Genomic DNA, 144,179 nt, shown 5'->3' with positions numbered 1-144,179 from the left:
GTCTTTAGACGAGAACGAGTTTCCCTATCGCTAGGCTCGTTAAAACATAGCGATGGGCTTGCCCGAAGGGCAGGTTATAGAACAAGCATATGTTATCCTCCTCAAGCTTGACAAAAATAAAGAGGTACTGGTCAGAAATGACAGGGGAAAAATTGGGAGAACCTCAAAGCTTTAATGGTAGCAAGTCGCTCTTGAACATGACACTTTGTCCTCCGTATCACATTGGGTTGGGTTGTTTCATTCACCGGTCTCATCACCATGGTCTTCACCAAACCATCCACATTTGGGGTAATGCTACCGATCCATCACATCAGTGTCGTTATATGTTCAAGAGATGTTGTTCAGAAAGAGTCAACCGTGTCCCATCCACTATCATACATTATCCTTCATCCACCCATGATCGCCACCCTGAATCATATTTCACAGATTGTTTTCACCTCCACTAAAATCGTTAGCTCCGTTCCGTGTCACTGATGTGGGATTCATTATGGCCCTCCTTTGACGGATCACTTCTTGTCGACTTCAGCTCATTATCCAAGAAGTTGATCTAGGAACACCCCCCTCAGTACTTTGAAGCTTGCATGCCTCAATGGCAAGTTTCTCACTTCCGGCGACAGGTATACATTAATGACCTTCGACCAGAAGATTTTGCGTGGTGTTCGACGCCAAGTCCTTTATTCACACCACTTGAATTGTACTGCAATACCTTGAGGGTCATTGTCATTATTGGTGATTCCTCTCGCGCTTGTTAACGGTTTACATTATTGACCGGTAATCAAGCGATGTCTTTCCATGTTCGACTTCAGCGTAATTCTCACATGGATCGACTTGTACTTAGAGTGAATATCGAACGAGTTTGAAGACCCCGGATCTAGTTTCATCCATCCGGGTTGCGATATATATTCAGGAAATATAAAGACATTTGATATGTACATCATTGCAGCAGATGATCATCCTACTCAAAGGATGATAATTTCAGCAGAGAATTATCAGTCTACCATCAGACGATCGTCTGTTATATGTACCAAAATGAATTTATAAAGCTGAGCATGGGAATGCCCGCCTCAGCTAGATCATGAAAGCAGAATGAAAAATAATGTATTGTATTGTATTTTATTACAGGGCACCTCTCAGCGATTGAATGAATTTCGGATCCTCCTGATAAAGCATTTCACCCGATAAACGACCTCATACTTTAGGGGGCAACTGTTATAGACATTTTTGTGCCTTACAGCATGAAGCATGAAATGTCGATAATCTAAGGGATCCAAAGTCCCTAAACATGTTGTTCCTACCCCTAGAGGAACAAGGTCAGCAAACCACAGCACTAAAAATCAGTTCTCCACCTGAAAACACTCAAAAACAAGCTAATTCTGGATCATGTCAACTGCTCCACTGAGCATCTGCATTGAATGTCAACTGCTCCACTCTGTACCTGCGCTGAATGTCAAATCTAATGAAGGCTACCTGCGCTGGGCGAGATTGGCCAAGTGGCACAGTCATTCTGCAAGGTGTCAAATGCCCAGGAAGCTTCCAAAATGACACTTGGATCAGGGAATTCGCCTTGTGATGAGTAAGAGGATCTAGATCTCCAAGTGGAAGCAAGAAAATCCAAGTGGACTCACGAACTGAAGTATAACTGAAGTGGGAGAGGACACTAGTCAGCTTCATGCCAAACTCAAGCTGACTCATCCTTTCTCCAAATCTCCTATATATAGAGCTCTCTCATGAGGTCTATGGAGGTTGGAATCTGGTGAATGTAAGGAAGTGCTGTTGGTTTGAGTATAGAACTATTGGGTGATTGCTTTGAAGGAGGTGAAGAGGAGATTTCTTTCTGCTGGGAGGTGTTGCTGGATTGGGCCTATTATGGTTGTAACACTCTCAGAACTTTACTTCTTCCATTAATAAAGCATTTGAGGTTCTTCTATATACATGTGTCTCTGTGGCGTATTGATGCTTGTATATTTGATTTATTCTAATCCTTGAATCAATTATGGATGTATGCTTCTTGTAGTTTCTCTTTCTTGTGCTTTTGTAGGATCTTTGTGTAGCTGGGCCAGTGAAAGAGGAAGGAGCTAGGAGCAAGCAACAAGGAGAGAAGATTGGATCAAACATTAGCGGAAGACAACGGTTAGTGGATCTCTTTCTCCCCTCTCTTACATCTCATAAAGAAGTAATCTTGAATAGCTTTGCATTCGGTTGTTGCTGAGGTACTATCACCCTTAGAGTGGGATAGGGTCATTCCGTATTGGATACTTTTCCCAACAACACACTCCCCAATACCTGTTGGTACTGTTGCAGTGTCACAGACCTTATCTCCGATTTCATCCAAGTCCCCCTCAGTGAGGACCATTGGATCAACGTGTGTGTGCTTGTTGGATTTATCCTTCTTTCTAGGTCTGAAATTTTTCTAGTTTGTCAGCTTTTGTAGTTTAAAGGGAGTGATTTTCTCCTCACCCTCACCTCCTTTGACCTCAGATTCCCCTTCGTCCTCAGTGTGTTGAGAAATGGACTCCTCAACATCGACAGTGGTCTCCTTAGCAACACGCTCTTTCTCAGCAGTTGCCTTGGCAGCAACCGCCTTGGCAACAACTTCCTTCTTCTGTTGTACAAGTTTCTCTCGAGTTGTAGCCTACTCAACCTCTTCTACTTTTGCACTATCGTGGTCTGTGTGGATGAACTCTCCCTTGCCTTGCTTGTACCTGCGTCGAGATCTAAGGGGTGTAGCCACTCCCCTGGTGAATTTCCCACAATTTCTTATACATTAACGTCACCCACCATGTATGAAAACTTGTACCATGTCTTCTTCGGATCCTTTCTTGCATGGATAGACACATTGTGAAAATCCGCCTTGAACTCTGCATAAGCCTCCAATTTCTCAAATAGAGTTGGTGACAACCTCGACCTCTGGCTGATCACTGTGTGGAGATCCATTTCTACCAACACCCAAAACATCTTCATCTCCATGACTCTTGCAGGGTCCTTCGTCACCCATAGTGAAGCGAACTTCGTAGGTTCTGGTAAGGAAGCATCCTATGGAAGGAATTGACTGTCTTCTGGAAACCTCCATGCGATGAGGGAAATCAATAACAATAGCTAGGAATAATGGAATGCCTTGTTGTCATCTTGTGCTTTGCGACAATTTATCAAAAATTATTTACAGAGGTATTGTGCCCAGTTGTACTGCACTCCCTTAGCACATTGGGCAACAAGTGAAATTACTGGTGCTGGAACCTCGTCCGTGCGACACTTCCTCATGATCTTGCAGGCCAAGATTTACGCGGAAAACTGCATTGCCTTGTCTATAATAGAGCGGATGGAATATCCGCGTGACTTCTTTACTAAGCCGAACTCACTCTTCATTTGGTTCGCGAGTTGCTTTTCTTTGGTTTTACCTCCAAATGCCTCGGCTGGATCCACCCCTTGATAGGGCAACATCGTAATGCGGTGGATCAACATGTCCATAATGGGGATGGGTTCTCCCAACCAGAGACACCCATCATGTACTAGGGTAAGCAATTGTCGCACACAGACCATGTTGATGATTGTTCTGATAAAATGCGGCACGTACAACATATTCAACAATCCTTCCTTTTCAACCTTCGTGACCCATTTCATTGGCTCCAATCGTGTTACTCTGGACTCCTCATAGTAGATCTTCGCCAAATACTTATTCGGTGTTAGCTTGGAGAATTTCTCATGATCCACCATATCTCAATATTCTATTTTGAGTGTGGGAATGTGCCCTAAGAGCATGCCTTCAAATACTACCTTCTTCGGTAGGAATCGTGTAGAAACCATAAACTTACCGATATCTAGATCTTTCGATACCTTCACTTAGCCTTTTCGTTGTGGGATATACTTTGGGAGCCAAGTTATAGACTCACATTCTTTGGCATCCAACTCCTCAATGCCTTCGTGAAGCTCTTCTTCATTAAGAGCAAGGGGTTCATGTGGCTGTTTTGACATGTCCATTTTCCCCTTTCGGTGAATCTCAATAGGGTTTTCCTTGGTGATTGTCTCACTGGAACTGGCTACGGCTTCTTTGTTTCTTCTCAGCATTAGATAGCTTAGGCCTAGATGACCATGACGTTGTAGGTACAGAGGGTGTTGCTTCCATTTCCATCACGACTTCAGGGGTTGTAACTTTAGAACTCGTGGCTTCTGTGGGATTAGTGGTCGTCACTCTATCCAAGAAGGCCTTATGGAAAGTTTCAAACACGTTAGTTAGCCCTGAGTGCTTAAAAAGTTCTTCCCAATCAGACATGTTCATCAACTTAAGGTAAGGAATCTCACAAGCGATTTTCAAAGACCAAAGTGTTATAATTCAGGGAAGCATGCCAGATTTATAGAAGATTTCAAATTCGAATCTTATCATTCCCTCCAAATTTCTATCATAAATGCATCTTTGGCAGCAGATTTATGAAGATTTGCATCATAAATGTAGCCTACCCGCTCCTTCTAACGTAAATTTCGCCATCCAATCACTTCCAGTGCACCCAACGGCTATTTTTCGACCTTGCTATGTGGCACCAACCTCCATGGCACAACCCTCTTGGAGGAGCACCTCCTAGCGCACTGACTTCTTCCATTGCGCAACCCCTTTACTTGGTTTTTCCACTTGTCGGGTAGTGTAGTTTATAGTCCCGTACTTTCTTTCAACTGCCTGGAGTACTAAGACTACACTACCATCATGTATTTATTGCATAGGGGCAGGATCCCCTTTATACAACTTAATTGACTTCCATTGACTCTACTCGGAAACAATTCCCAATTCAGCTTTGTGAGATGAACTGCGCCACAATTTGTAATATGCTTGACTATATAGGGTCCTAGCCAATGCATTTGAAACTTTCCAAGAAATTTTGTGAATTTACTGTCATAAAGTAACACTAAATCATTCACCTGGAAGGTGTGTAGCTTAATATGTTGATCGTGCCAGACCTTTTTGTGCTCCATTTGCACCTATTGTTGAAAACCTGCTAAAAACATGTCTTCTTCTAATTCTAGCAACTGCGCGAGGTGTTCCTCCATAGTCTCACGATCCTCCATCTCAGTCAGTGCTGCAATCTGCAAACTCAGTACAGTATATTCCATGGGCATTACACCCTTTATCCCATCGACCAATCTGAACAGAGTTTTTCAGGTCAACTTTTTACATGTCTTCTTATATGCCCATAGGACCGTTGGTGTGCGTACATCCCAATCATTCATTTTCGTGTTGCAGACCTTCGTCAACGCGTTGTCTAGGATCTCATTGAATGCTTCAACCATACCATTAGCTTGAGGATGATAGGGTGTACTCTTTTGATGATAAACCTGGAATTCTTTGAGCATCTTTTGGAGAATTTAGTATCTACGGATAAATACTAATTCCCTAGATAAGTAGCTGTATCTAGAACAACAATAATTTGTTTTGGAGAATTTAGTATCTACGAATAAATACTAATTCCCTAGATAAGTAGTTGTATCTAGAACAACAGTTTAAAGTGTTTTAGACTTTTCCTATAAGCAATAGATAAGACAAGAAGATAGAAGGCCTACCTCTAGTTCCGATTTCCTCTCGTCTCCCTTATATTGATTTCGTCGCACCTCCCCATACTTAATCTTCTTGAGAAGTACCCTGTAAACACAATAGAAGACAAAACCAAACAAAGCATACGATCTATTGAATATAAGTGAAAGGAATCAGATACAATTCAAACACATAAGAATTATGAAACAATACAAACATATGGGAAAAAGGTTCAAACACTTTATTAGATAGAAGAAGGAATTACAACCATTGGTGTCTGATTCATAGCCATTCCTCCAGCTTGGATCCTATCCACATCACATCAAAAGCATGACAAACTTGTAGCATCACAATACTCGCTTCAAAGCCAAATCTCATAGCAGCGTTATCTCCTTACAATTCAACATAATCCAACTCCTGATCACTTAGATGAGTGGTCAATTTATAGGAAGATGAAGGAGGTTTTGTCATTAATGGTGGCATTGAATGGCCTTCCATACTTAGAATTAGTTCCATGGAGGAAGGGATGAGAGGATAGGATGCACCTTAACTCATTTCTCATCCATTTTCGAGCTCATAGGAGTTGATAAGTGAGGGAAACTTCTAGATGACTCCAAAAGATAAGAATATTCCCCAAAACCTATGTGAATTTCGCTCATTCTCGTCCAACGCAGGTGAAAGGAAGCCTAAGTGCTCTGCAGAGCACCCTAACAGTGGACTTAATTGCTCTACAACGCACCTTCATAAGGGATTACCTGCACTAGTCCCTTTAAAGACTATTTATGGATGTCTTTAGGTCATGAAAATGTCTTCAAAGGAGGCATTCAAAGGGGTGACTTGTTTAGGGCATGAAACAACTGAAATTAGGGTTTGATGAGCCCTCAAACACTGATTTGTATGTTGGGATTTGATGTGCCCAAATGGATCTGTAACAACATCATGATGATTGTTTCATTTAAGAAATGCGTACCCCTATCGCTCATAAGTACCTTAGGACATCCAAACCACGTCAAGACAAACTCAAAGAAGAATTTAGTAGTTGTAGAAGTGCTACAATCTTTGACCAGTTATGCCTCCACCAATCTCGTCAAATACTCCATCACAGTAATAATGTACCGCACGCATGTTTTTTTCCCAGGTGGCTGTATCGAACCTACAAAGTCAATTACCCATTTTTCAAACACCTTCAAAGAAATCTACGAGTTCAAGGGTAGTTCGTCCCTGCACAATGGCTTCCCCATCCTCTGATAAGCATCGCATGCGCTGCAATACGCTTTAGAATCCTTATGTATCATTGGCCACCACAATCCTGCACGCAATATCTTCTGTGGGGTTGTTCTTCCTGCATAGTGTCCTCCTGCCACTCCTCCATGTGCTTTGGTGAGAATGCTAGATCATTCAAACTATGGAACATATCGGTGCAGTATTTCATCAGTGCCCATCTTATACAAGTGTCCAGCTATTACAAAAATATTAGCTGCTTGGACCACCAATTATTTTTTGTGTTGTGTATAATATCCCTCCGGGGTTGTGCCAGTAGTTAAGAACTGAATTAGATTTGCAAAGTGATTATCTGTGACACATACAACAAAGAGCTACGCATTTGACAACCATTCCTACAAGCTAGTGGGACATTCGCCTATCTCAATTCAGGACAAGTGATCCAGCCCCACATTCAATCATCTAGGCTTCACAATCACCTCAAAATCATATTCTTGAAAAAGAAATAACCACCTATAGATCTTCCCCCCAACACAGGCTTGTTGACTAGGTACTTGAGAGCGAAGTGATTTGTGTACATTTTGAAGTGCGCACCTAACAAGTAATGTCAAAATTTTTGTTGCGCGTACACCATCACCAACCCTTCATTCTCTATAGTTGAGTAGTTCTTCTTAGCCTTTGATGATAATTTCCTTCTCATGAAGGCTATAGGATGATCAATTTTGCCTTCCCCTAGCTGGGTCAATATCGAACCTAGCGCAATATAGGAGGCATCCACATGAACATGAAATTCTTTCTTCTAGTCTGGCAACACCAAAATGGGTGTAGTCACCATCTTTTCCTTTAAAACATACAGACCGTGCTGACACTCCTCATCCCAGCATAAAGTCACGTCCTTCTTCAGTAGTTTCTCCATTTGCGCATAGGCTTTGATAAACTTCCTATAATAGCTGGTGTGGCCCAGTGTTGCACGCAACTATTTTACATTATTGGGAGCCTCTAGATTGACAATAACAACTATTTTTGCAGGGTCGACCATTAATCCCTACTTACATACCACATGGCCTAGCAAGATCCCATAAGGCACACAAATGATACATTTCTTCAAATTCAGGTCAATTTGGTATCTGTGACAAGTATCCAACATGAGGTTTAGACTTGCAGCGTGGCACTTTACCAACCCAAACATAGTCCATTCATCAAAATATACTTCTAATAAATTATGGATGAATTCTATAAACGCTGTAATTACGACCCTTGAGAAGATCGCGGATGCATTCTTCAGTCCAAATGACATCACTGTGTACAAAACCATAACTGCTGTCCCTTTCGGCAACAATCTGCATAGTGTAGGCTGCAGTCTCACTTGAAGAAGTATTGGGGGATGACAGAACCAGGTTTCTGCATCCAGAGGCTTATGTGATAGGTTTTAGCAGTCCTTATGGCTCAAATCTACTTTCACGCACCCTTAAGCTTTATGAGCATAAAATTACTGTAAATGCATTTTAACCACTTATAGATCTTCGTGAAGGTCTTTAATTATTCTTAACATGCATAAATATTACAGATCTACTATTTCCGCGCAACAAATAAGCATTAATTCATATAAATCATAACAGAGAGTGAAGTTATAGATACTTGCAGAAGTAAGAAATAATACATAGATACATTCAAATTGACTCAAAACTATCTTTATTAAGAATAATCATTCAAGTATAGATTCCTTTTCCATGCGCACTCAACTGTAGGGGCCCATGCACTCAGCCTGTCGACTTACCAAGGTCTCTGTGCACTCAGTTGCATGAGCCTTCCCCTTTCGCCTAAGTACAGGAAACCAACCTTTCCTGCCTTAGCTTACTTTCCTTTTCAACAATTATTATCAACAAGTTGGATACTTAGACTCGTTATGACTCATCTATATATAGAATTTCACTTACAATACCCTAGTCTGTGGACCATGGGCGGGTCTCAAAACCTTCCTATCACTTACCCACCTAAGGGACTAATTCCCCTTTCACTCATACTAGCTTCACGTTCCACTTCCACATTTCACAAAGACTTTACATGCTTACAAAATTTAACCAAAATTTGACTCAACTTGACCCCAAAGACCCTATCCCAATAGCCCTGCAACACAAATTGGGTGACTCACCCTCGAGTCACTCGAATGGCGCAACAATCTTGGCTTGGAGTTCATGGAACTCTATCTTCAGCACCTGCAAATCAATAGTACTTTGCACCACGACCTGTTGTATTTCTTCGACTAGCTTCTCTGTAGTAGGGCCTTCCACCGCAAGGCCCATCGTCCTTTGTATCTGCTAGATGATCTTCAACTTTTCTTGAATTGAAAAAGTGAACCTGCATGCTTCCTCTGTCCATGGCTATGTCCTGACCCTCAAGATGGCCTCTTTTCCTTGCAGTTCTTCAATCACTGTCTGTAGATGTTGTCCTTCTTGTAGCTGAGCGAAGCACTAGACTGGCGCCAAAGTGTGCGCAGTCGACCTGATTTCGTCAAATTGTTGCTGCTTCTCCCTTGCAACTATTTTAAATTTTTGGGAGCCTTTAGATTGACAATAAAAACTATTTTTGTAGGGTCAACCATCAATCCCTGCTTGCATACCAGCATGGCCTAGCAAGATTCCATAAGGCACACAAAAGATACATTTCTTCAAATTCAGGGAAATATGGTATCTGCGACAAGTATCCAACATGAGGTGTAGACTTGCAACGTAGCACTTTACCAACCCAAACATAGTCTAGTAATCAAATATACTTCTAAGTACTTATGGATGAATTCTTTAAATGTTGCAATTACGACCCTTGAGAAGGTTGCAAACTCATTCTTCAGTCCAAATGGCATCGCTGTGTACTAGAAGCATCCCCACTCCATTGCGAAGGTGGTCTTGCTGCAATCTTCCGGTGCGATGTTAATCTGATGGTACCCCGAGAACCCATCAGTGAATGAATAGGCTTCCTGCCCTCCAACATTCTCTAAAAATTCATATGTAAATGGTGTTGGAAATGGGTCATGAACACATGCATCATTTAACTTTCTCAGGTCTATGCATATCCTGATTTCACCTTGTTGCTTCTTCTCTTGAACAACCGTACAATCAGACTCTTCTACTGGCTCAATGATTCCAGCCTCCAACATTTTGTCCATCTCTTTTCGCACCTTTTCCTTATATGCGAGATTTTGCCAGTAGGGTCTCTATTTTATAGGCTTCACATCGGGCTTTAGAGTGATCTTCATTACACCTAGATCCCCTACTATTCCTTTCAAATCAGAGAACTTGGTAGGAAAAAGTCCTAGTATTCGCGCAGTGGTTATGAAACCTTATTGGCTGTATCTTCACAATAATCACATACCGTTGCAAACTTAGGTTGCGTGTTGGATCCAATGTTCACTTGCCCAGTCTTCAAAGGTTCTGTTATATCAGGGTTCACTGTTTTGGGGCCTTCAACCTCACGCTATCCCTTAGTCTCTGGAATGTTGATATTTTGTGGATCCTCTTCTTCTTCCACAGTGATGTTCTAGCATTCCAGTGCGTGGTGCAGTTGTGTATTCCAGTCCAGATAAACTCATTTTACTAGCATTCCAGTGCGTGGTGCAGTTGTGTATTCCAGTAGCTTCATTTTTTAGCCTCCCTACCAACCATACTTAGCAACATCTATTGCACTGTCAAGCACACAAGATTCAGCTGAGTTTCAGTGGCCTATCAGCCTGTGCATGTCAGCTTGTTTGTCTCCCTCCTGCAGGCCTTCATTCTAGACTTATACTATTTGCTGGCTGAGAGACTCCCCCAGAAAATTGTGCAATTCTGGGGGGAACCAGCCTTCCTTCCATAAATTTCACAAATTAGTTTGGCAGCTTGTTGGGCTCTAGAATTGCATAGAACAGTCAGGCAATCCTCTCTCAGAAAACTGCGTAATCTGACCCAGCACTAGGTCTCATCCTAGAAATTGGGCAATTCTAGGAGGCAGTGACCTACTCAACCCAGAAATTGTGCAATTCCTGACAGACAACCAGTTCTGCTCAGCCCAGAAACTAGACAATTTGCATCCCAGGCTCGCAGACCAATGCATGTGCCTTCAGGTTGACCAGTTCCCTCTGAGACCGAGTAAAACTGATTATCATGCAGGGCTTCTTTTCCTGAAATAGCAAAGGAAACATTCAAAAGGCATCCCTAGATTTGAGGGGTCTATTTTTAGCAGCTAGAGGTTACATGCAAAGATCATTTTAGTAACCTTCTTCAAGTTTCTCTTTTTCCTAGATTTGTGGCATGCACGTCATAACCTTGATCTTATCAGAACTTAGGAACCAGACACTTCAGAGCTCATTCCTCACATCAATCTTACAGCTCTGACATCCCACATTGCATCTAGGAGTCTTCGACACTTTCAGCTTAGTTGTTTCAGGGTAAGTTTGCTTCTCATGTTTTGCACTGCATTTATGTCGCTTTTTGTGTTTCACTTTATGTAAGTGTTGTCTGCTAGATTTCAATGAGTGCTTCTTGTAATTTTAATGTATGTTAGCTTGTAGAAGCACTGTTTTAGCTTTTGTTTTCATCTCACTATTGTCGCATGCATGACACTGTTTTTGCACCAACGATCACCATTGCGGCGACCCGCTTCACACACATGCATTCTTTCCCATTTTTGAATCCTACGCTTACTTTTTGCATGCATGACCATTCACTCTTGTTTACACTTAGTTTCACCATGCGTTTAGACTTCTCATGTTTTCAGTGGCCCAATGGTGGGTCTCGGCTGCCTTGTCCTGGACCTTGCCTTTCCGAGCTAGCATTGCACATTTCTAGAAGTGAAGTATCTTCCTTCCCTCATGAAATTGCGCAAGTCTGGCCTAGCACTGACCTCCAAGTTTTCATTGCATAATTCTGGGAGTCAGTGCCTTGCTGGCCCCAGAAATTACGCAATGCATTTTGTTGATTTGCATGTCACTGCTGACTGAAATAGTGCATTGAGAAGTTTCAATCCTCAGCAGGCCAGGCTGGACTATGCACTACACAGTTCCAGCAGTCTGTCAGCCTCCCGATAGCTCAGACTGTACCTTGCGCATTTTTGGTAGTCAATCTCCCAACCTCCTAGTGAAAATTGCGCAATCTTCACAGACAGTCACACATGTATGTTGCATGTTAATCCTCCAGTTGTTTTGGTTTTCAACTGACAGATTTCTTTCCATGAGTGTTTATATGTCTCCAAGTATCATAGGTGTTCGTCTACCTCTCAATGGCATAGGTACAATGGTTGACAGGAGAGCAAAGTCCAAGACACCGTTGAGAGTGCAACTGGGGATGTAGTCGATCAAGTGTCTATGAACTTTCTTATCTATGAAGACATCAAGTTGTTCATAGACAAGGATATCAAGATGAAATGGCAGTGACATCACAACAAGAAGCATCATCAACAACAATAGAAGGTAGCATACTTGTGTGTGACAAATGCAAGAGGAAGGTTGTTGACATCACAGAGGTGGAGCAAAGTTGCAAGTTCAAGAAGATCCACTTGTGATGAAAGCAACTTTGGAGATTGAGGCTATGAGGTGACAGTGCGACAAGAGGATCACACGAAGGTAGAGAGATAAACAGAGGAGGAGTTGCAGGTGTTGAAGCGACAACTAATCTGGATTTAAATAGGAACACAAAAAATTATAGAGATAATCATAAATATAGAGATACAATATAAATAATACTTCATTTCATTAATGTAAAATACTGAAATATGCTTACAAACAGAAATGGAAATAAACTAGCTTTGACGATGGTAGCTTATCTCTGAGGAGAGATGTGTTGGCTACATGCCTCTGAATTGTCTTGCAATGAGGCCCGAAGGCCTATTTATTATTGAGAAACAATGGAAAACCCTAAACATCCAAAACCCTAACCCTAGGAGATGAAGCGCCAAACTATGAGCCCCGTTTTGGGTAAATTGGTACATCAACTTCCTAGGGTCGTAACTTTGGCATACGATCTTCGTTTGATGCACACAATACCTCGTTAGAAAGATCTATCCGAGGACTCCAACTTTGCAATGAGGAATATCGATCCATGGATTAAATTCATCTATCCTTATGAATTTTATGATTAAATAGTTTTAGAATGCATCTATATTCTTCTTGTGTTAATCTCCTAAGTTTTAAACAAAATACATTGCCTCATATGCTCTGTTTTGTTTGAGATTGTCACATAAATGTTTTATCCTCTAAGAAAGTGAATTCATTATGCTCACTTAACTCCTATATGATTTCCTCCTCACCACACTACAATGACAAACTCAATTTGTGTCACTGACTACACCTACCTTGCCTCATTCTATGACTACAACTGATCATTTGGAATACTTGGCCTAGTTCCTAAACCCAGTGCTTCTTATCTAGCAAACCCTAATCAAAACCCTACTAAGTTGATAACTAGCCTAAAACCCTAGTATTCTCTAGTCACTTTCATTGGTTGTGAGGATTGATTTAGAGAGAGCCCTCTCTGATTTGGCAGGGCTAGTTGCCAAGTCCAAAGTTGGTCTGAGGTTACCTCTTTGGTTTCCTTTCTCAACCTGGAAAACTAAGGAGTGCTAATAGGATCCATACCAACACGAACTAAGGAGCCAGACCTTATTCTCCAAGCCAGTCCATCACGTATGTAAGATATGGAATTTAAGACAGCACGCCAAATGGATGAGATGCATGACCGGTTCCAAGTGGGGAGTCTGACCCAATCAAGTGTGTGAAGGGGCCAGATATATTTCTGATAAACCACCTCAGTCCATAAACTTTTTGCAGTGAGAATTTTCCAGCCCATCTTGGTAGCTAGTGCTTTAGAGAAGGATTCAAGGTTTTTCAGTCCCCAACCTCCCCATTTCTTGGGAAGTGCAATCAGGTCCCAACAAACCCATGCATATATATGACCATCTTGTTTCCCTTTCCATAGAAATCTGCAACACAACTATTGAATTCTCGACATGATCCCCTTTGGAATCTAGGCCATGGACATCCAGTAGACTAGAGTGGCTTCCAAAACTGATTTGATTAGTACAAGTCGTCCAGCTCTGGAAAGGTATTTATGATGCCAAATGTTTAATCTCCTTTCAATCTTGGCAACAAGCCAGGTCCAATCAACAATCTTGTAATGAAGAGGTTTGAGTTGGAACCCAAGATACTTAAGTCCATCATCAAAAGGTAGAAGTGTAAAGGGAAATATCTGATGTGCATAATGAATCTCATGTGGCGAGCATCCTGCATATGAGATGGTAGATTTCCGATAATTACACTCCATACCAATGGCTCGGCTGAATAATTGCAACAATGGTATAAAAGCTAATGAATCACCAATAACCCTCATTGAGGAAGATTAATACATTTTCAACAAATAGAAGATGTGTAAGGATGCAATTTTTGTTGATCTTAATACCTTGGAGATGACCAAGTCTACGTTCTTCAGAAATGAGTTAGCTCAAACCTTCCATAACAAGCAAAAAGAGTAGGGGAGACAAGGGGAAGCCCTGTCTAAGGCCACGTTCAGCATGAAAAAAAGGGGAGGCAAATCCATTTATAAGAACACTGTAGGAGACCTTGGTGATGCAACACATGATCCAATTGATGAAGTCCAGGGGGAATCCCAAATGGGTTAGGAGCATTCTCAAGTATAGCCAATTGGTACGATCAAAGGCCTTTGCTAGGTCAATCTTGAGAATCATACCTTTTAACTTCTTGATCTTGATGGAGTGTAGAACCTCTTGTGCAGTGCCTATAACATCATGTATTTGATGGTGATTAAGAAATTCAAAGTGCTTAGGTGATATATTTGTAGATAGGATAGGTTTGAGGCAATTGGCAATGATCTTGGCTATGATCTTGTAAATGCAATTGCAGAGTGAGATGGGTTGAAAGTCATTGAAAGTATCAGGGGAATCAAATTTAGGGATGAGAGCAATGAAGGTCGAGTTGAATGCATCATACATTCGGCCACTGGTTCTACAGTCTTCAATAACTTATAGCAAATCTTTCCCAAGTAATTCAAATAAAGCCAAGTAGAATTCTACCGACCATCCATCAGGGCCAGGGCTCTTATTCCTTTTAAACCATTTTAATGTGCCCTCCATCTCCCCCATAGATACCGACTTGTTGAGATTCTCAACAGCATCCTGATCAACAAACCTAGGAAATAGACCAACCACCCTGATAATCTCAACAAGTGTTGATTCCTGAGGGGCCTTGTAAAGACGACTAAAGTGAGAGGTGCTGAGTGATGCAATTTGATTGAAGGAGTCGACCTTATTCATTGGTCATTGTCCAAATGGTATTGATAACTTGGAACCCATTTGCAAATTGATGATAGAACTTCATATTATCATCCCCCTCTTGTAGCCAGATGGCATGACTCCTGAGTCGCCATGTTTCTTCTCTATCTTTTAGAATCCTATTCCTTTTGGCCTCGAGTCCAATGAGGTGGGTTTTGGCATTAGTAGATGAATATCCCCACCAATTAGCATCTTCCAAATTGGCGAGCTCAGCCTCAATATTGTGTAGTTTAAGGTCATCCTTCTTTCTCTTGTTATTGGCCCAATCAATGGTTAATTGCTTAAGTCTAAGAAGGTTGTTGGAGAAACCTTCAGAGATAGATCGACCAGAGTTAGGGGGGTGAGCCTTCCAAAAGTCCGAGACTAATCAGATGTAGTCCAAGTCCTTTAACCATGTGGCGTTAAATTTAAAGGGAGCTTTTGGTTTGCGAACATGACCAACAATCTCAAGATATATGGGAGAGTGGTCAGATAGTCCCCCTGATCCAACCCATTTTCTGTAGTTATAGAGGGCCCCAATAAGTGGTTCTTTGATGAGAAAATGGTTCAACCTTTGAGCCAACATGGCCACTCCAGTCCTTCGGTTCCTCCAAGTAGGCTGAAGTCGAGCCATAGGGATATCAATAAGGAAGTGGTTATCCAATAGGGCTTCCAAGGTGTCAGATAAAGGGTCAATCTGAGCATTGTGCCCCCAGGATTCTGCATGTCCAATAGAAAAGTTGAGGTCTCCTCCCAAAATGATATTATCAGCTTGTAAAAGGGATGAATTGAGAAATTGGTCCCAGAATGCAGCCCGGTTGTGGCAGGGGCCATACATGTTAATCAGTCTAAGCTCCTTCCCCAATTCAGATGAGAATATATCAACACCAATAAAGCCGACCCCTCCCCAGATGTTTAAAAGCCTTACAGCTCTAGGATTAAAGCCAAGGGAAATACCCCCAGATCACCCTCGAACATCTAGGGCATGAAATTGCCACCCAGGTACAAGGGATTCCAGCACATGGATAACCAAGTCAATAAGGCCAAGGGTTTCTTGCACAAATAGGACATCCACCCATTCAGTTTCCAAGAGTCTCTTAAAGGCTAGTTTTTTGGCAGGGATAATTCTCCCACGACAATGAAGGGATAAACACTTCATGGGGGTGACAATTATAGGGTTCTTTGTGCTCTAAGAACCTAGTCAATGGAGAGTTGTTGGCCCTCAGCCACATCGATACTAGCTTGATGGATGACCTTGGAGATGGTGGAATGTATGCCATGAGAAGGTTTGGAGGGCTTGGGAGGAGGAATGATACCAATTCCACAGACCTCCATGGAAGAGGATTTGTCCAAGGAGCGGAGATTGTAGGAGTGGGATGGGCGCGAAATATTTGATGCCTCCATCGAAGGGACAGACAGGGGAGGATCCGGGAAGGATGGAGGCGTATTGGAAAAAATAGGAGGGGGAAGTACTGAGGGGCATGACAGAGGAGGAGATGCAGATGAAAATGACGAGATGCATTGAGATAAAGAGGATGACCAAAATGATTCAGAAAGAGCAAGAGATGAAACAAAAGAACAGGAGGGAGGGTTACTCATTGAGAGCGTTGCAATGGTCGTCGTACGGGATCTGGTAAGAGGAGGCTAGGGAGGGAGAACTGGAATGGTCACTTGCTTCTTCTCCCAAGCCTTTGTCTTAAAACGTTTACTAGGTCCTTTGGGCATCTGCTAATTTTGTGAACCCGACTTGTATGCCAATCCAGTATTCTTAGACGCATTTTCTAGAGGAGGGACATATAGTACTAGGGGGCATTCCTTATATAAATGACCAACCTTATGGCAACGTCTGCATCTGAAGGGCACCCCTTCTTAGTCAAGAATATGTATCTGGGTGAAATGCTTCCAGTGTAAATTAATTTGTTCCTCGAAACCCTCTCGAGTATCTAGATGAACCAAGATGCGGGCCAATGACATATTGCCTGAGACAATGTAGGATTTGTCATAATCTAGATAGGTTCCGAGAGTGTTGCCAATACGAGTGAAAATGCATTCAGACTAGAAATGTAACTGCAGTCCTGGTAAACATACCCAGATGGGACCAACCCCCAATTGCTCCCGCTCCAGATCGAACCTAGTCTCCATCTCTTAAGCAAGACAGGTGCAAGTATGATATGCTAGTATTTTGAAAGCACCCACGAAGTGTATTCTAGTTGTTGGAACTTGAGGGCGAACCACCCACACAAGAGAGTGGTAACTGCTGGAAATTCAAAGAGGATCTGTCCCCAAATTTGAACAATGCATTGTCGTAACCTTATAGTGGAGTATGTGCGCCCGCAGACTCGCCCGACTAGGACCCGATCCATTATATAAATAACATTCCCCATTTGAATCCAATCTCCAAAAATGAGGGAGATGTACTTGTTTTTGGCTTTAACACACTTGGATTTATTCATCAGTTTGGATGGCTTATGAGCCTGAGGATTCGGGAGGGGTATCCAGGGAATCATCAACCCTAGGTTCAGAGCTACAATCAACCAAGTCGATAGGGGGGTGTTAAAATAATTAGATAAGAGGAGGAAAATTGAGTAAGGGGATCTAGCTATGGAGGTGGAGTCCAAGAGAGAGGATAAGGGCCAAAGGGTCCTGGATCCAGTAGTGAAATGTGAGGGAAATCAACAGATGGGAGGTTAATAGCCTAGTAGGTAAGAGGAAGAGATAGAGTCAAAGCAAGTAGCCAGGAAATATAGGGATGTTGAACAAGGGGGAGGGTAATCAAAAACCGACCAAGGAATTCAATCTGCAGGCGAGGAGAAAGCCAATCGTGAGGAGCTAGGGCAACATGGGAAAATCGGCGAAATGACCCTAGGGTAACCGACTTGGGAAACTGGTAGAGCAAAAATCGAAGCATCCAAAAGGGGAGAGGGCATAGTTTTCTAGATGGCACAGATACGTACAGGTCATTCGTATAGTCAACCAAATCCTCCTCCATATCCATTGACCCACCGACATACCATGATGGGTAAGTGGAAAATACGAATCTCGATGCCAGATTCCAGAAAATCTATCAAAAAAGAGGTAAACAGAGAGTTCCACGAATCTCTCGCGTGATGAGGAGTGAACAAGGGTAGTGCCCCCAAACGATAGCTGCAGTCTTGAAAGCCCTAATCGAACTTAGAGTCACTGCAGAGCAGATGCATTCGCGCCGTCGCCTCCTGAAAAAATATGCTTCTTTCTAACCTCCTACGTGTTTAACTTATTTGAATTTGATAATGAATTAATGCTAACTAACTAATCCTTTTACTGTGGTTTTTCCTTTCCATGTAAATATATTCTATTGAATTTATATATTGTTTGTTGGGTGTGTGTTATATTAGGTGGACAGACCTACCTATGGTTTTGTGCATGGGTTCCACACATGGTTTTGGGCATGATGGTTTTTTTCCCATGGTATTTTGTAGATCCGGTTAAGGGAACTATGATTATGTTCTAATACAGGGTTAAAGGAGTGGGGTTTATGAATGCTTCGACATGTATATATATGTATTGTAACATTGAAAGGAACATAATGAAGAAATTAATTTGGTCGTCTCAGTTTTGGGATCCAGGGGAAAATCTTTGTGTATATCTATTTTATGTTTTATGCTCTTGCCATTGTTTGTTTTTTGTTTTTAGAATTCGTATGTAGGTCATTTTTGTACAGGGTAAAATCCTACAATTGGTATCAGAGCTATTTCAGCTTGAGGGGGACGCCTTTATTTCTGAATGCTTTCGCTCAGACCTATGGTAGACCCTGTTCAATGGGAGATCTATGGGATCGATTCTTGTGGTGAAAGAAGTTGGCAAGCAGTGGAAAGATAAAGATCTAGAAATTTAATGGTCAGAGTTTTGAGATGTGGAAACTCAAGATGGAGGATCTGCTAATGGATAAAGATCAGTGGATCGTAGTAGATCCGGGTACTAAACCAATTACAATGTCAGACGAAGACTGGATGAATTTGGATAGGAAAGAAAAGAGAACAATGTGGTTGTGTATCTCAGATTCAGTAATGTTGAATGTATCAGGGGAAGCTACAACAAAGACTTTGTGGGACAAGTTAGGGAATCTGTACCAATCTAAGTCTATGGTGAACAAATTTTTCCTATGGAAAAAGTTGTATAACCTGAGGATGAAGCATGGAGACTCGATGACAAAACATCTAAATGCCTTTAATACTATGGTAAGCCAGTTGTTATATGTTGATATTAAAATTTCAGATGAAGATAAGTGCATTAGTTTGCTTTTTTATCTACCAAATTCACAAGATAGTCTGGTTTTTGCAATAAGTATCAATACGACTACCTTAAAGTTTGATGACATAGTCTCATGCTTACTATCAAAGGGGATGCGACGAAAAAATATGGAGGGTCAACATGGATATGCCTTGTCTGTACGAAGACAGTCCTAGAATAGAAAAAAAATAAGTCCTCGAGTGGGAGATCTAAATATAGAGGGAGATCTAAATCTCCAGGAAAAACTGTAAAGGTAGGTTGGAAATGCGGAAAGGAAGGACACCTAAAAAGGAATCTAGATCTAAAGCTCCTATGAAAGGAAAGGGATCTGATGATGCTCCTTCTGCAGAGGCAAAAACCACCTCAGATAAAGGTTGGGATGTGTACTTGGCTTCTTCTTCAAGTACACATGTAGATCATGAGGCATGGTTGATTGACTCAGGTACATCCTTTCACTTCACTCCCCATGGAGAGTGGTTCAGCGAGTATGAGAAATATGATGTTGGTGATGTATTCTTAGGGGATGAAAGGAAGGCTAGAATCATCAGATGTAGAAAAATCAAGCTCAAGTTTCAAGGTGGAAGGATTAGAACACTTCCAAGCATTCTGAATATCCCTACATTGGCCAGAAATTTGATTTCTATAAGCAAGATGGATGATGCAGGTGTAAAAATAGTGTTCGAGAAATATACCTGCAAGATGGTTTGGGGAGCACTGGTATTGATGTGGGGAGTTCAAATTGGAACTTTGTACAAGCTTCTGGGTAGCACTATTATTGATGGGTGCAACAGTTCTATGGTTCCTGAAATTGGAGTAGAAAATCTAGTGGTCTTTGGAGAAAATACCATGTTATGGCATCAAAGGCTTGGACATATTGGAGAGAAGGGCCTTCGAATACTTCATCATAATGGTATGGTAGAAGATATGTCTAATTTCTCTCTGGATTTCAATTTCTATGAACATTGTGTATGGGAAGTAGGATAGGGTGAGTTTCCCATCTCGTGCTAAGAGGGCGAAAGGGATATTAGAGCTTGTGAATAGTGTGGTGTTTAGAGAGGTGAAATATGTTATTAAACATGAATTTCTACCAAAGGAACTTGAGAAGATAGAGTTTGAGCTAAAGGAGGAAGAATCAAACTCTACAGGAGAACAAGAATCAAAAGATGAAGAGCCACAAACTCCAGTTGTGAGAAGATCAATTCGAGAAAGAACGCAACCAGAAAGGTATAGTCCAATTGCTTTTGTTCAAAATTTTCTTTATCTATTAATGATGATGATCCCAGAACTATCAGGGAGGTAGTAGATTCAGGGGATGGAAAATTTTGGAAAAAGGCCATGGTTAATGAAATGGCATCTTTAGAAAAAAATGAGGCTTGGGATCTGGTGGAGTTGCCAGCTCGAAGGAAACCCATTGGAAGAGAATGGGTGTTTAAGAAAAATATGAATGCAGAAGGAAAGGTGGAGAAATACAAAGCTCGGTTGGTAGAAAAAGGTTATTCCCAGGTGCCATGAATTAATTTTGGTGATATTTTTTCTCCTATTGCGAAGGTAGCTTCTATTAGATCACATTTATTTGTTATTGTTGCATTTGATTTAGAGGTAGAATAGATGGATGTGAAGACAAAATTTCTTCACGGGGATCTAGAAGAAGAGATCTACATGAAGAAACCTCTAGGTTTTGTGGTGAAGGGAAAGAAAGAACTAATATGCAGGTTAAAAAAGTCCTTGTATGGGTTAAAACATTCACCAAGGATATGGTATCAGAAATTTGATACATTTATATGGGTACTTGGCTTCATTAGAAGCAAAGCAGATCACTGTTTGTATTTAAAATTAATTGGTGACTGTGTTATTTATTTGGTCTTGTATGTGGATGATATGTTGCTGATTGGAAATGATAAAGAAATTATCGAGGATTTGAAGAACCAATTATCCTCCAAATTCGACATGAAGGATCTCGGTGCTGCAAACTATATTTTGGGCATGGAAATTAAATGAGGTCGAGGAAAGATGAAGCTCTAGTTAAACCAGAGGAAGTATGTTGAGACAATATTGTAGAAGTTTAATATGTAGGATAATAAACCAGTGAAGGTTCCTATGTATGTAGGTGTAAAGTTATCTGCTGAATAGTGTCCCAAGATGCAAGAAGAGGAAGAGGACATGTCCTGTGTTCCATACACAAGTGTAGTCGGTAGCCTAATGTATACAATGGTTTTTACTAGACCAAACATTGTACATGCAATGGGAGTATTGAGCATGTTTATGTCAAAACCAGGGAATGAGCATTGGACAACAATGAAGCGGGTTTTCAAGTTTTTGCGTGGCACTAGTGATTATGGTATATGCTACCAAGGAAGACCAGGATTGGACAGAGTTTTGGACATCTGTGGCTTTGTTGATGTAGAATGGGCCATAGATATGGATCAAAGAATATCTACAAGTGTGTATGTGTTTAACCTATTTAGAGGTGTAGTTAGTTGGATGAAAAAGAGATAGTTTGTAGTGGCACTTTCAACTACATACACAGAATACATGGCATCCACTCATGAAATCAAGGAATTTGTTTGGTTTCATAGATTGTGTTCAAGGATCGGGTTAGTACAACGAGCTATACGGATGGATTTTTATAGCCAAAGTGCAATTTTCTTGGAAAAGAACCCTTCTTATCATTCAAAGACAAAGCACATTGATGTTCAGTGTCAATTTTTGAGGGATATGGTTGAGGACAAAAATGTGTTGTTGGTAAAGTTGGACACTTTGAAGAATGTTGTAGATGAATTGACGAAGGTCTGTGAGCACTGATAAATTTTCTTGGTGTAGAGAAGAAATGGGAATTGTAGGGTTGGACCAATGACTAAGCTCTCATGTGACCCCCTGTGTTGAAAAGAAAACAACAAGTGGGAGAAGTTGGGTGTGTGTTATATTCTTTCCATGACTAACCCCATCTGCGAAGCAGGGGGTTAGATCAGGGGTCGTAGCTCCCCCTTCGTTGCATCGAGCTTAGCGGGGGGTGGAAACCCCGCATCGAGGGGATTTTAGGGGGGCGGTAGTCCCCTTGCCCTGGGAATTTTGTTTTGGACCCTATATTAGGTGGGCAGACCTACCTATGGCTTTGTGCATGGGTTTCACACATGGTTTTGGGCATGATGGTTTTCTTCCCATGGTATTTTATAGATCCGGTCAAGGGAGATACGATTATGTTCTAATCGAGAGTTAAATGGATTGGGTTTTATGAATGCTCGACATGAATATATATGTATAATACCATTGAAAGGAACATAATGGAAAAATCAATCTGGTAGTCCCGATTTTGGAATCTAGGGGAAAATATTTATGTATATCTATTTTATGTTGTATTCTCTCGCCATTGTTTATTTTCTATTTTTAGAATTCATATGTAGGTAATTTCTATACATGGTTAAATCCTACACTGTTTGAATTATTTTATAATTTTCATGGTGACTTTTATTTACGAAAGATCTTTTACCGGTAATAGGTGATTCCTCCATTTCTAAATGAATGGCCTTCCTTTGTTCAAACATATTTGATATATAATTATAGGTTAGTGACGTATCTACTAGTTTTCATTCTTTGGTTGGTTTTTCTATGATAAAAGTGTTAATTTTTTGTACTACATCCTTTAAGTCACCTTCATCCATTTTAAATTCGAAGTCTTTGATGAAGTTTTCCCTTAATTCTTTCCATTGAAGTGATTTACCACGAACTTCTTCCAATTTATACCATTTATTTGGTAGGTCATCCAAGGTGTTTGGGAACATGTGTGGCCAAAATCACTCATATTTATATCCAATCCTTCTCCATTTTGATTTACATGTTTGTATATGATTGTCAGGATCTTGTCCTATGCTAAAAATGGATATGTGTGTTTGTGTATATAACTTTTTCCCTCTGAAGCGTTCCATAAAGTATGTTGTTATAATCATCCATGTTTGAAGTCGAGACGAGTGGGAAACCACCACCTCATATCTTGTCCTGTAAAGGGTTGTACTAGACTCTGTATTTTACCATGTTATCTAATAGAATTTGTTACTTTTTTTATGTGATTAACATGAGACTCCCTTTGTTTGAATCGAATAATGTTGCTGGAATAATTTATTAGATCTGTCGGTAGTAGATGTTATCACTCTGTAATTTAATAAGGCTGGGAAATAATTACAGAGGTAACCACAAAACCACTTTGGAAGCTGGGATCTAGCCCTGCTAGCTTCAGAGAGGGATCTCTCTTTATAATTTAGCTTTGTTTGACTGAATATATTAGGCTAGTTATCAATTTTAGATTTGGGTTTTTGTGTTGTAGGGTTGAGATAGTGGAAATTAGGCCATTGGGAAATGGAGTCATAGGTTTAGATTGATCAAATGCAGAGTTTACAGGCTAAACTTACAGGGCAGGGTAGGCAAGTTCATTGGATCCTTTAAGATCTATGGCATGGAGGAGAAGAAAAAGATTAAAAAATCCAATTAAAAGTAGAGAAATTAAGAATTATTTTTTTAATTTTCAGTAGAAAACATAGAAATTATTCAAAGCCAGAATCAGTGTACATCAAAACAAATTCTGTTCTTCAAATTTCTATTGAATAATTCAGATCTTAGGAATAACATATGTATAACAGAGAGTAAACAAATTAACAAGGAGAAATGCACTTCACCAATGAAAATGACACAAGAATCCTATAATGATGGCACTATATTACTGAAAATATGATCAATGGTTTCTCTGTGAGAAGCTTTACAATACTAGTCTTGTTCTTGAAACAAATCTCAACCTCTATTACTTCAAATTATGAAGTATTTATAAAAATTATTACAAAAAACTTTGAGTGGAAAATATCTAGAATTAATTACAAAAAATATCTTCAAACTTATTACAAAAATAGAACCAAAATCTAGGAAATTTGAAACTGCTGAAGCTATTGGTGGAACAGAGTGCACAGATTAAAGAGATGGAGGAAGAAATGGACAAACTCATCAAGGAGAAAGAGCAGAATTCTTAGCTCACTATGATACCTCTTGATGTAGTGCCCACTGCATCAATACTTCAAACATGCATTTCTACATCAACCACAACAGTAGGAGCATCCACCCCTATGACACCCTCTACTTCAACTGCAAATGATTCTATCAAACTGGCCCAATCAATGGAAAATATGTCGATACAAGGAGAAGAAACAAAAAAGCTGTGAGAGGATGCAAAGGTCCTATAGGAACAGAACACTAGATATGAAAATTCTATCCTAATAGAACTGCAAAAATCCCAAAGGCTTACCCAGAGAATGCGACAGATAGAAAAGGAAATTTCCATGGGTAATACCCTAGCCCAGGTTAAGGAGAACATTTGGAAAAGGATAAATGAATCCATGATACAAATCTAGCCATCTATACAGACCATATTTGAGTAGAAGGAATTACATGAGAAATATAATGAAGCTATTGAACAAATCAAAGAGAAGATGGGTGGTAAACCAAGTGAAGCTACAAAGCTCATTAAGTTCCTCAATTCTAAAAACAAGGAGGAGCTAGAAGAATTGGAGATTAAGGACAAGACTGAGACCATACTAGAGGTAAAAAAGGTGCTGACCAAATGAAATTTGATCAGGCAACTAGAAGAAAAATGTCAAGTTCTAGACATAGGTGTATAAAGGTTCTTCAACAAATTGGAATTTCTCTACAAAAAGGGACTTCCCAGTTTACGAGTGATAAATGACAAGCTCAGCACATGGTCATATTACAGCCAAAAATTGATGACCATTTCCAAAGATGGTACTAAGTTTGTAGGAGTGAAAGGCAGCATAACAGGGAAATCATTTTTAGAAGCATTGCAATATGATTTAAACATCCAATATGAAATCAAGCACATCTTTATTTCCAAACCAACTTTTGCAAAATATACTGAAGCGGGCAAGGTCTACAGGAAGTTACTTAAGATGTCTATCCCTAGTGAAGAGCAATGGGATAAATTGTGCGAGTTACTGGAGTAAGAATATGATTTTGTTTTTCCAACACAGGCATAACAACACAGCAAAAATTTGAGGGCCAGATATTCAGAATTTCTACAAATACAGTGTTAACACTTCAAGCAGTTTCAATTTTCCTAAATTATTGTTACAATTAGATAGATTCTGTTTAGAAATTCCTAAATACATCCTACTCAGTTTTGACAGGATATTTTGTAAATAAACTTATAAATACTTCTCTTTTTGAAGTAGGAATGGTTGATTTTTGCATCCCAGAAAAATATTGTACTATTTCCATTTGATGGGTTGATTAATAATAAAAAGGACATTCTTCACAGGATTCATGTGTTGTACTATTTGGTGAAGTGCTTCTCTCACTGTCTATGTGTTTATTTCTTTGTTTCCATACTTATATGTTCTTAAATATGAATTATCTTACATAAAGTTGATGAAAAACATTTGCTGAACGATACACTATGATTCTGTTTGTGGATAATTTAAATTTTTTCTTCTGATATCAAGTTAAAGGGTTCTTAACTACTCTTTAGCTTCAATTGAACCCATATATTTTCTTATATTACATTTCATTTAAATCTAAAAGATCCAGTTAGTTAAGCTACCTTGCCCTGTGAAACGCCTTTGAAAATATGAGAGAGATCCCTATTAAGTTTGTAGACTCCATAGCCCAATGTAAGTTTCAAGAATTTAATCAACCAAATCAATTTTAAAAACAAACTCCAAACTCTCATAACTAGCCTAATATCTAAATAAAAAAAGTTAAATCTGATAGATATATCCCTCTCTGAGTTTAGGAAGGCTAGATCCTAAGCTCCAAAGTTTTTTTGTGGTTACCTATGTGTTTTATTTCACAACCTCCGAAATTACAGAGTGCTAACAGTAGAGAAGATGTTTCTCAGTAATTTTTCTCTTGTACAATTAGTATTGATTTAATTGAATAACATTGATGAATTTTTAAGGTTGCAATGGCATGAATTGTCCAACATTATTTTTCTTTGGATTCATAATTTTCAATCTACCATTCATAAAGCTCCATGTTGGAGTTATGTCTGATGGAAAGTGGAGATCCTATCAGAATTTCACTGTCAACATTCAGTTCGTCATTGTCATGATCCTTGTGAAATACTTGATAGAGTTGTTTCATTTCATCTTCTTCATCAGAATCTTCGATCCACGACTTTCCTTCGTGAGGGTATAAGGTTATAATAATATTTTTATTGTTCCCTTTTAATTTAATCCTATTTTTTTCTAATGATATCCCCACCTTCATTTTTTGTCCCCAAGGTTGGCCTTCTAGTGTCGGATATGCAGGGATTCCATCGACCAAGTCAATGACTTCAAAGTCGACTATCGTTGGGATCCCCATTATAGAAGTTTGTACATGTCAAAGCATACTTATTGGTTCAATAAATATTCAGTTGGCTAGTTTGAGATAATTAGTCGTTCTATGCAAGTTTGGTCATCCCATATTAATCCATGTCTCTCTTGGAAGGATATTTACCTGCGATCCAAAGTCCACCACAAAATGGTTAACCATATATCCATTTATTTCATGTCAACTTGTGGACCATGGTCTTCTAATTGATGTTCTTGTGAGAGTTGTCAAGCATTTTCCCCTTTTTCTTTGTTTCCATTTCAAGTTTTCAGCATGAGTAGGAAATCTACCAGACGAGCAACATAATGTTCTTCTAATCTACTAGACGAGAAACATAATGTTCTTATTTTAATATTTCAAGAAATTATTCCAAGATTAGATCCTTAGATATTCATTATTATTCATTTTATTTCATAATTAATTTGACAACTTTTGACATTGTATCATTATGTCCTTGCATATCAGGATATTTCCTCGTATTCTTGATTGGTCGAATCACTTGGTGGTCTTGATTGTTATTATTTCTCCCTGTACCAGACCTTGTGACTACATGAGGCTTTTTGGAATTTAAAATCTCATGTTTGTAACAAATAAAAAATATTTTTATTCAAGATATTCTTACTAATTTTAGGGAAATATTCTAAATAATGATCACCCAGACCACAAATATTACAAAAGTGCAAGTCAATTTTATCTTTCAAGGGAAATTTTGTAGAAATGTTTCCTTCTTTCCAATAGTTTTATCAATAAAATCTTCCTTAGCCTCGAACAAAGCCATGTCCCCTTCCATTATATCCTCCTCATCATCTGCCATAGCCTCCTTGACCTTGTCCTCTTCCACATAAGGATGGCGATCCATTGAATTGGTCTGTCGCCTATGTATGATAGACATCATGGTAATTATGTTTACTTTTTCTGTTAAGTAGACATTCTTGGTGGAATGCACATTATCTTCATAGATAGCACACCACTTCATCTTGGATTTTCGTAGATTGTACTGGCAATATTTAGTTGAGTGGTTAGAGGCAACTTGGAAGATATCACAATACACATTTGATTGTATCCTTTGAACATCTTAGTTGAAATAATCTACCCATTTACAAGTATCTTTCGTATGTCATTCCATGTGGTAATTAGTACACCAAAGATGGCTCTTTTGGAGTTCCAATTGCATTATAGAGTTTTGTAAATGATCTAATTTATCTTCAAGTTTGTTATCAGTTGATGAGATAGTTATCTAGCCTTCGTCATCTTGCTCAATTTGTTGTGCTAATTTTAGCGCCTCTTCACAGTTCTTAACTTCATGCGTTCAATGTGGACCTCATATTTTATGCAATAGAACATCCATATACAATTGAACAAAAACATGTTTTTTGATGGTATGTGGAATATGGTTCAATAGATATTTGAAATTCTTATCATACTTGCTTATAGATTCGTTCAGTATTTTCTTGTTTTCTTTTAATTTCAGGGTTGCAAGATGCTTAACATCTTGTGCTTGAAAACATGTAAGAAAATTGGTTTTAATTTCACTTTTGGACTTGATTTGTTTCTCTGTGAGGTTCATAAACCATGTTAATGCTTGTTTCCTCAAGACTATAATGAACTGCTCCATTTTCTTGTCTTCATAGTTTATTTCATTCGCGGTAAAAAAAAAACACAAACAAACTAGTGCCTTTTTGAGTCTTCATCACCTTCGTAGATGGGTATGTGGTTCAGACCCACACCTTATCTATATATTCTTTGAACTGACTTTCCCGAGGTCACGACTCTTCGTTGATCGCTATTATATTTTCAGTTTCTTCAATATGTACGTGTTGTGGTGGGGGGGGGTGCGATCATGATATTGCTCAGTTGGAGAAGTACTTGTTCTGCTTCATTATTATTATTTTATTGATAATTTTATGTCACTTGAAAGTTTCTTTGTTCTTGTTCATTATACCAGAATGCAAGTATTATGAGTAATTTCGTGACTGAATAAATTCTCTAACGTTGGGACTCGCTATTTCTATAGTAGGATTTGTTCTTATTGTTGGATGAGAGTTTTTAACTTCCTTGGAGTCTACTTACTCTCTAGGGGTTATTAGTGGACCTTCATTATCTATCAATGCAGGAAATGCTATACCTCTCAACTCTTCTAAGGAGTCTCATGCATCTTCTCTCTCATGATCCAGATTGTGTATTCTTTTCCTTTGGTTTTCTTATTTTCTAATTTTCTCTTGGCATTGTTGTCTCTTTTCCTGTGCTATTTTTTGTATATCAGGAAATTGTTTATATTGTCGATCACTATTTGTTTAGCTATCCTCTTGTTTTTATTTCCTGGAAAACAATTTTCTTTATTCCATCCTTGTTGGTTATACACCTTTCTCTCTTTGTGTCTTTCTTCTTACCTCCTGCTTTCCCTCCCTTCCTCTCTCCTTCTCTCTTTCGCATCCAAGCTCTCTTCCTTCCTCTCTCTCCCTTTCTCTCCTACCTCCCTCTATCTCTCCCCCTTATCTCTCTATCTTTGTCTCTCTCTCTATCCACCATCTAACTCTGTCACTATCTCTCCTTCTCTCCCCCTCTTCTCTCTATCTCTCCTTCTTTATCTCTCTATCTCACCCCAAACATATACACTCTCTCTCCATCTCTCCCTTGTCACTCCCCCTCTCTCTCTCCACTTTTCTCTCTCTATGTGATTCTTCTTCCCTCCCTCTCTTTCCTTCCAACTCCATTTCTCTATCCCTCCCTCTCTCCTTCTGTCTCTCAAGTCCTCTCTCATCCTTCCTTTCTCTCTCCCTTTCTCTCCCTTCCTCTCACTCCCTATATCTCTCCACCTCTATCACTCTATCTTTGTTCTTCCCTCCCATATATATCTAGAGTTAATATATATCATAATATATTAATATATATTATAATATAACAAATTTAATATTATATTAAATTTAATAGTGTATTAATCCTATGTTATTAAAATTTATAATATTAATATTATAATATCTTAATATTAATATTAATATTAGATTCAATAATATTTTTTACATGGCATGATAACAAATTTTCAAATATTACAACTTTTACGTAGAAATATTTATATATTTAGAGATTTTAATATATCCATAGGGTAAGGTTTTACTTTTAAATATTTATTTTACAAATATTTAATTAAAAGAAATATTAAAAGATTTTGGAGCAAGATTTTCGATTCTTTGTGTTGAAATAACCATTTTACTTCAAATTCAAGGTATATGATAAAATAACTATTAAATGCATAAGATAATTGTATTAAAATACAATTATCTTATGTGTTTAATATTTATTTTATCATATACGTTGAATTTGAATAACTATATAAAACGTTTAAATTAATTATTTTTATTTTTATATTTTTAAATTTTTTTATTTTGGGCGACATGAGTAAATTTCAACTGTCACGACAAACGTACACGCCTATACATCATGTTGAGTTGTAGAATGCACCTCTTAGTGCAACAATGATGATGGTTGTTCAATTTGGAGTTGAGGTGGCAAAGCAAAAATTCACAATACACAACAATGTTAAATTAATAATTATTATTATTAATTTACATAAATTTATATTTTAAAAATTATAAAACATGTAGGAAATGCCTTATTGCAATGACATATGACATACCTTAACACAAATTCCTTGCCATTGATAATTTTCTTGATATCATTGGATGTTTGGAAGCCCTTCTAGATCATTCATGAAGAGAAAAGTTGACTTTGTTATTACAATCATTGCATTTTGAGAAGTGAGAACTAAGTTGAAATATTAATAAGCAATATTTTTAGTCATGATTCTTTGAAGAAGTGTGAGCTCACATTTAATATTTCAAATTATATTTTTTAATTATTATAATTCTTAATTTGATAATTTCATTTTTCTTAATTAATAATTATAATTATTATTTTAATTATAATTTTTGAACCGACATAACATAACATTACATATTATTACATGACTTTACAACATCTCCAACATAATAGACTATAGGGCACCTCTCAACGCAATTAACAAAAATGATTATTTCTTGAAAAATATTAACATGTAAAATCCTATATAAAATTCGGATAAAGCCTTAGATGAAATTTCTACTTAAGTATCTTTCATGTATTAAAATTGCTATGAAATCCTTAGGAAATATTCATACATCTTCAACTTGTTTCATGTATTAAAATGGTTATGCAATCCTTAAGAAATATACATATATCTTTAACCCATTTGACACATCTCTTTCAATAATTTTTAATGATATACCAATTTCTATGTAATCATTGGAGATGGTGATTAACTATTAGGTTACATCCTCTATAAAGGTACTAATCAATGAATCTTCCCCATTATACCCTCATATATAGCCCATGCAACCTATAAAACCCCTATGAGGAAATACACATCAAAGAACACCTAGATGTGATCTTCTCTCGAAATAGTCATTCCCTTAATCTTAGAAGTCAATATTTCCATGTTATAGTGTGTTACAAAGAGTATCCTCTACATGAAGTGGTGTGTTGGGTTGTCAAGGAGATCCAGATAGATTAGAGGAATGTTATGGGAAATGTTGCGTGGAAGAGGAAGTAGATTGGGTATTAATTGAATATTTTTAAGTTAAAGGTTGCTTAATTAATGTTAATAATTTTTAAAAATAAATATTAATTTAAAGAAATTTTTGTAAGGGAGATAGGGTTGGGAGGATTATAATTAATTTTGGAAGAGGAAATGAAGTAATATTTTCATCGAGATTAGGGATAATTTTCTAATGGCTCATATACCTTTCTTTAAGAATGGTGACTAGAAATTAACCTCCAAATTTAATTGTTGATTGTAGTAGGATACTTAATCAATGACATAATTAATCAAATGATCTTGAAGTCCCTTCCAACTAAATATTATCTTGTACCTATTCTAACTTGGGCTTGTTTTTAGGAGAAAAAATTAACAAGCAACCATGTGTGCTAATATGACCACTAAGTTAATAGAGATTAATTAGAATTAATGGGACTATAGAATATCAAACCATATATTAATCAATTCAAAATGAATCCAACAAAGAGATGTATTATAAATTATAATAAAAATTTATTTGTGTTAGGTGCATGTGGGCTTCACATCCAATGCAAGTGTTTGGAATAAACCAATGTTTTCCACTCTGCATGCTTAGCTTCATAGTGAAGCACAAATTTGAAACATGGGTTGGTTATTTTCATGATCATAGTGGGATAGTGAAATAATGGAGAAGAAGGTGTCTCATCATATTTGGACTTTGGATCCTATTATCGCTTTTAATGGCAGCAAGTGCTTCAGGAGACATAGAATGATTCTTAGAGACAACCTCTAGGTTGATTGTAGACCAGTGCATAGAACATCTTAAAGAGAGGAGTGCGTGGAAGAATATCAGTGAGTGGTTTCTGCAACACTCGAATTTTCACGTAGAAGAGAATAAGATAAAAAAAGGGGGTTGGTTAAATAACCCTTCATCAAGGTAGACTTGAGCCAATACATGGATCCAATGCTCAGGGGTTAAATCGGGCCAACCTCAGAGAGAAATGTCTGGTTCTGGTAGCTGACACACAACAACAAGATTTATTAATATTGATGTTGCAGTAAAGTGAAGACGAGGAAAGAGAGGATGGAAATCAATGCATAGGGATGATTGCAATGCAGAATCCTAAGCCACAATGTTCCAGTAGAAATATGGAAGAGGGAGGAGATGAAAGAGCGGAAGGAGTGGAGTGCAAGTCAAGGTTTTCAGGCCATATACTAATGGGCACATTTGTCACCAAAATCTTAAGTAAATATGTGCAAATTACAGGTACTTAAGTAAATTTGTATCTAACACAGGTACTGTTGCTACTTAGTAACAAATATACAATCATGAACAAGGATGAAACCTATAACTTCATCACACTATTTCAGAGAAAGAAGAAGATACATGGAATGATATTCACAGAGGGGAAAACATATTGTGCGTTTCCATGATTCAAATCACCAAAGAGTTTCAGTAATCTTCTAAATGAGTCCCATTCACCAGTCCATTTACATTCAACAATCTATGGCTCAAGTTCCTCATGAACAAGCATTTAGAACCAAAATGGAACCAAATAATTTGGACCACTCGGGTACAAAATTCTAGAACCTCTCTTAGGTGTTTCTCCCCCTTATTTATACAAAGAAGGGGATTTGAATTAAAAAATATCTCAGCCCAAGACCAGCTATCAGATTGACTAGTTGTCTAGCCCTACGATACCTCTGCTTCCCAAACTAATTTCCTATGATTTGATTCCATTCTTGGAAATATATAAATTACAGAATAAAAGAAATTATAGAAAAATAGAGAAAAGGAAATTGAATGATCATGGAGGAAAATATCGTCCTGTAGTTCCTGTGAAGGCCCTCAATTAGGCCACGTCTCTGCCACAATGTGTCCCTCTTGCTGCTCGGTCGTTTTATGTCGCTTTTGCCTTAACTGCTTGAATCACTCGTTCTCTAGAGCTGGGAGTGAATCGACTGTGAGTTGCCTGTTACAAAGCATAAGTGGATAATTTCTTGGCAATCCTTCGCTGTGTATTTGAGTGGAGCTCCATGCCTCCATTTACTGTCCGAAGGCATGCAAGGAAGCAGTCGAATTCATTTCTGTGGCCCATGTTGTCCTTGGTTTCTTGTTGCAAGGGCTTCTACAGAATTAGCCCATATCAATTTGTAACTGCTCCATACCTCTATTTAAAGTCTCAAGTGCCAACCCATCTTCCTTTAAAGTTTTGTACCACGCTGTCAGAATATTACTGCATCGGGACTTTTATTCTAGAGGACGTTATAAACAACGAGTCCTGATGCTCCTTAGGCCTCCTTTGGTTTAGCCCCTTTTAGTATTTATTCATCATAGGACCCGAGGCCATGACTTGGTGCTTAGCCCTAATATCGGGGGTCGGAAAATTGGTAATTTCCCATCAACCTCCTTGGTGTATCCTCCTAAAACTTGCGATTGTCGATTGCCCTTTGTGCTTAACCTTTGGTTCCTTGGATCTTTATGTGGCCGCAGTCTAGCTCCCTTATCAGATCCCCCCAATCGGAGGTTCGAAATCGACAATTCCTTTTTGATGCACAACAAACCACAACTGTCGATTGTTGATCGCCAACACTTAGCCCCTGGTCCTTTTAGATCTTTATGTGTCTGTGTGCCAACCCCTATATTAGAGCCCCTTTATCACACTTTCCCATGTGTGCATTGTATTACAAAGTGTCGATAAGCATCAACCTCCGATTTGCGATTTCCAATGTGTTGTCCTCACTGCCACATGTCACTTCCTGAGTGGTGACACGTGTCACCCAGATATGCCCTCTTTGGACCCTTGGAAATGCCATATCTGCATGACACGTGTCACCCAGATATGCCCTCTTTGGACCCTTGGAAATGCCATATCTGCATGCCACGTGTCCTTAGTACTACCACGTCATGCTGACGTTAGCACCACCATGTCTTCACCAGATCAAATAATATTCTGCCACGTGGCCCCCCTGGAGGAGAGAGAAAAAGGGCCCCTTTTCCCTGGTTTTGCATTTATTTCCTTTGTTAAATGTTTTCAGCCCTCCCGGCACTTTAACACTGAAGTTGTTATCCCAATGCTTTAATACTATCAACGTTTGTTGATTGCAACTTTTTTAAGGTTTACGCTTTGAAAGCATTGATAGTCGATCATCGATATGGCCTGGACTAGCCGATGCGCGAGACCTTTGATAATCGAGATTTCTGATCTCCGATATCAGTGATCATTGATCGCTGGTTTTCTCTACCATTTGCGATCGTCGATATCTGGGATCACTGGAACCTTCGATTGCCGATATATTATGTGCCATGGACCCCCGACTGTCAATATGTTGATATGCACTTAGTGCCACTCATGAGAAATCATCGATGTGTGATAGCTGATATCGAAGCTCTAAGAGTTGATTGCCTCAATGCCTGATCCACCGATTTGTGATATGTTCTCGGACCTCTGATCTACGATCCTTTCCTCCTTTAAACGATGACAAAACCTTCAACTTTAACAGGCCATATATTTTGATTCCATGGTCCATTTGAGGAGTTCCATATATAATTGGAAATATTATTCCGAGAACTATCCAATGGAGAGGGTCTGATTTAGCTTTGAGAGCTTATGTGGTTTGGGAGATGGATGCAATGTTTCTACTCTTTTTCACCCTTTTGATAGTTGACAACAAATTTTGCAGTGAGTGACAACATTGGCTCCAACTGGGGATAGTGCCTTGCTGGAAAGGTGTTGAGAACCTGCAGACCAGTAGCCTTCACCATTGGGCATGGAGTTAAAAATTTAATGAACTTGTAAAACTATAAAATCTCCATGAAAATTTTTTTGCAAGGAGTCCTTTCCTCATCAAACTGAAATGTAGAAAAATAAATTCTACCAACTGGAAAGTAAATACTCAACTAGTGAGCTTATTTATATAAAACTCCTACTTATGTACAGGGCTCAATTCACCTAAGTGAGTTCAACCCTCCAATGGAGCTAGGCCAACATTTGGGTGTTGGACCTAATGCCTCCATGGAGCTAAAATTTGAAAATCAAAACAACCATGCACAATGAAAAATCTTCAAACAAATAATCTAATACATGCTCTAGAAACAACCTTTGTTGTTGACTTAAGAATGTCGTCATCTAGTCATCTTCAGGGTCATAGAGCTAACAAGAAAATTTTACAGCTGCCTTATTTTCATGAAAAGTCTAATGATCAATATCTTCTATGTCAGGGGCAGTTGCAAATACTATTCCACTCCTCAGCTTTATATTTTTCTAGAAAATCTTGTTGTTGATCATTTTCTACCCATTTGTCAATGGGCCAACCCTTTTGTAAATATGCTAGATTCTTCATTGTCTGAACTATAAGAGTCATAGATTGGAGAATCTATTGAGAATTCCTGTCAGGAATCTTTCTGCAACCGGCAGTCACAGACTCTACTTAGTCCTTCAACTTTGGGCTCTTCTTGGAAAATTTACTACTAGGAGCCTTCTCCCCACTTGTTTGTAAGTAAATCCCATTGACAATTTGTAACCACCTCATCCTCCTTTGAATCATATGAATCATAAATTAGAGGAGGTAGAAATTCAGACAGTGGATTTTCCAGGATGTTTGCCATAATATTGAAACAGTGGATTTTCCAATGTGAGATATCTTCAACCCACACCCTTGCTCACCTGACAGAGGGAATGTAAATATTTGTCGTACCCAAGGAAAAATATTCTAATCCATTCCCCAGCAACAATGCTAGAAAGATGTTGTCACTTTTTCTATCACATGTAGAACAAGTGCTTCAGGATACATAGAAAGCTTCCTAGAGATAGCCTCTGGGTTGATTGTAGACAAGTGCCTAGGACATATTAAATAGAAGAGTGCATGGAAGAATATTAGTGAGGGATTTTGATAGCACTCCAAATTTCACAAAGTTTAGAAAGATAATAAAAGGGGGCTTGGTTCAATCATATTTCATCAAGGTAAACTCAAGCCAATACATGAATTTGAATGTTAAGGGGGTAAATCGGGCCAACCTCAAAAGAGAAATGTCCAGTTCTAATGGCTGACACACAACAACATGCAACTTAATATTGACATTGCAGTAAATTGAAGAGGAGGAAAGGGAGGAGGGAATCGATGCATAGGGCTGATTGCGATGTAGAATCCTAAGCCACGATGTTCCAACGAAAATATGGAAGGGGGAGGAGAGGAAAGAGTGGAAGGAGAGGAATGCTAGTCAGGGTTTCAGGTCATATACTCATGGGCACATTTGTCACCAAAAGATTAAGTAAATTTGTGCACATTACAGGTACTTAAGTAAATATTTAGCCAACACAGGTATTGTTTCTACTTAGTAACAAATATACAATCATGAACAAGGATGAAACCTGCAGCTTCATCACACTATTTCATAGAAAGAAAAACATACATGGAATGAGATTTACAGAGGGGAAAACATACTTTGTGTTGCCATGATTGGAATCACCAAAGAGTTTCATTAATCTTCCAAATGAGTCCCATTCACCAATCCATTTACATTCATCAATCTACAGCTCAAGTCCCTCATGAACAAGCATTTAGAACCAAAATGGAACCAAACAATTTGGACCGCTCGGGTGCGGAATTCTGGAACCTCTCTTAGGTGTTTCTACCCCTTATTTGTATAGAGAAGGGGGGATTTGAATCAATATTTGAAAAACATCTCAGCCCAAGGCTAGCTGTCATATTGACTAACTATCTAGGCCTACTATAGCTCTGTTGCCCAAACTGATTTCCTCGAATTTGATTCCGTTCTTGGAAATATAGAAATTACAGAATAAAAGAAATTACAGAAAAATAGAGAAAAGGAAATTGAATGATGATGGAGGAAAATATCTTCTTACGGTTCCTGATCAGGCCATGTCTCTTCCATAATGTGTCCCTCATGTTGCTCAGCTAGTTTATGTCCCTTTTTCCTTAACTTCTTGAATCACTTATTCTCTAGAGCTAGGAGTGGATCAAATGTGAGTTGCATGTTACAGAGCAGAAGTGGAGAATGTACTAGAAGTCCTTCATTGTGTATCTGAGTGGAGCCCCATGCGTCGATTTACTATCTGAAGGCGTGCAGGGAAGCAGTTGAATTCATTTCTATGGCCCGTGTAGTCCTTGATTTCTTGTTTCTAGGGCTTCTAGAGGATTAGCCCATATCAGTTTACAACTGCTGCATACCTCTATTCAAATTCTCAGCTGCCAACCCATCTTCCTTTAAAGATCTGTACCATGCTATTAGAACATGACTGCATCGAGACTTTTATTCTAGAAGATGTTATAAACAACAAGTCTCGATGCTTCTTAGGCCCCCTTTGGTTTAGCCCCTTTCAGTATTTCTTCATCATAGGACTAGAGGCTATGACCGGGGGCTTAGCTCTAATATCAGGGGTCGGCAAATCGATGATTCCTATCAACGTCCTTGGTGTATCCTCCTGAAACTTACGATCGCCGTTTTCCCTTTGTGCTTAACCCTTGGTTCCTCGACTCTTTATGTGACTGGGGCCAGCTCCCTTATCAAAGCCTTCCAATCGGAGGTTCACAATTGGCGATTCATTTTTGATGGACAACACACCACAACTTCCGATCGTTGATCGTTGATCGCCCTCAGTGCTTAGCTCCTATTTCTTTTAGCTCTTTATGTGACTATGGGCCAACCCCTATATCGGAGCCCCTTTATCGCACTTTCCCATGTGTGCACTGTGTTACAAAGTGTCTATAAGCCTCAACCTCTGATTTGTGATTGCTGATTTGACATCCTCGCTGCCATGTGGCACTTCCTGAGTGGTGACACGTGTCACTCGGATATGCCATCTTTGGACCCTTGGAAATGCCAGATCTGCATGCCATGTGTCCTCCGTACTACCAGGTCATGTTGACATCAGTGATCCAGGTGGATCTCCAAACACCAGTGGCATGGAAAAAGCTCAAAATTCAAAGTGGCAGAAAGACAATGAACTTAACATCAGATCGAAGTGATCGTCACTCTAATTCCAATGGTGTGAACGACACTCCATTCTGAGTCTGGATGAAGGAGATAGAGGTAGTCAAAGTTGGGTTTACTTTTTGATGACTGGGTAGGATTAATGAAGGAACAATTTGGACTTTTTCCGACGGATGGAATCCAGCCAACTCCAGCCAGATTCTGGGCAAAATTGTTGCCTCGTTAAAATGACTCATTCAGTAAAAAATTGAATTTTCAAAATCACACAGTTTGTTTAAAAAAAAAATATTAAAAAAGGGGGGTGGCGGGCCACCAACCCCACCACCCCAACCCATACCATAACAATAAATGTGTATTGGTGGAGGGGTGGGCCACGAACCTCGGCCCCTCCCACGGAACCACCAACGTAATGTTAATGGAGGGGCGGGCCACAACCCCCGACCCCTCCCCCCATTCCACGGGCCTCTGTAATAACCGTTGGAGCACAGTGCGAGCTATTGCCATAGAAGGTGGGCCAGCCCTTGGGCGTGGGACCCAACCTCCAACCATGACCCCATTCCAATAAATAGCATGCCTTAATGAGAATACGGAGCCGGCGGAGGTGGGGTGGGCGGGCCCAACCCGACCCATTTTAAATAAAAAGAGTTAGCGTGTAAAAAAAGGAGGAGGCGGGGTTTGACCGCCCGACCTCCTCCGTATTAAACGGATCTTAAACCAACTCAGCCAACAGATTTCTTGTGAAATCCATCAACACATTTTCTATTTAACACGCAGTTTATCAGTGCACCTAGGGAGAGCAGGCAGAGGAGGCAATGCATACAGTTTGAGGCAAAATTTTGCAGGAGAGCCGAAATTTCACTTTGTCAAATTTTGAAAATTTTTATATGGTTTCAGCATTTCTCGATGCCACAAATGCAATGGCACTGTCCATTTCTCCATCATAGTTCTGCATTTTTCGGTCATTTTCAGTATGGAGGTATAAAACTCCTTTTTTGTAACTGATGCTTTTACTCTTCTTTCTCATGCCACTTAATGAATGAAGGCCTCCCCATTGATCGAGTAGGGCCCGGAGATGTAGTCCAAGTCAGACGAACTCCGTTATCAAGTCTTGTTGTCTTCTTTCATGCTTTATGTGTTTCTCCTCTTCTCTCATGTGCACATTAAGTTTTCTATGTTAAGCTACAATTTATGCATGTAATTCTTTAACACATCTATAAGAAAAAGATTTTGGATCAAGTGGTATCAGAGCAGGTCTTTTTAGATGTGAATTGCATTTTTGTATGCTAACAAGAAACAGGCTCCGAAGAGGTGAAGGGAAACTAAAGTCTTTCGATCCCGAAGTGGGGCATGCACATCGAAGGAGAAACATTGCAGAGGAAGAGGCTCATCATGAAGAGGAGCACAATTTCCGCAAAACATTCTATACAATGGCAGAGAATGTCGATCAGTTGCTTTCAAGGCTGGAGAAAGCAGAAGAGCGAAATCTAGAAGAAAAAGATTCAGTGCATGGAAATGGTGGAGAAGAACTCCCTCCTTCTCCTTCCACGAGTGAAAGTTATTCTTCCTCTCATCACCATGATCATAGAAATTCAAGGGATGCATCTAAGAAACCTTTCTTTAAATTAGATGTCAAATTTGATCTTCCCATGTTTAACGGTGAAAGTAATGCAAAAAATCTTAATAACTAGATTAGGCATATTGAAATCTATTGCAGGATTCAACAGATTGAAGAGGATGAGGCAAAGATTCAGCCGGCCTCTCTTTGGTTGAGTAGCACCGCTCTCATTTGGTGGGAGAGAAAATTTTGAAGCAATAAGAGCGTGTGTAATCTTCTTTCCTCACGGCCTAGTTTCATTTTTGCATTAAAGGAACAATTTTATCCCTTGGGTTACCAACAAAAAGCCTTAATGGATTGGAAATACTTAAGGCAAGGCAGAGGTAAGGATGTTCAAAGCTTTACAGAGGAATTTAGAAAACAGGTACTTAATTTGGGCATTGCACTTGACTCACCTGAAGTAGCAACAAAGTATATTGGATCATTACATAGTTACCTTAGAAATTCATTATTATTGTTTGAACCAACTACTATTGACTCCGCCAATGTGAAGGCAATCCATCTTGAGAAAAGGGGCAAAAATGAAAGAGATGATCATTTCAAGAAACCACCTTTCAAACCTCCAAATGGCAAACCCAAAGTGAAAGGAAAAGGAAAGGAGAAGAGGACGGCATCAACCAAGAAAGATGAAGGAGAAATACCTTATTGCACTCACTGCAAAAGGAAGGTCATGATGACGATCATTGTTGGAAACTATACCCAAAAAAGAGACCAAAGAAGTATGGAGGAAAAGGGAAGCAGAATACAGTGGCAACTGTGCAGCAAGACCTTGGATTCGATTCCAAAGATGAAGCATTGATCACAGCAACATGAACAAAAGGTACTCTTACACTTCATGTTAATTATGAATCACATGAAGCCACTAGTTCAATAGATGAATCTCTTCCTAATGAACGAAAGAGAATTGAGCTATTTCATATTAGAGTTATCATAAATCATACAAAAGTGGAAACTCTATTTGATACCCGATCCCAAGAAAACTTAATTCCAGAGTCCTTGGTAAAGAAGCTAGGCTTAGAAACAAAACCACATCCAAAACCTTACCCACTTGGATTGATACATGATAAATCAAAATTGAATGTAACTAAGCAGTGCAAGGTTAAATTTGTGATCGCTTCTAAGTTAGTGGATGAGGTAAAACTTGATGTGATACCATTGGATATCTGTGGCATGGTGTTAGGGAGTCCATATCTATATGATAGAAAGACAATCTTCTTCCGTCATGAAAAGAAATACCAAATCACAAAAGATGGGGTATAATATATTGTAAGGGCTCATCAAACTAAAATCAATGCCAACCTTGTAAGTGCAGGACAAATGAAGAGGTTGGCGAATTCCAGTAAGGGTTGCATGCTTATGGTTCTAAGGGGAAAAGATGCAGTATTATCCGATGCTTTCTAGGGTTGTGATCATGTGCATAAAAAAGAATTATGTGAATTAATTTCTAACTATGATGAGATGTTTCAGGAACCAAGGGGATTACCTTCGGAGAGGGAAATCCAACATGAGATCCATTTGCAGCATGACGATCGTTTACCAAATATTGGCATGTACAGGATTTCGACCATTGAGATGGAGGAGATCAAAAAGCAGGTGCAGGAACTATTGAACCAAGGGGTCATCAGACCGAGCACATCTTCATGCGGCTCACCTATTGTTTTAGTGCCGAAGAAATATTTCACATGGAGGATGTGCGTGGATTATCGAGAACTAAATAAAATCACGGTGAAAAATCGTTACCCTATTCGCCACATTGATGACTTATTAGATAAATTAAAGAACACTATCTATTTCACCAAATTGGATTTGCGTAGTGGTTATCACCAGGTCCGAATTGCAGAGCAGGATGTGTGGAAAACCACCTTCAAGACCAAACAGGGGTTGTTCGAATGGATGGTGATGCCATTCAGACTTTGCAATGCTCCAACCACTTTCATGAGAGTCATAAATGATCTCTTTATGCCTTTCATTGATGAATTTTTTCTTGTATATCTAGATGATATTCTTGTCTTTAGTAAAAGTTGGAATGAACATGTATGCCATGTGAAGAAAGTGCTTGATGCATTGAAAAAGGAAAAAATCTATGTAAAATTGTCAAAGTGTGAGTTTGGGAAAACCTCTTTGGTTTACCTAGGTCATATTGTTGGTCATGTTAAGCTAAAAATTAATCCTTCTAAAGTTGAAACAATTGTAAATTGTCCTAAGCCTACTAGTGTAACCAAGGTTCACAGCTTTTTGGGTGTAGTATAGTATTGGACGAGATTTATTGCTAATTTCTCTATTATTGCAACACCTTTACATGCATTGACAAGTGTAAAGAAAGTCTTTCAATGGGGAGGAAAGCAGCAGAAGTCCTTCGAAACATTGAAATAAAAGATAAGCACTGCACCGATCATGGCCTTACTAGATCTCCAACGGCCATTTGAGATCGAAATAGACACCAACGAATATGCCATGGGAGCTGTACTGATGTAGCAAAAGAAGCCGATATGTTACCATTCAGAGAAGTTATCTCAAGCTGTGATAAACTATCCCACTTATGACAAGGAATTATATGCCTTGGTCTAGAGTGTGAAAAAGTGGAAACACTACCTGATCGGTAAGGAGACCATCATCCATACAGATCATCAGCCCTTGTAGTATCTTCAGTCACAAACCAAGTTGCAACAATCTCATCATTTCAGGTGGATGGGTTTTCTTCAGAAGTTTCATTTGGTAATAAAGTATAAGAAGGGCACTAGCAACAAAGTGGCCAATATTCTATCTTGTCCTCCTATTTCTGCTTCTGTTATTTTGCATAATGCTTCATTGTCTTTTGAAAGTTATGCTGAACAATATGCTAACAATGATGACTTTAAGGAGATTTATGTAAAACTAACCCATGGTTCACAGGTGGAAAACTCTCACTTGTGGGGGAAATTGTTGTATCACCTTGGTAAATTGTGCATACCCATAGGAGAAAGGGTACATGTAATCTAAGAGGCCCACACCTTCCTTGTGTCTGGTCATTTTGGTGTCGAAAAAACTTTGTGTCATGTACAAATATTTTGTTTTTGGCATCATATGAAGAACATTGTAACTCACTATGTAAAGGGATGTGTGATGTGTTCTGTTTCGAAGCCATCTAATAGAAAACTCGAGCTCTACACACCACTCCCTATTTCAAGTCATCCATGGGAAAGTGTGTCGATGGATTTTGTAGGAGGTTTGCCTTTGTCTAGGAAAAGTCACGGCAATTTGTATGTCGTCGTTGACCGTTTTAGTAAGATGTGTATTTCAATGCCTTGTAAAAAGAAGATCACTGCAGAGCAGAATGCTTATCTTTTCTTTCAGCATGTTTGGGTCCATTTCGGGTTGCCCACACTGATTGTGTCAGATTGGGACTTTCGCTTTCTCAGAGAGTTTTGGATCAACTTGTGGAAGATGATGGACACCAAGTTGAAAAGAAGCACGACATTTCATCCACAGATTGACGGACAAACAAAGGTTGTTAACCGCACCGTGGTACACTTGTTGCGAGGCTATTGTGGGAAACATCCTCAATTGTGGGATGAGCATCTTCCATATGTGCAACATTCCTACAACCAAGCAATGCACTCATCTATGCATCGTTCACCATTTGAGACATGTTTTGGCTACCTGCCAAAAGACCCTTTTAATATGGTCTTTGGAAGGGAAGATGACTCCGGTGGATGTGATGACAGGGACAAAGTGCAACAGTTCATTCAGCGGATCCATTTGATTCACCAAGAAGTACAGGAGAAGTTGGAGAAAATTCAAGCCTGTTACAAGGCTCGACATGACAAACACCGAGTCAACCATCAATTTCAAGTGGGCGGCAAAGTGTGGTTCCATATCAGCAAGGACAGGATGAAGTGATCAGGAGCTCAGTACCAACTGTCGTAAAATGGTCAAAAATGAAAGTGCTTAGAACTGATTGGAACCTAAATTACCGGATAGAGCTTGTCTTCCTTATTCCGACGCCGCAAACGGTTCGAAAAACGGTCGCCGTATGAGAAAGTTATGCCAAAAACAAAATCGCCCAATAACCCTTAGTTTTTGAATTTTAAAAAAAAATTAAAAAAAGAATATTCCATAGAATATTCTGTGGAATATTCCAAGGAATATTTCTTGTTGGCCAACCAATCACAGGCTGCCACGTGGCAGGCCCGGAGGCCACCACATGGCCCAAGATGACGTCAGCAAGCATATGTATGGGCGCATTGCAAAATTGTTGGGCGGATGGAGGTTTGAAACTAAGACCTCCTTTGCATAAACCAAATGCTTTACCAACACACGACAGGGATCACATGTATTATTTTAGTGGCAGAAACATTTCATAAAGTTTTAAAATGTTTTTGGGCGGGAAATGAAGGGGGCCAGCCCCTAAGCGCCAGCCCCCATTTCATGTGACCCTCGGCCCATAACTGTGGGCTCAACCCCCTTAACCGCTGGGCACGAAATCCGATGGAAACTGCCAGTCGAAAATTTTGGTCACATGCATTTATTAAAACTGCAGTTAAGTTGGCGGAGATTTTGGCAGGAGCGCCAAAATTGGCGGGCCCGCCAAATATCTGGACTTAACTAAAGTTAGTTGGAGTTTTTGTAGGGGCAGCTGGCAGTTGGGAGTAAATGGCCATAACTTTGGCTAGGAAAGGCGGTTTTGGACGAATTTGTTTTTGATTTTGGGTCTCTTCGACCTTATGAAGCCATTGGCATAGGTTTCACAGCCATCTGAGGTCATTTTTAGGTGTTTTTGCTTCATGGAAGTTCCAGGAGTCACTAGGGCCAAATCAGTTTGGGAGCTGCATTGGGAATTGTGCAGCCAGTGAATGTGGAACGAAGGTCATTTCTGAAGGTTTTCAGCATTCTGAATCCATTTCTATAGCTTGTTTTTCCTTCTGAGGCATTCTTCTCACTGTTTAGCTTCGGGGAAGCTTTCAGGGCCACCAGGGCCATTTCAGTGTTGGAGCTGTTTGGGGGCTATATTCATCCATTTTTGGTGATTCAAAAGCCTATGTCTGCTATTTTCGACCTTCTGACTCTAATGGCAGAGTTTTCAGAACCAATTGAGGTCATCTTCACCTCTAAATTCTCCATTCAAGTTTAAAGGGCCATTAGGGCCAATTGGGGAAAGTACTGTATAAGGTACAAAATTAACTGTTTAGTGTTTGGGAAAGAGCATGTTTAGCTAATTCCTATCTTTTGATTCTGTATTTACAGTCAGATCTATTCTTTGAGACACCCATATTATTGTATTAGCCTTTGTAGTGTTTTTAATACAAGAGGACAAGCCTAGTTGGAGAGGTTTGGTCCAGCAGATGTAGCCCAGAGGGGGGGTGAACTGCTTTATCATTTTGATGTCTTTATTTGCTGAAGATGATATGCTAAAAAAAACTTATATAAAGTATTAAACAGCAAATAAATATAACTTGCATACACACATAATCACTTGTTCAGCTGCAAAAAGTTACTTGTCTTATTTCGCAAGACCTTAAACTTCAAGTATGTGTATGTCAAAGACTTCTAAGTGTTTACTTTGTTATTTCTTTAGGCAGAGCCTGTAGAGGGCCAGGTAGCCTCTGGAACTCATCCTCTTTTTAGAGGTGACATGTCCGGTGAATGCCCCTATAGTCTATCTCTGTATAAGAAATAAGAAGTTTATACATTTTTAGAGGTCATTTGGAGTGTCTAGCTCACAATTGAAATTATTGGAAATGAATACCTTGCACCCTTAAACAAGTACATTCCATTTTCAGATCAGATGGTATCAGAGCACTAGGTTTGCTTGACTGACATCACTAGCTTGATTGTGTAGCTTGAAAGGTGTCTTAAGCAGTGTTGAAGATTGACTGCTTCATTATTCTGCAAACTACTTGTTGTTTGAGTTGGCTGAAGCTCTTTTGCTCATTTTTATAATGACAACTTCCATAAGTGAGTTCTCAAAATTGTCCTCCTTCACAAGATTTTTTGATGAAGGCTTGAAGCAAGAATTTTTCATCATGATGAATATGGTGAGAGAAATGTATGAGGATGAAAGAAAGAGCTCTAGACTTCAAGAGCAGTTGAATTCCATGAGGGAAGAGAATTAGTTGCTTTCTAACCAATTGCAGGAAATGGAAGGCCAACTTCATATTGCAAACATGAAGCTGGAAAGGATGCATGAGTTGGAGACACAACTCCTTGTTTCCAAAGAAGCCTTAGCCAAGTATCAGCTGAAGAAGAGGTAAACAATTCTAGTTTGTCTTCAAATTCTGATAAGAATGTTTATGTTGGTTCTTTTAAGAAACATACCAGAGGCATAGGGTCCAAGTTGATGTCAAAAATGGGATATGAAGGAAAAGGATTGGGAAAACATGCACAAGGTATAGTTGAGCCAATAATGGTTGAGGTAAGGCCTAAGAATTTGGGTCTTGGCTATGGACAATCTTATGGAGAAGGTTCCAAAGTAGCCATGAAGGCAATTGAAACAGTTCCTAGAAGGATTTTCATTTCAGGTTCTCTATCTCAAGGTTGTAAAGATTGTATTCTTGGGGAATGCAATAGTTTGAAACATACCTTGCAAGAAGAAGGTGTGCATAAGCATGCACTTGAACAAGAAAGTGGTAAAAGCTCTAAAACCATTGAAGGGATTGATGGTGTTCCAAAAGGAGCTTCTTCTTCATTTGATTCATCTCCTCATGAAGGTAATGAAGGTGAAAGGAAAAGGTATAAATCTGATTTCAATCATATTTCCTTTGATCATGTAAAGCATGGAAAATTTCCACACAAGTATTGGAAAAGAATTGCATGTTCTTTTTTTGGTTTGGTTAACCATAGTGTTTCTAGATGTTGGAAAAGAATAGCAACATACAGGAAACTTTTGAAGGAAAGGAGGCAAGAAGCCAAAGTTCCAATGAATAATGCAAATCATGCTACCAAGAAGGTGAACATGTGTTGCACTTATTGCCATAAGCAAGGACATACTATTGAAAGGTGTTGGACTCTGAATCCAACAATGCTTCCACGAAAATTGAAGAAATGGGAGAAAGAGTATGGCAAGAATGGGAAGGAAGTTTCCATCATTGATATGTGTCAGGAGGATACGCATGTTGATATCTATGTGCAGTTAAAGGAAGCGCCTTTGAAATGGATTGGTAAGAAATGGTTAGGATTCTTATCCAATTAAAGTTGCATGTCTTTTGATTGAATGCATTTCTTTGTTAAGGGAATGCAAGTTGCAGGATGGAAAAGCTGAGTATGAGACTCACTCTATTGCAGCGAAAGTTATATTCATTTCAAATTTGAAAGTACATGTACATGTGATCGAGGATCTTGTACTTATGATTGTACTTAAGAGAAAGTTGAAGGATAAACTGCATGCATGAGAATGATATGCATGAGCACATGGATCATGGTGATTTCCTTGTATTTTAAACATGTATGTGTGATTAACTTGAAGGGTTGATTACTTTGTTTTTAACCATGCATGTAATGTAATATTGACTTGGAAAAAGTTAATTTGATCTCCAAGATTGTAAAGAGGAGAAAGGATGAAGTGTTTCATCTTTATAAGAGCCTTCTCATTTGGGAGGCAGCTCTTCTTCTGGAGCGGAGGTGCCATGGATGGGCATCGTGACAGCTGGAAAGCCCACATGTTCAGGAGAATATTTCAGTTCATATATCAGAAAGTTTCATTGCTGGTATATGCAAACTTTCAGTTTGTCTGGTGAACAAGCTTGGTCGGGATTCGACGAGTACTTGGTTTATGCAGCAACATTCGCCATGACGACAGTTGATAAGGCAGGACCTTTTGGCATCAGTATGCTCTTTTGGTTGAATGGAAGAGGATATTTCTGTTCCTCAAATGTTGTACAGTTCAGTTCAGAGATTCAGTAAGCTTTTGGGGACCAAAAGCCTTCTCATTTGGGAGGTGTGATCAGAAGCTCAGTACCAACTGTCGTAAAATGGTCAAAAATAAAAGTTCTCAGAACTGATTGGAACCTGAACGACCGGATAGATATCGTCTTCCTGATTCCAGCGCTGCAAACGGTTCGAAAAACGGTCGCCGTATGAGAAAGTTACGCCAAAAACAAAATCGCCCAATAACCCTTAGTTTTTGAATTTAAAAAAAAAATTAAAAAAAGAATATTCCATAGAATATTTCGTGGAATATTCCAAGGAATATTCCTTGTTGGCATTGTTCGTTTCTCCATCAGAGTTCTGCATTATTTGGCCATTTTCAGTATGAAGGTATAAAACTCCTTTTTTGTAACTGATGCTTGTACTCTTCTTTCTCATGCCACTTAATGAATGAAGGCCTCCCCATTGATCGAGCAGGGCCTGGAGACGTAGTTCAAGTTAGATGAACTCCGTTATCAAGTCTTGTTGTCTTCTTTCATGCTTTATGTGTTTCTCCTCTTCTCTCATGTGCACATTAAGTTTTCTATGTTAAGCTACAATTTATGCATGTAATTCTTTAACACATCTATAAGCAAAAGATTTTGGATCAGTCAGTGCCACCATGTCTTCACCAGATCCAATAATATTCTGCCACCTGGCCCCCTTGGAGGAGAGAGAAAAAGGCCCACCTACCCCTAGTTTTGCATTGATTTCCTTTGTTAAATGTTTTCGGCCCTCCCAATGCTTTAACATTGAATGCATAATCTCGATGCTTTAACGCTATCGATGTTTGTTGATCGCAACTTTGTTAAGGTTGACACGTTGAAAGCGCCGATAGTCGATCGTCGATATGGCCTAGACCCATCGATGTGTGGGACCTCCGATATGACGAGAATTCTGATCTCTGATATCGGTGATCAGTGATCGCTAGTTTTCTCTACCATTTGCGATCGCCGATATCGAGGATCGCTGGAACCTCTGATCATCGATATACTTTGTGCCATGGACCCCGACTGCCAATATGCGCTTAGTGCCACTGATGATAAATCGTTGATGTGTGATAGCCGATATCGGAGCTCTGCTACATGAAGCATTGATTGCCTCATTACCTGATCCACCAATTTGCTATATGTTCTCAGACCTTTGATCTGCGATTCTTTCCTCCTTTCAACATTGACAAAACCCTCAACTTTAACAGGCCATATCTTCTAATTGCGGTGTCCATTTGAGGAATTCCATATACCGTTGGAAAGCTTATTCCGAGCGCTATCCAATGGAGAGGGTATGATTTAACTTTGAGAGCTTCTGTGGTTTGGGAGATGGCTGCAAATTTTCTGCTCTTTTGCACCCTTTTGATAGATGAAAACAAATTTTGCAGTGAGTGACAACAAATCCAAAGACTTTGCTATTGGCAAGTAAGATGAACTAACTATTATATTATTATGGTTTTCTATTGGTTTGATTTCAAAAATGTTAGATTATAAGCCTCTCTAATGAACCTTTGTCTTTGTGTTTCTCCATCATAAAAATATTTTTTCCAATTCATGTTTGGGATTCAATAGTTTGTAATGGTTTGTTTTTGTTTTTTGTTGCAAATTTTCTCTTAGGCAATGAGGATTATGATTATGGGTGGTTTAAACTTTTGGGTGGCCTAAGGTCTTCCAGGTTCAAAACTCTTAGTCCAATTTGAGAAACTTTGAAGGATTTCTTTGGGACAAAAATGATTTTTGTATAATATTTAATATTCAATTTCCTCTTTGACTTAGTCTAGTATTTTGGTTCTCTATTTGCTAGTGGGTTTAGTCTCGTTTTTTTTAATGGTCTCCATTCTTACTGTAAGAAGTAAGAATGGTGTTGTAGAATCATAAGGAAGAAATGTATTGTAATAAGACCTCCCTCTGGTTAGTCACTACAAAGGTACATGATAAACATCATCCAGTTGTTTCTCATTTCACATAAATTATGGTCACGTTAGTACAATATAAACAATAGATGGTCACTTTAGAAGTTGAGAGATTTGGTTTTAAATCTAAGGGATTCTAGTTAGAGACATTTTTTGCTAGCATGCCCATAACGTGTGGCACTAGCATGTGATCTAAAAAAATTGTGACCCATGGACATCTAAGTCATCAAAATCACTCAAGGATCATATATGGATTCGGCCACACCAAAATTTAGTATGATTGGACTTTTTTGGTGTCTCCTCCTAACTATCACATTTCAAACCTTGACTACCTTACAAAATGAAATCTTTGAATCATCACTCTAGCTTGATTTGAATTTTTGATAAAGAAGGGCATGGGGTGGGATTTGATCCACTTATGTGTGCATATGCCTATTAATATAATCTCTTTGCATGTAATCACGCGTTTGACCACTACCTCAAGGTGTCCTATGGCTTCTGGGGTAAGTGGCCCTCAAAAGAGTTGAACCTTTCTCAATAATGAAAAACACCTCACTTTTCACTACTAGATTCAACTTTTTTGGTCATAGTGAGAGACGTCAAATCAAATTATAATGGTTACTTAAACTCATTGGGAAGTTAAAAGAAGGAAAAACTATATACCAATTAGTCTAAAACATGTAAATTGAAAAGAAATATTTGGTACCATAAAATGTCACATAAATGAAGCTCTGGCTCTTAAGGTCTTCCATTAAGTATTATACTTTCTAAAGCTATTTATATAGTTCAAAAAATTATAGTTGTAATAAGAATTAAGAATTTTTCCCAAATACATGAAGTATATATATTATTGGTATTAGCAATACCAACAACGTTTTATAATATAAATTCCCTAATTTGAATTAAACGAAGAAAAATAAATGTTTTACAGGAAATGATTATTCAATTTTAATTTTTATATATTTAAATACTTATTATATTAAGTACTATTTTTTATATATGATAAAATGCATTTTGATGATATATAAATATGATAAAAATGTTTTTGATTGGGTAAGAGATAGCTTTCTTAAATATAATCTAATATGTTAATCGCTGAACGAAATATAATAACTAATTATAAAACATCAAAAAAATCATTTTAGATAATGCAACTTTCCTAGCATAATAATAACAAATTAATCCACACTCGTGAATAACAAATAATAATAAGTATTATGACCATAAATTAACAATTTAATTATAATAACATTTGCCTTTTTAATTTAAAAATTTAAAACACAATAATATTATACATAAATAAAAAATACAAATATAACATTTAAAAACAAATTCTCCTTTATCCTAATCTCAACATTATAAATTCAAATAACATTCACATTCATTATAAGTGTATATTTTACTTTAAGGTCACCTGACTTGAAATTTTCCAAAATAACCATAAGCTTAGAGGTGAGACAAAATACATATTCGTATGGAACATATTTCATCATTTCACGATCAAAAGTTAAATACTAAACGACAGATGTATACTTAAGCTTCAGATGGTGAGATCGCTGATGGCGTTTGTTCATTTGCCTTGGTGCCCACGTACGGAAGTGTTAGGTAACGTAGGTTGTAAAATAACATGAAATGAGAGATGGGGCTTCTCATTTTAAAAATAAAATGAAATATGATTCTAATATTAAATTATAAAAATAATAGATTACTATGTTTTTAAATGGAGAAAGTAGATTCTATAATGGCTTAGAAAATATGTTAATGGTTTAAGATTTAAAGGCGTTTGATAAGAGTGTAAGTTTTTTTTTGTTATAGAGTATAATTATATATAGCATATTTTTATTTGAATAACAATAATGAGTCAATATGCATTAACTAATAACAATCAATGATAATTATCTCATAACTAATTTAACAATTAAATCATAATAATTTTTTTTACTCTAAAAAATAATTATCTACTAATTTAACAAATTCACATATAATATATATATATATATATATATATAATTTTTATTTTTAATATTTAATATTCAAAATCCTCTATATATATGAGCAAGGTAAATTAGACAAATTCCCACATTTTTAGATTCATACGCAAGTTAAATTAGACAAAATCCCATATTTTTAGATTTATAGGAATATATTTATTTTCTTTATATATTTATTTTTGTTATTTTTATTTTTTAATATTCAAAATCTTCTCTTTTTATATTTATTTTTATTTTTAATATTTAATATTCGAAATCCTATATATATTTTGGCAAGTTTCACCTCAATTGAAGTTGAGAGAGTTATTATATGGATCGGAATATTTATTAGCTCTAATCTGTACAGTGTATTTTTGTATAAATCTGAATTTGAACACAATTTTTTTATTAAAAATTGAAGATTTATTTTAAATTTAAAATGATTTATTTTATAATATTAATATTATAAAACTAGTTATTTTTATTGAGATTTTTTTGGAAACTTTTCCCTTGCGACAATTCTGTTGTTCGTAAATTATATAAATATTTGTTTATCTCGTCCATTAAAAAGTGAGTATATATTTTGTTTAAAATCTAATATTTTTATTATTACTTTTTTTACATAGTGTCTTCTTTTGTGTAAAAGACAAAGAAGCATGATTTAGGAAATTTGGATTTTTAATTTTATTGGAAGATGTAATGTAGATAATATTGTTAGAATTTTTATTTATTTTTTATTAATTTATTAATTAAATTAAATTAATGTAATAAATAAATGTAATATATTATTTTGTATAATTATTATTTATAATTATATTGTAAAGTGTTTTTTTCTCTAATAAATATTTTGATTTGGTTAAAATAAAATAAAATAAAAATAAACTTATGTTAAATAATACTTTTTGTGTTTTTTTTTATCAATTTGTATTGAGTAGTTAAGATATAATTTGAAATAAAAATAAAAATAAAATAAGAATAACCCTATATTAAAGTATGGAAAGGATCTGTTATTTATGTGAGAATAGGAACATAGAGGATGAAAACCACTTCCTCTTAGAGTGCCCTGCGTACAACCACATTAGATCTCAGTTTCATAATCTTTGTCACAATACTGACCTTCCTAGCCTTTTACGATGTCAAAATTATAGTGAGCTCGAGAGGCTTCTCTCAAAGTTTTTTGAGCATAGGAATAAAATCTTAAATCAAACTAAATAATTTATTTCTTTAGGTCCGACAGAACAAAGTTTGGTCATAGTGGACGTTAACCATCATCATCATCATCATAAATCTACATTATTATTATTTTTAATTATTTTTTGTTGTATAGTTAACCCTAGCTTTGACTAGGCTTTTGTTGTACAAACACAAACTCAATAACATAGGAGACCATAGCCTTCCTCAGCTAGCTTTAAATTCCAGCCAAAACTGCCTAAGGCTCAAACGAGGTTGGTATAAAGACACCAGGGACTAGTTAAACCATTCGGTGATTGACGAGAATGTTGCATTGCAAAACATTAATAACATTAAAAATATTGTTACTTCTAAGTTCAAAGAAAAAATGTGGTGTGAGAAAGATTTAGCAGCTAAAATAAAATTAAGAAACTGAACCACACTGGTTGGTTCGAAACGCGTCGACAAAAGATTGGTTATGTGATTTTGCCGAAGATTATCTAGATAAAATTAAGATATTAATAAGGAGGTCATCAACCCCACCCTAGAAGATCAAAAGTATCTCTCTATTTTAGCTAGCTCAAAGAAGAAAATTAATATAGCAAAGATTAGAACGAACTCTCATGAGCTCCATAGTGAAACGGGTCATTGGGCAGTTCCTAAAACACCATGGATGGAAAAGATCTGCCATCTCTGTGAGAATATGAACATCAACGATGAAAATCACTTCCTCTTAGAGTGCTCCGCGTACAACTACATTAGATTTCAGTTTCATAATCTTTGTTGCAATACTGACCTTCCTAGCCTCTTACAATGTCATAATTCTAGTGAGCTTGAGAGGCTTCTCTCCAAGATTTTTGAGCATAGGGAAAAAATCTTAAATCAAACTAAATAATTCGTTTCTTAGGTCCGATAGACCAAAGTTTGGTCTCAGTGGATGTTAACCATCATCATCATCATCATCATCATCATCATCAAACTTGACTTGGTCAAGTTACTAGTGGTTTCCATCATCATCATCATCATCATCATCAAACTTGACTTGGTCAAGTTACTTGTGGTTTTTGAGCTACAGGTTCATGAGAACCCATGTTATTGATGCAAAGAAATTTGATCCCTCTTGACCCTTGGTAGATCTAGTGTTAAAAGTGAATCTAGGCTAATTTATAAAAATTATGTCAACTCATTATTTTAAAAACAAATGTATATTTAAAATGTTATGAAAACAAATAAATATATAAAATATTTAATACATCTTGATTAGTTTATAAAAATTATTTCAACTCATCATTTTAAAAATAAAAATATATTAAAAATGTTATGAAAGTAAATAGATATATAAAATATCTAATAAAAATAAAGATTCTTAATTAGAATTGTATTCAAGATTTAATAAAGGTGTTTTTTTTGGGTTTGTTTGTTAGGTTATTTGAGTTATGAGGTAATTGGGACACTTAACTTGTGCTTTGAGTAGGATCAAGAATAAGGGGTATCTAAATTATTAAAATCACACGGGATCGTATTTGACCTGGACTATACCAACCCTTACCATAACTAAATTTTTGCCATCACATCACAAAATGCTTTAACAGATCATCTGATCACTCTCTCCTCTACATTCATAAACTATATATATAAATATATCTAATATAATCCGTTTTCACAAGAATGGATAATTCAATATAAATTCAAAACCCTCTCATAGTGATAGTGATAAAGGCAATGTTTGGATTCATGATAATCCACAACCATTACTCAGAGTGGATAAATTTGACATTAAATTATAAAAATAATTGTTTTCCCTTGAAGCATTAAGAAGTGTGAAATAATGTAAAATGGAATATCTTTAATATTAATTTATTTATTTAGATTTTTTTTTTTTGTGAAAAAGAAAAGTATGATTTAAATAGTTTGGATTTGTGATTTTATTAATAATAGAATGTAAATAATATGGTTAAAATTTTCATTAATTTTTAATTATTTTATTGATTATATTATATTATTTTACATAATTTTTATTTATAATTTATAAAAATTATATCAAAAGCAAAAATAAAAATATATTAAAAATATTATAACAACAAATAAATATATAAAATATTTCGTAAAAATTAAAATTAAAATTAATAATAATAATTTTCTAAAAAATTAACAAAATATTTTAAAATATATATTATAAATTTATTAACTATATTTTTTATCACAAGTACATAGCTTGAGTGTGCTTAATGGTTAAGAACATGTGTTTCTTTTTAAGATGCCACAGGTTCAAAACTAAAAGGGGTAGAGTGTGCATGTCTTCGTAGACTTAGTAGTCAAATCGTTGTGATCCCTTATCCTACAAACAAAGAAGTCATCCTACAAACAAAGAAGTCTCATACACTAATTTGGTGTTTGACTTGGCTCCACCTTTATTCGAAATACATTTGATTTTAAATTATAAAAATCATGTTTTGCAAAGTATGATATATATATTAATATATTAATGATTGAAAATCTATTATTCAACGAAGCATGATTTAAATAATTAGAATTTTATGTTTTATTGGATGATGCAATGCCAATGGTGTTAGAATTTTCATTATTTTATTTATTAAATTAAATAAATTAAATAAAGAAGTAGCAAATAAAAAAATGTAATATATTACTTTGTATAATTCTTCTTTATAATCTATAAAAATAATTTATGTTATTATTTTAAAAATAAAAATGTAATTATATTGATGATGATGATGGTTAACCTCTGCTGAGACCAAACAATGGTCTATCGGACCTAAAGAAACAAATTATTTATTTTGATTTAAGATTTTATTCCTATGCTCGAAAAGCTTGGAGAGAAGCCAAGCTTTATAATATTAAAAATATTATAAAAACAAATAGATATATAAAATATTTAATAATTTTTTTTAATTAAAATTATATTTTAAAATAAAATTCAACAAAAATATTCTAGTTTTCGAGAAAAGTTTTTTTCGTAAATTACATGATAGAAAATTTGTCATGAGAAAAGTTTTTTCGGTGTAAATTACATAGACAAATATTCTATCATGTGATTTACACCGGATTTTTTTTCTCATAAACTTGATATAGATCATAGAAGCCTCAATTCAACAAAAATATTCTAATTTATATTAAGTTATAAATTGATTAACAATACTTTTTACCACAAATTCATTATATTAAATATATATTAATATATAAACAACAACCTAATCAATTTTCATACAACCCATCCAACATATTGAGAAAAGCCAAAAGATTAATTCTCTATAAATTCAAAAACTTTTGTTGGTGATAAAGGAAATGTTTGGATTCACAATGATCCACAACTTTATTCAAAGTGCATTAATTTGGCTTTAAATTATAAAAATAATATAAGTTTTTCATATATATATATATATATATATATATATATTCTTCTTATTTCTTTTTAGAAAAGAGAAAGAAGCATGATTTGAGTAATTTGGATTTTTCGTGTGATTAGAGTAAATTAGATTTTTTATTTTATTGGATAATGGAATGCAAATAATATCGTCAAAATTTTCATTCATTTTTAATTAGTTTATTGATTAAATTAAATAAAAAAAATTACAGTATATTTATTTGTATAATTTTTATCTATAATTTATAAAAGTTACATTATATTATCATTTTAAACATAAAATAATAAAAATAAAAAATATATTTAAAATGTTATAAAAACAAATTGATAAAAAAATTAATAAAAGTAAAGATTTTTAATTAAAATTGTAATTTAAAAGGAAGATTTAACATTGGTATTTTAATATACGTGGTAGGTTATAAATTCATTAATATATCTTTATGTTGCAAATTCTGTAATATAATCAATTTGCACATAACTTATCCAAAAGACCGAGAAAGCCAAAAGATCAATTCAATATAAATTCAAAAACCTCTATTAGTGATCAAAGGCCATGTTTGGATTCATGATCATCCACAATCTCTATTCATAGTGAATTAATTTTACTTTAAAATAAGGCATTAACCAATAAAGAGTTAAAAATAGTTTTTCATATAATTTCTTATTAGAAAATATCAATTTCCATCTTATCAAAGAAAATTCAAATTGAATTTTTACCTTAAAGAAGATGAAGCCTATTAGGTTTTCATATTCATGGTGATTTGGTGATTTGAACATAGTAATATTTTGGCATGTGTGAGTTTTCATATTATTTTATTAGTATTGAGTGTGATTGAATTGGCTTGATAAGTTAATAACGCTGGTCGCCTAAAATTTGACCACACCATTTGTAATCCCAAATGTGAGCAATTTATGGCCTTGTAGGCCATTTGGGATGAAGTGTGAAAGTGTATCTAAGCTCCCTTTGAGTGGACAATACTAATTGGTCTTTATAGTTGTTCTTCATGGTGCTTGGTTTTATGGCTTTCGTAAATGACCTGTAATGAATGGTAAAGCATTGCCTTGATGGGAATTCTTATGTCTCGAGTTGTTATCTAATCATCAAGGAGGTTGATATGTTACGACACATGGCCTAAAGGAGCACATGTTGTGTTACCTTGTAAACATGATCCCAATATGTAAGGGTGGAAACACCCATCTTATTATTCTACTCTTGCACCTATCTTTATTCCCTATATGGGCCATTTCTCTTATGTATGCACACACATTTGTTCATGGGCATCATTGTCACAATTCATAATGAATTTGCACTCCATGAGGCATCATTTCACGTTATCCAAGGTAAGGAGGAAGGCCATTGAAATCTCTAAGGAAAACTAAGTCACCTTGAAGTCAAAGCACTCAAAACACTCTTCTCAAAGTGCCTTTTCAAGCATACTTTCACCACCATGGTGGAGTCAATTTCTCTTGAGGAAGTTGTGAGGGTTAAATGAGGCAATGTGGCACCTTTTTTTAGCAAAGAAAAGGTCATATCAAGTAAGGGTCACTCTAATGGACGAAGATCAAGACATATGAAAGCAAGTCAAGCCATAAATCACTACAACAAGAAAGTGTTGAACCAAAAGCAAGGAGTGGTCCACCTTTACCTGGCCATTGGGAGGTTAAAGGTGTTAAATTAAGGAAACATTGAGCATATTAAGTAGAACATTGAGCCTTCCTTGCCTTCCTAATTTAACTCCAAGTCAATTAAAGCAAGATTAAAGTGGAGGATTGGAGTTTTGGTGCAAATTGGCCTCTTTTTTAAGCAAATTGAGCCTCTCTCAAGGGGATATCATCTCTTTGGGAGCGTTTTAAGCAATGAAAAATTACATTTTTTAATGACTCAGTCTTCAAGATAATTGTGGATGACAAGCCCAATCCTTTTTTAGTTTTTCTTAAACTTTTTATAAGGAGAAAAAAAGGGGAGAGATATTGACATCCTTTTCTATAAATAGAGAGCTCGCCCTCCTTCCAAATCATTGTGAATTGTTAAGATAAATTTTCCCATAAAGTAATAATTTTTTGAAATATTGGTGTCAACTCTAAATTCTCCTTTTCTTGGCCATTCTAAATATTTTTCAAAGGAAATTTTATGGTAATTCATGTTGGAAATACTGAGAGGGGGGGTGAATCAGTATTCCTTAGCGATTAGCACTTTTAAATCTTTTCAGAGCATCACTTAATCTTCAATTATTATTAATGTTTATGTAGTAGTAACGGTAAATAAAAGAACACAGTAGACACAATAATTTTAGGTGGAAAACCCCCTCTAGGTCAAAAACCACTGAACGATTTTCTAATAAATTCTTTAATCTTTAGCCCCAACTGAAATGAAAGCAACAACTTCCTAGAATTCTAGAAAAGAATTCTTTTCCAGATCCCACTGGAAGGATGCCCCAATGCCCTGGTTTCTTCAGTAGTAAACTAATTGGATGCCCCAACATCCTAGACCAACCTACCACCCTAAAGTGTTCACAGGCTCTAACCTGTAGGCGACTTCATGCACCAGCCTAGCACCTCCCTGCCACCCTATAATGACTGAAATGAGACAAGAGTGTGGATTCCCATACTAGGGACAACGATCCACGATACAATATGATTTACAATTATTTTGACCGAACACCCAATCACACTATGACCTGCAACCCAACCATGACATCATCCCAACAGAGACTCCTATACCTCCCAATAATTCCTTTTCGACTCTAGACATATTGACTCTTTTACAATAATGACTCTTCCAATGATGACACTTTTACAAATGACCCTTTTACAACTTTACATTGATGACTCTTGATCTTGACACTTCTTCACAATATACGGATGGTTGTCATGTCTTCAAAGGATGTCCCACTGCAATGCTTCCTTTGATTTGATACTTTTTCTCTTGAATTCTTGCTTGAAGTTGCACTTGAATCTTCTTCTACTTGCATGCAAAATTTTCCCGACGAAACCAATCCTAAAACAAAACAAAATACCCTTCAACTTACCTATGCATGCAAAACACATGTAAGTGCATAATAATGAATAAATACAAATTAAAATTAAAATATGTACCTGAAGTGTGCTTGTAACTTTTGTTGTTGACTTGTTGCAGCAGTAGAAAAAGACTCTCGCTCTTGATATCAGCCTGGAATCTATGCAAGACTATATCCAAAACCAACCTAATGTTATATACAATAAAAACTGATGACGAACCCTAGACTTCTGATGGACCATGTTCTAAGTACAACAATAGAGACCATTCTATCAACTATGACAAGACAAGTAACATGAAATTACAACATCATATAGATTTAGCAGACTTTGTATAACATCAAGAAATGTAGCATCAAATGTATAGTATCAAGAATAGGACATCCGAAATGTGGTATCAAAACTAACTGTGACATATAGAGACATAGAGATATAACCAAGACCCTGTATATACTTATGTTGTCCTAAAAAAATATATGTCAGAGATGATACTCAAAATTCAAATGTAAACACTAATCATAGATAACTTGTTGTAGGAGACTTAACCTTGAGTGTTGATGTGTGGTCCTTACTGCAGTGAACCTTGAATGCATGCATTTTTTTTCCTTCTAGGAGCTCGATATTGAATCTGTTGTATCTATGTAATTGCAGATATAAAGGGTCTAAAATTTCTTCATGTGGTATCCCATTGAGTCCTCTTTCCAACCCCATAGGTATGTTCAAGATTGGATTCTTCACGTTATTCCCAATCTCCCACGATGACCTGATTATAGACTAGTTCAGTAGAGTTAACTTATATGAAGTGCCACATGTCACTGTTGCGGCCTTCGGCCCTGAAAATGCTACTCAACAAACTACAGGCCATTCTGTTTCTGATAATATTTATGAAATTTGAATTTAGTGCTCAGAGAGAAAGTTATGATGATTTTCTCAACGTCACTTGTTTGAAATGGAATTGAGGAGCTTGCAAAAAACCGTAACTTCCTCAGATTATCTCTCTGACAATATAATGAACCAAGATTTTAAATTTGGTCATGAGGTTCATCAAGATTTCGGCTCAAATGGGTTTTAATTTCAGCCTCTGAAGCTTCACAGAAAAAAACAAATTATAGCAAACATGCCACGATGACCTGTTTGAAGCCAAAAAATCCCTACTAGAGGAGGATATGAGGGTCACTATTTATATGAATGTTTTGAGTTGAGAGGGTCCTCAACAAGTGAACGTTGGAGGGATTTTAGGAGAAAAAAATAATTATTAATTATTGACTATTCAATGACCACAACCAATTATAAGTTTCATGCCACAACCCCATAGGGTTTTAGCCCACCAACTGGATTACTAGCTTCAAACATGAATATCTCTCAAATCGTGAAGAATTACTTGGCGACCCATATATCAACAGAATCATCTCAACGAGTAGAATCCATCTAGATGATCCTTGACTCAGAATAGAGTAAGTTGTCAAGTAAAAATTCTCATGCAAGATCGGGGTAGCCCGTGGTGCTTCTTGGGTTGACATCAATGACAACCATTGATCAACAATTCAAGGGTACCAAAAGGCTATCGAGATCAATCTAGTTGAAGGAAAATTTTGTCAATTGGAGGGAGATGTATAGGGTATATCTTTTTCTTCTCCTTTTTTGTTGTGAAACAAGCATTATTTTTCCTGGTTGGGCCACACCTTAAAGTTTCCTTTGTTAAATTTGTTTGCCAAGGAGAAATTACCTAATCCTTTAAATTGAATAATGGAAGATCAATTAAATTTTTTGGATAAAAATAAATTATTAATATCTTCATTTATGTCAGCTTCAATTTTTGGAGGGAAATTCTTTAAGAGCGAATTTCAAATTCAAAATTGCAATTCCCTCCATGAAATTTCAAGTTAGCTCATTCACAATTTGTATGACCATTCAGTTATATATAAGCTCCTCCCTCCTTCATTTGGTCATATTGTGGATAAAAAAAATCAATGGACTGAGGCTATGGTTTGAGGCTCACACATATTTGATAATCCTATAATGCCTCTCGTTATGGACAAAATTAAGGTCAAAGTAAAAAAAAAAATTTGTATGGAAATCTTATGTGCCTCACTACTCATCCTATGGAATTGCACATATAATCAAAGGATATCTCACATAATTAAATTGTTTGGACTACATTATGCCTCAGTAGCACAATCCTTATCTTTAAGACTTGCTCAAAATTTCTATGACATAATTTCTTTGAATTGTGGTTCAAATAACAAATTCCAGTGGCACGTATTGCATATATTCTTGTAGCTCACTCTCTTCAATCAATGGCTCACTCCTTGTGTGATTCACTATGTAGCTACCATATTTCTTTATGGCTAGTTAAATATATCACAGTGACACATATATCTTTCTGACATGCTTTCCTTTCTATGTAGTTTACACTATGGCATGTATTTCAATTTAGTAGCTTGTATTATTCGAATTTTATACTCAGTATCTTGAATGGTCTATGGTTTGAATTTCTTGTGACATAGCTCTATGATAAGGGACTCAACCTATATGGATGTGAATTCAATCATGACCTTAATATGGATATCCTAGTGACATTGTTGCATACCAACTTCAGCTCCACTCCGCCATGATATGACAATGATTTTTTGTATTGCAGTATCAACAGTGATATGACACACTTTTCTTGATGTAGGATATAGTTGTAACATTTTTGAATGAATTGGATATGATAAAAATTTCTGTATTGATGACAAAGATATTTGGTATGATGAATGATCAGTGACCTTGGAATGACAATAAGATTAATAATATAGTATATAACTATGAAAAAAGTTAGAAACATGATAACAAAGATCATGCTCTTTTGATAACAGTGACAGGGAAGAAGAAAACCTTGACATGGCTATAATGACAGAGTCTCGAATGGTAGTAACCTTGAAAGCATAAAACTTGTGCATTGTTGATATCTTGACATTGATGATGATATTTCTTATGTCGGAAGCCCTCTTGGATATGTACCGTATTGTTCACAAATGAAGTTGATGAATTTAATACAACATTTGGTAAGGGAAGAACATAACCTTGACATGGCTGTAATCACAAAGTTTGGGATGGTAGTGACCTTGAAAGCATAAACCTTTTTCATTGTTGATATCTTGACAGTGATGATGATCTTTCTTATGATGGAAACCCTCTTGGATATGTTTTGTATTGTTCACAAACGAAGTTGATGAATTTAATGCAAAATTTGATAAGGTTATGTAGGAGATTCCATGGACACATCTACCTCCCTAAGAAACCATCTTGGTGTAATACTTGAAAGCATTCCACGAGCACTTTAGCTTCTTCCTAAATGAAGCCAATATGAGCACAATGGCTAAAGCTAGGTGTTGTTAGGAAAACCATATATTCTAGCACGTTCAAGAGTGAAAATTGAACACAAGAAGAATAATCCATCTTCAAAACCTCCTCCATCTTCTCCATATCCTCTATCATTCATAGTCAAAAAATTCAAAGAACTATAGCTACACATCACTAAGAATCAAACTTCTATGTAGGAAAGGATATTACAACTAGAGAAGGGTCAAAAAAAAAATAAGTTTCCACCAAGGAATATATTTTCATGGCCACAACAAAATCAAAGCCCTCCCAGCTCATCAGAATCAACCAATATGGTGGAGCATCAATATCCATCATTTTTTAAAGTTTTTAATGCCTTCCACATTGAATAAACTTGTCACAATTTATTGGAAAAATACTATATCAAATTATATAGGTTCCCCATATGCATGTAACATAGTGTCCAAAGAAAGAGATTATAAAATGAAGAAAATAAACAATTTCAGGTGAATATGAAGGGATTTTATAGGGAAACAAAGCTATTTGGTTAAATTCCTACACAAAAAGAGACACCGGAAGAGATAACAAAATTTATGCTAACATGTTTAGAGGTATCACATACAACAAAAGGAAGACCAAGAGTTGAATCCAACTGAAAATATCAACTCCCCTATGAAAGGAAAGTCAATCTGAAGCTCCTCAGAGTGAAAGTGGTAAAGAAAATCCAACAGCACCTCCAGTGACTCTGGATATATTTATTTCCATAAACAATGCAAATATGTTAATTCCCATAAAGGATTTAGTCAAATACCCAAAAATCAAGAAACAAATTAGAGAGGCATTGGGTTTTGAAATTAAAGAAGCTTTGACTTCTGGTACACAAGAAGGGGAAGATACCCTATTATCTTCTAAACAATGACCAAAAAAGGGGCCAAGAATTGCTTAATCAACCATTCTTCATCTCATCAATAGTCACATATTGGATATTATACAATTGTATGTTGGATTGTAGGGCCACCATGAATTCAATGACCCTTGAAGTCATGAATAAATTGAGACTAGGGATTTCAAGGCCATATATAAATATTTGTGTAATGAATTCTTAGGAATTTATATTGCATGGTTTCATCAAATATTTATAGGTTCATTTGGTCATGTATCCAGATCCATGCTTAGTGATGGAAATTATAGTGATTTATGTTTCAGTTTCCTAGGGTATGCTTTTATCAATATTAGGAAGTTGATTATGGTGGTAGAATATAGATGATTTTGTCTTACGCCACTTAATCCCTATTGGTGATGGAGATTTTATGACAATACATAAGGAATAAATATTAAAGCACAATATAGAGGCCATAGTGTTGGGTGCCAAATTTATTTTGATTTTTTTGCAAAAGTATGGGAAGCATCATGAACCAGAAGAGGATGACATGGAAGTATGGGAAACAATGTGAAACAGAAGAGGATGGTGCAAGGAAGGAAGGTTCCACATAGGAGGAGCACCAAACACAACATGTGGAATTCTAGCTAGATGATAATGCATGCCAATAAAATCACGACAAGAAGGATCTAAAGGCATATATCAGAAATGAAAAGGATCCTCATGATGGATGTTATGAAGGATATTTTCTTGGAAAGTGTTATAGTGGTTGCAACAACCTCCAAAATTTTAGCTTGCACTCAATTTTTGGAGCCTTCCTTGGTTTTTCCTTTATGGTTGAAAACACTCGAGCTCATTCTATGAGCTCCCTCTAAATATTTTCACCCCTTTTTCTTGTTTGACCAATGATCGTCTTTCAACATGTTGATTACTTTATCATGCTTTCATTCTTGTTCTGGTGATTTCAAAGGTTTGTATTTGTGTGTTTGATTTTTCGTAGCTATGTATACATCGGTCGCACTCATAAATAAAGTTGTAAGAATTTTTGTTCAAGTGTCATTACAGTCATCCAAAGGTCTATCCCAAGTGTTTCACTTGTCACTTTTAGATCTATATAGTCTCACCGAGGGTAATTCTTTGGCTTGTTGTCCTGGTGGTCAATGTTGTCATGCTATCGAAGTATTCTAAGTGTGTGATTACAATGTCAAGTCTTCATAGGTACACTTGCTTCCCACACAACCATTTTCCTAAAAATCCTTTTGACTAGACAACCCCCTCTCGCTGGACCTAAACTAGGTTGCACTGCATAATATTAGCCCTTAGTGATGTTTCTCTGTTGCCTAGAACTGCATAGTGCTTGAGGTTTTACTAGTCCAGGATTGTTGCACTGTGAAATCCCACAAGTGAGAAACCTTCCTTCCTTCCCAGAAATGCGTAGAAATTGCCTCAGAGTGCAACTTGAACTATGCACTTCGCGATATCAATCATCAAACCACTTCCCTGCCTACTGGAACCCTGTAATGTGCAAATATTTGAGCCCTATTTTCCTCCTAGAACTACGCAAAGATGTCCTCCTAGTGTCTTCCCTCAGTTCGGATTCAATGCTCTCAGAAACTGTGTAGAACTGTCCCCTCTAATCCTATTGTTGCCTGGTCTTGTCTTCTCTCAAAAAACTTCACAAAGGTGCCTCCCAGGGTCCCACCTTGTAGTTGCCACTGGTGACCTCAATTGCACAATCTTGTCTCCCACTGACCACTGTGCAATTTTTCCTGATAGTGAAGACTGTGCCCCAGAGTTCCTCATCCAAGCCTGAGCTAAGATCTACGTAATCTTAGTGACTAGTCTCCCTCCTTGTCACCTGCAACTGCGCAATGCACATTTACTAGGCCCTCTTCCCAACCTATCATCTATCCTGGGCCCAGACCATGGAAAACAATGCATCATGTTAGACTAGGAGTTTTTGGATTTGATGGCATCCTGTCATGAGTGAATTGAAGGAATAGGTACACCAATAGATCATGCGAGAAGACGAATGGGATGAATAAGGAGCACACATGCTAAAAGACTCACTTGCAGTTGGATGAATGAAAGAAGCTCATCAAAGAGTAAGTGAGAGGAGAAGTCAAAGAACATCCAAGAACACATCCATCACTCAGTAGCAACAACAGCTTGATATTGCCACCATAGCCAGCCATTCCACATCAACAGTGTCATGTCAAGTTGTGTCATGAGTTGTTAGGGCCACATCACTACTATGGGCCATATATGTTGTAACCAAATGTAATGTAAAGTGAAATTCCAATGAACACACACATGAAGAGGAAGAGTCATGTTAGTTGAAAAGTCATAGGAAGTTGAACGATCATGAGGGTAGTCTAAGAGTCACAAGGGTCAAGCATCATTCTTGGCTATATATACCCCTCCCATTGTATGAGCAAGGACTTTTCATCATGGCTCCTCCCATATAGCCTTGAGAGTTTTCAGTCAGTTATTTGAGTGAGGAGTGGCCCCAATGTCCCACTACTGGGACTAGTTATGTATGGTGTATAGATGTGTCTGGGAATTTTTTCTTAACTCAGAAGCCTCTCAAGGCCAACACATTTTCATGCATGTTTTGTAGATTTTTGTAAGACTATTCTTCCGGCATTTGTAATGCATTTTTGTTTCACTTGTACTAAGATGGTTGAACTAATTCGGTTGTTTTAGTACTTACATTGTTGGGAATGTGTTGTATCATCCTTGTGGATTACTCTGCATGATATTAGACATACCTTTCTTGTTTAATGGTTATAACGACTGTCACATACATGTGTACTACTCTGTTGGATGGTGTACGTGTTTTCCCTTGTACTATGGTTTTAACAACTGCCGCATCCATTGTGGACTATTCTGCTGGATGCTAGACAAACCCTTTTTGGTTCTCGTGTGTCTCTTCCTAGGTGGTACTACTACCTCTCATTTAGAGGCTCACGTTACTCCCCCCCTTTGTAGTAAGAGAACCAAGACACAAGTTACATTTATGCACTCACCAAGTATACTCACCTCACTTTTCGAAGATACCAACATAACACTCTAATGTGCTGGATAGAGAGAGCTAAGGAAAATCTCTAAGTAAATGGAAACCAGGCCATCATATCGGATGGGAATCCTACACCAAACGGTGTGAGGTCTAGTTGAGACTTAATACCGGGGAGATCCCTTGAATGTTGGCAGGTCCAACACCGTCAACATTTATGGAACTAGAAGGAGGGCTGCCAGTAGTTTATGGTTGATTATCCCACTGACCCCACTCATCAATCATTTGGTCAAGGAAGTAACATTCACTCCCTCTCCCATACACACAATTCTGAAATTGTTCATTTGTCACCTCCTAGACTCAAACGTGAAATCTAATATCATCATATCTGAGTTGTCCATCCCATCACCCCTCAATTTGAAAAAGTTGTTGGATTGATTCGGGAGTGTATGCTCTTCCTTATTCTCAACAGAAGAAAAAGACTTCCCCCACAAGAATAGTAGTTTCATTTATGAAAGAAGAAATCTTCTCCACTCTTGAAGAGTTGGAAGAAGTTGTGGAGAAAGAAGAGGAACCCCCAATCTTTCGAAAAGAAGAAGAATACAACCTCTTACTCTCAAGCTCAAGTTCCAATGGAGGAGGCGGAGGGGAAGGAAATGAAGGAGGAGGAGAAGAGGAAGAAGAACCAGTAGACTCGGAAGAAGAACCATCAAATTCAGAAGAGGAGGACGACAATGAAGAGGACAACATGGAAGAACAAAATCTGGAATGGATGACTCAAGTCCCATTGGCACTTTTGGGTGTCCTGCACAAGATGTTGAGACATGCAGAGAATATTTTAACTAAATATGACCCTGACAAGACAGTGAAGGCATAAGATCACTTAGACACGTTCTACCTACATCTGTAGACACTCAAAATAGGTTATGACGACGTTGCAGACATACTATTTCCATGTACCTTGGATGGAAAAGTAGTTGTATGGTACCACAACCTTCCACCAAATTATATCTAGAACTATGGGGTGTTCAACGAATATTTCTTGAAAAGTTTTTTGAAGACAAGAACCCTGCCATGTTGCTGAAAGAGCTGGGTAGTCTCAAGATGGAGCAGAAAGAAAAGGTTAAACATTTCAATCAGAGGTTTAACTACATTCTACACAAGTTTTCAAGAGACACTAAACCTCATGACCCCATCACCATAAACTACTACACGTTTGCACTGCCAACCAGTATTGCACAGTTCGTCAAGCGAGATGTGAGACCAACATTGACAGAAAATTGTGAAGAGGCTATTGTTGTACAGAAATAGATGCACGCTCTTGGATTCATTGTAGATGATGAATCTGGTAAGGACTCCAAAGACATGGTGTTGGGAACAGGTTCTGCCAAGAGTAGTTTTGGGGCGAAAAGACCATGTTTTGGGACAATTTTGTAATAAATTTGTAAAGTCTCCGCATTTTGTGGTTGCGGAGCATGAAGGTGTCAAGAGTCATAAAGGGTTGTCTGCCCTTATTTTGTAAAGTGTCAAGTCGGCTGTAAAGATCTACCCATGGTCCGCGGACCATGGGATTGTATAAAAAGGAGCTAAGTAAGTAAGCTCTAAGTAGTTAGTAGCGAAGTAGAGTTGAGATGGTTTCTACAAAGTGATCTAGCTTGGAGAAGTCTAAGTGTTTTCAGGTCTTAGCGTAGGTAGAGGCTCTACAGCTGAGTGCACAGAGGCCTGAGGTAGAAGTCTGCAAATGAGTGCGCGGACCCCTGCAACTGTGTGCGCAGGGTGCATAGAGTCTGTATTAAACTGGAGATATCAATAAAGAGAAGTATTATGCAATTACTGTGTATTTAGTATTTGTTAATGCATTTGATTATATTGTGTTACAATCTGGGTTTATATTAAAATGTTTATTTGATGCGTGAATGTATGTGATTATATTTGCTAATTGGATGCAAGTAAGAATATCAGTTTATGCGACGATAACTATAATTGATTGGTAGAATAAGTAAAACACTTGAGATAACGTGGGAACCTATATAATACATCGTCATAGGAGTGCGAAAGTACCTGAACATTGGTTAGGGTTGCGCGAAGGTCAATCATACACCTTCGTGATGGTACTAAATGGTGGGATAGAGGGTAGATTGATAAGCCCTAAGGCTTAGCGACCTATGCCAAGGCAGGAGCAGGGGGTATAAACTGACATCATGACCATCTCAGGGTGTGGAAACTTGGTTCCAGCATCCTCCCATACTGCTTTGGGTGAGACTTCAGTCCGCGCTCCGCGGGTTAATGCTGAAAGGGCCAGTAGTGTAGGGATTTGTTTGGCTGACTAACGCTGAACCTGGGTCAGGGCCCACAAAGCCAACAAATGGTTCCGTTGTCGAGACCGGGAATCTGCATGAGAGATGTGTGATGTCGTATCACTGGAATCCAACTAAGAAAGAGATCGAAGGTTGGTTGGATAGGAAGATCCACGAATTCACGGTGTAGGAGAACAAAAATCCATGGCTGACAAAGGAATAGTGGCTAGACAGGTACCTGTATACAGAAATCCATGAGATCTTTTTCTGTTCCTTTCCAATTGAGTTATACGAGTGGATCACAAAGCTAGCAAATAGCCAAGGAAGGTGGAGGCTTGACGGTCCTATTGTCTGGACCCCGGAGTTAGTACAGAGACTGGAAGCCTCTGAGGATAAGATCGCTCGCGCTGTTGATCATTGGCTCAATCATATCATAGGAGGATTTGTGACTGAATTCATGGTCGATACCTCAGTCAGTTACAACGAGGTAGAGTGATGCTTTTGCAAAGGTATGTAAGGTAAGTACTTGAAGTTTTTAAATACTTGGATTAAGATGTTATTGTGCGAAAAGCGGGTTATGCAGCTACCTTGATGTTTAGAGCTATGCAAAGTGGAAAAACTTACAGGAACAAAGGGAGAAAGGGTCCTGAATATATCCCACTGATTTCACCTCCTTTGAGTGATGACGAGGGAGTAGTGCAAACTTCTCCGCGAAGTGTAGTTCAGTTGATAAAACAAGGGTTCCCATGACTACCACCTCCACCTACACCGCCTCCACCTTCACCACCGTCACCTGCGACTTCGCCCACACCAACACCACCTCTACCACAGTTCAACATTGTGAATTTAGTGAAGATGCCATTGTTTAAGGGCTTGGGGAATGAGGACCCGAACCAGTTCTGGTTCATCGTAAAAGTTGTATGGGAAGCTCAGGGTATCACAGACGATCACATGAAGAAGGAAATGTTGGTTAATGCTTTGCAGGATCGCATGCTAACTTGGTACATCAAGTACTCTAATGATAACCCAAACGCTGTGTTGGAAGAGATCCAGACCACTCTAAATAAAGAGTTTAGTAGGCCTTAATCTGAGGCGCAGTCGATTGTGGGGTTCAAGGAAATCGCGATGAAACTAGGTGAGACACCTTCGGAGTTGGATCATAGGTTAAAGTGTAAAATCCATGAAGCTAAAATTAATTTAACGGATGGGCAGCACCACGAACGGTTCGTGGCTTCACTCCTGCCTCACCTAAGGGTTGCACTGTCACAACAAAAGATTACGACTTAGGTAGAGGTCTTGGAGATTGCAATAAGACTGCATGAAACACCGATGCAAGATCTAAGTCCTAGGGTTCAACATATCCATGTGCAGTTGAAATTTTTTTGCCTCGAAATGCAAAGCCTGAAGTAGGATAGAACAGTTCGGCTAGAGGCGCGTGAAGAGATATGGTGCCTGAAATGTAAAGGTCAGGGACATGACAAAGACCATTGCCCAGGTCTTTGCGAACTATATTGCAGGAAGAGGACCGATGCCTTTAAGGCTAGAAGCCCAAGTAAGGCCTACGTTGTGGTGCACTATATGTCAGGTAGCAGGGAAACATATGATTGACAATTGTCATTTGTTGCAGAAGTCTGTACAAACACCGTAAAAACTATTCTACAAATTCAATAGGTCGGTAGGGCATGATGAGCGCAATTTCTGAAGTTATGAATTGATGATGGATAGAACAACTGCCTATAGAGTTTAGGCATAAACACGACCTCCTTACGAGGGTGTTGGGATGGCATGGACAAGCTTTTAGGGGTGCAGATGAGGCCAAGGCGGAGGAGGACCTAACAGAGGTCGGGGACAATCGATATGTTACAGTTGTGGAGGAATAGGACACTATGCCCAGGAATGCACCAACCCAATGCGTCCCTTATGCAAATATTGTACTCAGTTTGATCATGAGACTCAGGGCTGTCCTACAATGATAGCAAGGATACGCGACAAAGGGGTGCTATCTCTGCAGCCAAATCAGAACCTGCAGATGATGAGGGCTGAGTCGCGCGAAGAAGATTTGAATGTGAATATAGTGCTCCGAAGTGGAATTTCAACAGGCGACAATAAGGGAAAACAAACTGAAGACAATGCATGGGTTCGCAAAGCTCCAGAGAAGGAGGCTGAATTTGATTTGGAGCACACACGCGAAACATTCATGGAAGAAAATAAGAGCTTCGTTGAGGCCTCTACCTCAGGGAGATGGGATAAACCTATTTAGGAAATGGACCCTTCTATGCTTATGACCTTTCTAGAGACCTACATGATGCTACTACATGATAGTAAGGTTGTGAAGGGGCTACAGGAACTTATAAATAGATGCGCTGGAAACACTCTGGGTGAACAACGCGTGGTACGGAATATTGGTAAGCATAAGGCAAGGATAGGATGTGAGATGAGACTCACCGCGCAGATAGGAGAATATGAAATGGATCAAGTTATTCTAGATATGGGGTCAGACGTGAACTTTTTGATAAAGCAGACTTGGGAGTGGATGGAGAGACCCGCGCTGCAGTGGTCTCTGATTCAGTTAAGGATGGAAAATTAGTAGAAGATCATCCCCATAGGACGGTTGCAGGGAGTAACTGTAGATATTAAAGGTGCGAACGCATTGGATGATTTTGAAGTAATAGAGATTGTGGATGACAACTACCCCTACCCTGCGCTCCTTGGCATTGATTGGGCTACTTACATGAATAGGGTAATCAACCTAAAGAAGTGAAAGATGATATTTGAAAATAAATTGCTTCGCTTAATAGTACCCCTACATCCTGTAGAAGATCGCGTTATATTGAACTAGTCCGCAATTACGAAAGCAAAGACGATTTGGACTACATCTATAAGATAACAATGTGAGACCAAGATTGGGTGAATTCGACAGCAAATGGACAAATTACATGGGATCACGAGAGTTCCTGCACCTCAGACTCAGACGAAGAATTAGAGTGCTAGAAGAATTGGCTACATGAAGTAACTACATTAAGTTGTAACGTGATGATTTGGTCACTGCGCTGTGTGTCGTCAGAGGTAAGAAATCCACCCACTTATGATGGCTTGAATGATGTGGATGTGTTTTTGGATTCATTTGAGAGGGAAGTACTGGAGAAGCGGTGCTTCCAGGCTTTGCACTGGGCACTACACGCTACACTCGGGAGATGGTGGGGTACACACAAGGGTATTTTTGATGATTAGCATGAGTTTAGGAGGGTGATGAGAACGCACTTTGGGAAGCTGAAGGTATGAGTGATGGAAAAGTATGATGGGAAGGATGATCCATGCAAACACTTGGCCAAATGGGCTAAGGCCTATGGAGCGGAGCCCCAACCTGAATGGGTGTAGTTGTTCTGTCACACCCTGGATGTCATCTCGATGAACTGGTACTTGGAGAAAGAACTCCACCATGGCACAGAAGAATGGGATATTTTGTTAAAAGGGTTCATAATTACGTTCAACTTTGAAGATATCGTAGGATCCTTTGGATTTGATTCAACCTGATTGGACTACTCAGCTGAGACACACGCTAGGATGCTATAACATGACTGTTGAAGAAGAAGACAAGGACCCCTGAAAGATTAATATCCCTGAAACTGAGGGTCACCCCAAAGTCGAGGGACCACAGATCGAAAATCCTGATATAACCACGCTGCTGAAAACTAAACAGATAAATATTGGCACGAAGGCAAAGCCCAAATTCGCGAAGATTGGAGATTACTAGGATGATGCGATGGTAGACAAGGTCGCTGAATTGCTCCGCGAATACCAGGATTTGTTCCCTAGCAAGTTTACAGAGTTAAAGGGGATAATATGAGACTTGGGCATTATGAAGATCATGTTAAAACACGACGCAAAGCTGGTCAAGAAAAGACCTTACAGTCTCAATCCGAAGTATAAGGAAAAGGTCTGCTTAGAGTTAGATAAGATGCTCGCGATAGGCATCATTGAGCCCATAGAGGAATCTAACTAGGTGAGCCCAATGGTGGTATAGGAAAAGAAGTATAAGGATGAAATAAGGATATGCGTAGATCTCAGGAAGTTGAATGATGCTTGCGTGCATGATCCTTCTCGACTCCATTCAATGATGAGGTATTAGATAATGTAGATGGCCAGGAAGCATACTCCTTCACTGATGGGTTCTCTAGGTACCATCAGATAAAAATAGCGCCTGAAGATAGAGGCAAGATGACCTTCGAGACTAAATGGGGATGTTTTCAGTACACCATAATGCCTTTCAGATTAAAGAATGCACATGTGGTTTTTCTACGCATAGTCATTGCTACATTCAAAGACTTAATTCATAAGTTTTTGGAGGTGTACTTTGATGACTGGACTGCGTTTGGGTTGGTAAAATGCCATGTGGCAAGTTTGCGCTTAATGCTAGATACTTGTCAAAGGTACTAGATTGCACTCAATCTGAAGAATTGTTTGTTTTGTGTCCCTTTAGGGATTCTGCTGGGTCATGTGGTATGAAGATAGGGATTGATGGTAGACCTTGGCGAAGATCATAGATATAATTAACCTGGAGGCGCGAAGGAGTGTGAAACAGCTGCGCACAACATTGGGACATACTGGGTACTATAGGAAGTTTATCAAGGGCTATGCCCAGATCACCACACATATGGAAAAGTTGTTGAAAAAGTATGTCACGTTCTGTTAGAACAAGGACTGTCAAAAAATCTTGGATGTGTTGAAAGGAAAAATGGTCACTGTGCTGATTTTAGTCTTCCTGGATTGGGAGAAGGAGTTTCATGTACATGTAGATGCATCATGTATAGCACTGGGAGCAGTACTGACACAGGCTGGTGAAGGATAATTGGACTATTGTATAGCATTCGCAAGAAGGAAGTCATCCAAGGCCGAGAAGAACTATTCCACCACTGAGCACGAAGGATTAGCCATGGTATACGTGCTCTAGAAGTTTAGACACTATTTGTTGCGTGGACACTTTAAGATGTATACATATCATTCTACGTTGAAATACCTAATCAATAAGCCTGTGTTGGGGGGGAGAATCTGCAGGTGGTTTTTATTGTTCCAAGAGTATGATTTTGAAGTTATTGTGAAGCCTAGACGACTAAACGCAGGTGTCGGGGTCCAGGTATGAACAATCTATTCACCCGTTTTCCTACATTAATCTATCAATCCAGGTGCATATCCTTTTCAAGGCAACATGTAAAGTATATGCAAGGGCAAGGTTACCATCTGTCACCGACCAAGGGTTCGTGATTAATACTCAAAGCATTGTCGTAAAACTGAAATTAACTGCAGTACTCAAGAAAAGAAATTAAAAGAAATAACAATCTGCAACAACAACCATAAAATGATAAATGACACACAACAGGAACTACGCAACACCTAATCAGAAGAGCGGCCTAGCTCTCTGATCAAGGCTGTGTTAATCAAAACGAAGAGTGGAGCAACAAAAAGGAGTGGTATATTATTAACTGGAAGAAAACTATTACAATATCGATAGTGAGCCTTTCCTCCCCTTTTTACAGGAATAACTTGTCTTTTATACAAAGCGAAGGAGAACAACATCCTTCCCCAAAACCTGGTTCAGAACGACACCAACACTGGATGAACAAGATCAGAGAATGGTCCAGGAATGGTTCAGGGACACCTGCGACTCCAGCTACACGACTTCCTTATGGCTAGTCGTTGCTGTGAATTGCGGATCTGCTGCGGGATACTGAAAGATTGATACCTGTTCTCCGGATGTTGCGGTCAAACATGCGATTTAGTGCTGTGAATACGCAAAACCCCGCGACTTCATTAATAAAATATTCCAATAGACAGGAAAGGGGTAATTACCTTGCAGATTTAGCATAGTAAATACAGATGAATAAGTGAAAAAAGGACAAAAATAGGGATGGAAATGCAACAGAAAGATAGCCCGATTTGGTGCCCAACATCTCCCCCCAACTAGCCTTCTGCATGTCCTCATGCAGCTCGCCACCTCTGTAGGTCTGGGTTATGCAAACTATTGACTTCCTGGAGCTGAGCGAGATCATACTCTTTGGCCATCTCTGTCCCTGGAACCTTAAAACCTTCTGAGAGGAGGATTTCCTTCCACCAATCACCTGGAACATTATATGCTGGGGTGTAATTTTCCACTGGAAACCAAATGGTGGGGAACTGGAACCAGATCCCCATCCACCGGACCCCACATGTTCGGACACATGCCACATACCTTGGCACTCTGCTGAGTGCTCATGCAAAATTCGGTGCTCCAAATGGTTCCCTTTTGCGGACAACTGTAGGTGACATCATCCATCTTTTCTGACATCAATCAAGGTCTTCATCTTTAAACGTGACTAATTGTTTGACACAAAGATCAAGGCACCATTTTTGTGTTCTTAGCATTCTTTCCTTGTTTCCCACAATTCCCAAAAAGGTGTTGTGTTTATTGAACATGGTTATTGACCTTTCATGTTCTCCTCTTACTATAAAGGGCTTTGTAACCTGATTGGACTCAAATGTATTAAAAGCCTTCTGCCAACTGATCTAATTAAAAGTGTAAGAGGTGAGATCCCTTAGATGAATGTCTCCCACATATGGGAACGGGTTGAATCCGTTATCCATGCGTAGTAGATACCCATGCATGTAAAACTCACACATCAAATGTTGAGTTGGAAAATCATGGCTCCTCAATATGCGGAGGAATTGTACACCATCCTCTATTTCATAATTGATTTTGTTCTTGATGCTCTCCATGTAGAAGAAAAGAAAATGTTCATGCAAGAATAAAGAATAACAAGAAGCAGGGGAATGACATGCCATCACCTCTTGTGCTAAGTTAAACATCTGCTCCTTATCAGCTTTCAATTATGCCACTTGTCCTCCCGGCTGCTCCATCTTGAGCTATTGCTTCGCATGCCTCAACCTTATGACATCTATACACTCCACATATTCCAAAATGGTTGCGGAGGCTCGTTCCTGAGTTCTTTTTACCTCGCTTTGATATTGTGCTGCAGTGGATTTCCAAGTTTGCACTTCGGCTATTAGGGCATATTCACAGTCTTCAAACAGTTGCTAGACCGGGTCTATTTGAGTGGCAGCAAAAGTTGTGGCTATCTGGTCCACCTGAGTCCCTGCTTCAACTACTGTGGCTTGGGACTTTTTGGCTCGCTGCTTGTATTTCTTCACCTGCTTCTGCAATTTATGTACCTATTTTCTCAACTTCCTAACCTCTGTCTTGAGCCACATTGTTTCTCTGAATTGTAGCTGGTATTTTTGTTTGACAGGTAGTCTTCGTTGTTCACACAACTCCACCCATTCTTGCTTAACCAAAACCTCTTCAGCTTCTGCAACTGGTTCAGCTAGAGGTAAATCCCCCGGGAAAGCTTCTGCTACGCCGACTACTGGGTTTCCTTCCATTGCTCGTTCTTCCTCAATTATTTCTTGTTTTACAGCCTTCTCGCCTAGCCTTACCACTAGCTCATTCGTCGGGACCGCTTTTCTTGGTCCCTCCTCTTCGCCAACAGCTCCTTCCTTTTGTTGTGTGATCACTATGACCGATGGTGCCCTTGTGAGATGATCACCCATTAATATTTCTACTGGAACCCCTCCAGGTTCCCCTGCCTCAGGGATATCTTCCTCTTCTTCTCTTTCAGGCTCTGAGATGCTTGTCGTCTGGGCAACATCTATCCCACCCGGTTGTGGTCTTTGTGATGTTTCAGGCTCCTTTTCTCTGAGCTGTCCTTCAAAAGGGTCTTGTTGGGAGTCCACAGTCAACAATCCTCTGGCACCTCTTCTTCTAGTCGACTCGTCAAATTTCAAAGCAGGGGGAATGACGATATCTTCTTTTGTGCGCTGGGGGGAATGAGATACCCTCGCTCCTCTTGGAATAGAAGAGAAAAAGGAAAACTGGCAGGGATCTTCATTCTGGCCTTCGACAATTCTATTCTGGGTTGCGTTCCTTTCTTGTACAGTGTTTGGTCCTGAGGTTGACGTTGGTTCTTGTGGAGTAGCGCTAGCCTCATGCCCTAGTTCTCCTAGAACTTCCTCTGTAGTTTCCATGCTTCTCCTAGTTCTGAGCTCTTCTTGTCCTAGGTCATCCTCCTCCATTGGTTCTATGGTCGGGGCAGCCATGACCTCTTCTTCATTTGGGCTGTCTTCCTCCATTGGTTCCATGGTGGCAGGAAGTTCTTGTGGGGTACCTTTAGCTGCAATATCAACCAATTCTCCCATCCTTTCCTGTTGTGGTACCTCTTCTGTTGTTTTCGTGTTGTCGATTTTCTCTGCTAGCTCCACAGTTGAGGCTAGTTCTTGTGGAATAGCCTTGATCATGGTACTAGTGGGCCTTTCTATGTCGACTCCACCGTCTTCCATTGGTTCCACAGTTGCGGCTTGCTCTTGAGGAGCAGCCTCTTCTTCAAGTTCTTCGGATCCCATTTCCATCTCCTTTGGCTCCTCTTGGTCAACATAGTAATCTCCTTCTCCATATTCTTCCTCCATTGCTTCTGGTTCTTCTTCTCTGGCAGCCATAGTGGCTGCTATCTCTTCCTCCGTGGAATCTTGAAATAGCTCCCACGGAATTGGAATATGACTAATTGCATTCATCACCAGTAGTTGGACCAGCCTGTGGTGGGTAATGACTGCCATCACCTGTCACGACCATTGAGCAGACTGTGCCATTAGCTGAAGACTCCTTAGTAGGAAATAAGGCACATTTAATGAGAAGGCCTCTGCTTGGGGAATCGGAGGTGAGCTAATATCCAGAGATGATATTTAAACATAGTGGAGTACCTCCCCTCGCAAGTTATATACTTTATTACAAACTCTGCTACCTCTCCCCATGGATGCGGTAATGAGTTTTGGTCGTATCCTCGCCCCTTCTGAGCAATGCTTTCTCTAGACAGCAAAAAGGCTTTAGGAAACTCCGGGAGGGAAGTTCTCCTTGAAAACCATCTCTGTCCATATTGAGGGAGCCCACTAACTTCTGCAATGGCTTCCTCTGTAACAGGGACTTCTATCCCGTGGACCCAAGAACTTTCTTCTTCCAGATTGAGTGTGAATTCCACCACAATTTCCTCATTGGAACCCCCTCAACCTGTCAAAGTAGACATCCCAACCTGCATTTTCAAAGACCTACCATACTTCCCGACTGTTTCAAACTCTTGTTGTGTCTTCTGGCTCATGCCGCACAAACCGTCCACCCATCGCTGTAGAGGTGGGATCAGCACGACGAATACAGTTAGCTGGTAGGGGAAAATGACAGGGACCCAAACTGTTGGTAACAGTAATAATGTCATGGTCGCCTCGGGAAAAAGGATGGTAATAGTACTGGTACGTCTAAAGAAATCTCAGAGAATGATGGTGAGTTATGGCAGTACGGTTGGATGTTTTCAATGGTTCAATGTGGCGTGTTGGGGAAGTGACCGGTTATAACTTTTTGCGTACGAACACAAATTCCAATGCGTCGGGGTCGTGATTACGAAATCACCATAATCTTTTGATTTCTGTTCACATTAGATTTAGTTTGGTGTGAATCATGTGATATGAATGCATTTTTGTTGGTACATCGTCATTTATTATGACAGGACCCCCCTATGATGTAGTTAATGTTCCCTCTGTGGAAAGAGGCAACCCTTCTAGCCCTAGAGTGGGTCTAGTCACAACAAGACAAAACAACAACTAATTTCCTTAAATAGTCATCATTGTAAGAGCCTACCTTATGCCAGTGTTCGATGAAGCCTTCATTACGTTGCTTCGGCTATCGTTTCCTTCTCCTCGATGAGCAATTCACTTGAAACAACACAAGAGAACAACAAAACACATAATAAAGCACAACAATGAACTATTCACTTACATTGTCAAGGAACCATAAGCTATCAAATATATTTTACACATGACATAGGAAATCACCATTGATTGTATTAATATGAGAAAAAGAAAAGCTTACAACCAAGCCTTGACGTCACAAGCTTCCTCGGAGGGTCCAATCAGTATGTCTCTTCAAGCATCCACTCTCAAAAGGTCTCCCAAAAGGCTAATATATCTCTCTCACACACAAAAACACTAGTATAGAGCTAAGGCAATCCACAACCAATTACTAAACTATCAGCTTCACATGCAAACTACCAATCTCACACCAAAACTAGCTAATTTGCTCAATACCAAAAACTAGATGATCATAGCAATGGGGAATGCTTTTATAAGAGGAGGAGCCTCCATAAATGAGGGAGATGGAACTTATCCTCAAGGGAGGTTTCTTAAAAGGTGGAACCACCATCTTAAAGGAGGAAAGGCGAACCTCCTTGACCCAACAACCAGTTCCAGAACCACCCAGAAGCATTATGTTTGAACTAATTCAACATATCTGGGTTGTCACGAGTATTCAGAGCTATCATCATAAGAAGGATATTGAGGACTTGCGACGAGCCCTAAAAACTGACCATCGCAAGGAACAGATGTACCCATGCGATGATGTTGCGACGTTCTAGTCCACTTCAGGTTATAGTCGCAAACATAATGAGGTTGTCTTGTGACGATCATGGAACATGGGTAAAAAGGTTCAATCTTCAGGATTAAAGAGCATTGTTAATCTTCTTAAATGATTTGGAATATGTGGACACATTTTTTGATGTATGACATAGAACAGATGCCATTCAGGGACCGACTCTACCCGGGACTAGGGGATGTGGGGTCGGTGACAAAATACTGTGTAAGAGATGCCCCCTAAAGCATGAAGGCTGAGAGAGTGGGAGGGTGAAATGATTTATGAAACCATAACTGAACCGGAATATCATCACGAAGAACCTACTGACACAAGTACAATTGATATCTCTGACTGTGAAAGAAATACATGGAGTCTAGGCATGGGCAAAACCATTCAAAAGATAGATAGAATTGGTCTATGGTATGGACGTAGCCATCCAGTTGATAAGACAACATGAAAATATAGGTATGGTCCCAGCCATCCAGAATGACTCAGGTATGGTCGCAACCATCCAATCAAAGAGTCATGTATGCAATCACGAACCAATCCACGCAACCCTAACTTATGTAATCTTGGTCTAGGGTCTTGAATCCAACCTGATCATAGTACAATTTCTAACATGCGAATAGATGTGCTGAAGTCGAGCATACTAGAAAATTTCTTGATTACCGGCCAATGATGTGAACTGTTAACAAGCGTGAGAGAGACCACCAGTAATGTCAATGGTTCTCAAGGTACTGTCAGTACAATCCACAAAGTGTGAAGAATGATCTGGAGTCGAACACTCGTGGAATCACCCAATCGAAGACCAATAATGCAAGCCTGTCGTCGAGTGTGAAGAACTTGCCATTGAGGCATGCAAGCTCCAAGGTACCCGAAAGGAGTCTCTAGATCAACTTCCTGGATAATGAGTTGATGTCGACAGGAAGCGATCCATCGCAGGAGGGCCATAATGTTTCCCACATCAATGACACGAGACAAGGAACAAGATGAAGATGGATGAAACAGAGAATTAGAGGAGGATGTAAGGGTGCAAACTGCAGAAGGATTAAACTCTTGAACATATCAGCGACACAATTCCAGAATGTGGCAACATTTTGGTACCAAGGAAATAAAGGTCATGAGGAGACAACAAGAATAGAATGGAACGAGGCAAAATGAAGGACCCAAAGCCCTGAAGGCTAATGATGAAGTGAGGATAACCCAAACCCGACGAGAAGAAAAAAGTGTCGATGTTCAAGAGAGACAAGCTGCCTTAGGTAACCAATGGAATATTTCCAAATTTTTCCCCCACCATTGTTGGTGAGTACCCCAATTATTTTTGAAAAACAAGCTTGAAGGGGATAGCATATGCTTGCAATATAAGTTTGTCCTTTAGACAAATCCAATCTAGTGAAATTTTAACGAGCCCTAAGGAGGAGAAGCTCGAGTCTCATCATGGTGATGAGTCTAATGTCATCAGGGTTTAATGAGTCCAACATATGTAAAATTTGGATTCTTTTTCATGTTTATAGAGTTTGAAAAAGACACGGAAAAGAAAACTCCAAATGGGCCCTTTTCATAAGTTGGTGTTTCTCAAGCCCGAAAAGGTAGAAAACGATACTTGAGAGAACTGCTTGACCATTTCAGTCAAGGAGTACTTTTCGTAAATAGTGTCTCCAATCCGAAAAAGTAGAAAAGTTACTCGACACATGACATTTCACAACCATGAACGAGCTCGAAAAGACAAGGGATCGACCATCTTTCTGTTTTTAAACGGTCGAAAAAGAGCTGAAAGCAGACCCCCCATTTTTATTCTCTTTAACGAGTCAAAAAGGGAAAAATACTCGGAAATATTTTCATCTTTTATGAGTCAAAAAAGATCTTAAAGGTGACTCGTCAAATGCTTAGCAATATTCACCAAGCATGTATCAGTCATCTCCCACATCCAAAACACCTGTTACTGCACAACGAAATCCAAACATAAGACCTGTTCGACGAGAATACATGATTAATGTTCAAACTTAAGTCAAAACCCTAAACAGCATAGTCAAAACCCTAAAAACCATAGTCAAAAACCCAAAAACCATATCCAAAACCCTAAATTTGAAAAAAAGGGTTTTAAAAGGCATATGGTAAAAAATAATTTACATTGTATTAGTTTTAAAAGTGGTAAAACTCCAAACAACGTGTACCTTGCGAAATTGAGTTGTCGATTTCCAGAGCTGTGGTGGTTCATTGCATTCAGAACCTTCTTGAAGTAAGTACTCTGCTTGTTCTCTTGTGTTTTGAGTTCATTTTAACTGTAATTTCCACATTTTTGGCTGAGTTTGGGAAGATTTTTTGTTTCAAAAATTCCGCTCGGTCATCGCAAATTTCCCTTTCGGGGTTGCGACGACCGAGAAAACTAAACAAGCCAAAATCGGTATCGTCGCAGGAAAGTGATGTACTCCTATGATGATTCAAAAAATTATGAATTATTCAAACCAAACCGTTGCAGCTATTTTAAAAATAGCTGCGACGAGCGTAGAAAACACAAAAAATTCATTTCTAAACCACTCTGGCATATGAAAACGATTTTAACAAGAGAATTATTGTGCGTGCAGGTGAAAAATGGAATTTTCTTGGCAAGAAAGAACTCACAGTGAAGATGACGAGAGAGGGATAACTGATCCTCAATGCTTGAATGCCCTCCGGAATTGCGAACTGCTAAAATTCTTCTTAACACCACTATTGCAAGCACAACTAGATCTCTTGGAATACTTAATTCGATCATGGAACCCAATGGAGGGGAAATTCATCATCCATGGTCAAGAGGTTGACTTTGATGCCACAGATATTTATTTTCTGACCGGTTTATCACGACGAGGGGAGAGACCCTGCATGGGTGGTGTGCGAATCATTGGAGATTCCTTAGATATACTCATTGCACGAGTGTGCCCAGGGGCACAAAAATCACCTACTAGTGGTAAGTTACAGATACCCACAGTGAATGATCTGTAGCTGCAAGTATTGTTATTCACCATCACGAGGGCGGCTGGTTCCCAAGCCCAGCACGAGGCCACCAAAACTCAGCTGCAGTTGGCTTTAGATTGTCGCAATCCTACGATGTTTCACTAGGCAGAGGCCATGTCTCTGAACATGAAGAGGTAGCTGACCAAATGCCAGAGAGGTGATACGAAGCAGTTTGGGTACAGTTCAATCTTGATACTGCTCGTGCTGTAGCGGGTACCTATCCTTCAGTTACAGGATATGTGAGTGGGGTGGCCTGGACCAAGGGAGACCTAAATAACTCTGTGGGCGCATGTGATGCCGTGAGGAGGTGGCGGCCAGCCAGTGTCATGGGGTCTCGAGTTTATGGAGTGGCTACATCATCAGCAGGTGGTGGTTGAGGATTGGCCATACTCAGGGATGGAATTCAAGGGGGATCCTGACATGCTACTTCCGCCTGGAGAGCAGTGGGATGAGAGAGGTAAAATACTTGGTTTGACCACCAAACTTTTTGTATTTTGGTTTTTTGTTGTTTTTTGGATTTTAAATATTTATATGCCCTGATAATTATGCTCAAATTTTTTGCAGATGTCAAACTGGAGAGACTAGTAGGTCTCGCTCCTACGGCGTGGAGGGACAATAGAGAGATCACCTTGCCACCTCTGGGTGGAGATGCGGAGGAGGAGATAGCCCGGAACCTAGAGGGCTTGACCGAGGGGATCCCTGATTACAGAGGATTTGAGGAGATCCCAAGACAGTACCAACGACACACTGCGGGTGTGTCGAACAGGGTACACCAGCTGCTCAGACGAGTGGTCCGTGCAGTGGTCTGCTATAGAGAGTAGCACCCATAGTAGACTTCTAGGTTTCATTTTCTGATGTTTTGAGAGACATGTGTCTTGTGATGTAACTTGAACATATATTTTTTGGACATATACATATATTTTTTGAGCGCCTCGGTGCGCAACACACGATATACATCTATTTATGTTTTATGGTCTCTGCTTGTTATGTCTGAATGTTTTTCTATGATTTATAATTTGTGCAAATGTCCACTTAATACATAATTTACTAATGCATCAGCTAATATTCATAACATCTACATAAAAGACAAAAGACTCAATAAGAAATAAATCACTTGATGCTCCAAACCAGAAAGGGTACCTCGGCCCACGGGTTCATTTTTACACAAGCTTGAACCATGGAGAACTATGCTTGGATTTGGTTTCATTGTTTACACAAGCTTGAAACGAAAAACTATGCTTGAATAATATTAACACTCCCCCGACATAATGATATAATTGAGGTACAGGCCCCCCAAGCTTCAATCAATTCAACGAGGTGGATGTAATGAGGGTTTAATGACGAGATCCAGGAAAGATTCGACTGAGATCACAACCAAAAACTCGATGGAAAAAAGAAGATTGTTTCATTTTTTAAACAAGGTTGACACAATAGAAGAACTATCCTTAGACCCCTTGTTTCATGTTTTGTACGATTTCGACACAAGATAAGAACTATCCTTGGACACCTCGTTTCATTTTTTAAGGAGGTCGACACAAGAAAAGAATTATCCTTGGACACCTGTTCATGGGCTATACGAGAACATGACTCCCAAGAGATCTTCATGGGAGGGAAGAACCATGCTCTGGGAGGAATACATGTCAATAGGAACCAACGAAATATCGGGTTCCAATGCCCTCAGTACATGATGTACGAGACCATCTGCATGATCATCAACAAATGTGGAGACGGAATGGGTAGCCACATAATTGACCTGTGGCGGGGAAGGTACTGACTGCAGACAAGAACTAACAGGTGATGATGGTTGTATAGGAGGCACCGGGTGACTAAAGAATGAAAATTGATCTATAGTCACAATTCGTCCATCATGTGGGAAACAAACCACACGGAAAAGTGAAGAAACAAGAGCCCCCATGACATAAATATAGTCACGGCCAAGGAGAAGACTGAAATCCAACACACCTTGGACAACCATCATGTCTATATAGATGATTTTACCTCCCAAAGTAACAGGGAACTTTGGAAGGATCCCTAAAGGTTGACGAGTTCCTCCATCAAAAGCCAACAAATTCTGAGTGACAGGCACAAGCTGTGGGGAGCCTAAAGCTTGAAAAGTAGTGGAAGGCATGAGGCTAACAGACGCACCTTCGTCCAAGAGAGTGCCAGGTATTGCCTTATTATAGGCGTGTACTGTAATCTGGAAAGGAACATAGGATGGAAGGCGGAATGTAGTCAAGTGACTCTAGGTGAAGGAAACAACATAATTACTTGGTGGGGGTAGCGTATGAGTGCCCCCATGCTCTACAGGAACCAAAGAAGGAATCTCTTGATCAGTCAGGATAGGAGGGTCATTCTTAGACTCAGGAGAATCTGACGAGACGAGAAGAACATGAGTAGTATAATCATGATGCTCTTATCGAATAGACTGAACAACTGGTGGTGAAAGCGAGTCGACAAACTTTTCAACCAATGGCTGGTCAGAAACATACACAACACAGCCAGGCTCAGGAAGAGCAGGATGGACAAGAGATGAATCCAAGTCAATCTCTTTGTCAACGTGGAGAGGGTCTGAAGAGAGCCTCTGATAACCAACTGGAAGTTGGAGTGAAGAAGCTGTAAGACTGTCCAAAACGGCGGAAGCTTTATCCATGAGCGGACAAAGATGAAGGAGATGGTTGCCATCACATTGTTGAGGTTATAAGTCCCCTAGGGCTTTGGGTGAGAACCCTAACAGAGCAGGAGTATTCTACAACAAGAAACAAGCACTCAACTCAGGTAACATGCTTAAACAAACTAACTATGCGAGGATGAACATACCCGGATGTCCTTTGTTTGGGTAGTTCCATCCAAGGTTAAAACCCTTTGCAACTCCTAATGATCTTCGAACTTACAAATCAGCCAATTCGAATACACATAGAAGCATATAGATAAAGCATTATAGTGAAATCAAATTTATATCATATATGTAGATGGTTAGTTATACAATGAAATAGTCATTCATAGATAAATAATAACAATAACATTAGATGCATAGACAAAGTTGATATCGGGAACAAGACAACATGTCTTTATTGTAGAAAACATAAAAACATGGAAAGATTTCACCTGAGTCTTCCTCTTCCGGCTCCAAGCAGAACTGTCCTCCAGGTCCGTCTAGTCCCAGTATTCAACATGATGCTTCCATAACCAATACTATGATATCTCCAAGCATATGAGAGAACATCAAAACTCAAGGAAACAAGGGTTTCTTGAACTTGGGGAAGTTCTTGAAGCACAGGGATTCTTCAGACTTGATCAGGGGATAATCTTAGTATAGTAATTCTATCTCTTCTCTCCTCCTTAAGGCCTTCCCATTGAAGTCTTTTTATACTTCTCCCAAATTAGTTTTTTACTTGGGAAACAATTGGGAACAGTTGGCCCACGGGCACTAATAGGTAATCAATAGGTAAAACCCATGATCTCCGCCCATAGTTAAGGAAATTTATTTTTTTAAAGTGTTTTAACACATATACACGGGTTGGGTATATACTGACCTACGTGTACATGATTTTAACACAGGGAAAAGTAGTGTACAGGGAGTAAAACATTGTTTTTAAAATATTTGGACCAAGTCTGGAAGGAGGGGTTTCCTTAGGCCATAAACCAAGCATCACTAATACACAAGGTGATATTTGGAGCTATAACAGATGCTCCCTAATATTTGAGGTTAGAAGGGGAACATGATGGCCGAAATGTATTAAGTATATGGAAACGAAACCTGTTGAAAACTGAGAAGGACTTCACCAGATTTCAGCCTGCCAAGCCAACAAAAGAAGATCAGAAAGAAAAAACTTTATAAGGCAGGGATACCCATGCTCAGAGAAAGTAAAGAATTTCCACATATCAAGTACAAGCGGATCCACTATGTATACAAGTATAAAGAACTGAAAGTACATAACAGATCTTTGATCATGATCGAACAAGTACATGTCTGAATATCACATATAAGAAGATGATCAATGAAGCTGATCATTGATGTCAAAAAATGATCCCAATAGTACCAAATGAACATGATGGAATAAGATGATACTACATCGCAACTTGGATGCCAACATATAGGATGTTGCTGTGAAGGATTGCAACATATAAGGTGGAATGGTGTCAACTGGCAGCAACAGGAGCAACTAACAAAGTGAACTAAAGAATGTTGATGCAACTCGAGGTCTTCACCGACCACCATGGTACATTTCTACACAATGGGAATAAATGATCTGAAGTTGACCATGTGAAAAATCATTTGATTACTAGTCATTGATGTATACCGTTAATAAACGCGAGACTCTCACCGATAATGATAATGAGAGTCAAGGTACCCAGTACAATCTAACAAGTACGAATAGATGAGCTGAAGTCGAACACCTGTAAGAATCTATCAATCAGGAGACAATGATTGTTTCCCACTATCGATAGCAAAGGATCTTCCACTGATGACTGCAAACCCCAAGATACTACCAAATGGACTCTAGATCTTTGCCCCAGAGCAATGAGTCGTAGTCGATAGGGAAAGATCCACTAGAAGGAAGGCATTAAGGCATCCTTCATCATTCTAGTGCGAGTGTAACCCATAAGCCAATAATGTGGAAAGAATTGAACGAAAAAAGATGTAGTAACCCGACTGAAGCACGTTTCCGGTGTACACAAGATGTAGCTAGTGCACGATAGAAACCCTCTGAACCAACCAATAATGAAAGATGACACAAAGGTGAGGAATCCACTAAGAGGGTCAAATGGAAACCAAGGCACTGCACGAATCCCAATGTGTGATAATGAAATCTGACGTCGAACACAAGGGAAACCACTCAATCAAAGACCCATGATACTGATCAATGCTAAGCACAAGGTGACCTATCAATAATGAAAATAGGGCCAGGATGCGGCTCTAGGCCTATCCTCAGAGCAATATGTCATTGTCAATAAGGACAAGACCCACTAGCAAGAAGTCAATGGAGACGTTCTCAAACTGGCATGAGTAAAGGACCAATATAACTGATGTGATGATAGACAAGACACTGACAACCAAGGATGGCCGACTAAAAACTAGGTCAAGAGACATCGTAGAGAGGCCGACTCAGGCTTACTTCACTTGAACAAAAACACGACTCAATGATGACCATGCGACAGAATATTATGACTCTATATAAGCTCATCATGCAGGAGGCACGAACGAACTCTCCATATGATTGGAAGAGATAACGAATCAGAGGAGAACTGACTCAATAACAAGTTTAAGGCGTACCTAAGTCAAACTAAATCCTACCCAAATGGAGGAGAAACTTTCTTTTGAGTGCTTTGTTCAAGGGTGACACAACTGACTCTAGCTGCCAACAATATATGGAAAAGTTGTCTCATTCCTGCTCTTTTTTGGAATATGTAATTTTTTTCTTTTTCTTTAAGCTTGAAAAAGAATAAAAGAATGCTATAGTACAGTGGAAAGAATGAGTGTTAGCGAAACAAATGATCTAGTTCCTGGGATGGAAACAATCCTATGCTCAATGTAGGGAGGTGAAATTGGTCAAGGACACTCAAAGGGATGTTCCTTCCACAGGTCTGAGGGTGTGTCAAGTTGCAGAAGCTAAGGGATTGCAAGTTTTATTTTGCAAAAGACATGGTCAAAAAGTGGCTTAAACACGAGTCCAAGTGAAGCTGGCTCAAGGCCAAAAGGTGCAAATGGTCAACATGCAATGAAGTAGTACAACTCAACACAAAGGAGCCTCTAGGGTATAAGGCCAAAATGAAGCGAATAAGCAAAGAGGAATCAATCTTCAACGCACAAGTCATGGCAGGACTAAAGAGGACTCTCGAGCCTAGAAACAAAAAGTCAGCATGGGTGCCAAGTGACAACAAGGTACTATCTAGGGCACCCATGATAAGGTAGGCTCTACCACACAAGTCATGATACTTCTAAGTAATGAGAGGGTTCCGCACCATAACTTGGTGGGGTCGATCCTAAGGCCAAAATGGGAAATGAAACTGATAAGTTCATAATGCAGGTGAAAAACCTAACCTATATGGCAGTTTCGAGAACCAATACCTGTCCGAACAGATCAACCATAACAATTTCCAAAGGAGAAATCTTCCAAGTTCTGTAAACATAAATAGGAACACTAGACAAGAAGTTAATACATCCCACATATAAACTTCCTATAAAATCTTGTGTTATAGAATACAAAACTTGAAAAATGCGTACCTTATATATACAATATGGTACAGGGAACCACACAACATTGCAGCTTACGCATAATAGTTCTTCTAGACAAACCCCTTGTAGGGCATAGGCCAAGGACTCCTTTGGTAGTCAAAACTCATGGCTTCAAAGAGTTCCTCCTGTGAAGGAAAATCAAGTTCTGAGAAATCATGAGAACTACAAGGATCAAAATAGGGAATTAAGGGGTCCCATGTCCCTATAGGAAGAATCTCTCAATCAACTACCGGGATAAAGTCCCAAGAAGGAGAATAATAGGTCAAAGGATCCTTCTCAGAAGCGATTGAACATTGAGGATTCATTGCCACATAATTCACCCATGGCAGAGTAGAGTCTACTTGAACACTTGGAACAAACCAAGGGGTATTCTGCAGTAAATTCGAATTAGGGTGGTAATTATCAGATGCAAGCTGATCAATAGTGACAATATCCCCTTTATGAGGAAAACACATCACTCGAAAGAGTGAAGACACTACAACATTCATAGCATAGACATAATCACGCCCAAGTAGCATATTAAAGTCTAAAGGGCTATAAACTGCCATCATATCGATTAATACAGTCTTCCCACCTAAAGTAATAGGAAATTGAGGAAGAACACCCATAGATTCACCAGGTCTTCTATCATAGGCTAACAACTGACTCTGAGTTGTCAACAACTTTGGGGAACCCAAAGCTTTCCAAGTGAAAGAGGATATAATACTTGTAGAGGATCTTTCATCCACCATACATCGATAGACGTTTATGGAATTAACTCTGACCTTTATTTGGAAAGGTGCAGTGGAAGGAAGATGAGGCTTGACAAGACTATCCCAATCAAAGGCGACACTCTTAGAACTTGGATGGGGAACATTCGAAGCAACCAAAATGCCCCTTATACCAGAAGACTCTGTACTAGAAATCAAGCAGACCCTCACCCCCCAAAAGAGGAGTGCAATCAGCCAGAGATTGCACTAGCTCAACCACATTATCAACCAATGGTTGATGAGACTAAAGAGAAACCACATCTAATCTAGGAGTAGAAGAACTTTTAGACTTGGACCATATCCTTTGTACCTCTAGAATTCCAGGGCATAGATGAGTAAGATGGTCTCCCTTGCATATCTTACAAGGGAACTTAGGTTTAAAACTTCTACATCCAGGTTTCTTATTAGCCTCCATTTCGCCAACATGACTAGCAGTGGTTTGCAAAGAGTCCTGAACATGAATTACAAAGGTTGATGAGACTTTGCTAGTATGACTTGTAGTGACTAGACTTATGCCCCTAGCATTGCTTGCAACGACTGAAGGCTGATCTTCAACATGACTTGCAGAGGTTGATGGTGAATCGCTAGTATGACTTGTAGTGACTAGACTTGTGCCCCCATCATGACTTGCAGCGGCTGAAGGCTGATCTTCAACATGACTAGCAGAGGTTGATGATGAATTGCTAGTATGACTTGTAGTGACTAGACTCGTTCTCCCAACACGACTTGCAGCAACTGAAGGCTCATCTTCAACATGACTAGCAGAGGTTGATGATGAATGGATAAAATTATTCTTCTTCTTCGTCTTCCTCTTTCTCCTCTTTTTAGATTTCTTAATACAAGAAGGAGGAGAAAGAGGAATCCTATATTTCTCTTTGAAAGAAGATGAACAATTAACATCCATGTGATGCCCTTGAAATAAAGAATTCATCTAAGAAGCTTCAAGAACATCAAGAATATTCGGAGTGGACCACAACCAAACTAGTAGTCCAAAATTCAATCCAGGAATATTCAAAGTGGCCATTACGGGAGCATCAACGTTTCCAAGAAAGGAGAAGCACAAGGATCCCCTTTTGGGTGGGTACCTTAGTTGGTGTCCACAAGAATATTGGCCATATCTAACTGATTCGTAGAACCTTCCCTTACGGGAATGTACAAATGAATTTTCAAGGAAGATAGATGCATAATCAAAACCTTTGCCCTTGAGGAGGAAACTCCACAACTTCCGAAAGAAAGATCAAAAGCCTTTCAAGATCGGCAAAGTGGTAAGTCAGTCACTCAGAATCTAAAGTTCAAAATTTACTAGACAAAAATACCCAAAGCTAACTATATACAAGGAGCAAAGAGCACTCGACTATAAAGTCCCTAAAGATACACCCAATAAAGCAACTTCCAAGTATTTCCACTCCGAGTGATGAGGACTGGAAACCAAAATACAAGAAAGTGAAGTAAGGGACATTCCGAAGATAGTCTAGGATAATGACAGCCTAGGCCTACCAGCAAAGGTATCAGAGTTAGTTACACTGACCTCTAGACAATAGCCTTTGCTGGTGCAAGCCCTAAAGCTTTGCAAGGGTGCCCTCCAGAAGTACTACTGAATGTGATGCAACATCAACCTCAAGTGCCACGGGATTCCCCTCCACAGCCATCTGTGTAGATCCCTGGGATATGCAACTAAAGACACCAACTCGTATAAGAGGTTGGGTGGAACAGTCGTGAGGTAAGATCCGACAAGTAAGAGAGGGGGTATCTCTTGAACTTATCTTCACAAACCATCGTGCTTTACTCCCAGTCATGGAGCATTCTCGGTCTCCCTAACGCTATTGGATTTCACTCTTTATTCAGACTTCTATGTTTCACAATTTAGAGTGGCCTTGGAGAGTTTACTCTCCTCTATCCAAATCCAAGGCCCTAAATAACCTAAAACTTGTTGGTGTATCTGATGACAATACAAAAAGGTTCTAGTTTATTTTAATTAAAGCTTGGTTTTAAAGGTTGTTCTTTTAAGTCAAGGGTATGGGAGTGAAACTAATGATGTGTGTATGACTCAACCAAAATCAAAGAAAAAGTAACTACATGAATGCAATCACTTTTCCTTCGATGAAAAGAGATCTCTATGTGGGTTCCACGAAACTTTTATAAAGCAAAAACTTTTTCTTTTCTTTCCTTGAAAGACACTCCACACACGCAAAAACTAAAAAGATTACTAATGCTTTAACAATGCAAACTATCCTAATGCAAGGTGTAATGAATATGCAAGATCCTAAATCACTTTAAAAATGAAAGCAACTATTTATAACCATTAATAAGCCAACTTAAGTATTGAAGATAATATAAATTTTGAATGCAAAAAATTCTCTTCAAACAAGAAGGACAAATTGCAAAAGATCACAATTTACTTTCAAAAAATGAAAAAGGAACCAAAAACTTGGTTAAAGAAAACAAAAACAATGTTTTTGAAGGACTTTTCTTTTTCAAAAAACAATAAAAAAAACTTTTCAAAAGCACTCCAAATGCCACAAAAGACTTAAAGACTGAAAGAAAATCACAAGGAAACTTTGCAAGTTATCAATTCAATACGAATGAAAACTTGAACAAAATAGGTGTTTCAACTTGCACTAAACGATCCAAAAGCAGCAAAAAGAGTTTTGAGAAACTGATCAAGAAATCAGGAAAGACACACTTTCAAATTCATCAACAAGAAACTTTCAAAAAGCAAGAAAAAGTGAATGGCCACAAAATGACGGGAAGCAAAGCAAGCAAACCATAAAAATGAAGTTTGACACAAAGATTGCAAACAATCTTCTATTCCGGAAGACCAGAACAATCAAGAACCTCTATAAGAAGCCTTGTGTGTTCAAACAAAAATTATAACACTAACTGTAAAGAAAAATGAGACCAAAAACTTTTCAAAGCAGGAGAGAATTCGCAACAGTAAGCTCACTATAAAATTAAAATTTGAAAAAGAAACTGACCACTCAGAAACAACACAGACCAAGAAACAAATCTTTCCAAAAAGAAAGATTTGAAAAAATCATGCAAAAAACTGTATACGTGACTGTGTCCCTACACAACTACATGTACACGCGCTTCTGTTAAAAGAAACTCGCATATACGTGGTTTTAGTTCACAGAAACAAGCATGTGTATGCTTCTATAAACAGACAAAGGTGTGTATATGAAGTTTTACAAGAAAATTAAAAAATGAGGCCTAATGAAAAAGATCAGACTTGAAGTCTAAGTTCCTACAGGAGTAGGCATTACAGTGACAGTAAGAAAACTAAGAACTGAGCCTTTATTAGCAATAAATAACCCAAACTAGGAATAACAAGATTTTTATCCCCAATGGAGTCGCCAATTCTGTTGAGGGAATAAATCCCCTAGGGCTTTGGGTCAGAACCCTAGCAGAGCAGGAGTATTCTACAACAAGAAGCAAGCATTCAACTCAGGCAACATGCTTAAACAAACTAACTATGTGAGGATGAACATACTTAGATTTCCTTCGTTTGGGTAGTTCTAGCTAGGGTTCAAACCCTCTGCAACTCCCAATGATCTTCGAACCTGTAAATCAACGAATTTGAATACACATAGCAGCATATAGATAAAGCATTATAGTGAAATCAACTTTATATCATATATATAGATGGTTAGTTATACAATGAAATAGTCATTCATATATAAACCATAACAATAACATCAGATGCATAGACAAAGTTGATATTGGGAACAAGACATCATTTCTTTATTGTAGAAAACTATAATAAAAACATGGAAAGAGTTCACTTGAGTCTTCCTCTTCCGGCTCCAAGCAGAATCGTCCTCCAGGTCTGTCTAGTCCCAGTCTTCAATAGGCTCCTTCCATAACCAATACCATGATATCTCCAAGCATATGAGAGAACATCAAAACTCAAGGAAACAAGGGTTTCCTGAACTTGGGGAAGTGCTTGAAGCACAAGGATTCTTCAGACTTGATCAGGGGATAATCTCAGTATAGTAATTCTATCTCTTCTCTCCTCCTTAAGGCCTTCCCATTGAAGTCTTTTTATACTTCTCCCAAATTATTTTCTTAGTTGGGAACAGTTGGGCCACGGCACTAATAGGTAATCAACAGGTAAAACACGTGATCTCCACCCATAATTAAGGAAATTTATTTATTTTTAAGTGTTTTAACACATAAACGCGGGTTGGGTATAGACTGACCCATGTGTACACGCTTTTTTTGCACAAAAATTGTCACCATGAAATTCTAAAATCTATGTGATTCCATTACCACTCATACTTTCCTCCTTTGCAAGTCTTAAGCCTCAGTTCTTCATATCAAGCATTGAAAATAAGAGAAAGTCCTCAAAAGTCTATAAGACTCTGGTTCCGCACTTTCTCTTAGAATTACCTGCAATCCTGCACCTAAAGGTCATGTCCCATTTGCACCGGACCGCTCTGTCTGTGTGTTATGGGTGCAGACCCCTGTAAAAGTAAAAAAGGTGCAAGTATATTCTTAAAAACTCACTTTGAGTCATTTCTAGAAGCTTCTGGAGGGAATCTTGAGGTGGCAAGTTTTCTCCTTTAAGGTTCATGCATCCCATACCTTAAGGAGCTAACCCCTTGATGTGAGGAGCTTATCCCTTTGAAGGAGGACTCTATCCCTTCATAGGTGGACCTGTAACCTCCTTCCTTTGCACTATAAATTGAAGCATTGGGCTAGTTACTTGGAGGTTGAAAGCTGAATATTTTTGAGGTGAAATGCTGCTGGAACTTAGTCTTCCTAATTGAGCTTTTGTGAGGAGAGATTACATACCTCTTTGATCTCATTTGGAAGAGTGTGAGGCTTGTCAAAGTAGAGGAGATTCTTGTTTCGGACCCCGGGAAGAGCTTGTACAACATCAAGGCACCAAAGGTTGTAAAGTTCTTCTATTTCAAAGTTAATACAATCAAGTTTATTTTTCTCAATAAGCTGTGTTTTATGGTTTATTTTATGGACTCCTTGATCACCATAATGAACATGTTTTATGATATTAGCTATGCAAGTGTTATTTGATGTGTTCTTGTTTGTGTTTGCAGGTTCTCAAAAGGAAACTCTTTCGCACGGTTGAAGGTTGGCTGCTACAAAATAGCGTTGGACTTAAGGTAGGGTCTAACACCTCTATATTTTTTATTATGAATCACAATATGTTTAGAGAAAAGTAGATTTGCTTGTTCTGCTTGTTGCTAGATATATTTAGATACTAGGGAGATCGGCCTTGTCCGCAAGATCGATTTATTCGGCCAAAAAATTGGCGACTCCGCTGGGGACTTGAATTTGGTTTTTGGTTTTCCTTTCTCTTTGACTTGAGAAACTTGTTCTTGTTTCTGGTTTTTGCTTGATGTGTGTGGGATTGGGTAGTTTTTAGGATCTGGATTCTTTTTGTTTTTTTCAAAGTTTACAGGGAACCACACTTTCTTTTTACAGACAATGCGGACCTCTCCGCACTTTTCCTTTAGTACACAGAGTGGTACCGCATCTGGTTCTACTGGAAGCCTGCAGACCCTGTTAAAATTTTTGAAAAACCTAAAATGTTTTCCTCTAGTTAAGTTTAGGTTTTATTTACGACTTTTAGTGTCTACCCAGATCTGCATGTGTTCTGTCAAAAATCTCTTGTGAGTGAGTTCCATTAGCATTTTTGTTTTGGATGACTTTCTAGAAGTTTTGCATGCCTGGATTGGTTTTCACTTGGTCTTTGTAGTGACTTAGAGATTAGAAGCCTAAGAGACCTTAGATTACCCTGGTGTCTTTTTGTCTTCTTGATGAGTCTGACTGGTTTGTGAAATCTGTCCTTTTGACAAATAGATTTATTTTTCTCTTTGTAAATCTTTGAATGAACTTGGTTATAAGTTTTGAAATTCATTTTTATAAAAGAAAACATTTGGATGTTTTTTGATTGATTTGTTATTCTGAACGAATTAATCCTTAGTTTACTGAATAACTAAGTAAAACTTCCTCAAAAATATTTGAAGCTTTCATACAATTAGGTTTTTCAAGTTTTTAGATCTCAAAATTAGTTTTTGTAGTTTTGGGTGTTTTCTAGAACTTGTAGAATCTCTTTTGAAGGAAATTGTTTTTGTAGTTTTGAGTGTTGAAAGGCAAAGGGATTTTTTTGTGAGATTTAATTAGTAGTCTCGTTTTGAGTTCTTATTGAAAAAGAAAAAAAGATTTTCTTTTCATTTACATGTTGAAAGAAAGATTTTTTTTTCAAAGAATTGCATTCTCAAACTCTTTCTTTTAGCTAGACATTCATTGAAAGAAAACAAATTTTTTATCATTTTAGGTGCATTTTTAGTGTTTTTGGAGTTGAGTCTTCACACCATCAAAGTTTCATCTCCATACCTATTGACTTAAGAAACAAGCCACAAAAGTAACGCTTAATTAAAATTGATCTAGACATCTTTTTTATTTCTAGGGCTCTTATCACCAATATAGCTTAGGCTAGTATCTTGGAGTAGGGAGTAATTAACTCTCCAAGATAGTTAAAACAAACAAGTAGCTATATCTTTTGGTAGGAAATAAATCCAATTGTAATTGATATAATCTGGGAAGCTCCTCTTAAAGGAGTCAATCATGAGATCATGTCCGAATGTTTGAGACAATCAAGTCTGTCTCATTGGGAAAGATAGAAGATTTGCGCGTATTAAAAATAGAAAACCTCAGATTAACCATTGTCGAGGAGCCTGGGGTCACTTGTTGGTAAACCTCGGATTGATCATATCGAGGAGCTTTCAAGGGGATTGAGCTTTGTTACTCTGCCCTTGCGCGTAGATCGGATCATAGACTGTTCCCCCAGTTGTATTGGTTGCTATTGGTAACCTTAGTGTCCATATACTTAAGATTATTTCCTAAGGCGACGGTGAAGGACGGGTCTCACTGTACCTGGAGTTGACGTCGAATAGAATCACTTGGACTCTCTGAGGGGTTCTCTTCACTTGAGATGGTTATGTGAAGAAACTTGTGCTAGTCTGTTTCATTAACCAGGTTGTCAGGGTAACTGTTCCAACCACCCTTTCTGTATTGAATTCTACGACGTTGGATTTCATCACCAACTAGTGTTTTTAGTATGGGAAGTTACTGTTTGTGTGTGATTTGAACTCTTAGATTTTTTAGGCGTGTGATTCAATTCTTTGTTTCTTTAGAGACTTTAGGTGCTTTTATTGAAATTTTCTTTGTTTGCATGTGATTATTTTTATCCTACACCCAGAGATTATTATTCTTGATCGATCATGTAGAGATAGTCATCTATGTTTTCCCAATCACCGGAAACATTTTTATATGGCGGTCCTAATATTCCTTTTGGGTACCAGTCAGTTTCTGGTACTTTTTCAGGAGCAACTCCTCGACCAACTGAACATCAATTATCACCTAGTAATAATGGAACTAAAACATTGAATGTAGAACAGATCTTTATGATGTTTGATAGTATTCCAAATCCTCAACCTCAAGGTAGTCAATTACCGCCTGGGGGGCAAGGTAGTCAGTTACCACCTGGGGGAAAAGGTAGTCAGTAACTACCTAGGGGGCAACCTCAAGGTAGTCAGTTATCTCCTGGGGGGCAACCCCAAGGTAGTCAGTTTTCGCTTGGAGGGCTACCTCAAGGTTTTCAACCTTCAGGACAGTACATACCCCAAGGTCAACCCCATATTCCTCAGGATGCTTATCAACCCTAGATTCAGTACGTGCCTTAGGGTTATCAACCTCAAGGTCAGTACCCAACTCAAGGTTTCCAATCGCCTTCTGGTCAGTCATTTTTACAAGGAGCTGGAAATGTCCCTCCTAATTATCAGCCCTACGTTCAACCAGGTTATGGTCCTCCATACGTACAACCTTTTATGGGTCTCAGAATGAATATGGTGTGGGATCCATCTCAAACTCAACAGACTTTGCAACCTAATGTGCAGTTACCTTATCAAGCTGGACAACCTTCGGTTTCTGGTCCAACCCAGCAACCTGTCCAATCTACGGTTCAAAGCTCTGCACCTAGTTTAGTTCAACAGCATAGGCCTAGCTCACCTCAGACTCCCCCTCGAACTGCTGCTGCAACTGCTGCATTTTCTGTTCAATCAACCACACTTGTTTCTGGAGTATCTGTAGCTCTGGTTTCTACTATCCCTGCATCAGTGTCAACTCCTCAAGTCTCTGTACCCCAGTTAGGACCTACAGTTCAGACTTTGGTCCAGATGCCTGCAGGACAAGCTGGTCCAAGTATAATTGCCATGAGTCAACCGTACCAGGGACAGTATCAATCCAGTCCTACTGTACAAAATCCAGTTTATCAGTATCAACCATACCCTGGCTATACTTATCAACAACCTCAACAACCCCAGTTTGGTCTGGTTAATCCTGGTTTCCCAAGAGGTTATAACATTCCTAATGCAAATCCGATTCCAGGTTATCCTGGATATCCTCCTCCTGGAGCTGGTCTCATTACACAAGGTTTTCATGAACCTAACCGTCAGTTACCATTTATTGCAACTTTGGATTTACCTGATTTGTCGCGCCTTACGAACGATCTGATTTACTATCTTCCGTATTGGTTGCCAATGCCTAATAAGTTGCCCAATGATATCCCAAAATTCGAGGGTAAGTCAGGTGAGGATCCGTCAAATCATGTGATGACTTATCACCTATGGTGTGCATCTAATTCCATTATTGATGATTCAATTCACTTACGTCTTTTTCAACGAACTCTGATTGGTCTTACTGCCAAATGGTACATTGAGTTACCACGAGGCTCTTTTTATAATTTCAGTCAGTTAGCTACTTATTTCTTAACTCATTTTCATTTGCCTATCAGATACGACAATGGCATGAAACTGTTAACTTCACTAAAACAATCTACGACCACATATATTTCTGATCATATTCACGAATGGCGATGTAGAAGGCGTTTAGTGAAAGTTTTTATTCCGGATCAAATTTTAGCAGAATGGTTCATTAAATCATTGTTACCTAAAATCACTGAAGATGTAGCTAAGGTAGGAGTTGTCACTGAGGAGCAGGTCATTGCTTAGGCTTAGTACCTTGACCTCGTTTATACGCAGTCAGGTACTTTACACGAAAAAATCCCTAATCTTCCAAGAACTACAACTCCTTCAGGGTCTCATGCCGCTGATGGTATGATTGGTTTAGTTAGTATTAAAAGTAAGAAGAAATCTTCAAAGAATTCTTCTCCTATAATAACTTTACCTGATTCCCTGAAAGGAGATTCTTCCACTGAAGTTTCTACCGACGTCCATGTTGTAGATTCATCTACAACCAAATCTGGTAGTAAAGAGAAGGGGAAGAATAAAAAAAATCAAAATTCAAAAGATAAAACAAATAAAAATGAATCTATTGACGAAAAACAAAAACCTCGCTATCCTTGTTTCATCTGCGACAAGGATCATTTTACTAAAGAATGCCCCTATCGAGTAGGGTTTTTGAAATTCGTTAAAGGTTCTCAAATGCCTACTGTCTTGAATGATCCTTCTCCTACTCAAAATAGTAAAGCGTTTGCTTCTTTCTCGAATACCTCAGAAGAACCCATTATGATGATGTCTCATGTAAGGATTTCGACACGGTCGCAAGATTATGGTAGTAACAATCCTGTTGATGGTAAAGAAGAAGAATCTTCTAATTTAAACCCATCAACTACACCTCCTTCTGGGTCTGCTCCACTACAGATTGAGAAACCCAACCCAGACTTAGTAACCAAACCGCCTGCTAAAGGTATATTTCCGAAATCAACTTTCAATCCATATGCGAAAGCTGCTCAGAATTATAACTTTGTTGAAGACTTAGATGTTTCCCCTTCAGTAATGTCAGCTTTGGAAGTGATGCAATCATGCCTAGCACAACGTAAATTACTATTGTCTGCTATAGCAGCTATTAATCTTCAACATTCGAACCTTATAATCTTTGATTTAGAAAATAGTACACCCCGCCTCCCTCATCAAATGGCTTTCCAAATTCTAGTGTTAGTCAAAAATAGATCTTGCTTTCGGACTGTGATTGATGAGGGAGCTTCTATGTGTATTATGTCGATCCAATGTTGGAGATCGCTTGGTTCTCTGATACTCAATCAGTCTTCGAAAATTCTAAAGGCTTTTGATGGCCGAGGGTTCCATCCTTTTGGTATTTTGGAAGATTTACCTATAGGGGTTGAAGGCAAAATTGTAAATCTAGATGTGGAAGTGGTTGATGCCCCTCTAGATTACAACCTTCTCCTGGGTCGCAGTTGGTCTTATGCTATGACTGCTATTGTTTCATCGGTCTTTCGGCTTGTTAATTTTACTCATAACAGAAAGATCTTTACGATAGACCAACTGAGTTATTTCTCATCCAACCCGGCCTCTACTGATAGCATTTAGCACGTCGATGAAATGACTATCCCTTATAAGGATGTTGGGGTAGGTTTGATTAAAGATTTTGGTTTACTAGGAACTTATTCCGTCCCTCCTCCTAATGTATCACCTTCTATTGCAACTATTCATATGATTTCATCGAACACTATTGCTTTTGATGATCCTTGGATCGTACCTTCCGATTCCGAGGTGGATTCATTTGATGGCGCGATGCCTTTGAATCCCTTTGAAATTTCATATTAGGCGGTACAGTCGTTTTCTGATTCCTGATCTATCACGAGGATAGTTTGTTCTGGTGTCAACCTCGTTAAAAAATGAAACTGGATGTCATGAGGATAGTTCCTTCTCTTGTGTCAAACTCGTTAAAAAATGAAACAAGGAGTTGCGAGGATAGTTTGTCCCTATCTCAACCTCGTTAAAAAATGAAACTGGATGTCTTAAGCATAGTTCTTTGTCTTGTGTCAAGCTCATTAAAAAATGTATCAAGTGTCAGAAGCATAGTTCCTTGTCTTGTGTCAAGCTCGTTAAAAAATGAAACAAGGAGTCATGAGGATAGTTTGTTCCTGTATCAACCTCGTTAAAAAATGAAACTGGATGTTTCGAGTATAGTTCCTGGTCTTGTGTCAAGCTCAGAAGCATAGTTCCTTGTCTTGTGTCAAGCTCGTTAAAAAATGAAACAAGGAGTCACGAGGATAGTTTTTTCTTGTATCAACCTCGTTAAAAAGTGAAACTAGATGTTTCGAGCATAGTTCCTGGTCTTATGTCAAGCTCGTTAAAAAATGAAACAAGGAGTCATGACCATAGTTTCTTGTCTTGTGTCAAGCTCGTTAAAAAATGAAACAAGGGTTTTGAGGCTAGTTCTTTTCCTGTGTCAACCTCATTAAAAAATGAAACAACTCCCTTTCCAAGTCGAGTCTTTTCAATATCTCGAAAGTGAACCTTCATTCCATCCACCTGGTTGAATGCAATGAAGCTTGGGGGCATGTACCTCGATTTGAGTCATTATGCTGGGGGCATGTGAACTTATAGCAAGCATAGTTTTTTGTTTCAAGCTTGTATAAACATGAAACCGAATCCAAGCAGAGTTCTCTATGGTTCAGGGTTGTGTAAAAATGAACCCATATCCGATTTACATCTCGTGATTGCTATCTTTTATCCACTAAATTCTGTTAGATGAGCCTTGGTTGTTTTCATTCCATCGCCACCATCTCTTTGGCTGATCATATGCTTTCACTTGGTTGTTTTTCCTTTCCCGAGGGACCACATCTATGAGTGGTTTTATTAGACAATCTCTTAACCATTACATGTTTTGAGCAGTTCCTCCATTGCCGAAACTAGTTGCTACCCTTTATACCACTCGTTCCTCTAGGACGAGTCTTCTTTAAGCTCTTTTCTGACTCGTAAAATATGCAAAGATGCCGAGTTTTTTCTTTTTAAACTCGTTAAAATGGAATTAAAAGGACGGTCCACTTACAACTCTTTTCTAACCATATAAACATGAAAATATCGCCAGACTTTTGTCCTTTCAAGTTCGATATTGGTTATAAAACGACGTGCCTTTGATCACCTTTTTACTTTTTCAGATTGGAGCCACTAATTATGAAAAGTACTCCTTAATCATAATGGTCAAGCGGTTCTCTCAAGTATTATTTTATACTTTTTCGGGCTTGAGGGACACAAATTCACGAAAAATGACATCCATGGAGTTTTCTTAGGTTTTTCTTCTGACTCCCTAAAATTGAAAAACACCGAGTTTTTCCTATACTGGACTCGTTAAAATTTAACAGTAAAGGACCTGTTCAATTTTAAAACAGGAACGAACAACTCCTTCTTAGGGTTCGAATTTTAAACTAAGTTGGACTCATCTGAAGGGTGAGCTTATAAACAAGCAAATGTTATCCTCCTCAATCTTGTCAAAAATAAAGAGGTACTTGCCAAAAATGGTGGGGGAAAAGAGAGAAAAATGAACCTGCTTGTTATACTTTGTGTTTTAGAAAATTAGTCAACCACTCTTGAACACGACACATTTTGTTCACCTAGGTTGGGAAATCCTTTTCCTGACAGTTAATCAAACCATATTGAAAGTCTTCAGCCAGTTTCTAGGTATTAGCTTTGGGTCAATTGTCACCAAACCATCTGCAGTGTCGTTATGTGTTCAAGAGGTCAGTTCAAATAAACCATTCATCTGCAAAATATCTATCATCCATTTTGACCATCCCTGATTTAGTCCTTGCCAAATATATTTCTTCAAACTTGATCTATGATTTTGTGTTGTGGGCTTGGCTATGATAGATCGCTTTCTATCGACTTCAACTCATTATCTATAAAGATGATCTAGAAATTGTCAGTACCTTGGAATCTGCCCCTAATGGCAGGTTTCTCTCCTTCGATGACAGGTTGCATCATTGACCTTAGATCAAAGGATTCTATGACATGTTCGACATCAGCTCATTTATTCACATTTCATGGATTGTACTGAGTACTTTGAGAGCCATTGACATTACTGGTGGTTTCTCTCACACTTGTTAACAGTTCACATCATTGACTGGTAATCAAGTGGTTTCTACCATGTTCGACTTCGACACATTCATTCGCATGGATAGAATCGTACTAGTTCGAGAAGCAGAAATCAAGACCCTAGATCTAGTTTCCACCATCCAGGCTGCGAGGAATTTTTTTACTCATTATACAGTGGACTGTTCATAAACAAATGGCTGCGCCCATACTATGTCTACATATTTCTATACTCGTGATGTACTACAAAATCATTCATGTATCAGAGCAGTTTAGTTAGTTTTCTAGTCAGTTTTGATATGAGCATGGGAATGCCTACCTCAGCGATGATATGTTCACACACACACACACACACACACACACACATATATATATATATATATAATTTGCATTGAATGTTTTTACAGGTTCCGACTGGGGTGTCCATAGGATGATCCTTGAAATGATAAAGTACTTCACTCTTCATACATGAAAGACTTCATCTTCATCTATTACAGACTTTGCACTTTAGGGGGCAATCTGTTGCACAAAAATTGTCACCATGACATCTGCAATATGTGTGAGTTGAAAGGTCCAACAAAATCAGCGTAGACCAAGATGTGAGCTTTCTGATGAGAAGGTGGGTTGAAAGGTCCAACAAAATCGATGGCCCATTTCTTGAAAGGTTCAAGGAATATCTAGGGTCGTAGAGGCATTTCATCTGCTTTCCCGGGTTGTCCCATCCATTGGAAACTATCACATCTATGGACATAATCCCGAGCATCACGAAAGATGGAAGGCCAGTAGTATCCCATATGTAGCACTTTGTGGCCTATTCTCTTATTTGCAAAATGTCCTCCACAGGGTCTGTCATTGGTGGCCTTTAATATCTCATAGATATCATCCTCTGTCACACAACATCGATTCTATTGATAAACCCCTATATGAAAGAGATACCCTGCCATCCACGAATATCGAGTAATATGATGAATAATCTTCCTCTGATCCTTATATGACAAATGACGAGGCACCTTCGCTATAGCAATATAGTTAGCAATATCTGCATACCACGGAGTGTTAGTAGAAACTACAAAAATATGTTCACTTGGAAAATTATCTTCAATGGGTGTATTCTTACCATCATTTTATATCCTAGATAGGAAATCAACAAACACATTGTCCTTCCCTGGTTTATCTACTATAGTAATGTCAAATTATTGTAGTAGCAAAATCCATATTGTAATGCAACCAGGGGTAACAGGTTTATTCCTTAAATACTTGATAGTTGCATGATCAATATGTACAAAGGTAGGATACCCAGTAATGTAATACCAGAATTTGTTGATGGTGTAGATGAACAAGGAACTCTTTTTCAGTCACTGTGTAATTTAATTCAGCAGGGGCCAAATTCTTACTAACATAGTAAATTGCATATGGTGCCCTATCCTCTTATTGTCCCAATACTGCACCAACCACTATCTAGGAAGCATCTATGTGAATATGGAATGGTAATGCCCAGTCTAGCCCTCTAAGGATTAGAGCGCTACAGACAATTCCTTGATTTTAGTGAAGGCTACATCACAGTCATCTATCCACACAAAATCTGCATCTTTTGTCAGCAATTGAAAAAGTGGTTGTGCTACTTTAGCAAAATTTCTATAAAGTACTTGTAATAACCCGCACAACCAATAAAGCTACATGTGTGCATGGGTGTTTTGGGTATCAGAAAGTGCAGAATTACCTTTATTTTAGTTGGGTCCATCCAAATTCCTTTAGCTGAAAGCAAATGTCCCAAAACAATTCCTTCATTCATCATCATATGGCACTTTCCCGTACTTAAGGAGACATGCACCTGTATGCACCTTTCAAGAACTTTCTCTAAATTTCTCAACCCTTCTATGAATGAATCCCCATATGGAGTAAATGTGTCCATGTAAATTTCAACACTATCATCCACCAAATCAGAGAAAATCCCCAAAATTGCCCTCTGGAACGTTGCAGGCACATTACACAGGCCAAAAGGAAGGACCCGGTATGCGAATGTTCCCTAGGGGCATGTGAAAGTAGTTTTGTCTTGATCTTCAAGAGCTATCTAGATCTAGTTATACCCACTAAATCCGTTTAGGAAGGAGAATTTTTTTTTCCAGCCAATGTGTCCAGAACTTGGTCAATAAATGGTAAAGGAAAATGGTCTTTCTACGTTGCCTTATTTAATTCTCTATAATCCACACATATCCACCATTTACCATTTTTCTTAGGGACCATTACTAATGGAGAAACCCATTGGCTGTCTGAAATGGGGTAAATAAAACCTATGTCCAGTAATTTTTGAAGTTCTTCTTTAACAACATTTTTCAATGCAGGGTTCATCCTTCTCTGAGGCTGTCTCACAGGATGAAAATATTCCTTAATATATATATGGTGGGTACATAAATTAGCAAGAATCCCCTTCATGTCTGAGTAATCCCAGGCGAAGGCTTCTTTATGTTTCCGAAGGACATCTAAAAGTTGTTTCTTCTGGGATTCTGATAGGTCTGGGTTAATGTTCAGGGTCTTTCCTAGTTCTAATTCCACTGGGATACTTCCATGGGGTGCAACTACGGGTAGCTCCTCAGATCCCTCTACTGTTTCAATAGTTTCCTGTGTTTCACAGCTTAAGATGGATTCTAGGATTTGTTGATTTGGTTCTGAAACGGAGCAAGGATCATTCATAAAGGAGGTGATTACATCATCCTCTGATTCCATTTTTAACTGGAGGGCTTGTCCAATAGTAAGGACTGGTCTTAATTCCTCATTTTCCGATTCAGGTTCCTTCCTGGATAAGATTTTCTTGCTACCTGCTGGTTTTGTGGATGGGTTTGGTTCTGCAGGTGGGAATAACACTAAATTCTTAGCATTGTCCCATTTGAAATTACCATGTGCCTTGAACGACACCCAATTTAAGCATCTGCAACAGCCAACCATGGCCTACCTAAAATCAGGGGATGGCTACCGATCGGATATTACTTGTGTAATACTAGGAAATCTATGGGTTAGTGCCATGAATCCATTGAAATTGTTACATCTTCTAACTTTCCTACTGGTTTTACTGTATATTGATTTTCCAGTTCTAACACTGTAGGTGTGTGCTTCAGGTAACAAAGACCTAATGTATGCATGGTTTCAGTGGTGATAACATTGATGGCAACACCCAGATCTACCAACACATTCAAAATTTCTATCTCATTAATTTTCACTGTCAGAATTGGGTTCCCTGGATCTCCATACTTTACAGGCATTGACTTTCTCATCATAAAATCTGATAACTTCCCCATGACATGAATAGTAAGGGGGTCTTTGGAATTCTTTGTTGGCTTCTTCGAACAATATTCCATAAGAGTCTTCGCATATATCGGTACATCCTTCATAGTTTGTAACAGGGGAATTTTGACAAATAAATTCTGTAATTCACCTAATAAGTCGAATTCAGCCCGAGGGCTTGATTTAGTCAAAGTCAATCTTTCTGGATAGGGTGGTTCAGCTTGATGTTGTTTTGTAGCAGGCACCTAATTTCTACTAATTTGTTTTGGTTCCTTGTTAATTAATTCTGATTATTTACCCTCACTATCAAGTTGTTCAATGATAATTGATGGAGGTTTAGCATCGACTATCCACCCTGATCGTAAATTCATTTCATACAATTCTGCGGTGGAAATGCTATATGAAGGTAGGTTAAGGCTGTCAGTTTGATGAACTCCTTTATTATTAGGATTCAGGTTAGGTTGGATGGGAAGTTGGGGATGAACAGGTTGACTACTAGGAGGCACATTAGAGGGTAGTTGGAGTTGCTATTGTGGCATCAGCTGAGGAAACTACCCAGGAGAAGGTCCTCACCAAGTTGGAGCCCATGGGGAGCTCAAACCAGCTTGAGGGCTCCACTACTGCCAAGGTGAAAACTGGTATTGTGGCCACATGGGTGGATAGGGCATGGACTGAGGATTCATATTGAAATTACTAAAATATTGAGATGGGTCCAAGTACATACCTTGATTTCCCATTAGTGGTCAAGGCTGCCACGAATTTTTAGACCCCATGAGGTACAACTGCTCCATCTCTTCTCCTGTCCCTTGAAACACAGCTTTCAGGCCTGGGAAGGAGGGGAATGAGCTTGTTCCATGCTTTAATTCATAGATTGCGCATTCCTCCATGGAGTTCAATGGACATTCCATCTCTGGATGCTTCTTTCTACACTTTGGGCAGAATATAGCCATGGTCCTGTCCAATTCTAGCTGCTTTTGTTTCACTTGTAGCGTGTCCATCTGTGCTGACAGAGTACTCAGGATATCAGTTCTCAAGTTGTCCAGCAGGTTTCTGATTTCTGCCTTCGTAACACCCCCGCCAGATACCCTTGCTGAGTGAATCCCTTGTCTGTTTCTTGCGAGTCCCCTTGAGCACTGGATGCATAGTTCACAAATAGCATCGAAGCTTTCCTTCGATATATCTCCCTTTCCTACGATGTTCAACAATTCCAAAGAGTCCTCACGAAAAGCCCAGAGGAGGATAATTTTCAAAATATCCCTATCCAGGTCGGAGTGACCTGACCTCTGTAATGTGTACTTAAATCATTCCACACAGTCTTCCAAGCTCTCGTCTTCTTTTTGTGTGAACTTAAAAAGTTCCTCTTTGATGTTCTAGGATTTGCAGTAATCCTGGTATTTTTCCAGGAAAGTTGTTTGCATATCATCCCATGTGGAAATAGACCTTCCTCTAAGGCCCATAAACCATCACAGAGCTGTCCCTTTTAGTGTGGCAGGGAAATTTTTTAACTTTTGGGCATCCGTCATGTAGTCATACCCCCGACACACTATGTCAAACTCAAACAAAAATGTGTCAGTGTCTTTTGAAATAGGCCCATGAAAGCTTGGTAAGGCTACTAATGGAATGGGCTTTGTGGGCATGCCAGCCTCAGATCCCTGATTGAGAAATCGATAGTTGAGGTTATAGGTTCCATAAATATCCTCCAATAACCATTGGTTATTTCAATAGGCTTTGTAGAATATGGTCGAGGGTTCCTTACCACTCAGGTTCGAGTCACTTTGACGGCACTTCCCCAGTTCCTTGGTGATGCAAATGCCCCTACAATTCCTTCTCCTACGTCCTGATGACTTGATCCCTCGGCTAAGACCTCCTTTCCTTTTCTAGAGTGGCCTGACCCTGTCGATGTTCTGCTTACAACCTCTTCCATTTCTATTACTAGCATAGGGTTCCCCTGGTCAGGTATACTGCTGGATGTCTCCTTAACTGTTGGAAGGGGTTGCTGTGTTGAATCGCCCAAGAATACTGTGGACGACACCGATTGATCTACCAATTGTCCCTCGGATTTTATTCTCCACGCACCTGGTCTCACGATCACGCGAGAGGATGCTTTTGGTGCAGCTTTTACTATAATTTGATGGATGTAAGTCTTTCTTCCCAAGTCTGGTCCTCCCCTCTTTGGGGCTCTCCCTCTGCGCCTCTTATTTGGTTCTCTGTTCATACAAATATTGATATGACAGAAGGTCTTGTTGTCGAATTACAATGTTCTAGACTTGAAGTAAGGTGTCTAAAGACCATTCCTTCCCCAAGACAAAAGAGCTTATGAAAAGAGAGACAAATAACAGAAAAGAAACAAGAATCTAAGGTTCAGGGCCTGGAGCAGGGTGTCAAAGGACTCCTCCCTCCCCAGGACAAGAAACAGAAACAAAAACACACCTCTGAGAAGACCTAATACTTCCAAATCTGAAGTAGGGCGTCAAAAGAATCCTCCCTCCCCAGGGTAAAAGCTAGGGTTTCCTAAAATTAAAACACAAAAGAGGTTTGAAAAATAAATCTAACTCAAGGCTTGGAGCAGGCCATCAAAAGACTACTCTCTCCCCAGGACAAGAGATCGACGCTATGAAAATAGGAAAGCAAATAAAAGCAAGCAAAAGAAAAACCTACACTTAGGACTTGGAGCAGAGTGAAAAAACGCGTTCTCTCCCCAGATGAGAGATTGACCCTCTGGTTGGTTCGGATCGTGTCTTTCACCTTGCTAGCCTCCCCAACAATAGCACCAACATTTTGGAGTCTAGATATGAACAATCTATTCACCATTTTTCCTACATTAATCTATCAATCCAGGTGCGTATCCTTTTCAAGGCAACACACAAAGTATATGCAGGGGCAAGGTTACCATCCGTCACCGACCAAGGGTTCGTGATTAATACTCAAAGCATTGTCGTAAAACTAAAATTAACTGCAATACTCAAGAAAAGAAATTACAAGAAATAACAATCTGCAACAACAACCATAAAATGATAAATGACACACAACAGGAACTATGTAGCACCTGATCAAAAGAGCAGGCCCAACTCTCTGATCAGGGCTGCGTTAATCACAGCGAAGAGTGGAGCAGCAAAAGGAGTGGTATATTATTAACTGGAAGAAAACTATTACAATATCGATGGGGAGCCTCTCCTCCCCTTTTTATAGGAATAACCTGTCTTTTATACAAAGCAAAGGAGAACAACATCCTTCCCCAAAACCTGGTAACCGTATACCCAGAAATATACATCAGTTCAGAATGGCACCAAAACCGAATGAAAAAGATCAGAGAATGGTCCAAGAATGGTTCAGGGACACTTGCGACTCCAACTGCACGACTTCCTTATGGCTGGTCATTGTTGTGAATTGCAGATCTGCTGCGGGATGCTAAAAGATCGGTACCTATTCTTCGGAAGCTACAGTCAAACATGAATTTTAGTGCTGTGAATAGGAAAAACCCCGTGACTTTACTTCATTAATAAAATATTTCGATAGACAGGAAAGGGGTAATTACCTTGCGGATTTAGCATAGTAAATACAGATGAATAAGTGAAAAAAGGACAAAAAGAGGGATGGAAATGCAGCAGAAATATAGGCCGATTTGGTGCCCAACAATGGACTAGATCATCTATTGCGCATCAAAATGGGAGAAGAGCCCACTAATTTGGAGGAGGGATTTCCTGACGTGCAGCTATTTGCAGTGCCCATCATGGATGGTCACTTTGAAGACATCATACACTTCCTAACGACATGAACTGCCGTGGAAAGTTACACCACGCATCAGAAAAAGGAATTAGTGATGTGCATGACAAACGTTTCTACCATTGTCGTAGATCTGTACAAAATGGGGTCTGATGAAGTATTGCGATGATATGTACCAGAGTTTGGAAGAAGAAGTATCCCCACAGACGCTCATGGGGGTGCCACGGGAGGGCATTACATAGGAAAGGCGACCGCGCAGAATATTCTACGCGCAGGGTTGTTGTGGACAACCCTCCATAAGGATTCAAAAGCCTACTGCACGACATGCAACATGTGTCAAAGGACTGGCAGGCCATCGCAGAGAGATGAACTACCTATAAACTCACAGATGATGTTACAACCTTTCGAGAAATTGGTAATAGATTTTGTGGGACCCATTTAGCCTCAAGGAAAGAAGACGGTTGTGCAGTACATTATCACCGCGAATGAGTATTTGACTCGATGGGCAGAGGCACAACTTGTGAAGGACTACACATGCACGACCGCTATGAAGTTTCTCTTTGAGGATGTACTGACACGATTTGGGTGTCCAAAGATTTTGATAAGTGATCATGGTACGCACTTTCTGAACGAAACAATCAGCCCACTAATGGTGGAATTTCAGGTATATCACCAGAAAAGCATGCCTTCTCACCCACATGCTAATGGGATGGTGGAAGCATTCAATAAGGTACCAGAGAATGCGTTGACCAAGGTTTGCAACACTTAGAGAAACAATTGGGACCTGCGCGTACCCGTAGTACTATGGGCTTATTGAACGACGTGCAAAAGGTTGACTGGACAGACACCCTTTAGGCTTGTATATGGTGTTGAAGCAGTGATGCCAATGGAATACATTGTGCCTAGTTTGTGCATAGTGGCATTCACAGGTATGATGGATTGCGAAGCCATGGAAGAGAGGCTCGCGCAGCTTGCCGAGCTTGAGGAAGAAAGGTTTTTGGGTGGATTTCACCAACAGGTACAAAAGGAGTGCGAAAAAGAATGACATGATTGGCACATTAAACTGCACACATTTAAGATAAATGATCTGGTTTTGTTATATGACAACAAGTTTGATAAATTTCTAGGGAAAATTAGGATGCACTGGCTAGGGCCCTATGTCGTTAAGGAGATTACTAATGGTGGAGTAGTTCAGTTGGTTAAATTGAATGGAGATCCCTTTATAGGAAAGGTGAATGGTAGCCAATTGAAGCCATACACCAGTGATCAGGCCAGGTGACTATATAAAGGTAGCATAGTCTTAGCGCTCTAGGCAGCTGAAAGGAGGTGCGGGACTATAAATTACATTGCTTGGGTTGGGAAACTACACGATCGCAGGATTGCGCGGAATGAGGAGATGTTACAGGGTTCGCAATAGCATGGAGAGATATGCGCTATCTAGGGAAAAATTGTGCAGGTCAGTCAGAAAGTGACCGTTAAAGTCACTATTCATGATTTGATGATGAGAATGTGACCAAATGAAGCGGGGGGCGGAATTTAAGATGAAATTTATGAGTAATATCCTTGAAAACTAGCTACCAATCTGGCATTAATGAACCGAATTTTGGGGGAACGATCGGATTTGAATTCAAAATGGACTATAAATTACATGTGGCTTCCCAACGAAAAACACTTGGCATTTTTAGCATTGAGTTGGTGAGCTCTCAGACATGCATGAACCGCGCATTCTTCGAAGAATTGCTTGACTGGCCAGTGTTTGATCGATTTCCAGAGTCCGACCACAACATCATCTGTGACATTATCCTAGGATCAGAAGCTATGGATGCCGAAGCAGTGACAATTGAGGGGGTTGTGTCAGAAGTTGTTATGGAGGCAGAGGGAGTTGCTCCGGAGGTTGCAGAGGTACTAGCTGAAGTCCCCAAGTCACCACGGATGCCTAGATCAAAGCCTACCCCGACCAAGGAGAGTGCGAAGGATAAGAAAGGCAAGTAGGCTATGACACCGGTGCGCGCATCGCCTAGAAGAAACCCACAGAAGGACAAGCCCACTACACAAGAAAAGGGAAAAACTATTAACTTGGAACCATAGGAGGAAGAGATTGAGGACATCCCTATGGATACTGAGGATATGGGGGTGGAATTGGAGGACGTTGAAGTCAAGGGTTCTGACCCTATTACTAAGTTGCCCAAATATCTCCCTCTGCGCAAGGGCAAGACCAAGGTGCCAAAGGACATTGACAAAAGCAAGGTCACCTTGCACATACCTCTGCTACTGGATGAGATTGTCTTTGAAGGACCGCGCTTGGGGCGGGTTTTGCTATTGAAATTGGAAGACTAGGACTTAGCTAACACTGAGAAGTTCCCTCACTTGGCGATAGACCAGCTAATGCACTGCGTTGTTCATACAACCACCAGGATGACTGCGTTGCAACCGCGGAAGTGGCTCGAGGGTGTAGAAAAGGCAGGTCTGATCAACCTACTATGGGTGTCACACTACAATCACACACCCATTACACTATCGGTAATCAAGCAACTACTATTCTTGGTGCTCGAAGGGTGTTTGTGGCTGGAGGAGCCGATACCCATCACCAACATGTTGATCCATAAGATCAAATGGCTGCCATATACAGGGGAAAATCCGACCATGATGTTTGGTGGAAAAGGTGGCGAGCATACCCTCGTAGAGACCATGAAGTAAAAATTCAAGCTCACGAAGAAGCCGTAAGGCTATGCCATCTTGAGTATCTGTGATCCTGTGCTCAAGTTGGCCACCTAGATTTTGGCAGGAAAATTTATGCAGAAGTGTCACCGAGAGGAAGTGTCGGCACCCGTCATCGCTCTAGTGGCCTAATGTGCATAAGGAGTTCAGTTTAATTGGGCACGCTATCTCTATGGTGAGTTCCTCGCGAATTGTCACAAGGCACATGAGCTTAGCAAGACCTTCCACTATGCATGGCTCTTGCTGTCCATTGTGTTGGTAGCCTGGGAGCTGCCTAAACACAGTCAATTCCCCTCAGTCACGCCAGTCCTACCAGAAGCAGCGAAGTACACTTTATTGTGGGTGTCCAAGGATGCTCAACGCATCATGGATAACAAGATCTTTTGAATCTTTATGGAAATAAATATACGCATGGATATCAATCGCAAGCCACGGTTGTCGCCTACTATATTTGACAAACTATAGGAGTATGTGGAGTTCAAGGCAGAATTTCACCATGTATAAATCAAGGAAGGAAGGACCCTGAGCAGAAGTGGCATGAAGTGCCCTACTTAGCAACTGATGACGCGATCGATGCAGTTCTTGATCGCTGGCCGACAGAGTGGCACACTACCTCAGACTTGGTGGTGGGATCAAGCAAGTCCATCGCGCAACGCAAAAAGGAGGAGGCCAAGCTGAAGATGGCATAGCTAGATGAGAAGAGGAGGAAGGAGGCCGATGACAAGGCCCAGGCAGAGCGCAATGTCTTACAGCAGGTGGAAGAGCAGATAGGTGGAGCAAAGTGTGGCTCTAACAAAGGTCTGAAGTCGCCCTCACCTGAAACAGAGGAAGAAACAGATGAGCAGATAGAGTAGCACGGTGTGGACCCCCAGACGGCATTGTCCTGTATCAAGCATCCAAAAGGACATGAGAAAGTTGTTCCACGGAAGAAATCCAAGGCAAATAAGACGTCACTGGACCCAATCACCCTAACAAAGGGAGATTTAAACGACATTGGATATATAGTGCGGGATGTTAGAGGTACTATAGCAGTTCGAGAAGCAACAACAACAAGCATTAGGCGCCATCCAGATGGGTCTACATGAGTTGTAGATCCATCCATCACAGACCGGTGCGACATCCACCAGTCTCGCCATCAGTACTTCAAAAGCCACCAGGATGCTACACGCAAAGGACTCCCAAGTGATAGTGCTTCCTGAGGGAGAACTTACCACAGATATCGAAGCTGACAGGCCTGTTGTCAGTGCCCTAAAGGGAGTAGGGTTGAACTTGGCAGCGCTTCCTGGTGAGGCGCTCCACCTACTATAGGACGAGATGATCACGGAGTTGAGGGCTTGCAAATAGTATACTTTGCAGGTGATCAATGAGCAGAAGTTCAATAATGTGCAGATAGCCCTACAACGAGACACCACCCTCACTTCCATGATGGAACTTACTAAGGTGCATGATTAAGGCCATGAAGGAAGTATACCGAATGATCCCCGAAATGGCCATTCCTGAGGATGCGGATGTAGATGAAAAGGTCCATAAACTTGCTACGGGGGTGTGAGGTGCTCGCACAGAGTTGGCCAAGGTTCAGCTAGAGCTGAACCTCTTGATTGCAGAGTTGCAGTTGAAGGCCCAACCTTCAACTCCGCCAGAATTAAAGGAGCAGCGCACAACTGCTGTCATAGAGGTGATAATGGCAATAGATAGTGCAGTAGGAGACTTCACAAGGTTCTTTGAACAATAATTCGAAGTACTGACCAGTTTACAAGAAGATTCTAATGTATAGAGGCTAGAGATATAGGCGCGAGAACTGTAGTAGCGTTACAATGAGGTGAAAGGAACAACACACAATGTCGCCCTCACACAGAGACTTGCGAAGCTGCAGGAGGCCAAAACACTGAAGGAACAGGTAGATGGAGCTCAGCACAAAGAGGCATTGCTGAAGGAACGCTTGAAGCCTTGGTTGGACGAGGTCTATTTGGTCACAGACTCCATTGAAGGCAAGCTTGCTAGTTTGCAGGCAAATTAGTAGAAGCTTCAGGCTGACAGTTCAGGACTAGGGACAGAGCACTTGGTTGAAGAAGTGAAGCAGGGGGTCAGGCAGTGCACCACCGAGGTGGCAGTCATATAGGTCGAGCTGGGAGGTCTTCATGCAAAGATCTCCGTGCCCATAGAGTGACTTGAGGGCAAGTCACCATGTTTGTGTTGGGGGCCAGTTGGGAAAGGGTTCCCCCAAGAGCAGTTTTGGAACTAAAAGCCCACGTTTTGGGACAATTTTGTAATAAAGTTGTAAAGTCTCTGCATTTTGTGGTTGCATAGCCCGAAGGTGTCAAGAGTCATAAAGGGTTGTCCGCCCTTATTTTGTAAAGTGTCAAGTTGGCTGTAAATATCTACCCATGGTCCGCGGACCATGGGATTGTATAAAAAGGGGCTAAGTAAGTAAGCTCTAAGTAGTTAGTAGCGAAGTAGAGTTGAGACGGTTTCTACAGAGTGATATAGCTTGGAGAAGTCTAAGTGTTTTCGGGTCTTAGCATAGGTAGAGGATTTGCAGCTGAGTGTGTAGAGGCCTAAGGTAGAAGTCTACAGCTGAGTGTTCAGACCCCTGCAACTGTGTGCGCAGGGTGGATAGAGTCTGTATTAAACTGGAGATATCAATAAAGAGAATTATTCTACAATTACTGTGTATTTAGTCTCTGTTAATGCATCTGATTATATTACGTTAAGATCTAGATTTATATTACAGTGTTTATTTGATGCACGAATGTATGTGATTATATCTGTTAATTGAACGCAAGTAAGAATACCAGTTTACGCGACGATAACTATAATTGATTGGTAGAATAAGTAAAAAACTTGAGATAACGTGGGAACCTATACAATACATTGTCATAGGAGCGCAGAAGTACCTGAACCATTGGTTAGGGCTGTACGAAGGTCAATCATACACCTTCGTGAAGGTATTGAAGGGTGAGATAGAAGGTAGATCGATAAGCCCTAAGGCTTAGGGACCTGCGCAAAGGAAGGAGTAGGGGGTATAAACCAACATCATGACCATCTCAGGATGTAGAAACTTAGTTCAGCATCCCCCCATACTGCTTCAGGTGAGACTTCAGTCTACGCTCTACAAGTTGATGCCGAAAGGGCCAGTAGTGTATGGATTTGTTTGGTTGACTAACGTTGAACTTGGGTCAGGGCCCACAAAGCCAACACATGGGCAAGAGGTCTAGGGCCTCTGTGAGTAAGGCTAAGGAAAAGGAAGCAAGTGAAATTGAGAACCTTACTCATCTCCTCAATTCCTTGACCACCGCAGTTGTTGAACTCAAACAATAGATGAGCGATACAACTATGAACAACAGATCTCCCAGGTACCCACAGAAGAAGAATGTATCTTAAGGAAGAAGCAACAACCAACCAGCCAAATCTGCGCAGAGCTCCAATATGGTGTTAAACCTTGACCAACTCATGACAGATTCATACTGCTCTTTCCATCGTGAACAACATTCGAAAAGAACATGCCTAGAATGGAACCATGTAATGAGCAACATGGCCACACATTTGTCCAACAACCTCGCAAGTAGTGAACAGGTTGAGTCCAATGATGATGAAGAAGAAGTTGTTGCATCTGATGAAGCTCCAAGTATTGGGAATGTCGTAAAAATGTATCAGTGTACTTGCACAACTCAAAAGAACACCACAGAGAAGGAGCCGTCGAGTGATGGTCTGGCCCTAAAGAAAAACAACCAATATAACTTGAGAAGTCGTACCCACTATGTTTGAGATATTGAGAGATAAAATAAGAGCATGTATATTAAGGATAATAGTTTCACCGGTTAACTCAACACAGAAAACTCAAAGCAAGTCTGGGAAGACAACTACAAAAAAGAGTGTTTCCACAAGCAGCAAAGACAAAATCATCCCACCGGAAACCTCAAATTTAGTTCTAGCCCCGAACACCTCAGTGAGTCTCCCTGCTTTGGACTATAACATTGTGGAAGATATGAAGAAGACTCATGCAAACATATCTCTATATGAGCTAACCAAAATCACGATTCAGCAGGACATTCTTCTGCAAGCACTTGGGAAAACCTCTACAGGTGATGCCACCTCTTCCAGCAAGGGATCAAGTAAGTCTCCTAACACAATCACATATGTGCACAACACATTTTGCATGGAGTAGGTGAACTCGCTCTTCCCACCATTTCTGTTATCATTCGAAATTTTCAATTTCAATGTTCACAACTGCTTGGTTGATTCTAGTGCATCAGTCAATGTTATGCCACTCTCCTTTGCTATGAAGATCAATGCTCAATGGAGTAAGACAAGTGTGTAGATCATCCATCTAGAAATGACATGTGTACCAGCCATTGGTGAACTTTGGGATGTGATCATCTGGTTATCATCTGACGGACAAGTTCATCAATGCATCAATATTGTAGTTGTGGACATCCCTGAAGCATATGGGGTATTTCTTAGTAGAGACTAGTCAAGAAAGTTGCAAATATACTTTTCCACCAACTAGTCACACTTATGGCTTCCGTATAAGGATAGAAATAACCAGATCCGAGTATTGTCAGAGAGATAATGAAACATGTCACTCCCTTGAACAAAGAAAATGAACCGTTGGCTTTCGCAGAACTTATGCTCGACAATTGCTTTCTAGAAACACAACTGGGGTTCTATCTTTTAGAGCCACCCCTACCCCACTAGACACACAGTTGGGCTTGCTTCCATGCCCAACTGGCAAAAATGAAACTTTTATAGTATATTGTAACAATAGTAGCAGTAGTTATAGTAGTACTAGTGTGGCAAGTGGTCCTTGTACAAATGATATTGGACCATGTACTTTGACGGATCCAAGATGTAGGAAATCTCTAGATCTGGTTGTGTTTTAACAGACTTGCTATAGAGAAAACACTTAATCTCTATCTGCATGGAATTTGAGTGCACGAGAAACACCGTCGAGTATGAAGCACTCGTCTTGGGCTTACATAAATCCATCAGCCTCAAATTTGTTGTTCTAAAAGTGGTAGGTGATTTAGAGATCATGGTGTGTCAAGTACGTAACACTATACACTTTGTGTAACTTCATATTAAGAGTTATCAACAAGAGGTATGACAACTTATCTCTAAATTCCAAGCTTTCAATATTATTTCAGTACCAAGAATGTGTAATGCAATTGCAGATGCCTTGGTAAATGCAGTTGTTAGGATATCAATGTCAAGGGATAGATTTTATGTTGAGATTTTGTATAAACCATTTGTCCCGGACAACATCACTATTTTACATGTTTGTTATGATGATCAACTTATACTGCATTTCATGGCTAATGTTGATGTCTTCAAAGACGCAGCGATAGATGAGGATGAGCACAAGCAGTCTCTGTAGGATGCATTCAATGCAAACAAAGGAAAACTCATCCCCAAGGGTGTGGTATCACTTGAAAAGTTGTATGACTTGCAGAACCACTTTCAGGGACCCGTCAATGCCAAAACCCATAGCTCTACATTGTGTACAAATAGATTAATATGGGAACAGATAAGGATTCGAAGTTTGTAAATCTTAGTACATGTTGTACATCACATGAGAGTGAAGCTTTCATCCACCTTTTTAGACAGTACTGTGATGTATTCACGTGGATGTATGATGTTCTTAAGACATATGACACATGGATAATCCAACACGTCATACCAATCAAGGAAAGGGCCAAACCTTTTCAACAAAATCTAAGGAAATTTCATCCATCACTTGAATCCCTCATACAGAAAGAATTGGCCAAGTTGTTGGATGCCCGGATCGTCTACAAAGTGCAACATTCAACATGGGTTTCCAATTTAGTCCTTGTCAGAAATAAGTTCGGCGAGATCCATCTATGCATAGGTTTTCCTAATCTCAATCACGCCTCGGACAAGGACAACTACCCAGTGTCATCCATGGAGCATATACTGCAGACAATATCTGGAGCAAAGATGTTTTCTTTGCTTGATGACTTTTCAGGATACAACCAGGTTCTGGTAGCAGAGCCTAACAGACTCAAAACAACCTTCCATACCAAGTGGGGTATGTTCTCTTTCCACAAAATTCCATTAGGGTTGGTGAACGTAGGTGCAACAATATCCTCGAATCCCAAGAAGAGCATCTTCGCAATGTCCAAGGGTAACTTGTTTGGACACAATATTGCCAAAAGTGGAATCAATGTATATCCAAAGAGATTTTGGACCATAAAATATATTCCTCAACCCGTGAACAAGAAACCATGCTGTCTTTCTTGGGGAAGATCAACTTCCTCAGAAATTTCATCTCTGATTATGTGCATATTGTTAAATCTATTCAAGAGATGATCAAGAAGGACACAATTTATAGTTGGGGAAGGAAGGAAAAGGACGCATTCGCCCATATCAAGTAAGCAATAGTAGAGTCACCAGTGCTTTACAACCCAAACTTCACCAAATATTTCTTTCTCCATACTTTTGCTTCTAACACTTCACTCGCTGCGGTGCTCACTCAGAAGGACAAGCTGAACAATGAGCGACCCATATCCTTCATGAGCGTGAACCTGGAAGGATTGGAACTCAACTATCCCACCATGGAAAAACAAGCATATGCAATGTACAAGGCGGTGAAGCATTTTAGACCCTACCTATTGAAAAAACATTGCATTATCTTTGTTCTGCACCCAACAGTTAGATCACTGCTTGTTTAGCAAGAGTTGGGTGAAAGAAGGGTGAACTAGATGACAGGATTGCAAGAGTATGATCTTGACATCAAGCCGGTTCAAACCATCAACTCTCATGGTCTTTGTAGACTAGTAGCAGAAGTAGTACATACGCAGGAGTAAGAAGAATAGTTTGCAGGCTAGGAGAAAGAAGTAGAAATGTATGATGTTGAGCGAGCCTCTCCCATTTCACACGGAAACTCTTAGTATGCAGAAGTATGGAAGTACCTTGAGCATGGCACCATGCCCTCTCATTTTTCTATGTGGAAGAATATGGTGCTCCAAATGAAATCTTTACCATACCAGTTGGTGCATGGGGTGCTTTACAGAAAGTACCACAATGGTATTTTTCTCAGGTTCATAGAGGCATAAGATTTAGAAAAGGTTTTACGTGATCTCCATGGTGGACCAGCCAGGGGACACTTTGCAAGTAACATAACAACACACAAGGTTATGTGGCCCAGTTTTTACTAGCCTACATTAATCAAGGATGCACACACTATGACCCCAAGTTTCTAGTCTATCAGAGATGCACTAATATAAACCGAAGGCCAGTAGCCCCATTGTAGAACCATTCCAACAGTGGGGGTTGGATATCATTGGGGAGATTTTCCCACATTCATCAAATTAGCACCACTATATTCTGATTACTACAGATTACTTCACTTGGTGGACAGAAGCAGTTCCGATGAAACAAGTGAACAATCAGGAAGTCATTAGCTTCCTACAACAAAATGTCATCTCCAGGTTTTTCTTTCCTACATCAGTTGTTTTTACAATACAATGTACTTTTCTTTGTTAAATATTTATGACTTTGCATTGGAAAATGGTATTGTTTTGAAGCATTATTATAATTACTACCCGCAGGGAAATGATCTTGCCAAATATACAAACAAGAACTTCATTTTCATCATCAAAAAGACCATTTACTCTGAACAACAAAACTGGCACTCTTCTCTAGTGAAGTCTTTATGGGTTGACCAATTCACACCTAGTACTTCCCTAAATACCTCCCCTACTTCCCAGTATATGGAAAGGAAGCCATCCTCTTGCTGAACATCTACATGCATGCTCTCCAGTTGTCCCAAAAATCCCAAGGTAAGCCATGTATTTTAGTTCAACGTAGGATGGATGAACTGCACAATTTACAGGAAGAAATGATGAAAGCAAAAGAAAAATTTACACTCCACTAGAATTGTATCAAGAGAGGGTTCGATAGAAAGTCTATAGGGAGTACTAGCTTCAGTGTGGGTGACTTAGTATTAAAGTGGAACAAAGACCACGAGGACAAAGGCAAGCACATGAAGTTTCAATCCTTGCGGATTGGTCCTTTTACAGTCCATGAGAAGCTTGGCCAATAAACATATCATCTTCAATCACTTGCTGGGAGGATTGACACCCTCCCTGTCAATGGCCAAGACTTAAAATTTTATTTTCAATGAGATCCGGGGTCATGCCCCTTGCTATGTACATAGTCTTTTCATTGCTTGATGTGTTATTTTTGTTTGTTGTTTTGTTTTATTTTCTTTTCGGATTTTTTTAATGTAAATAAGTGTTGTGCCTCACTGCATTTTGGCTTCTGAATGTGTATGTGGCTGCAGTTCAAAGAGTCTTGTGACACTACAAGGCTTGGCTATTCATGTGTTCATCTTGTGTTTGATTGTAACTTTTGGTAGATGAAGTCTTGATGGAAAATATGATTTGTCTGTAAGGAGAGTTTTTTTCAAACCATGAACCTGTGTCCAGTCTAGGAAACCTCATGCCTATACTCAATTTTCTGCTTTGGTGTTTCAAGCTTATCCAACTAATAGAAATGGAGAAGGGGGAAATGTAAACGAGAAAACCTGAATCATATGTCTTTATATGCTTCTTTGAAGGAACAACCTCTCCTGCTCTCAACAAGTCGAGATCCCTCTTCTGCCCCAAAAATAAATAGGTGCCTATGCACAGTTCTCTTTAAAAATAACAAAGGCAAAAGAAAAAGGCTTCCTGTGCAAAGAGGTGAAGCAGGCAACTCCACCAGGTACTGTCTAGGATCATTGGCAGTGGAGCAATGCTTTTGTTCCAATGTGACTCTGTTGGGGTACTGTCCAGGCCTGTTGGCAACAGAGCAACACCAGAGATGAAAAACTATACTCTGAAAATCTTAAGCTCGTGATCCAAACTACCTTTCTCGATTCAAAATATTGTGATCTGGCTTAATCTTATGTTGTGTTCAAATGAGAAGGTACAAGGTGAACCATGTTGGCTGCTCTAATTGTTTATTAATTAAACAGTCGAGTACCACATTAAATTGTCAACCCGGGAAAGTCCTTTTATCTCAAAGGTGACCTCGTACTGTATGCACTCAATTCTAAAAGCAATAAAGGATGTAGTATAAAAAATCTATTCTTTTTCAAACCCTTACTCTGTGTTATTGTAGTTATAATCTGTTGCAAGAATGGAATGAAATGGATGACTAATTAAAGGTAACAAATCTGCAAAAAGAAATGATGGCTGTCTTGTAACAGAGGATCAGGACCCTATCCTCAGAGTAAGAACATTCAGCACCTGCCCCTGTTATCCAGTTCGCCAATACACTCTGTAAATCCTAATCATCGGTGAGACACTCTTTTACAACATCAATTGATTAAGAAAACATAATAGCAGCAAAGGTAAAATATCAGAAGCAATGCTCATGGACTAGAGATACACAGAAATCACACACACACACTCAACAGAAAAGGAATGGCTGAATCTTGTGATGAAGGTGGGCCCTGTCCTTCTCAAAAGATTCCCCAGGACACAGATACTGAGTTAAAATACTCAGAAAAATTCTTTATTCATCTGCCAATATGCCAAATTACAATAGAGATTCAATCTTGTTCCTTCACTACAATTTCCTCTGTTACAACTTGTTCCCCCCGTTCTAATGTAGATGTCTCCCCTTTATAGAGGAGACATCTATTAGAATAGATTGTCATTTTCATTTCAGTTTGACTCTTTTGTACAAAAATAGTAAATAAATTCCTGTTACAGCATGCTGTTACAACAGTGTGTAACTGTGTATTCCTTCATTGATCGAATCCCTTTTCTGTCTCAACCGTCTCCTTGAAATTCACGTGCTGTCCTTTGCTGTTTCACCATTGTTGCAGATTTGGTAAATCTCAACTGTTTCCTCGAAGTTCTCATGCTGTTTCTGCTATTTCAGCATCTGCGACTGAGGTCTTGCCGGTTTGGACGGTTGCTAATCTTGTTGTTTCAGCGACTGCAAAATATGGTTTTACTAGGTTTAGACAGTTGTTGTTTCTGCTCTTTCGGCAACTGGTTTTGCCAACTTTAGACAGTTGTTGTTTCTGCTGTTTCGGCAACTGGTTTTGCCAACTTTAGACAGTTGGTGCTTCTCCTGTTTCGACAACTGCAAAATATAATTCTGTAGACTTTGAACAGTTTCAACAATTACTCAGCAACTTAGTCAACTTCAAAGATTAATTATAAAGATAACATGATTATGCATTGAATGATTAAACATATAGCAATGAGGAGAGTTACTTCATACCTTTGGACTAATTAGGACAAAATACTAGCAAAGGCTTTCAACTATGGGTTGAAGAGGGTAACATTATGACAAAATATAAGGTCAAAAGTAGACAATATGGAGTCCTAACATCCCCCCCAACTGAAAGGGTTGCATGTCCTCATGCGACGTTTACTCTGAATCTGAGTTAGAATACTGGGATGAAGAGTGTAAGTTGCTTATACAGTAGCTATAGAAGGTGTTGTCAAACTTGTTTCTGAACCCATAGACAGTCTGTAGTTGCTGCCATGCTGCCAACTCCTCCTTTTTGGTCAGTTTAAAATGAGCCTTATATTGCTGACCAGGTAACCACAAGAGAGGGAAATGAAAACGGTAACCAATCCACATTTCAGCACACTGTCCCATACATTTAACATAATAAGGTATGCGTGAAATTGCGACCTAAAGATTGAGGGGATTGTAAGGATAATATTCTTGTCTTTCTTTCGGACAATGTTCCCAAAATAAATTGTTTTATTTGATAGCCAGAGCTCCCTTTGTTTTCACATAATGTTGGCAGCCTTGCAAGACTGCTGCTTTCAGTTTCCTAATATGATCAACCATCCCTGGTTTTCTTAGAATTTGTTGATGTTGTGCAATGAAGGTGGCTGCACTCTGTGGTTCAGAACGAATCCAGAGAAGGCAGTTCTGCTCATTGTGTGTTGCTGACATAAAAGCATTCTGCCAAGTAAGTTGATTGACTAGGAAAGAAAATGAAGGCTCTTATTTGGATGTCACCAGTAAGAGGGAGTATATTCATCTTTCTATCTTCAGGCATAGCCTCATTGTGAAGATAGAGTTCACAGAGAAAGTTCTGGTCGTTATTTGGTGCTTCTGTGAAAGTCTCAATAAATTTCTCTGGTGTAGCAACCTGGTGGGGTCTTCCATCTCTAATTGCCTTTATTTGTAAGAACGCTAAGTGTTCTCTCAAGAATACTGCATAATTAAAAGAAGGTTTCCTTGTAGCAAGTACCCTCTGGACCAAGTCAAAGATATAGGACAACCTAGCTTTTAATTTCCTATTCTCTTTGTGTTGAGCTCGAGACTGTTCGAGGGCTTCCCAATTTTTGTATGCATAGCTGAACCAGGTTGACTTTTGTTGCTAAAATGCCCTCCCTTGTGAAGGCTCATATTCTATCTTCCATGTATCCTTTAGTTCTTGAAAACTAGAGGTCTCAGTGTAAGCAGTGCTGACACAGGGAGGTTCAGTCTGTGTATAGGCATTTGTAAAAGATTTCTGCTCTGTGATAGTTTGGGTAGGACAGGGTGGTTCTGTATCTTCTTCTGCAATTCTTGAAGAGCCTGCTGGTTCTTGTGTAACAGAAGGTTGTTCTGTTTTGATTACAACATGAGAAGTCTGTGGGCTGGCTCCAGTCATTGGAACTTCAACTATCTTGTATCCCGCTTGAGTGTAAATCTCACCACACTCACTGCACATATATTCATTTTATTGACTCTTTTCGGTTGCAGATGCTACTCGTGCTAGGATGTGCAGATTGAATTCGTTTTGATAGGATTCTTTAACCATTATTATCTCCTGCTGATAATTCTTAATTTGAGATTTTAAAAACTCAATTTCTTCCTGCAGGGAGGCTAAGGTAGCCAGGGCTTGTGTAGCTGCAGATTCCAGTGGAGGAAGGGATCATTTTTCGGCATCAGTTTGATCATTTGCATCCATAACAGGTGGTTCTTGTGTATCACCTGTTGGGTCAGTGGCTAGTTCTTGTGTAACAGCCACATGCAGGTCATTGTCTTTTTGTTTCCCAACAGGTGGTTCTTGTGTAACACCTGTTGGGTCAGTGGTTGGTTCTTGTGTAACAGCCACATGCCCAATATCATCTTGGGTGTCTACTTTAGATGTTTTGGCAGCTGGTTCTTGTGTAACAGCTGCCTCTTTTAAAGAAAATAATGTCACAAAATTGTCAACGCTCTGCATTTCACCACCAGAGGGTGAGGCAGGTGAATACTCCGAGCTAGTTGGAATATGGTATCTTAGCATGATGGGTGGGGAAATGGGGATAATGGGGATAATGGGTTCAGTTGCTGTAGACGACCTTGTTCGTCACCTTGGTAAGGAAGCAAGAAAATCAATGATTTTTCTCTTACGGCCGCTTTTCGTTAGAATAGGGGAACTATCAGGAATAGCGACTTCCTTAACTAAAGCCCTGGTTCTTCTTCTTTTTGGTGGGTTTACAGCTTTCTGCTACTTTTTCCTTTTGCGAAAGATGATGGGGGTATTATCATCGGAGTCATCAGTGGAAATATCAACTATGGGAGTGGATGGTTCAGCTTCATTGGGGGATGGGGTCCTCTGTAGATTTTCAGTGCTTACTTGGGGTGTTTCTGCTGCTGATGGCTGATTTTTAGCAGCTTGCTGGGGATTTTCCTTTGTTTGCTGGGGAATTTCTTCTGTTTGCTGGCGAGGGTTAATGAGGAGAGGTGGGTGGTTCAAGGCAAAGCCTCTATTTATTAGGAGTTGGACTAACCGATGGTGTTTGAGGGAAAGGAGCTGATGCTTAGCATTCACAGTATAACGTGACATATTTTTTAGGCAACCCAATAGATAATAGGGCATGTTTATTAAATGACCATGCATCAAATGACTTAGTAAAACGAAGTCGTGTTGGTATATTACCTGATAACGACCTTCGCAAGTGAAATACTGCTTAACGAATTCTGAAACCTTTGACCATGGTGGGGGCAGTGATAGAAGTGCGACCCCTCTGCCTTTGGTTTCCACATGCTCGCCTGGTAGCAGAAAGTCTTGCTTTGCATTAAGAATAAGATGTTTCCTACTGAACCAGCGAGTACCATTGGTTGGTAATCCGGAAACTTGCGCTATGTATTCTTCTGTCACTGGAATTTGCACCCCTTGGACAATGGAGAATCCTTCCCTTAAATTGCATGCAAATTCCAGAACCTGTTGTGTATTAAAATCTGGCAGTCTTCTGAAATACTCTACCCATCCTGCTTGAAGAAATATTTGGTAAGCCTCTGGGTAAAGTTCCAGTAGTGCTGTTGAGCCAAGTTCATGTGTAATCAGATTTCCCCCCATAGTTGCTGGTTCAGACAAAATACACAGTGCAGAGCCGAGTAGCCGAGGTCGAGACAGAGTAAACCGTTACAAATGAGGTTATGACACGATAAGGTACAGTCGAGGTGACTTAGATACTACCGCGAGAACTAGGGATGGCGGTGATTGACGTGTTATGTCATAATTACGATGTTTTGGTAATCCCCCCAAAGCTACGACTGAATGATCTGATTGGTAGTACGATGGTTTGTGTTAACACCCAGGTTGTTCCCTATGACTCCCAAGGGAATACAGCCGGGGTAACCACTAACCAATCTTTGGATCACAGCTTCTAGCCAAACTGTAATCAGAGAGGGCTCTCTCTTTATGATTTGTCTCTGTTATGATGGTGTTTTAGGCTAGCTATTATGCTCAGGTTTTGGTTTATGTTTTGGTTGAAGGATTTCTTTCAGGTCTTATGATATACTGTTTAGAGAGTAAAATATCATTGGGCAATGGAGTCTGGAGTTATGAAGTGCTTGGAAACGAAAGATTGCTGCTGCTGAAACTGCAGGGCCAATTTTGTATTTCAGACAAACAAATTTAGTTTAAATAGTGATGTATGTCAACCAATAGAAAGCAATTAAGAATTTTCTATTAAGCTGGTGAGGTGAAAGTGTAACACGCTGCACAGGAGCAAACTTGAATTCCTGTGACAAAGGCTACTGTGAAAGATGTATTCTGAAAGTGCAGCAATTAAGAATTACACTTATCAAGATTGCATCTGAAGAAAACATTCATTAACAACGCAGATTGAACTCAGGGTATTCATTGAATAAATCCTGAAAGTTATTCTTTTTCCTTGTTGCTAGATATTTAAAGTGAGATAACATATGGATTTTAACAAACAAAATACATAACAGAGAGAGTTACAGAGACTTATTGTATGGCGAAATACACAGGAATCCAGCAATTTCCAACAGATACCAGTACGCATTCAACACTTCAGGAATCCGAGAAATTCCATCACTTTCTTTATTAACTTCTGAAAGGATTACAGCATAAGAACTTCTTCAGGAGAAATCAACAACAACCCTTGCAAGCTCATGCGAAGGGGACTTTATAGGAATGTTCATACAAAATATCTCAGGCATTGAGTCATCTGAGAGAGAAAATATCTTCATAGATTGGTACAGAAAGTAGAAAAGAAGTTATTGCAACTTTGAATGCAGCATAAATGCTCTTTATGTCTGTCAGAGGATAATTTGACCTTTGGAGGTCATTGAGTCGGTTGAGCCGCTTTGCTTTAATGCTGAATAACGCGTCTTTATTTCTTGCTGCGCTGTATTTTCTCGGGTTTGCCATCTGTGACTGTGATTGCTGCTGTGGCGACCGAATAGCCCTGCTGAGTTGGCTCAGCCTTTCATCTTTGCTCTGTATGCTTATCTATCAAAATTCTGCCTGTGTATGACTTACTTATAAACTGGAAAAATTAACATTTACAGGTTCTGACTTGATAATATTATCTGTGTCAAATTCTTCCAGACTTCCTGTGTGGGCAATTGGTGATTCACAATTGCCTCTATGGTTTCATCTGCTTCTGTATACTTAAAAAAATTTGGAGGCACATCAAACAGATGATTGATCTCATTCATAATAAAAAATAGGTTGTCCACCCTATTGTATAAAGTTTGCCCTGATGCTGGCCCTGATTCTGCTGAAGTGCTGGGCTGTCTTGCAATTTGTCCAGCAGCATAGGCATCAACCCTCTTAGTGTAGTTTTCAAGGGTAAGCAGTCTTCCTACACTGCTTAATATGCTGGGGAGGCCTCTGTTCTGTAATGCCTGAAATTTGTCCATGAACTTGTTGATTTCAGTCTGCATATCCTGGGTTCTTCTTTCCAATGTTCCAACCAGGTTTCGTAGTGTCAGGACCCTTTTAACCATTGAGATTGTCTCAGTCCTGTGAGCAATTCCCATGGTGGCCAGTTGAGAGCTTGTCCTGTTATTTAAAATATTGATCATTCTGGTGGCAGCATCAGGCATGTTGCCAAGGCTTGCTCTAGCTCTGTGTATTTCCCTGTTTGCCTTTGCAATGAGTACTGATTGTTCATCTATAGTCTCAATGTACTGCCACTGATTGGTGATAGACCGACCAATATTGGCCCAAAGGACTGCTTTTAGCTCTGCTGTCACCTTTTCTAGTGTGAGCTCCTTCTCAAGCTCAGTTATCCTCTTCTTTAGAGCTTTTATTTCTCGTTCCTTTTTGGCTGCATTCTGTTTGCTCTTATCATATCTCTCATTTACTTTAGCCAAAGATTCTTTGGCTGAATTGAGCTCCAACATTTGAGCTTCCAGGACTTGAATTTCATTTTGGAGCTTCTGCATATCCAGACTATGAGTCTGCTCTGTTGTTGGTGCAGTTGTCGATGTAGTTGGTGCTGTAGGCCCTGTTTGCTGAGGAGGAGGGGCAGTTGTTGGAGGAGCTTCCTCAAGATTGATTATTTCAGGAGGAGGCTGGGAGGTTTGACCCTCTTCTCTATGCTTCAGTGCTGCCTGTAGTGCTGCCTTTGCAGCCTCAGATTCTCCTAGTTTGTCTTGAGTCCGGATTAGCTCCTTGTATAGAGATATCAACAGGGTCATGGCCTCTTGATCATGCCTTTGCTGGGCCACCTCATCTGTTTGAGGGTGGATTGTGGCAGGGAGTTTGATCTTTCTCCTCAAGGCTGCCATGTCAGCATCCCTCAACTTCAATACCTCTTGTATCCCTTTGATATCTTTGGGATCATGTCCAATCTCAATGATTATGTCTTCCAAGGACCTTATTCTGTTGTCCTTTGCCTGGGATGATGCCCTCTCCAACTCCAGTTGAGAGGCTGTATTGTTAAGACTATTTTGCAGCTTATAGTTATCCAAGGTTTGGTCTGCCAGGGAAGCATAGACCATCTCACCCGTTTGCTTGTGCAGTTCTATCTTGTCCATTGGGTGGATATCCTTGGCAAGGACTTGCAAGTTAGTCCTCAAATAATCAGAGGCAGATTGGGGCTGTACTGCTGTTGGCATGAAATGACTCATGATCATTTTGCCTTCCTACACATCATATGCAGACATGAGTCTTTGCTGATTGGTGGGAGCCAAGTTTAGCAGATGGTTGTACAGCTGTCTCTTGATGGGCTCATTTCTCATCTTAATATCGATGAACTGTTGTTTAATACTAGGCCCACCTTCCCTTTGCTGCCTAGAGGAACTCACTTCTCCTCCCATTGCTCTATCCTGTTCCTGTTGAAAGGAACTTGCTGATGTTTCCCTGCTGGGTGGGACCATACCCAGAGGCTGCGTTATTGGCATCTCTTCCTCTGAAAGAGGATTGATTCTCTGCCTCTTCTCCCCATGAGTTGCTGATGTTGTAAGGGGAGTTTCTCTGTCCCTTTTCCTGCTTGTGTCCTCCTTTTGTGGAGTCTGAAGTATTGTTGCATCAGGTGAAACTTCTTGCCCTGGAGGCTCAGTTTGTTTAGTGGATTTAGGGGCTTCCACTGTTTGCTTTTGCTGGGCAGGCTGTTCCTGCCTTTGTTCTTGTTGTTGTTGCTGCTCCTCTTGCTGCTGCCCTTCTCCCTGCTGCTCCATTTCTTCTTGTTGCTGCATTAGGGTTTCCATTTGCTCTTCGGTCATAGGAGGTGGCTGTTCCACCTGCTTTTCCTTGCCTTTGTTGACTGTCTGTGGAGGATTGATGGCAGCTTGATGGTGCGTTGTTGAGGACGAGGCAGCTGCTCCAAGTTGTTTTTTGTATGAGAGGGGAACCTGTCCACAAGTTTCTAAGTCAGCTTTCTTTTGAATATTTCTAGCCTCTCTCTCTAGCAGCTCCTCACTAGTAATTTCTTCTTCTAGGGTACCTTCTTCCCAGCTTAATTTATTGGCATACTGCTCAATCTCAGGCTGCCTTACGTGTGAATAGCTGCCCAATTTGTATCTTATCCTCCTGAGGGAGACAAAGTGATTGGGATCATAGGGTATCCATTCAAAGCTAGTTTGCAGTTTGAGGGCCTCTAGGATACTGTTTGCCTCTTTCCACCCCTCCTCTTTTTTGTTGTATAGGAAAGGGCCCAGCTGGCTCCTTACCTTCAACTGTGCCTTCTTGTTCTTGCTTTGAAAGTGGAGGTAGTCGGCATTCCCAAATTGCCTGAAATATTCTAAGGAAAAAAGCCTCATGGGGACATACCTTGGCAACCTAAAAGGTTTCAACTCACAGCCATATACTCTGATGACTGTGTGGTCTTGGTAGAGGTACCAATTACCAATGCTGTAGGTTTTGTTCAGGTGGAGAATTCTCCTCATGTCATCAATTAACCTTGGAGGAGGAACACCATCCAATACTGTCATGGCTGGATGAATGAATAAGTCTATGAACTCAGAGTATGTGTATGGTGATACAGAGGCACAATGAAAAACAGAGGTCCAAAACACAACTGACCTTGGATTCCCCTGGGCATTGACTTGTTTCAAGGGAATAGAGAAGCTGGTTGGCTGATAAAACAAGAATAGGTGGTATATGTATGAAGTATACCTGAACAGTCTTTCCCTCTTCAAGTTCATGAACTGGTCATGGATCTTATCTGCAATGTATGTGGCATAATCATAATGTATAGCTGGGGGTTTTCCAGGAGAGAATACAGACAGTATTGCCATTATGATTTCATCCACCTCCTCCATTCCCTTGAAGCCTAGGACATAGCTGATCAAATCCACTAGCATTCTGCCCAATTCATTCAAGTAATGATATCCAATAAGAGGGGTTCTGATGGCTTCAGACCCTGGTTTTACAAACAGCTGGTTGATTTTGATGGTATGGTCATTTGACAACTTATTCCCCTTCTTTATCAAGTCCTGCATGTGGAGGGGGGTCAATGGCTTTGCAGTGTGGAAGTGCAGCATCTCATTTATGCTTTCTGGGGTGATATGAAATAGAATTGCGCCTGTAGGGCTGAGGACAGCTCTTTGGCCTAGATCATAGCACTCCTGGCATCTGTAGATCAACTCTGGCATAGGATTTACCTGGGGGAGGTTGTAGATGGGCAAGTTTGAGTCCCAAACCCCTAGGATGTCAGCTCCACTAAGGTGCTGGGCTCTCAACTCATTCAGCATCTGGATATTATATTTGGAGCCTAATGGAAACCAGTCTAGCATTTGATAATCCATATCTCCCAGGGCTTTCCATTCTAATTCCTGGTGAGGGGCATTGAGAGGCTTGATATTCAGTGCAATTGGAGTCTCCATGGTTTATTCAGTTTCTGTCTTGCAGGTGAATTAGTTCAAGTGAGTAGTACAGCACAGAGGTGACTTTTTGCAATGCAACTGTGAATTACAGGGACCAGAGGGTGGAGTGGACACGCAGCAATTGAAATACTGCTCGAATTATGAATAAGACCAATGCCTGGTCTCCCTCTGTCTTCTTTGGCAGGTTTAAATAGCTTGACCAACTGTCTCACGTTTGCGCGAGCAGTTTACAGTTTTCGACCAAAACTCGGGTAATGAAGGCTCAGCCGGTGGTTTCAAGGTTGCAGTTGTAATTTAGAAGTGTTGCAGAGGAAAACTATCGGTGAAATAGTGAGTTTCAGTGTTCCTTAAGCGTTCTGAGCAATTTACAGTGAATTTAGGCGTAAGGAGGACAAACTATGAGAAATACCTGGCTAACCGCGAACAGAGGTCGTAACTGTGGGTGGAATTGGTGCTCTGGAGGTCTTCAGGTCATTTCCCGCAGGTGGCGCAGTTCAGGACGTGAAATAGCATGCAGAGGAAATAATAGCAAATGAGCGAAAAGTATGAAAAAATGCATTTTTTGGCTAAAATATGGACCTTTTGCAATTTGGCGCTTTTTCTGTGATGATGTCAGCATGACATCATAGGGTGGGGTCAGCCTCGGATGACGTCAACATGACGTCATCGGACGAGGTGGCGGGCAGCCATTGGTCCACGGGGTAATGAGGTGGCAGGCACGTTGGCACAGATGCGGACAAAAGTGTGATGCGGTGGCAGGCACGGTGATGCCGTGGGGATGGCGCTGGACCCGCAAACCGGGCGGTGAATGACCTAACGGTTACGGTTTAGCCCTAACAGTTGCGGTTTCTCGGGGCGGTTATGATACGGCCCCGCACTTGTCAGAGTTTGCTCCGAGAGCCCTCAATGGGCGACGCGTGGCCGCGCCCTGACGTAACGCAACGTCACTTTCTCGGGCGCTAAACCTCTGTCGCGGGGACCGCTCCGACATCCATAAGGACCGTCGGATCTCTTGGATCTGATCCGACGGTGGACGGGATGATGACATGATAGGTGGATACGGCTACGGGCGGAGGAATAAATATATATTTTTTAATGTCTTTTCAATATATTCCGAAAAATTGAATATATGCGCAAACTTTGGTTTAAGCAGCGGAAAGTGGGTTTTTCGGGGTTTTTGGTAGTTTCAAAGGGGTTTCATGGATAAAGGGGTTTTGTAAGGTTTTCTGATGCGCAATAAGACAGCCCCAATACTTTGGATAAGAGAACAAAGTGGGTATTTTGGGTTATTTTTGCAAATGAAGCGGGTATGGGTAAAACAAGGTCATTTATGAGACTCTTTTGGCAAATGAAGTTTTCTAAGGGGCCAAATGACTTCAGAAGAGGGGAGGGGGTTAGACTTAGGCTCATCAAGATGACCAGGTGTCATTTGATCCCTGACACAGAACTTATTGGCTATAATACCAGGGGAGGGATATTTATACAAAATTTGGGGTTTATACACCATGGTGTTAATACTAGTAGGGGAAAGGTAATATAGGGGATTTACATAGTAAAGTTAGAGTTAATATGGGGGGAATGAGTGAAGGGAGAAAACACTAAGTTTGTTTGAGACTAACTTAGTTTAAGGAGTAGATCAAAATGAAAAGATTTTTACATAGGAAATGTGGCTTTTAGAGTCATAAGAACCATCATAACACTTCAGATTTTTCATAACTCTCCATGGATGAAGGGATGTTAGTAATAGGAGTGGAAGGGGATTTGGGGAATTAGACATGCTCCTTTGCCTTGTTTTCTTATCTGAACCAGCAAGATTCACTCTGGAAATGAATATCACTTCTGCAACCCCATCTACTTACCCAGCTACTTTGCCTAGCATTTTTTATTCCTTCTTGGAGGGTGCATTTGGACTTGCAGACCCTTGCTTGCCTTTTCTTTTCTTTGGCTTTTTTCTTTTGTTTTCTATCTACTTCTGCCCTTATTTCTTCCAAGGCCCCAGATTAAGCTGTTGGGAGCCTTCTTTTCTCTACCTGAACTACTTTGTCTGCCAAGATTAGACAGTTTGGACAAACTTCTTTCTCTATTCTACAACAGAAAATTCAAACATGGCATGATCCAGATTATACTGTTGAATCATCCATCAAAATTTGGAACCATTAAGCTATTTACACACCTTGTACTCCTTTGGAAATATGGGATCTTTGCATAATCAAAGCAGAGCATATTTGGAACTTCTATAGCCATCATGAAATATGAAACCTATTGGTATAGGTAGCTAACAGTTTGTGCAATCATATCAACATCTCCACATTAACTATAATTTAATATTCACACTTAAACATGCATACCTTTATATTTACCTTTAGTTGATGTGCCAAAAAGTACTATCTTGTCTTTGCTGGATCAATAATGATTAAAAAGGGTCTAAAAGTATGAAAATACGGGCAGTTTTCATTATTGACAAGAAGTAGTAGTGAAGAAATGTAATTATCAGGGTGCATGGCTGGTTCCTTTAATGAAGAATGATATGTTCCATCAGAATAATGGTTCATTTTCGGGAACAAAAATGGGGAAATTGGTACTCTTTAGTAAAAATGAAAAAGATTGGCGTTAAGCACTGGAATGTGGTGTTTCAACAACGAGAAATGGTGTTGTAGCAACGGGAAATGGTGTTGAAACAACGGGAAATGGTGTTGCAGCAATGGGAAATGGTGTTGCAGCAACGAGAAATGGTGAAAGGAATGATTTATGGTCTAAAAGAGGTTCCCAAGCTGCAAAGTGATTCTTTTGGAATTTTTTTTCTCAGCCATCCTCCGAAACTAAGATCGACAAAATAATTAATTGTAACATGGCAACCCTTGACAGGGATTATTAGTTAAGAAATCTAATCTAAAATAAATAAACAAACAGAAATTTAAGTGCATTGAGGGAAAACAGGTCCCCCCAAAAAAACATAATGTATGTCTGCCATGCAAGTAGCTTTGAAATCCTCTTTAGAAACAGGTTGTTGATACAAACGGAGTTGATACCCATTCACTAATAATGGTGTTCTACTATCATCAATCGTTAGGAATCTGACTGTTCCATTTGGAAAAACAACATCTACTTCATAAGGTCCTAGCCACCTTGTTCTTAATTTACCTTGAAAATTTTCAAAATGGGAGTCATATAGTAGAGCCCAATTACCTTTCTGGAATTGCTTTTGCTTAATGGTTTTGTCGTGCCACCTGATTCTTTGTTGTTGTATCATGGTTGTTTGATGGATGGCATCCAACCTATTTTCGTCCAATTCCCGAAGCTACTGCAACCTAGCTGTCTGTGCATCAGTCAAGTCAAGGTTAATAGCTCAAGTATTCCTTAAGGTTTTGATTTCAAACTCCATAGGGAAAACAACATTTTTACCAAAAACTAATTCATAAGGTGAAAATCCCGTAGTGTTCCTCCAAGTGGTTCTGTAAGCCCATAGTGTTTCAGGCAACCTTTGAAACCAGTCCCTTCTATTCTCCTTTATCGTTTTTGTCAAAATGGCTTTTATGACTTTATTGGTGCTTTCCACCTGCCCATTTGCCTGGGGGTGATAAGGTGTAGTCATTTTATGCTTAATATGATATTTCTGAAGTGTATCTTTGAAGCCATGAGAGTTAAAAGGAGGTCCTCCATTTGTGACTAGTTCTCTAGGCAAACCAAACCTAACAAAGATTTCTTCAAATAAAAACGTTAATATTGATTCTTCATTAGCTTTGAGGAGTGCCTTAGCTTCTACCCACTTAGTCATATAATCTGTGCAAACTGGTATATAAAATTTTTGATTGGATGGAGGATTAATGGGACCTATAAAATCTAGTGCCCATCTTTCAAAAGGTTCAAGAATTACCTGGGGATTGAGTGGCATTTCATCCCTGTGATTAGGCTGGCCCATTCTTTGACAGCTATCGCAGGCCCTTACATATTTCCTTGCATCCTTGAAGAGTGAGGGCCAATAGTAACCCATTCTGAGAACCTTGTGTGCTGTTCTTTTATCTGCAAAATGCCCTCCACAAGGGCCATCGTGACAAGCTTTCAATACATCATAAATTTCATCTTCACCGATGCATCTCCGAATTTCCTGATCAAGTCCCGTGTGAAAAAGACACCCGCTTATCCAGCTGTAACTGGCACTTTGCTGAATGATCTTTCTTTTTTCTCTGTGTGATAGGTGTGATGGTAGTTTCCCTGCAACTAAGTCGTTGGAAATGTCTTCATACCAAGGTGACTGAGCAGATACTACAAATAAATACTCGTCAGGAAAAGAATCATCTACTGGAATATTCTCATCAGTTTTTAACCGAGAAAGGAAATCAGCAACTACATTCTCTTTACCTGGTCGATCTACAATTGTGATATCAAATTCTTGTAATAATAATAACCATCTGGTAACTCAAGCATTTGTAACTGATTTGTTCATTAATATTTAATGGCTGAGTGATCAGTATGCACAAAAGTAGTGTAATCAGTGATATAATGTACAAACTTATTGATAGCATAAATAACTGCTAGGAATTCCTTCTCAGTAACTGTATAATTAAGTTCAATTGGGGTCATATTTTAACTAATAAAATAAATAACATAGGGAAGACTGTTTTCTTCTTGACCCAAGACAACTCCAATTGCAATATCTGAGGCATCAGAGGATATATGAAAGGGGAGTGCCCAGTCAGGTCCTCTTAAAATGGGAGCTGTAGACAACTGATGTTTAAGTTCATTAAATGCTTTTTCACAGTCATCAGTCCACTTAAATTCAACATTTTTCGTGAGTAACACAAACAGAGGAGAAGCTATTTTAGAAAAATTCTTGATAAATCTTCTATAATATCCAGCATGTCCTAAAAAGCTTCTTACATCAGTTTGTGTTTTGGGGATAGGGAGAGTCTGAATTACCTGTACTTTAGCTGGATCAACTTGAATTCCTAGGAATGAGATGAAGTGTCCCAATACAATACCTTGATTCATCATCATATGGCATTTTTCAGTATTTAGGGCAAGATGTGCTTCTATACATCACTTAAGTACTTTTTCAAGGTTCTGTAATGCATCTTCAAAAGTCACGCCATAAGGAGTAAAGTTGTCCATAAATATTTCTAAGGAATCATTAAGCATATCAGAAAAAATCGCTATCACTGCTCTTTGAAATGTTGCTGGGGCATTACATAGCCCAAATGGAAGAACTCTATAGGAAAAGGTCCCCCATGGGCTAGTGACAGTGGTCTTGTCCTGATCTTGGGGTGAAATCTTGATCTGCTTATATCCGCTAAATCCATCCAAAAACGAAAAGAATTTCTTACTTGCCAAATTATCTAGTACCTGATCAATGAATGGTAAAGGGAAATGGTCTTTCTGGGTGGCTTTATTTAGAGCTCTGTAATCCACACATACTCTCCATTTCCCATTTTTATTGGGTACAATTACTAGTGGAGAAACCCATTCACTATCAGATATAGGATATATAAATCCTGCATTCAATAGTTTTTGAAGTTCTTCCTTCACAATTTCCCTTAAATTGGGATTCATTCGTCGTTCGGGTTAATAGACTAGGCGAGATCCTTCTTTAATATAAATGTGATGAGTGCATAGTTCAGGAGAGATCCCCTTCATATCTGTGTAATCCCATGCAAATTCTTCTTTATTTTCACAGAGTAGCTTCATTAACTGTTGTTTTTCATCATCTGTTAGGTTAGGATTTATATTTAATGTTTTGCCAGGCTCAATTTCTACTGTTATACTTTTGGAGGAGCTGCCAGCTGATGTCTGAGATAGATTTTCAGTTCTAATGTTCTACTGAGATTCAGATTCCAAGATTGTAGTCAAGTGATCATGTATTTTAGGGCTAACCGAAGAAGGTTCAGAAATAAAGTTGTTGATTAATTCATCTTTGGTTGTATCTTTAAAAGTTAAAGCTTGTCCAACAGTCAAGATGGGTTGGGTTTCCTCATCCTCATAATCTAACCATACAGAATTATCATTATTAATCATGGGTGTAGCATGAGGATAAAGAGTAAGCTGCTTAGTTTCCTGCCCATTAGAGATTGTCATTGATCCTGACCTACAACTGATGAAGGCATCTGCTGTAGCCAGCCAAGGTCTTCCTAAAATCAGCGGATGACCCCCCAACTTTGTTTTAGTTTGTAACACAACAAAATCGGCTGGGTAATTCCAAGATTCTACTGAAATTATCAGGTCTTCAATGACTCCTTCAGGTTTGATTGTGGAGCAGTCAGCCAGCTCTAGAATGGTTGGGGTTTCCCTAATTAAATTTTTTAACTGCAGTAACTGTGTTGTTTCAAGTGTCATGATGTTTATTGCAGCACCCAGATCTACTAGAACTCTAGAAACAAAGGTTTTACCAACCTGAACTGTGACTGTAGGGTGACCAGGGTCACCATATTTCACAGGGGGTTTTTTTCTGTCATTAAAGCAGTTAGTTCTCCCATCACATGAATTGTGAGGGGATCTTTAGCTTTTCTTCCAGGTTTCTTAATACAAATATCCCTAACAGTTCTAGCATAAATTGGTACATCTCTCAGTGCTTGTAAAAGTGGAATTTTGACATATAAATTCTGCAGTTCTCCTAAAAGGTTAAAAGCAGGTGGCTCAAGTGTTTTGGTAAGAGCTAGACGCTTAGGGAATGGCGGTTCTGTTGTTTCAACAGTCTTATTAGAGGATGATTTAACTGTTTCAGCATTATTGTTAGATGACTTTTCTTTTCTAGTTTCTTCTTTATCAGAGTCAGTAATGTCATCAATAATGGGTTCAACTATTCTCCCAGAGCGTAAATGAATATCATTGCATTGCATAGGGGAAACAGGTTGGTTTTGAATATCAATTACCTGCAGAGCTTTATTGTTATTTGGGTTGGGGTTAGGTTGTACAAGCAGCTGGGGTCTGATTGCATGGTTATTTGGTGGAGCGTTAGATGGTAAGGAAAGAGATTGTTGATGCTGGGGAAATGGAATCTGTTAGGCTGTCCAGTTTGGATTCCATTGATTCAAATAGGATTGTTGTGGAGCCCAAGGATTCCACACGGTAGGATCAGCAAAAGGAGGATTTGGCTGCTGCATGGGTGGGAAATGTATTGGATTGAAGGGTGGGTATTGCATTTGATTCAAGGGTGGATAATTTGCTTGAAAAGGAAGGTGATTATTCCAACGACTAAATGATGTGTTAGAATTCATACCTTGTCTTTGTGGTTGCCATTGCCTCCTCTATGTCATCAGGTACACGCTTCAGCTTCTTCTTCAGTTGACTGCAGTGCTGCTTTTATTCCTGGCAAAGAAGGGCATTGTTGAGTCTCATGGCCCTTTTCACAAATAGTGCAAATTGGTACCTTGTCCAGTGGGCATTCCCTCTGTGGGTTATTTTCTCTGCATTTAGAACATAAAATAGCCAGAGCAGCTTTTGCTTATGCCTGCTTCTTTTTAACTTGTAAAGCATAAATTTGTGAAGCAAAAGAGCTTAACATTTCAATTTTAAATTCTTCAAGTTACCTATTTCAGCCCGTGTTGCTCCTCCACTTGCTAATTTATGGACTCTTGAGTATATATTATCCCTGCTTTTTGGTCTGCTTGCTGCTCATCTTGAACATCTCTTAGAGAGGTTGACAATCTCATCAAATGATTCTTTGGAAATATCCCCTTTTCCAAGCATATTCAGCATGTCCAAGCAATCATCTCGTACCCCTTTTAGCAGTATTGTCTTAAGAATATCCTTACTCATATCCAGATGATCAGATCGCTGCAGATTATACTACAATCTTTCCACGAAGTCCTCCAGATTCTCTTCCTCCTTCTGAACCATCTTAAACAGTTCTTCCTTCCTTTCTCTTGTTTGACAATAATCCTGATATTTGGCCAGAAAACATTCTTTCATCTGATCCCATGTAGTGATTACATGAGCTCCTAATCTCATAAACCATCTTAACGCATTCCCTTTCAATGTTGCTGGAAACAATTTTAATTTTTGAGTAGGGTTTACATAATCATAGCTCCTACACAGTATATCAAATTCAAAGAGGAATTCATCAGGGTCCTCAAAGGATAACCCATGAAAGTTGGGTAGTGCTGAGAGTGGAATGTTCTTCATAGGGGTTGCTCCTCTTGGGAGCTCCCTAATAGGGAGATCCAGGGTGGAAAGAGAATTTTCTTCCCTTCCTTCTGCTCTGCGACCTCCACCGTAAAGTCCATCATTGTTGTCCTCCATTGGTCTTTTTCCTGAATTGCTTGCCCGGTCTTCAGTATCTTCTATTTCTTCAGGTTCTTCTACCGGTTCCTCAATGTGTTCTAGTGTTTCCAGCTTCCTTTCAGGTCCTAGTACTTCCTCCGTCTGGTGATCTGTTTGGGAGGAATGCTGGATCTGAGGCCTTCGGGAACTTGTCCTCTGGGATGTCTCGACTCTTGAAATGATCTCGTCAATGAAAGTTTTTCTTCCTCCTCCTCTGCCTTTGCCGCCTGTAAGGTTAGCTTTCCCGCGTCCTCTCATGCATCTTGTTATTCTAAAAGAAAATCATTAATGCCTTTAAAATCTCTAGTCGCCTTCCTGAGTAGCGGCGCCAAAATGTTGGCTGCTCTAATTGTTTATTAATTAAACAGTTGAGTACCACATTAAATTGTCAACCCAGGAAAGTCCTTTTATCTCAAAGGTGACCTCGTACTGTATGCACTCAATTCTAAAAGCATTAAAGGATGTAGTATAAACAATCTATTCTTTTTCAAACCCTTACTCTATGTTACAACAATTATAATCTATTGCAGGAATGGAATGAAACGGATGACTAATTAAAGGTAACAAATCTACAAAAAGAAATGATGGTTGTCTTGTAACAGAGGATCAGGACCCTATCCTCAGAGTAAGAACATTCAGCACCTACCCCTGTTATCCAGTTCGCTAATACACTCTGTAAATCCTAATCACCAGTGAGACACTCTTTTACAACATCAATTGATTAAGAAAACATAATAGCAGCAAAGGTAAAATATCAGAAGCAATGCTCATGGACTAGAGATACACAGAAATCACACACACACACTCAACAGAAAAGGAATGGGTGAATCTTGTGATGAAGGTGGGCCCTGTCCTTCTCACAAGATTCCCCAGGACACAGATGCTAAGTTAAAATACTCAGAACAGTTCTTTATTCATCTGCCAATATGCCAAATTACAATAGAGATTCAATCTTGTTCCTTCACTACAATTTCCTCTGTTACAACTTGTTCTGCCCGTTCTAATGTAGATGTCTCCCCTTTATAGAGGAGACACCTATTATAATAGATTGTCATTTTTCATTTCAGTTTGACCCTTTTGTACAAAAATAGTAAATCAATTCCTGTTACAGCATGCTGTTACAACAGTGTGTAACTGTTTATTCCTTCATTGATCAGATCCCTTTTCTGTCTCAACCGTCTCCTTGAAATTCACGTGCTGTCCTTTTCTGTTTCACCATTGTTGCAGATTTGGTAAATCTCAACTGTTTCCTCAAGGTTCTCATGCTGTTTCTGCTGTTTCAACATCTGCGACTGAGGTCTTGCCGGTTTGGATGGTTGCTGATCCTGTTGTTTCAGCGACTGCAAAATATGGTTTTAACAGGTTTAGACAGTTGCTATTTCTGCTGTTTCGGCAACTGGTTTTGACAACTTTAGACAGTTGTTGTTTCTGCTGTTTCGGCAACTGGTTTTGCCAACTTTAGACAGTTGATGCTTCTGCTGTTTCGGAAACTGCAAAATATAATTCTGCAAACTTTAAACAGTTTCAACAATTACTCAGCAACTTAGTCAACTTCAAAGATTAATTATAAAGATAACATGATTATGTGTTGAATGATTAAACATATAGCAATGAGGAGAGTTACTTCATACCTTTGGACTAATTAGGACAAAATGCTAGCAAAGGCTTTCAACTATGGGTTGAAGAGGGTAACATTATGACAAAATATAAGGTCAAAAGTAGACAATATGGAGTCCTAACAAACCATATATATCCATGGGGTAAGTGAGGAAGTCGAAGTAATCTGCACGATGAATCAATACTCCCTGAAGGACCAAATCCCTGCACTAAAAATGAACCAAAATAGAGAAGCTGGTATTCAACAAGTGTGTTTTCAAGTGTTGTAGTGGCTGTAATGCCCTCTAAACTTTTAGCTTTCACTCAATTTTCGGAGCCTTCCTTTGTTTTCCCTTTATGGTTGCAAACACTCGATCTCATTCCGTGAGCTCCCTTTAAATATTTTCACCCCTTTTTCTTATTTGACCAACCTTCATCTTTCAGCATGTTGATCACTTTATCATGCTTGCGGTCATGTTCTCGTGATTTCGAAGGTTTGTCTTTGTGTGTTTGAGTTTTCCTAACTACGTATACATCGGTTGCAGTCATACAAAAAGTTGTAAGAGATGTCATGCAAGTGTGGTTATGGCCTTCCAAAGGTATATACCAAGTGTTGCACTTGTCACTTTTAACTCGAGACAGTCTCACAGAGGGCAATGCTCGGGCTTGTTGTCCTTGTGGTCAATGTTGTCATGTTGTCAAGGTATGCTAAGAGTGTGATCACAATGTTGAGACTTTAAAGGTACACTTTCTTCCCACACTTACCCATTTTCCTGAAAATCTTTATGACTAGACAACACCTCTCTCATCGAACCCTGACTGGATTGCACTGTGGAGTCTCAACCCTCAGTGATGCTTCTCTACTACCTGGAATTGCACAGTGCTTGAGGTTTTCCTCCAAGACAGTTGAACTATGAAATCCTAGAAGTGAGCAGCCTGCTTTCCTTCCTAGAATTATGTAGAAACTGCCTTAGAGCCTGACCTGAACTATGCACTTCGTGAGATCAGTCATCAAGTCTCATCCCTACCTGTTGGAACCCCACAATGCATAGAGACGTGAGACCGCTTTTCCTCCTAGGATTGGAAAGATATGTCCTCCCAGTGTCTTCCCTCAGTCATGACTCACTACTATTAGAAACTGTGTAGAATTGTCCCCACTAGTCCTGATGTTGCCCTATCTTGCCTTCCCTTAGAAAACTATGCAAAGGTGCCTCTAAGGGTCCCACCTTGCAGCTACCACTAGTGACCTCAATTGCACAATATTTCCTGCCAATGGCCACTGCACAGTTTTTCCTGACAGTGAATACTAAGCCCTAGAGTTCCTCATCCAAGTCTGAGTTGTGCTCTGTGTAGTCTCTGTGATGAGTGTCCCTCCCTGTCACCTGGAACTATGCAGTACACACTTACTGGGCCCTCTTCCCAGCTTATCATATGTCCCCGGCCCAGAACATGGAAAATAATGCAACATCTTATAATAGGAGGTTTGGAGTTGATGTCGTCCCATCAAGAGTGAATTGCAGGAACATGTACACAGATAGATCATGGCAAGATGACAAATAGGATGAAGAAGGAACACACGTGCTAGAAGAATCACTTCCAGCTCAATGGATGAAAGAAGCTCATCAAAGAGTAAGAAAAAGGAACAGATGCATGTAACCATCTTACAAGACCAAGACCATTGAAGACCCCGCAATATCAAGCCATGTGGAGGAGAAGATAAAACACATCCATCACTCAATAGAAAAGGCAACTTTAAATTGCCACCATAGCCAGCCAATCCATGTCAACAGTGTCATGACAAGTTGTGTCATGAGTTGTGAAGGCCACATCACTACTATGGGCCATATTTGTTGTAACCGAATGTAATTTAAACTGAAAGTCCAATGGACACACACATGAAGATGAAGATTCATGTCAGTTGAAAATTCATAGGAAGTTGAACGATCAGGAGGGTAGTCCAAGAGTCACAAGGGTCAAGCATCACCCTTGGCTATATATAACCTGCCTATTGTATGAGTAAGGACTTTTCACCTTGGCTCCTCCCACATAGCCTTAAGAGTTTTCAGTCAATTCTTTGAGGAGCGAGGAATGGATCCAATGTCACACTATTGGGACTAGTGATGTATGGTGTACAGATGTGTCTTAGAACTTTTGATTAATTCAGAAGCCTGTCAAGGCTAGCATGTTTTCATGCATGTTTTGGATGTTTGTAAGACTATTCTTTCAGCATTTGTAATGCATTTTTGTTTCACGTGTACTAAGATGGTTGAACTACTTCGGTTTTTTAGTACTTACATTGTTGGTAATGTGATGTATTGGTTATCACTGCTATCTCATCCTTGTGGACTACTCCTTGGGATATTAGATAGAACTTTCATTTTTACTGGTTATAACGACTGCCACATCCGTGTGGACTAATTTTCTAGATGGTTTATTTGTTTTCCCTTGTACTCTGTTTTTAACGACTGCCACATCTGTTGTGGAATATTACGCTGGATGCTGGACAAACTCTTTCTACTTCACTTGTCTCTTCCTAGGTGGTATTACTACATCTCATTTAGAGGCTCACTTTACTCTTCCCCTTTGCAGTAAGAGAAGTTAGATGAAAGTTACATTACGCACTCACCAGGCATACTTTCCTTGCTTTTTGAAGATACCATCATAACACTTTCATGTGTTGAACAATAAGAGCTAAGTCATATCTCTAAGTAAATGGAAATTGGGCCATCATACCGGATGGGAATCCTACACCAAATGGTGTGAGGTCTAGTTGGGACTTCATATCGAGGAGATCCCCTAAATTTTGGCGGGTCCATCACAGTCAATAGAAATGAAAGTTGGTGAGTGGAGGAGAGTTTGTTAGAGGATATGTTGAATAGGGGCTAGTTGTCAATTAGAGTGCATGGGACACATGGGAGATGTTGTCAAAAATATAGTAGAGTAGTTAGGCCGACATGGAGGAATCGACGAGCTAGATGAAATTTGGATACATGAGGACAAAGAATATTCTTAGGGGAAATAAGAACACCAAAATTCTTCAGCTTGGGGTTGGGCCAATTTTCTATTGTTGTTTCTTTGTTAATCAATATTGTGATGGCTTGTTTTCTTAGCTTACTATTGCATTGAGTCTCTATGTTGAACATGTATTTGGATATGTAATACGCATAGATTTAGTTAGTAATCTATGGTGTTGAGTGATGTAATGATTCTTTTTTTTTTATATATATATATTAGGCTAGTGAGCCAGTTCATGGAATACATTGTAATAACACATTGTTTAACCCTTTTTGATAAAGTAATAGAAAATATGACTGGGTTTCCTTTTATAATTGTCTATGACTTTATGTAATGTCTACTATTGTTGTCATATTTGCAAAGTAATGTTAGTTTGGGCCTTTGTAATGTATTGCACAACATAGGATTTAAGTGCATATCTTGAATTTTTTTCATGTCCATGTTATGAGTATAGAACAATATACTAGGAGAATAAAATTGTATACACAACACTCCCATCTGACTACAAAAACCTACTTCTAGTAATCCCCCATGGCACATTAGATGAGATGGCATCCACTTTGTGGGTGACGTAGAAAGGGTCGGTGCCAGAGTGGGTTTTGTTGGATTATACTAGGAGCTAAACTGGGTTTGTCTAACCCCATGCCAACAAATTGTTTTGTTTCCAGGACTAGGATCATTATATGATATGAATGTTGTGTAACAAGAATGTGGAGAACATGGAATCTGATGAAGGAAGAAATCACTTGGTGGTTGAAGTGGAAGCCATGTGAGTTTATGGCAAGCAAGATCAAGGAATGAAGAATTAACACTGAATATTGGTTGGATAAGTACATTTTCATTGAGTTTTATGAGATTCCTTGTAGAATTCTTGATCATCTTGACATAATGGATTCAATAGTTGGTGGAAAAGAATCCAACCTATTGTTAGATTGGGTCAAGACATTGAACTTTGGAGCAAGTGAACCAATTGTAAGAAATAAGTAATAAGATTTTTTGTCTTGTGGATTTTGGTTTGAAAGTGTGTTGGAAGGATATATTATTGTTTGCAATAGATTCCATAGTATTGTAAAATGTGGCATAGAGAAAATTCTTGC

The sequence above is a fragment of the Pinus tabuliformis genome, chromosome 1_2 (genome assembly GCF_031772625.1).
Source record: "Pinus tabuliformis cultivar Carrire ecotype Pingquan chromosome 1_2, CPIR1, whole genome shotgun sequence".
NCBI classification, from domain to species: Eukaryota; Viridiplantae; Streptophyta; class Pinopsida; order Pinales; family Pinaceae; genus Pinus; species Pinus tabuliformis.
This window is presented reverse-complemented; position numbering follows the sequence as displayed.